At 36.6% G+C, this 102,893-nt stretch overlaps 14 protein-coding genes and 1 long non-coding RNA gene across 26 annotated transcripts; 5 read left to right on the top strand and 10 right to left on the bottom strand.

Annotated features, from left to right (window-relative positions):
- Positions 1 to 3,778: 3,778 nt before the first annotated feature.
- On the bottom strand, positions 3,779 to 6,883 carry LOC116168600 (N-acetylglucosamine-6-phosphate deacetylase). The gene is made up of 7 exons (XM_031484526.1): positions 6,303 to 6,883; positions 5,984 to 6,255; positions 5,807 to 5,936; positions 5,655 to 5,743; positions 4,305 to 4,449; positions 4,079 to 4,255; positions 3,779 to 4,029 (listed from the first exon to the last, which is right to left on the bottom strand). Exons 1-7 carry the CDS (start codon positions 6,502 to 6,504, stop codon positions 3,854 to 3,856), a joined length of 1,191 nt encoding a protein of 396 aa, XP_031340386.1. The 5' UTR covers positions 6,505 to 6,883; the 3' UTR covers positions 3,779 to 3,853.
- Positions 6,884 to 7,747: 864 nt separating this feature from the next.
- On the bottom strand, positions 7,748 to 20,534 carry LOC116167699 (brain tumor protein-like). Of its 5 annotated transcripts, none has more exons than XM_031483176.1 (9): positions 20,218 to 20,382; positions 19,702 to 19,979; positions 19,366 to 19,507; positions 18,010 to 19,315; positions 12,978 to 13,315; positions 12,570 to 12,927; positions 11,605 to 11,837; positions 10,831 to 10,955; positions 7,748 to 8,397 (listed from the first exon to the last, which is right to left on the bottom strand). In XM_031483176.1, exons 2-8 carry the CDS (start codon positions 19,872 to 19,874, stop codon positions 10,851 to 10,853), a joined length of 2,655 nt encoding a protein of 884 aa, XP_031339036.1. In that variant the 5' UTR covers positions 19,875 to 19,979; positions 20,218 to 20,382; the 3' UTR covers positions 7,748 to 8,397; positions 10,831 to 10,850. The 5 variants fall into 5 exon arrangements, with proteins under 5 accessions (XP_031339036.1, XP_031339037.1, XP_031339035.1 ...); XM_031483177.1 differs by having other exon boundaries at positions 10,838 to 10,955; XM_031483175.1 differs by lacking the exons at positions 7,748 to 8,397; positions 20,218 to 20,382 and adding an exon at positions 20,464 to 20,534 and having other exon boundaries at positions 8,607 to 10,955.
- A 1,327-nt stretch (positions 20,535 to 21,861) lies between these two features.
- Positions 21,862 to 39,961, bottom strand: LOC116169662 (protein bark beetle). Of its 2 annotated transcripts, XM_031485810.1 has the most exons (12): positions 39,387 to 39,961; positions 32,846 to 33,009; positions 28,575 to 32,794; positions 26,458 to 28,374; positions 26,190 to 26,401; positions 25,566 to 25,921; positions 25,323 to 25,448; positions 25,040 to 25,054; positions 24,597 to 24,855; positions 24,339 to 24,546; positions 24,034 to 24,290; positions 21,862 to 22,899 (listed from the first exon to the last, which is right to left on the bottom strand). In XM_031485810.1, the coding sequence occupies exons 1-12, from the start codon at positions 39,699 to 39,701 to the stop codon at positions 22,099 to 22,101; spliced, it is 8,850 nt and encodes a 2,949-aa protein (XP_031341670.1). In that variant the 5' UTR covers positions 39,702 to 39,961; the 3' UTR covers positions 21,862 to 22,098. The 2 variants fall into 2 exon arrangements, with proteins under 2 accessions (XP_031341670.1, XP_031341671.1); XM_031485811.1 differs by lacking the exon at positions 25,040 to 25,054.
- Positions 39,962 to 41,607: 1,646 nt separating this feature from the next.
- Positions 41,608 to 44,951, bottom strand: LOC116168564 (ubiquitin carboxyl-terminal hydrolase 46). The gene is made up of 7 exons (XM_031484470.1): positions 44,817 to 44,951; positions 44,582 to 44,662; positions 44,236 to 44,533; positions 44,077 to 44,189; positions 43,692 to 44,027; positions 43,210 to 43,353; positions 41,608 to 42,116 (listed from the first exon to the last, which is right to left on the bottom strand). Exons 1-7 carry the CDS (start codon positions 44,817 to 44,819, stop codon positions 42,009 to 42,011), a joined length of 1,083 nt encoding a protein of 360 aa, XP_031340330.1. The 5' UTR covers positions 44,820 to 44,951; the 3' UTR covers positions 41,608 to 42,008.
- Positions 44,952 to 45,122: 171 nt separating this feature from the next.
- Positions 45,123 to 45,986, bottom strand: LOC116168566 (60S ribosomal protein L21). Its single transcript, XM_031484472.1, has 2 exons — positions 45,827 to 45,986; positions 45,123 to 45,648 (listed from the first exon to the last, which is right to left on the bottom strand). The coding sequence occupies exon 2, from the start codon at positions 45,636 to 45,638 to the stop codon at positions 45,159 to 45,161; it is 480 nt and encodes a 159-aa protein (XP_031340332.1). The 5' UTR covers positions 45,639 to 45,648; positions 45,827 to 45,986; the 3' UTR covers positions 45,123 to 45,158.
- A 114-nt stretch (positions 45,987 to 46,100) lies between these two features.
- On the top strand, positions 46,101 to 47,630 carry LOC116168563 (exosome complex component RRP45). The gene is made up of 4 exons (XM_031484469.1): positions 46,101 to 46,297; positions 46,347 to 46,441; positions 46,486 to 46,929; positions 46,977 to 47,630. The coding sequence occupies exons 1-4, from the start codon at positions 46,223 to 46,225 to the stop codon at positions 47,449 to 47,451; spliced, it is 1,089 nt and encodes a 362-aa protein (XP_031340329.1). The 5' UTR covers positions 46,101 to 46,222; the 3' UTR covers positions 47,452 to 47,630.
- Positions 47,443 to 51,310, bottom strand: LOC116168565 (histone deacetylase complex subunit SAP30 homolog). The gene is made up of 3 exons (XM_031484471.1): positions 50,776 to 51,310; positions 50,508 to 50,723; positions 47,443 to 47,672 (listed from the first exon to the last, which is right to left on the bottom strand). The coding sequence occupies exons 1-3, from the start codon at positions 50,944 to 50,946 to the stop codon at positions 47,544 to 47,546; spliced, it is 516 nt and encodes a 171-aa protein (XP_031340331.1). The 5' UTR covers positions 50,947 to 51,310; the 3' UTR covers positions 47,443 to 47,543.
- Positions 51,311 to 51,800: 490 nt separating this feature from the next.
- Positions 51,801 to 62,425, top strand: LOC116168560 (high mobility group protein B2-like). 2 transcript variants are annotated; one of them, XM_031484464.1, is made up of 5 exons: positions 51,801 to 51,839; positions 57,399 to 57,875; positions 58,433 to 58,593; positions 58,818 to 58,992; positions 60,957 to 62,425. In XM_031484464.1, exons 1-5 carry the CDS (start codon positions 51,816 to 51,818, stop codon positions 61,068 to 61,070), a joined length of 951 nt encoding a protein of 316 aa, XP_031340324.1. In that variant the 5' UTR covers positions 51,801 to 51,815; the 3' UTR covers positions 61,071 to 62,425. The 2 variants fall into 2 exon arrangements, with proteins under 2 accessions (XP_031340324.1, XP_031340323.1); XM_031484463.1 differs by lacking the exon at positions 51,801 to 51,839 and adding an exon at positions 55,979 to 56,835.
- Positions 62,426 to 64,237: 1,812 nt separating this feature from the next.
- Positions 64,238 to 66,114, top strand: LOC116168562 (GAS2-like protein pickled eggs). 2 transcript variants are annotated; one of them, XM_031484468.1, is made up of 7 exons: positions 64,238 to 64,544; positions 64,756 to 64,880; positions 64,934 to 65,075; positions 65,123 to 65,348; positions 65,412 to 65,733; positions 65,789 to 65,875; positions 65,923 to 66,114. In XM_031484468.1, the coding sequence occupies exons 1-7, from the start codon at positions 64,364 to 64,366 to the stop codon at positions 66,055 to 66,057; spliced, it is 1,218 nt and encodes a 405-aa protein (XP_031340328.1). In that variant the 5' UTR covers positions 64,238 to 64,363; the 3' UTR covers positions 66,058 to 66,114. The 2 variants fall into 2 exon arrangements, with proteins under 2 accessions (XP_031340328.1, XP_031340327.1); XM_031484467.1 differs by having other exon boundaries at positions 65,412 to 65,739.
- Positions 65,872 to 71,503, bottom strand: LOC116168561 (septin-2). Its single transcript, XM_031484465.1, has 5 exons — positions 71,353 to 71,503; positions 71,118 to 71,235; positions 70,932 to 71,074; positions 68,935 to 69,735; positions 65,872 to 66,356 (listed from the first exon to the last, which is right to left on the bottom strand). Exons 1-5 carry the CDS (start codon positions 71,380 to 71,382, stop codon positions 66,180 to 66,182), a joined length of 1,269 nt encoding a protein of 422 aa, XP_031340325.1. The 5' UTR covers positions 71,383 to 71,503; the 3' UTR covers positions 65,872 to 66,179.
- Positions 71,504 to 73,680: 2,177 nt separating this feature from the next.
- LOC116168107 (clathrin light chain) lies at positions 73,681 to 75,247 on the bottom strand. 3 transcript variants are annotated; one of them, XM_031483773.1, is made up of 6 exons: positions 75,026 to 75,233; positions 74,788 to 74,889; positions 74,529 to 74,651; positions 74,366 to 74,477; positions 74,231 to 74,242; positions 73,681 to 74,064 (listed from the first exon to the last, which is right to left on the bottom strand). In XM_031483773.1, exons 1-6 carry the CDS (start codon positions 75,150 to 75,152, stop codon positions 73,881 to 73,883), a joined length of 660 nt encoding a protein of 219 aa, XP_031339633.1. In that variant the 5' UTR covers positions 75,153 to 75,233; the 3' UTR covers positions 73,681 to 73,880. The 3 variants fall into 3 exon arrangements, with proteins under 3 accessions (XP_031339633.1, XP_031339635.1, XP_031339634.1); XM_031483775.1 differs by lacking the exon at positions 74,788 to 74,889 and having other exon boundaries at positions 75,026 to 75,247; XM_031483774.1 differs by lacking the exon at positions 74,231 to 74,242 and having other exon boundaries at positions 75,026 to 75,226.
- A 90-nt stretch (positions 75,248 to 75,337) lies between these two features.
- LOC116168106 (N(4)-(Beta-N-acetylglucosaminyl)-L-asparaginase) lies at positions 75,338 to 77,984 on the top strand. Its single transcript, XM_031483771.1, has 7 exons — positions 75,338 to 75,736; positions 76,722 to 76,834; positions 76,879 to 77,032; positions 77,078 to 77,303; positions 77,354 to 77,541; positions 77,588 to 77,695; positions 77,736 to 77,984. The coding sequence occupies exons 2-7, from the start codon at positions 76,732 to 76,734 to the stop codon at positions 77,962 to 77,964; spliced, it is 1,008 nt and encodes a 335-aa protein (XP_031339631.1). The 5' UTR covers positions 75,338 to 75,736; positions 76,722 to 76,731; the 3' UTR covers positions 77,965 to 77,984.
- Positions 77,985 to 85,541: 7,557 nt separating this feature from the next.
- On the bottom strand, positions 85,542 to 87,199 carry LOC116168938 (DNA-directed RNA polymerase III subunit RPC3). Of its 2 annotated transcripts, none has more exons than XM_031484950.1 (3): positions 87,011 to 87,199; positions 85,758 to 86,966; positions 85,542 to 85,711 (listed from the first exon to the last, which is right to left on the bottom strand). In XM_031484950.1, the coding sequence occupies exons 1-3, from the start codon at positions 87,152 to 87,154 to the stop codon at positions 85,577 to 85,579; spliced, it is 1,488 nt and encodes a 495-aa protein (XP_031340810.1). In that variant the 5' UTR covers positions 87,155 to 87,199; the 3' UTR covers positions 85,542 to 85,576. The 2 variants fall into 2 exon arrangements, with proteins under 2 accessions (XP_031340810.1, XP_031340811.1); XM_031484951.1 differs by having other exon boundaries at positions 85,758 to 86,959; positions 87,011 to 87,140.
- Positions 87,200 to 87,229: 30 nt separating this feature from the next.
- On the top strand, positions 87,230 to 88,243 carry LOC116168939. Of its 2 annotated transcripts, XR_004144880.1 has the most exons (3): positions 87,230 to 87,716; positions 87,775 to 88,016; positions 88,071 to 88,243. It is a non-coding gene; the product is annotated as an uncharacterized LOC116168939 (long non-coding RNA). The 2 variants fall into 2 exon arrangements; XR_004144881.1 differs by lacking the exon at positions 88,071 to 88,243 and having other exon boundaries at positions 87,775 to 88,061.
- Positions 88,244 to 92,824: 4,581 nt separating this feature from the next.
- On the bottom strand, positions 92,825 to 100,259 carry LOC116168797 (cholecystokinin receptor-like). Its single transcript, XM_031484786.1, has 4 exons — positions 100,061 to 100,259; positions 97,713 to 97,910; positions 96,139 to 96,315; positions 92,825 to 93,453 (listed from the first exon to the last, which is right to left on the bottom strand). Exons 1-4 carry the CDS (start codon positions 100,209 to 100,211, stop codon positions 92,900 to 92,902), a joined length of 1,080 nt encoding a protein of 359 aa, XP_031340646.1. The 5' UTR covers positions 100,212 to 100,259; the 3' UTR covers positions 92,825 to 92,899.
- Positions 100,260 to 102,893: the final 2,634 nt, after the last annotated feature.

Below are 102,893 nucleotides of genomic sequence, written 5' to 3'. Positions count from 1 at the left end.
AACGTACGGCCACGGAATGCTGAGTTCCTAAGACTTTCCTAAATGCGACTAAATTTCGCAACTTAAAATAAAAAAGGTTAAATGCACCGAAAAGTTAACTTCTGTTTGGAAGGACTTATAGGGCTTTTTAAATGTCAATGTATTTTGACCGGGTAAGCAAATGTACGTAGATGTAGCGACTAAGCGTTAACATTAACTAATTTCGCCTGGTTAATTTCTGAGATATAAACTTTAAAGCAAATTAAGCAGTTGCTGACACAGGCCTAGGAACGTATTCCGCCTATTAACTTAAATTGCACTGTAAGAACCGCAAAGTTTCTAAAGAGCTTTAATGTCCACTGTATACTGGGAGCTACAAAATTAAAATACTCACACACTGCACAATTTAGGCATGAGATCTATTTGTTTATCTTTTATAAATACCATAAATAGTTTAGGATGTTTGTCCAACTATACTTCCGTCTAGTAAGCGTAATAAGTGCAACTTTTGGATTTCTTGCAGAAACTTTATACAACTAACAACTTAAATGCGTAATACTTAGTGTTAATGCAAACATTTGAATTTCAAATATACGTAATAAGCTTATTTTTTCATTAGAGCTTTCATCACAGTGTTTAGGACAGAATGGGGGAAATAACACCTTGGAATTGTCGAATCGAAAAACTTTCGTGTCGTTTATTAAATTTATAAAATAATAAACAAAAGGTTATTACAACGTAATTGAAATTTTGCGCTTCGCTAAAGTGGTTGATTTTTCTTAACTTTTTTCCTCAATTCTATTTTCTCGCTCTATGACTTTTAAAATCAATTGTATGTCGTAATAATTGTTTTATCACAGAATAATAGCTTAAATTCAATTTGAAAACATCACCCGAGTAAGTTATTAAAACCATGTGTGCATTGTGTCACCTACATTGCTAGTCTTTGGTGTAAAATTCATGGAAAATCCATGGCAAATAGTATTATCAAAGTACCTACACAGTGACGATGTATATTGTATGCTTCATCATTACTGTGTGTCGTTGTAAAATATACACTGTGACAAATATTAATTTATTTATTCCGTATGAAATAATTCATGCACGGTGGAATGCTTGCACTATGAAAGAGCAAAATAGCATCCCTGTCTACTTCTACATGAATATCACTGTATACAATTTTCTTATGAAAGAAAACGTTATTATAAATTTTAAGTGCTACAGAATTTAGTAAATTCCATTACTTGCTACACATAGGGACGCTGGATGATCATGAAATACATTTCATATAAAACCTATAATAGAATAATATGGTTTATTTTGTTGCTGTATATTATTAAAGACTTTTTTTTAAACAAATTTTTAAAAATATAACAAACAGAAAATAACGAACACATCGCCAGCAGTTACAAATTCATCGTCTGTTAAAAACGATTCAACTATTAAGTATTACTAACTTTTTCAAATAGCAAAAAAATGAGTAGTGTTATGATTATGAATGTGGCGGTCGGATCGATGCTGGCAGTGTACTCTTGTAGTTGTATGTGCTATTTTCTGTGAAGCAGACACTTTCAAGAATGTACAACATTCCAAGAAATGTTAATATTTGCATAGCCTTGAAAGCATCTCGCCAGTCATCCAAATTCGGCCTGCGCGATAATACAAGTTGACTTAACGATAATCAAAATTATCAATAAGTAAGCAGCCTGCTCTGTCGTCTCAATGACAGCGGCTACCATATACGCTGGGGTGTGCGGAAAAACCGACCATATGAGTTCATTATTTCTACCATTGTATATGTACATACACTGCCTCTTTTTTTGACCCGAAAAAAAAATTGTCTCAAATCGACATTCTTATAGAATGTGGCCTGTAGAATCCATAATTTCAAACAGTTCCAAGATTGGGCTACTAGTTCAAAAGTTACAGCCCTTTGAATTTTTTTCTAGTCTATACCTTTGGATTGATAAGTCTGATCGAAAAAGTACAAATTGATTTGGATTCTACGCACCAAAATTAATACGAAAAAGTGATTTCCCGAGAATTTTTGGTGTAGTCGATTTTTGAGCCCCAAAGAAAAAATTGTCTCAGATCGACCCGGAAAAAACATTTTCTTATAGAATGTGGCCTGTAGAATCCATAATTTCAAACAGTTCCAAGATTGGGTTACTAGGTCAAAAGCTACAGCCCTTTGAATTTTCTCGTTCTTATTATTCCTTAAATGGCAGTTCAAAATGTACGGAGTCTTGTGTCTTGCAAGATCTGTAGAGCAAATGTAGTTTAAAGGCCCGGTTTTTGAATAGATAATTTAAATACAACAAGTACTACTGCGCCATCTCCTTGGCAATCGATACACTATCTATCAATTATAGTTTTAGAAGTCTAGTTGAGATGGCGCCACGTACGCAACTTTTTAAAATTTTATTTGAATTTATGCGATTAATAGCAACGTCGGACTTATTATTCCTTAAATACAGTGCCGTTTTTAGTTTTACGGGGCCCTGGGCCATTCGTTCGTGGAAGCCCTCCTTACCCTCAATAAAAACGGCAGATTGGGGAGATTCAAGCAAATCCCTAATTTGAATATGGGCACTGGATATTTGTGTAGCCTGGTTTGTAGGCAACACATCATACTCAATGAACAGAAAACATTATTTTTGCAATTCGTAACTTCTTATGCATAGGAGTTTATTTAAAGCCCTTGGAAGAACAATTTCAATAACAGGTACATTAAACTGAACCGTTTTGGTAAAAAAGGAAGGTAAAACACTGCCTTTTTTGAGCCCCGAAGAAAAAATTATCTCAGATCGACCCGGAAAAAAATTTTATTATAGAATGTGGCCTGTAGAATGCATAATTTCAAACAGTTCCAAGATTGGGATACTAGTTCAAAAGTTACAGCCCTTTGAATTTTTTTCTAGTCTATAACTTTGGATTGAGAAGTCTGATCGAAAAAGTACAAATTGATTTGGATTCTACGCACCCAAATTAATAAGAAAAAGTGTTTTCCCGAAAAATTTTGGTGCAGTCGATTTTTGGAAAAAAGGAAGGTTATATGTTTACGCGCAGATTTTGTAGATCTAGATTCTAAAGCTGCACTGCTCCCCTTCCAGCTGCTAAGTCCCCAGTGTGAGGGTCACTTAGATCTTGAATGAAACAAACAAGGGTTAAAATGCGATCTTGTGAAGCCGCCAATAGGTAATTCATAATCCTAGAACATGGCCGATTGTGCTCCAGCCCAAGACCTACGGCACAGATAAAATACCCAAAATTTTATCTGTGCCTACGGGCACCACACGAAGTAAACTCAGAGCGTCCAGACTGTTTCTTGATATGTATGTTTTGCAGATTTAGAATGTTATGTGAGAGCTAGGGTAGTTTTTAAAAAAATATTGGTTAAATCGAATAAACTATTTACATGTGATTATGGGGTTACTTAACCTTTATTATTTAATAAACTCACTAAACATATTCATCAGTTTATTTAAGCTAGTACTAGTAGTAGTACCTAGTCTGTAGTGGTGGAATTTGAATTTATTACTTCTATCTATTTTTGGAAAGGCGTATCGAGAGTGCTCTCTGGTGAACGGCATCGTATGGTAGTTGCTAATATGTACCCAGCAGATGAAAATGTCCTCTTCGACTCAACACCGGCTGACTTAAGTAAACTATTATTACTACTGCCGCTCAAGCGGCTCAACTTCGTCATGTGCTTCAAGATTGATCTCCAAAAATGTCCTCTAATTAATGTGTGAAACTTAATTTTTTCTAATCGCATTTTATCAACAATTATTACTAATAGTGATGTAAAAATTTAATTAATATAAAAATACATTAGAAAACCTTTATGATTATCACATAATTTTAACAACCTCTATTTCTTATACACACACTTGCCAGCTATCCATGTACTTAAGAGACTTAAATCTGAATCCAAAAATATAAAATCAGCGTCAACTCCAAAATTTAAAGTGCCTTTTTTGTGTACTATTCCTAATGCTTCAGCTGGATGTAAACTTGCAGCTTCTAAGGCATACTCTATAGAACAACCTGTAGCAGATTGACAGATATCCCATGGTCGTCAATTTGCAAAATTTACCCGTTGATTGTAAGAATATTTTTACACATGTATCCATAGTCGCAATACTTCCACATAGTGTATTGGTACCGGCCACAAGTGCCATTCCATTTTTAATTTCTACTGACAACTGGCCGATGTTATGTCTCCCCTCTTCCAAACCCATGGCAGAAACTGCATCTGTGACTAAAACCAACCCTAAAAGCGGCATGTAAGTAAGTAAGTTAAACGAGAGAGCTGTTTTAACCATCAGGGTGTATTCTGTAGGCAATTCGTAAAGCCGCAGGGTGAGTGTGAATCCCATCTGATATAATACCGAAGTACACGATCTTGTCCACTAGGGTGTTATGCGACGCCAGAAGCCCTACTAATCCCGGATCACGGTGATGAAACTAAAATTTGTTGATCATTGAATTGCAACAAAAGGTATAGTCTCTTGTAAAATCAATGGTTCTAGAAGACCAAAACTGCAACATAAGCAACTCGCATAACAGTATCCCCTCCAATTTTGTTAAAGTTTGATTTTTAGATGTGGAGCGAGGATCAAATGTGGTTAAACACATTTTGGATATTACATACCGAGTGATATACCTACTACAAAACTTACTGTACATAGTGAACCAATTCTATTTGTAACACTTCTGCGGTTTAATTACCTTTTTTATTTTGGTCAACAAAATTCATTATGGATACTTTATATTTAAACAATGATCAGGAGTATTTGGAAGCTACATGTTATGTCAAGCTTTAACATATTTTTAAGATTATCAATCCCCAAATATATTTTCCAAGCTCATAAATTATTCACATACTGCACTAAAAAAAGTGAAACGCATATTGTAAAGATCACTGAACTGACTGGACTCACCCCCTATGATTTACTACTAAAAACATGGAAATGTATGTCAATTATGGATTTTCTTTGAAAAAAAAAGGGAAGAAACTTTTCAGGGCGAATTTCAGGAGACTGTTTGATGAAATGGGGATCTAATGGTATTTATCAATGCTGCAAAACCAGGCAGCAAGTTAAGGTCTGCCAAAAGGACCACTGCTATGAAGTAAATAATCTAATGATATAATCCTCTTGCCTTTGGTGTCGGTTTCTCTGAACAGTAGGAGTAGGTAAATGTGCATTTAGACTTTAGCTGTTTGGGAAATGAGAAAAAAATTCAAAAAGCAATTTAAAAATTTATAAATTATGAATTCATTCAAATTAAACAAAGCTGTTTTCTCCCTCGATTTCTTACAGTATCGGAGTTTGGAAACAAATCGTGTGTAATAAATCTACTTTTTAAACTGCAACTCAAGACTCGTATTTCGTGTTATTTCCAAGCTAATTGTAGACCAGCTTTTGTAAAACTTCAGATTCTGACAATACCAAGTCTTTTTATTTTAGTGTGTTCGTCACGCAAGGCTAAATTGCTATTAGCTGTGCAGGCATACACATTATGACACCCATAATAATATCAATGTTACTATTCCTAAATGTCGTGTAAGCAAAATTCAAAAAGGCTCAGACTATTTAATTGTACACCACTGTTGGTATGTGCGAGCTCTTAATTTTACAAGAGACTGTACATTCTACATAGGCACTCACAGGAAGCATCGCATTAAAAAGATGAGTGATTAAGGTAGCCCCACTGCTTATAGCGCTTTCGCCATCCTTCAAACTGGCCATGGAATGACCTTAACAAAAATTCTTATGTTGCATAGATTAATCATAAGCAAATCGAAATGTAACCTACATACCTACTGATACCGTTATACCTAAGCTAGTTAGTTTAGATATGACTTCATTTGCGTGTTTTAACTCAGGTGCCAGCGTAATTATTGAGACATTTTCTAATGTACTGTAAGTTTGAACAAGACTTTGAAAACCCTAAAAGCGTTAATTGTCACGAAGGTTATACCATATTAAGAAAATACTTCATCCAAATCCTTTATGAACTTGGGTGGATGGGCCCCTTTCTTATTGATATTAATGAACGGACCTTCCAGGTGTATGCCTAATACGGTCGCACCATGCAAACCTCCCTGACTTTTCTTAATTTGTGGCAACACATGCTTGTAGACATCATTTGGTGATGTAACAATCGTTGGACAGAACGAGGTCACACCAGAACTTAGTAAACTTTTTGCTACTCTGCCAAGTCCACTGTCGATATTATCACAATTGGAGAAGTCGACTCCAAACCCACCTAAAATTATAATTGTAATTTGTGAAAGCAACAGGTGGTAGTCTCACCGTTTATTTGTATATCAATAAATCCAGGTGCTATGATGCAACCATTGCAGTCAATGACAGTGTCTGCTTTAATTTTCTCATCGAAAAAAACATCTTCGGGATTAATAATTTTGCCATTTCGTACCCATAAATGCTCCTCAGTTAGAGTATGGTTTCTCAAGATTTTGCAATTGATAAACTGGATTAACTCTGAAGAGGACATTTTTGTGTTCAATTTCACTTTTAGTTCAATCACCTGCTTATCAACGTTTCATGAGTCAATGCCCTAGATTTGATAAAAAAATGTTTATGAGAAATTAGGTTATCTCATATACAGAGTGTTGAAGTGTTGAGACATCAGTGGAAGGCGAGGTGGAAGGGATAATCGACTTTACGTTATCGTACAGCACCGCTCTGATGTATACGCATATCATCGTATGTAATTTTTAATCGGTTTAATCCAATTATGAGATATGTATTATTTCATACAATCATACATCTCGAGTTTAATTGAATATAAAAATAATTGTGGCAATAATATTGTAGCCATAGCACAACTTACCAACCTGACGATTGGATCTCCTACCCACGACGCTTGCAAAAAGTAGCAGGGTCCTAATGGAACTCATAGTTGCGCGGCCTACAAAAAATACCCTGAGGAGAACATGAAAAGGAAAGAGTTCAAAAAGGTTTATCCTCAAATGAACTATAGTAAATCTAGAAGGCGTGCAGTAGTGAAGCCTCACTTCTAGGTAATAACACTTAAACGGCCGGCATTATTGAAGCATACTTAACTATGTTGTCAGTTTAACAATGTTGATGGTTATAATTGATTGGGTATTTTTTCAAAGAATAACATCATTTTTTGCAAAAACATCCGATCACTTACCTTAACATCAACATTGTTAACCTGACATGACAACATACGGTTTGAGGTGTGGGCCTCCCACAGACAGGAGGTACCACTAAGGATCCCAAAAACAAAATGGTGTGAAAAACATAATCTGATCTGAGCATTGATCCCTCTAAGTACAATCGTTTACTAGATGCAGGAAGTTAGCAAAGCACTACTGCTGGGCTAGGAGGTCTTACCATATTGCTCACCCACATATTATTTATAACCTAATATTTGGATTTGTTTAAATAAGGTTATCTTAAATCCTTACCGTATTTGGCGTGATAATAAGGCTTGCTTTAATAAAGGAAAACGCACGAAACCCCCTATTGACCTTTGTCAAGGAGCATAATTCTCATAGATTGTGCTCTTTAATCTCCGACTGGATTATCGGGCCAGGACCTAAAAAATTTTTTAACCGCGATTTGAACCTTACCTACAATACAGATACAGGTGCACTTGTGCTCAATTTAACGCCGAGCCAAATAAAATTGTTAATGAAAGATCTCATAAATGAAATTGGGAGACAAAGCAGTAAATCGGAAACAGAACAAAAAGAAATTAGCGAGAATTCTTTATTAATATTTATTCAAAAAACCAAATAACTTACAAATTAAAACAATCGTAGTACATAGTAAATAAATTAAAGTTTCCAAAAATATGAAGCCTTAAAACACAGCTCCTGGAACCCTGAATAACCATATTTGTAAACTGAAGGCAATATAATTGAAAATTTGGGAGCGTCGCAAAGGACTTACTACAAAAACCGTATCCGTATTATTAGAAATGCTTAAAAACCTTAAATGTAAATATAATACATAAATAATACGGTAAATGAGATTGTATAACGATTAGTTATAGTGTATATTCAATTTGTTCAAGGATGAGAATTTTCGCAAACAGGTTAAGCAGAGAAACAAGAGTGCTACTATAGTAGGTACATATAAGTCAGTCACAAACCGACGAGTGATTGTTACACAAGATTAAATCCCTCTCAAATTTACACTGTGCTTCTCGCGTTTTAAAGAATTGGAGGTGTACGAGAAGCAAAGTGTTTATAATACATACAATGATAGGGACTTTTACATCAAAAATAGTTTTAAGTTCTATTAAAAAAAATTAAATGCCACAGCTCAACTGCTCCTATCTGGCGGGTAATAAAACAGAATTTGCTGCAAAATTCACCAACAACCATTTAATAAAGCAACGAAGATCAAATACCTATAACAACAACACTACGATTAGTTTACGGAGAGAGTGGTTGATTTTATTGCCATTCAATTCTGAAACACGAGACGGCGTCCAAAATCTGTAATTACCCGCGCTAGCATTTTTCACACGCTATAAATCTACGAGCTTAGCAGATTATGGAGCTTTAGCAAATATCTTACGCTAATTTATGAAAAAATCTTTGGAGAGAAATAACAATATTAGTTCAAAAATGTATACTTTGTTAATTCGTTTAATATGACATGGACTAAGACACAGTGAATTTATTCGTTCGATTATATAATATTTAATATATTATTTATAAGTATAGTATAGTGTATATTATTTTGACACAAAAATAATTTGGTGTCAGCAAAATTCACAACTCCCTGCATAATACACACGACTACATATGAAGATTGGGCACCGGGATGCGGATACGTGATATGTCGACCCAAGCAAATGAGCAAATGCAGGCAAAAAAACCCACCCATACTTAACTATTTGTACTTTAATAGACTAACAAAGTGGAAATACGAACATGTGTCGATAATAGTAAACTGGCGCAGGGCGGCAAAAAGGCTTGGAATGCTCTACCTCAATGCCCTATGCAGAATTATTGCACAGTTCCTTTAAAATTGTCAAAAAGATAATCTAAAAATTACATTTAGCTCACAACCATGTTATGTATTTATGGTCTGGTATGATTGTTTAGAGCCGGCTGCGCCATTAATGTAACGGTCATACGTACGTCTAACGTACGCTCTTTTGTTATTAAAATTAAGTAACAGTAATGTGATAGAGGCTGTTACAAGACTTACGAAACTAAATTACGCTCTTGACGATCAAGTGCCTATGTCAGCCCGAGAACACAGTGTTAATCTAGACAAACCTAAAGCTAACTCTAGTCTAAACAAACGCAAAAATAATACGATACCAAACTAAAATACGCTAATGGAATGATCGCAACTTACTCACTCCAATACTGACTGACAAAATACTTTATTGCTTAAAGTTAGTGAAACGTTCGCTAGTTATCGACAACAAAAGTTTAACATTTTAGTCATGTATGTATAAACATTATGGCAAAAAGTACCGGTATAGGAGTATCTAAAATGACTTGTACACATACTAAGACTGTGATTGTAAAAATCATCAAAAATCTATCACATTGACAATATATATATTTATATAATATATATTACTTTTAATTTAAAAAGATAAAATTTTGATGTTAACAACTATCTATACCACATTCACTTCTTAACCGCCGTCGACGAAGAAACAGAGTTACAGAATTTCATTGAGATCAGTCAAGACAGTTTAGGTGCAATTTTAGAGCGAAACAGCAAGCGTGACCCGTTTCAGCATCACGGCGGTGATGATTCGCCGAAATGAAGGTGGTATAAAAAATATTCTAAATATATAAAATATGCAATTAATAATGTGAGCAAATGCTATGTTATCACTATAGCACGTTGATTTTTAGATGTGATATACGCACACATATATATCAGTGTAAATAATATTATTTGGTAGATACTAAAAAGTAAGAACTATTATGTCAAAAACACTGGTTTACATTGTGAGATTATTCACATCACATTTAATTTTGAAGAACAATCCTTCATGAACAAATGGTGTATATAAGATACAGTTACTTTTTATACATAAATAATCTGGTTTAAAATTTGATTTTTTTTTATTTTTGTATTATATACATATACTTTTAAAAACAGTTGTGTGTGTACAGCATGACCGCTGAAAAACAAAACGGTAGCGTGCCACACACAAAATAACAACAAGAGACTAAGGTCACAACTTATCCTGAAGATACTATATCACAGGCATGGTTTTTCCACGGCAAACAGTAGCCCATGGAGAGTTCAGAAAACATACACGCACACGCAATCGTAACTTAAAAATTTTTGTAGCAACCCTAAAATTGCTTTGGAATCACAAGCTTGTCGTCAGGCTGATACCTAAAGACTTAACCTAAAATGGCACTCATCACGGAATGGCCGCAAGAAATTAACACACCAACCTGAGTGAAATTAGTGACAAACGCATACGCACCCATACACACCGATAAAGAAAAAAAATTAAATAAAAACGTAACAACTTAATTTGTGCTTTTCTAAATGAGATTAAACTTGGCACATGACTTCAAACACACGAATTTATAATTGACGCGCGTTAAAAAATTGAAAACATAATCAATATAGGAACCATGTTATGCCTGCTGCCAACAATTTAGACCTAATAAACATAAAATTATAACGTCCAACAGTAACTAAAATACACGTACGTATATAGATATAGATTTATGTGTAAATAAAACCTTTGGATCGAAACCGACTAAACTAAAAAATGCTTAAATTGTAAGTTCATACGACAATCTAAAGCTAAACTAAGATCAGTTCTGTAGATAATGAGAGATCATACTACTTGCTTGGTGTCTGGTCCTAAAGAATATATAGCGTGTTTAGAACCAACACGTGGTGGTTATTCTTTGCTAGGGTTACTATGTAGCCTTCTGATGTGATTTTCAAGCCACAGCACCGCGACACCTAATAAATTCTGGATTAGGAAGTGTCTCACAATTCTTTTTGGTTAAAATTTTACCTTGAGACAGCGAGTAAATGTAATCACACAGCAGTTATCTATAAGTTCAACTACGACTAAGTAGAATACAGGGTGAACTGACGCCCCCCCCCCCCCCTCCGACCAACTTCTAGCTGGAGGGACAAATCGGATACGAGATATGATAAATTTTTTTGAATTACATTTTTAGTTATTGAGATTCAAAAGTTTTATTAGAAGCCACGCCACGTTATTAAATGATAAATTCCATAGGCAATCATATATTTTTCATAGAATCAGGTATTCTGTGACCGCACTCTTTGGTGGCGAAACTTTTAAGTCACGAGCATCCCAACAATTTGCATATTTTTATTCATTTAGTATTGGCTGGCATGTTTTTGCCAACATAATCACAGTCAGTTTCTTCCTGTATTCTACTTGTCACGCTTAATAATGCCTCCGGCCAAAAATTGGGAGGGTTTGAATCACCTTGTACAATCAATGATGTTATTAAGTTGAAGATTCTTAGAAGTAATTACATTGAAAGAAAATAATCTGCAGATTTTCACTCACATTTTCAAGATCAAAATTTTAATCAAAAAGATCTATCTACACACGTCTCAGCACACATCTTACCTTAACATAGGGGCATTCAAATTCGGATACTAGCGAGCCATCGCGTGAAAATACGGCCACATGAAAACGATTTCCATGAGAGTCTCCAACCAAAACGTCTCCCGCATCAGATATGTCAATACCATTTGGAAAATTTGTGATGGTCTCGCACCCAATACGTCGCAAGAACGCACCCTCCTCACTGAACACAACTACGTTGTGACCCTTGAAGTCGCACACATAGAATTCCTTACCTATAAACAACAAATTAATAATTAACATTGAAAGACATTATCAGATGAGTTTAACTGAAACAGGAAGAAAATACCTTTGGCCTTCTAAAACTGTTTTGAATGGGAAGTGAGCTAGCTAATGACAATATTGACATGGATCAAAGCACCAAAGCATTTTGTCCAACATCATAAGTCCATTATTGTCCTTGACAAGTTCACACAAGCGACTAATAATTTAAAATCATACATATCACAAAAACCGAGACCAAAAACAAAGATACAGTGGAGTCTCAATAATTCGAGCCTTGATAGTTCGAGATTACGTATATGTAAAAAAAAGATTGGAGAAACCATTTTTTTATTCAATGCTTATAGCACAGTATATAAGTGCTTATAGTTTTTAATATGATACAAGAATTTTACAGCAAGGACTTGGTAACTTACTTCTACGAATCATTTAAAAGTAAAATTAAGAATCTGGTCCAAACGGTGTCCGTGGAAACCATTTTATAAAATTAAAATAAAATACAGAAAAATTACATTATTTTTTTGAAATTTTATTTTAATTTTAGTGTAGTTTCATTTCAATCGCTTTTATATTTTTAAAGTTCGTTTGAGTTTAAAATAAAAGAATATTATTATTACTATCGTCAGTATTTATATTGTCAGAACTCAGGTCTAGCCTGGTTAACTAATCGCATGTTGTGTTATTGTTATTATTATTATTAAATATCAACCTAACAGTTAACTTACCATGAATTGCGATGTCGGATGGTTCTCGCATGTAATCACTACAGTCAAACCACCTCAACAAATCCCCAGCCTCAGAAATAACAAAAACTGTGGGACTAACACTGTCAACAGCAACAATCTCACCGGCCGCAGTTACAGCCAACCCTGCCACTATATCGATGTAACGTATGGCGATCTTTTTTATAAAATGGCCACTCTTAGTGAAAATTTGCATACGTGAACGTTCATTGCCACGATCGCATACTACGTACTTTCCAGTCGAACGCATCACTGCCACTTTACGTGGATACCAGAGTTGCCCTTCCTCCTTACCAGGTATACCAAATTGAAACTTGTACGTGCCCGTCTTCTCAAAAATCTAAAAAAAATTACGATAAAAAACATGCAGAGCTATTGCAAGAGTTATACCTGAATACGATGATTGTTTGTGTCCGCCACAATAATGTCTTCTTCAAGTCCCAAACAGAAACCGTGAGGAGAATTAAACTGTCCTTTGCCAGGTCCCAATTGACCAAATTTACATCTTATCTGCATGGGGCTTACTTTATTACTACGTGATAAAGCAGTTGCGCTATTTGGTGCGGGTTGATTTACAATGCCATTAAGTGGATCGGCTATGATATCGTCTGGAGTTGAGATAAGGGGTGAAGTCGAAGCTGACACACCTCCGAAGCCATTTATTAAGGAATTATTCAGACCTATCGATGCGGCTGGTGAATTTGAGCGTATCATCATCGACCCATTGTCTAATTAAAAGATTTATTAGAATTTCTTTTGTATTACATACTAATAATTCATTTTACATAACACGTTAAGTTTTCACTTTAAATATACGAATGAAGCAAATAAAAGAGCCTGTTAAAATAACCTCATATTTTATTATTGAAATCACTCCAAATTTCGATTTTGAGATCTTTACGTTTCAAGATCTTAGGAGTCCAAGAAAGTGGTTTAAAAAAAATGTCTTCTGTTCATGTGTGGGTGTGGTGTGCATATATTGTGCGTGCAACATAAGTCTTGTAAACAAGGTTTACCGTACCCATTTGTTACAAATGTTCCCTTAAATGACTTTGAAAGCTGAAAATGGCAAATGCCTTTTTGGAGATAAAATCCATATTTTAACTTTGTAGGAGAAAAAGGGCCTTCAACAGATTTTTGCATTTATTTCTGCTATAGCTTTATTTATAGCCCATTACGAGATTTTCCAAATCTATTCTAGTCTCTGTCAATGATCTCAAAACGGCATGGAAATCTAGGACCTACGTTCTTGATATGTAATACGTTGCCCTGGGGAAGGCCTGCAAAGCCCTCGAGCCTAGAAAGTTCCAGGAGCGAATGTCGGCCAACGAATACTTGATGCATATATTGTTCTATAGTTCTATAGTTTAATATGAAAAACATACGATTGTAGACTTGTAGGGTTCAGGTGTTCTGTGACCGTCATTCTATTCTGTAAAGTATTATATAAAAGAATATTTCCCTCATATGTCTCCTGCGTTCGTGGGTCCACAAATATACAGGGTGATTCCTATAGTACCTGCCACCGTTTGGGAGCGTATAGGGGGTGCCTAGGGGAGTATTTTGATATAGGACACTTGGGGTCGGAAATCTAAAATAAGGGCGCCAGAACCAAATTTATCTTCTGGAATTTCACGCCTGTATGTAGGCAACCCAACCGACCGACGTTTCGCGCGGAGCGATGCAGAGCGAGTTAGCGCGAGGAAGCGACATGGGAGGGAAGGAGGGAAAACGACAGTCAAAAGCAATAACGTTTACAAGTGTTCAACGTGGCCACCGTTGTTCTCAATGCACTTCCTACATCTAGCCAACTATTATTATACTATTGCCATAGTGTTTATTCACTTGATACGCGTCGTTGCAGACGGGATTTCGTGGGTTTAAACAAAATTCTGATCAAGTGTCAGCCACACATCGCCGCCTGAGATCGCTCCGTGTGCACCGCCGGCCGGTTGGGTTGCCTACCTACAGGCGCGAAATTCCAGAAGGTAAATTTGGCTCTGGCACCCTTATTTTAGATTTCCGACCCCAAGTGTCCTATATCAAAATACTCCCCTACGCACCACCTACACGCTCCCAAACGGTGGCAGGTACTATAGGAATCACCCTGTATAATACTCTACCGCAATATATAAAGAGTTCTTGTAACCTGCAGCAATTTAAATGTCAACTTAAAAGAAAATTGTTTTTACTCCATCGCCGAATATTTCAAATTTTGTAATGAAAAGTAGTATGTTGAATTGTCTATTTTATGTATCTATTGTTTGTCATAGTTTATTGTCTCATTAATTGTTTGTCATATACCTATACTTGACGCTTCCTATAAAATATCGATAAATGTCAAAAGGAACTATAAATAAATCTAAATCTAAATGTAATAAATCCCATATGACGTGTGCAATTATCCCTCAATTACAGCGATAATTGCATTGCAGAAAGTGAAAGAGGCCCTGCGAAAATTGCACAGTTCATATCCATGGCCACTCCATTGGACACTTTGATAATACAGTACACAGACAATTTATAAGTAGGTAACGTCAATTTTACAAGTAATTTTTGTTCGGGAAATATTCCCCAAAATTACACTTGTGTATCAAAATAAACCTGAAAATTTTTTATTCAAGCATTCGGTCATTTCATATTTTGTTAAAAGAGCCCTCCACTTCTCTTTCGCCGAAACATGAAAATAAACTCATGCAGTTTTTAGACAACATGCTTTCAAAAAATTTTTTGATGCACTTGTGCAATTACCTATGATAATTTTCAAAAAATTGTACGTAAAGACATCAAAAAACAATGTTTCTCTTTTCCATCATTTTAAATCTAATAGATGGCCCTAAACCGAGATCTACCATCAAGGTTTCTTTCTTTCGATGGAACAATATTCAATTTTGCTACCCGAATATTGGAATAAACCCGCTGATTATTTATAAAGTAGACAAATTATATTCTTTGAAATTCAGGTTTATTTGCCTTAAGTCGCGCCAGTGAAAAGAAAAAGGGGACGGAACTGTGGGTATGTAAGTTGGGTTAAACGTATTTAAAAAGGAATCTTGCAATTAGCCTAGCTGTACTCGCTAATTAGGCTTGTGTTACTAGGACTAGTGATAGTTTTTTGAGTTTACATAATTTTTTCTTTAAACTTTAGCATGTGCAACATTAGAATAGATCATCTTTATTTCTAAACAAGAATAGTAGATTACATACCGAGCTGGGAGGTGGTTCATTACCTACCCCGAGGGCTTAAGGTAAGCGCGAGGCGTTGGTTATGAACCACTGACCAGCGAGGTTTGTATACTATTTTACTCACAATCGATCATTTAAGGTAAAGTATATAATTCAACAAGGTGTTACTTTAACTGTCAATAATAGTGACACCGCCAATGTAACCATTAATGTTTACAACAATAGCAAATAGTTTCGTTCTTCTTCGTAATTTGCTATTGTTGTAAACATTAATGGTTACATTGGCGGTGTCACTATTAGTATAAGTTTCATATAAGGATAATATGAATAGCATTTGCAGGTAAGGAAAGTGACAGATGCTAGCCGGGAAAGTTACTTTCCCGGCTAAGGTGAGTAATGAGTCGCTTCGCAACCGCTATGAAGGTTAGGAATTCAGATAATACTAACCGATTGTGAGTAAAATTAGTTACCTAAATTAGTTTGTACTCTAGTTTTAATAGCTTTTACTGCATCATATCAATCTCAAATTTATATTTTTTGGTAAAGGCTACACGAAATATATGAGTTTATTTGCGCATGTTTGCATTTTCATAAAGGTTTTTCTTAATTCACAATGACTGCACAAATTTTGTGCCTATCCTTTTTTAATGTTTGCTTGCTAACTACAAATAATTATAAGGACATATGCTTGGTTGGAACATATATTGCAGGAAGGGATCCAAACATCTCTGAAAATATCAAAATTTTAAAAATAAAAATTCAAAAGTAGAAAAAAAATGGTTATAGTGGGCAAGATATCGACAACGTTCTTTCAAAGCAAATTCTTCCTGGTTAGAAGAAAGCATATCACTCCCTACTATTGTTACTGATGCTGTAAAAGGTATTTCACTATGCCTGGACCTAGCCTGAAGACCACGAAACAATTTTGCGGATAACAGCACCCAACAAAAGACAGCAAGTGCAGACTATTATCGAAACAAAGTATTGCAGAGATCTCGATGGCAACTGAGATACAGCTTTGAACTTAAAAGTGTTCTTAAAACCACCTAAATTCATATACATGTCTACATAGTACGATTCAATAATAAAAATCTACACATAATACAAAAATCTGGCTTCAATCATTTTGTCCCGCTAGATTATGAAAATAACACATTGTGCACAGATATGAAGAATGAATCACATTATATAATCCTTTGGTGTCTGTCCGTCTGAATAATAAATCTTCATGTAGACTTTAATCTTCTGGGAAATGAGCAAACATTCAAAAGAAATTTAAAAATTATTAATTAATACAAATTAGGTAATTCCGAACGGATATCAAACATACTCAACAATTTACAAACAAATTCAAAGGAGTTTCCCTCTAGTGTTCTTATAATCTCAATAGTTTTGTGACCATTTGTTTGTAAATGAAGGAAGAGAACCTTTGAATGTAAGTCAGAGGCCTGTAACAGAAACTATACAATTGTAACAAGTCTATAAGTTACAGGTAATCTGCCTGTAACCTCTAAGTCCTAATTACTTCTGTATATGCAAATGAGTTGTGTTATAAAGAAGGTACAAATGTAAAATATATTCTAACAATTCTAGGACTTGTATGACTTGTGTTATAGGCTACTGATCTCCTGCCATAGAAACGTAACGCGCAATGGTGATTTCTGTCACTGTCGATTGCATGCGAGGATGATTTCTGCAACTAACTACATTGAGACGTGACAATCGGTCGCTTTATTCATACCCATCCTCTACAGAAAGATTAAGACACAGATATCTAATGTGGCCCTCCCTCAGATCAAGCTGGCGGACGAAGCGTGTGTTCCAGTGTATGTATAATTCAGGGTTACTACCACCCATGACTCACAACTTGGTAGAAATTTACTTACCTACTACAGAAATTGCATTGTGACAAATCACTTACAAATAAGGAGCCAATTTAATTCAAGTTGGAAATAATATTGCAAGGACCATTCTCTTGGCTTTACTGAGAAGTAACTTTAAGAGTGACGCATTTAAAATTGTGATGAATGATGTAAGCATGATTAAATTAAAATTCAATGTGATGATTGATGGTACAAATGTTCTTTGAAGACACATCTTTTTAATCCAACTTAAATAATTTGAAGGATAAAGGTTTAAGGACGAATTAAACAAAAATTAAAAACAAGTGTATTCAAAAAACATTTATGTTATAAACACGCGTTACAAATGGCCTACCAATAGCTCATGTGGTTACCTGTATTATTAAATCCTAACTTGGCGAGGGAGGCGAGGTTCTTGTAAGCATTTTCTGTTGAGAATAAGTCGGCTAATGCTGTGAACGAAGGTGAAGGTGAAGTTGCTGCACTGACTGTGCTTTCGGCTAAGCTTGCCAATTGCGCAATGTTGTATTCGGCCATGCTGGTGAAACCTTGTAATGTAGCTGCATTAACTGGCGGTGGCGGGCTATGTTGCAGGGAAAGTCCTTGAAGACTGGCGGCCAAATCTCCGTCAAAGGACGACTGCATTGAAGTTGACAGGGAAATAGGGCTGCTATTTGTTAACGATGATCCGGTGCAACCGTTACTTAACGCTATATTAGAACCATTAATTGTTAGTGGTTGTAGATTTGTGGTTACTATCGAAAGCTGACTAGTATCTTTATGGAGAATTTCATCGCCTTCAGTATGAAATCTTCCGAAAATAGTTTTAATAGTTTTTTCAAATTCGTTAAAGTCTGCATGGAATTCGAGAGAAAATGTCTTTTGAGGTTTAGGAGTATTATTCATTAAATTAAGCAGTTGGTTTCCGACAGTTTTGTGTAGGTACATTATTTCTGCGGTGGTGCCATTTTCTGTTAAACGCCCGGTAAATTTGCACGCATCCTCTAATAAAGTAATATATTTTTCAATTTGTTCAGTTTTATCCATGATTTTAAGTTCGCGTTCGTGGTACAATTCGTTTAATTCTTTCAACGAATCGTCACGACACTTCTCAAGTACGGCTTTGTAACTTTGATAGGATTCGTTAATTAAATCTTTGGCAGATGAGCGTTGGTGGGCAAGCTCCTCGAGGCTGCTATTCAGGTCTCCCGACAGCTTGATGAGACTTTCAACCTTTTCCCTTCCCTCATTGAGCATCTTTTCAACTTCTTGTCGTACATGCTTTTCGGAGTCGTTCATGTTTTCACATTGGTGACCACTGCTTGGCTTATGATCGGTTTTAATGCATTCATTGCATACGGGCATGTGACACGTGGCACAGTAATAAAGTAGACTTTCCGCAATATGAGTATCACAAAGCAAAGGTTTATGAACTGTAATCTTTTTACCATCTTTACGCATATCATCCAAAGTAATGACTTTATGATGTTCAAAACATCTCATAAAGCGATGAGCCGAATCACAGTTACTACCAAGCAAATTATGACATGTACAGCAACGTGAAATTGCAATCTCTTTAGCAGTGCAGCTGGTACAATGCAAACTAGAAGAGTTCGAAACCTCCGAGATATTAATTGTGATTACATCTAAAGGGAGTGAGGCCAGTCGTTTACTACCAACCTATAAAAAGCAGCAAATCAACAATGAATAGCTAGAATGCAGACTCATACTTTCGTATCCTGATTGCAGGTCGGGCAAGTAATATTGGACTCGATCATTCCATCACCTCCCTCTCCAATCAGTTTTTTTTCTAAGCACTGCTCGCAGAAAACGTGCAAGCATGACAGCACACGAGGAACAACCAGTCTTTCTCTATAACAAAAAATCTAATGTTACAATCTGTCACTACCACTAAGCGTTCCCTAAAAGATCCCCTGTTTCCTAACCTCAATCTAAGTTTCATTTGATTTTTTTAACATACACAAACATACGATTTCTATTTTATTTGATCAAACTTTGCATACCAGATTGATGAAAGTACTAGAATTAGAAACAATCATACTTACCCACACATTCCGCAACTATCTGGATCGGTTAAAAGATCACCTTCCAGTGGACTAGAACTACAACTTTTAGATCCATCGCCAAACACAGTTTCAGATAGATCGGCGAATAATTCGCGACCGTCGAGAAAATCTTCCTTCCTATCCATAAGATCCTGCTGTACATTGACAGCCATTATAATAACAAACTTCAGGGGATAATTACAACAGCTTCAAACTTGTTTTACAAAATAGGCCTTAAGATGTCTTAATACGAATTCTTAATCTCGTAATAACTTCATCTGTAAACAATAGTTAGCGTTAATGTTGAAAGCTAGAAAAAAACGTACACGTACAGAAAAAAGATGCAGGTCAAGGGAAGAAGCTTATCAACAACACTGCGGTGTTTTGCTGCGATCGTTAACTTCGGATGTCAAGTGAGAGAATTTAACGGATTGAAGATATACACGGACACGATTTTTTAAAATGTTGTTGGTACAATAATGATATAATAATAAATAAACGTATTTTAAAACTTACCCTTGTCAGGATTTGTGAACTGTTTAATAAAATGGCGCGTGTTTGCGTCGGAGCATTGCGGGTTCGCAACGCGATTGGTCCATCGCAAACTTCCGGTACAACAGAAGTCAAGCAAAAGGAAAATAGGATTTCAATTGAATCTTTCCCCCCCTAACGTTATTCGCTACTCACTCGCACCCTAACACAACTATTTGTAGGAGGAAAGGGTTGTAATCCATTATTTAACAAAATTAACTTAAAACTTACCTAGAAAAAAACTACAAAAAAAGCACGGTTTTCCGGTTTCCGTTTTAAAGCGCTCTAAAACTTAACAACACACCACCTTATTTATGGCTTCGTAACGATAACAACTCATTACGATGTGATTTTGTTTTATTGCGAAGACCGCTTAGACCAGGGATGGGGAAATAAATTTAAAAGAGGGCCACATAAAATAATTACAGCATTTAAGCGGGCCAAAGAGGATTTATTATATAAGCAAAGAGTAAATAATCTTTGATATAAGTAACAAAAAATCAGCTTGGCAAAAATTATTGTTTTAATGTCCTGGAGTGTCACAAATGAAATTTTGACTGTTCATTCATTATAGAGTCGAAATTTGGCTCCAAATTAGTGGAAGAAATTCGCAAAACGCTCTCAAGGTGTTCCTCAGTCATTTTGTTCATATAAATTTGTTTTTATGAAAATAAGTGATTGATATTACCCGCGGAACAAACCATGTCGCGGGCCGCTATTTCCCCATCCCTGGCTTAGATCAACTATATGGTCTAAAAGTGTGTACTCATTTGCAACAAAATGCCCCGAACAAACCAAACGCGCCGCGCGCGCTGAATTTATTCCATTTTTCTGTGAAAATTCGCGTGTTTGGTTCGTTCGGGGCATTTTGTTGCAAATGAGTACGCACCAATTTTGGAAAGTGCGGTATTCGCTATGTTCCCTTCAAACCTCAAAAACCAATCCATCGTCTTACGAAACGGTTGCGGGGTTCCGTTGGGGTTAAAGCAACAGACCAATATTTCCACCCCGGTGCCCTGGCATACCACCTCCAGCATATTGCGCACGGTGGCGCCAGACCACATCCGATTTTCGGAATTGCAGGCTTTGTAACACAAGAATTATAAAAAAAAAACCTTTTTTGAAGGTTTGGGCAGTTTTTGGACTGTAACTTTTTGGCCCGTTAGTCTACGTAGCCGAAAAACAATAGCGACCTTTCTTATTACATCCTGAAGAACATATGTATCAATTTTCAAAGCGATCATACGTTTCTACACAGTTATCGTGCACACGGACAGACAGACAGTAATACAAAATTATAAACGATCTCGAGGATCGTTAATCGTTAATATGACAGCCAGATCTTTATTTGTTTCAAGAAGTTATTTTGGTTGCATAAAATTAGGCGTCTTTCAGGAGACTTTTTATCATGTAAAAGTAGACATAGGAAATTCCTATAGGAAATCCCTATGTCTACTTCTACATGAATATCACTGTATATTTGGGAAATGGGTTAAGTGGAAGAGCGAATGCAGTTTCTGTTGAGAACTGCATTTGAACTTCGCCCCATTAGCTACTTAGCACACAGATTGTTGTTTTCTTTGTACTTATGCATGCATTCAGATGTAATGTAGTTAATAAAAGACATTATTATTATTATTAAACAGTGTAATATATCTTATATAAAATTTATATACAAATTGCACCTTTTTGGATGGAATGTGTAATGTACCTACCTAAGGCAGTCATGACAGCGCAGTCAATTTTTCCCTATAAGTATTTAAATTTAACATTTTTTTTATATACAAAAGAAAATATTCGCGTTCAATTGTCCAGAAACTACATACTAATATCACACCTGAGTTAAGATGTCAGTTCATAAATAATCTACATCGCGGTTTCTAATGGCTGGCTTTGGCTACGTCTCGATTCCGAAATACTGGGCGACATAAATGGTTCTTCTTCGCCTTCGACGTAGTCAAAGTTTGTTTCTAAAAATATTTCGCTTTTTGATTTTTCGGCTCTAGGCTTTAAAATGTTTTCATCTGTAGTTTTTGCTACGCCGTGAGTGTTATAAACGGGTGCTTCGTCGGAACTGGGTGGATCTGGAGGGGGCGGCAAATCTCGTTTTGTCACGTAACCATTGGTGTTGGGAACTTTCGATTTGAGTTCCTTCAAGAAACTCATATTTGGCTTATTTGGAGCGTAGGCACTACCGTATTCCTTATAATCGGAATCTAATGTGGAATCCGATTTCTTTAAATCCATTTTTCCGCCGAGTGGTAGAGTGTCGGTGTTGTAATAGTCGTACGGCATGTACTTGCTATCATCTTGACTTTCAGGGGTGTCATCAGAAATTAACTGAACACTGTCTGCACGCGACTGATGGTTCGAAGTGTTTGCGCTTCCAAAAGTCGAATTATCTCGAAAGCCCTCATTTTTGAATGCCAAGTACTCGCCAGATGTTGGTGTTTGAGTTCCATATCGTGTAGGAGATTTGTGGAACTCGATTGTTGGGTTGTACACCAATTCAGGCGGCGCCGGGGGATTGTGAGTTTCGTAAATGTCGTAAGATTGGTTATCTTCTATTGAAGAATTACAAGTCGACTTCTCCATGCTGTCAATTGATCCGTTGTCCATTTTTTTATAGTCCGAATTTTTGGTTAAGGTGTCAGTAGAACGAGTGCTCTGCAATAAGGTGATCGGATAGTTTAGTTTAGGACATTGATTAATAAGATATTCAGAGTAAAAAGTGGATTGAGGTCAAAGTTTGACAAATGAGCGTAGCGAGTGAGTGTGTCAATTGAGCGAGAGTTGAAAAACACTTTCTTCTGAAGTTTTACACATAATTTTTTCTAAAACTAATTGAAAAATTATTGTATGCAATGATAAAGTATGGCACATATAGCAATCTAGATTCGGGTTTGTTTCAATTTTAAATGTCTATTAAGATTAACGCAGCAATTGTTTTTTTTTTCCTCACTAGAGGAAAATCATATTTTTTCACTACTAGCGTCTGATGACATGATTATTAACCTTTTTTCCACTTGTAAAGTAGGCTTTCTCGGCATTTGTTAGTGGTTAATAATTTTTTATTATTAACTAGTAGTCAATAATGAGAACTGTCACGCTGTCACTTTTAGAAAACACAACCCGAAATTTCGCTCAATGAACGTTTATACAAGTTCTCTAAAACGAATAATTGCCACCATTCGCAATTTCCAGAGAAATTACATACCTAAAATTATCACATTTTGAAAAAATTCGAACGAAATTACTCTTTGAAAAATCTCAATGACAGAACAAAATACAGCCTGTTTGACTTGTACTTCCACGTACTTGATTGACATGTTAAATTAAGAAACAAACAATTCTGTCCAACCGTTAACTCTCTTATCAATATAATATGTTAATTTAGAGGATTTCAAGTGCTAGTAGTGAAAAAAATAGTATATATACCACGGCAGAGAAGTCTATTATTGCCTTCGCACCTTACACCCCTCGGCGCAAGCGCCTCGAGATGTACCTAATCTTGGTGCTCAGGCAATAATACTGTACTTCTCTACCTTGATATTTAATGTACTATTTCTTAACCCTTTTTAGAGACGAAAGTAGTTGTTTCTAAAGTAGTTTCAGAAAAGCAATATTTCTAACGTCTACACAGTAGATAGATCGGTATAGATTTTGTACATTGTTAACTAAAAGTGCAGTTTTTCCCCAATGATAATCAGAACTAAAATCTACGAGCTAACTACTAGCATGGAGTAAATAATATTTACTCTATGCTACTAGAGAGTCAGAAAGCCTTTATATTATGAGTACCATTTGTGATGGCTTTCCACGTCGATATCCAAAATCGGAAAAGCCTCCCTGGATAGATCCAAGGGACCGCACAGAGTGCAAGCTTTGTCTGATGCTGTTACGTCTTTGAAGCCGTTGCGCATGTCGGTACTTTGATTTTGACCACCAGCATGCTATGACGAATATTATTAAACAAAGAGCGACCGCAAGGCATCCAATTACAGCTATTGATATAGTATCACCGTGCCATGTGAGGGGATTGATTGTTACTTTTGGATCTGAAAGTATTTAATAAAGAACTGTAAATACAAAACGATGAGACAAACCTATCTCGCAAATAAAAGGTAACCGCAGATAACAGTCTTCAATTTCCACAGTTTGATAGGCAAACATCGTGCACTGATTTATTTTATCTATGTGTTGCACCCAGATACGATCAGAAAATAAGTACCATTGCTGTTGCTTCTTTAAGAAATCGTACAGATCTAAGTAGTTCGTTGTTCCAACTAGGTAGGGTATTGAGGCATTGTCATCCTATTAACAGATTATTTTTATATTAACAGTCACAAAGAGTTGACACTTACTCGACAAAATTTATTCGCCTCGAAAAACGACATGGGGGCGCCAATAAACATGTAACACGTATTTCCTACCAAATCCCATCCTGGAGGACACTTCCCATTCAAAATACTTTGATTGTTCATGTAATATGGCGAATGTACAACTTCAAGTAGTCGAGCATCATCAGTTTGATCCCTTATCCTTCCCCGCACAGCTAACGTTGTGTTTACTCCCCAGTAGTTGTGTGCTGCATCGATTTTGGTTTTCCATACTTCTAATGTGCTGAAATAGGCTCTAAATAAGATATATATACCGCTGTAACTTGCCACAAACAATTATTATAGTTTTAATATAGCATAACAGGAGACGGTAAAGTGCTTTACATACATGAAGTTGTGTTTTCGTTTCGACTAATACAAAAGCGCACATGCAGAATAATCTACACCAAAATAATTAAAATTCTTACCTGCTAAAATTAAACCTGAACATGCGCCATGCAACATAAAAAGAAAATAAGTTAAAATACATGTCAATAATACATATCCATAACTAAACACAAGTGACAAAACAAAACAGATATTGTACCATACTGCAACTGTTTGAAAATATATTCAAATATGCTATACCGAGACGTGGTTGCTAGATACCTGCGCACATTCAGAACGAGCGCTGCTCAACAAATTAGTTGTGTTCATAAGGTGATCTCAATTGATCGTTACAGATTTTAAGTGATTAACAAATATACTTACAAAGATCTGTTCACTGTAATCATTTCATAATCGTTGTCTGGGTTGAAGAAAATGTTGTCGACATAATGCTGACCTGCAGTACCAGCGACAATGGTAGATCTACTGTCTGTATGTACGGCATAATTGCTATAAGGAATTATTTAAATAAATTAAAACACGCCCAATTAAAGTATTTTTGTCATTTTTGGTGTTTGTTGTATGTTTTTCTAATTGTATTTATCAAGCACAGTGTTATAAACTTACTTATAAAATCCGTTATGCGTGGTCGTTTGGTAAATGGGCAATCTGACCTTATCAAAACCGGACACTTCCAAATTTTGTAATCCAATATTTCGTTTAATGTAATTAAAGCTAAAATTGGAAACCACTTGTTTGAGAACAATATTATTCTCATAAACTGCCACGTTCCGAGTGAAGTAGTTGCGATAGATTGTTACTTCTTGGTAGGGAGACGATTTTCGTCCCTCAACGTACATGGCGGGATAATTTGTATTGTTCACAAAGAGGTTGTTGTGTATCCAGCCTTTCAGGGAAGTTGCGGAACCACGCGAATCCGATTTGATCGATAATCCACCTTGATTGCTTTGGACTAAATTGTTCTAAAAAATACAATTGTTCAATACTTGATCTGTGGCACAATAAACAAAATTACTAAGTTAAAGAGGTAGGTACGTAAGTACGCTACCTATTATAAGAATCAGAAACTTGTCGAATTTCAAAAAACAAGTTATTGTTTTATTTCAAAAACTCTTAATTGTTTAGCAAGAAAACTATGAAAGGGCAAGGCTGTTTACGACTTCATATAGGTAGGTAATCTAAGCGTTTTACTGTGCAGTCTATCCTTGCGCGAGTGAAGCTTATACATACCCTGAAGAAGACACTTTGAGTGTTTTGTATATCCATCTCAATAGCAGCAGTACAAGTTGAAAAATTGCCATATAGCTTTTCACAATTGTTGGTAAATTGATTCTTTTCAATTGTAACGATTGGATTTACCTCTCCTGCCGACATATACAACAAACCTCCCTCTCGATTCCTATTTATTACTGAAAATGAAATGTTGTGCTGCACATCCCGATCTGAAAGTGACACGCGCACGTTAGGTGTTGGCGGAACTCGGATGAGGTATACTTACTAAAGCCTATGGCTGAAATAGGAAGAGTGACAACTTCAGCGATGAAACCGTGGCTAGATGAAGCTCCTTTCGCAAACAGTTTAATACTTAGACTAGGCTCTTTAGTTCTGTACAATCCGTTGAAATCCTCCGAATCCATGGTAATGTGGGCAATAACTTTCGAAGAAACGTTGTAAATATCACCATCGTGTAAGGATATAAAATCGGGAATCCCGTAGTCATCAGATGTGTTAAATAAATTGAACTGTAAAAGGCGGAATCCGAAGGGTTTAACATTGTAGGAGCTCCTAAAGATTTTCACGCAACTGACCGGATGGTTATCGTACTTGTAATAAATCAAGACGCGTTCCTCCACATTAACCACTTTCGTTGTGTCGCACACGTCAATAAGACTGAATAGATGGTATGGAATTTGCAAACCTTTCAAAGGCGTGAAGCTCGACTCAGTTGATTCGCGTCCTTCGCCCGTCAGAGACAAGATATTCAGACCTACCCCCAAAGTGTCTTCCACATTATTTCCTAGTAAATTAATGGTGTTAGTGGGCGATATCAGGTTAATTCCATGTGAAGCAGCGGCTTTCACATTGACATAGTTTATCTTCGGGCTTTTAATAACACTTTGCACTGCTGGTGACTTCTCATTATGCAAAATACCTGCGCCCACAACGTTCACGAACTCTAAAATCGATTCAGTGGTTTTTACAGTATCATGAGTGTGTATATCGTGAATTCTGTGCTCATAAAAATGTTGCTCAAACTGCGCGTCGGCAAAACGTATTCCACCCCAATAATCCACTTGGGAAACATGCTTACCGCAGTGTATAAAAACGAACTTATCGTTCCATTTGCACTCGTGTCTGTGACCAAACTGTTGCCCATTTAAACGTATAGGACATTCCTCGTAATTCATTTCCGTTCCTTTACATTCTAAAGGTTCCGGCCACGACCATATTCTTGACAACGAATTGCTGTGAAACTCGATTCTAATGTCGAATGAGAAATAAGCTGTAAGCCAATCAAAACCCAATTCGCGGCATACCACTTGCGCATTTCGCTCGGTAAACCGTGGGTCACACATCGGTATCCACTGAAGCGTCGTCTTATTAAAGTACTCTAAAAACCCTTCATTTGGCAATTCCTCCCGCCCTTCCTGACATTGTCTCCCTTTGCACAAACGAATTGTATCTTGCGCAACAAAATTTTCCAGTTGCCTTCTGACCCGTTTACTTCCTCGATATTCATCGATATGTGCGGGTTTTGTAAGAGGTTTGAACGTTATTTCATAGCCCTTCATTCCTTCAGCTTTCAGCACGCCCAAAACCAAAATGCCAATATTCGGACCGAACTCCATAACCACCCCAGGCTGAATGATCAGTGTCGCTTTCGTCATAACTGTAATATCGGATTTAACGACATACGCTTCCTCGCGCATGGGAATAATCAAATCTTCATAGAGCCGTCCCCCGAGATTGTCTAAGTCGACCACCTTTTCAGTTTCGAACGACACCGAGTGACTTGCTTCGAACGAATCGTGCAGGAGAAATGGACGAAATTGTGCAATCGCGTGATTATTCCAATCGTCGAAATCGAAAATGGCTTTCTCGATTTCTCGCTCTTCAATTGTGCCCCACCAATTTTCTTTCGCATCGAGATAATTGTCAATTTTTGCGGTTTTTATTCCGGCGATGAGTTGATAGTCCAAGTTGTTGTCGACAATTAGATTTCGATTTATATTGATTTTTTGAATTCCATTGAAGCCTATCACGCATGTCGGCTCAGAGTATACCTGGAGCACTCCAAAGTTTCTTAGTGTCGCGATATGACGGTTGCGTTTCAATTCATTGTATACAAATCGAGCGGGTACGGTTCCAAGAATTTCGGACTGGCTGTTAGAGCTGAATTCCACCATTGTTCTACCTACAATTATAAGGGTAGTAAATTAATTTAATACAAAATAAGTGCAATGATGTTGTGCTATCGCCACAAGCGTGTTTTTGACGTGGCATCTCACTAGGTATATCTTTCAAACTCCACATTTTTGTTGTTCGAGTTATGAAAGGTGTCCGAATTAAGTGAAACAATACAAACAATGCACTATGAAACAGAAACTGACTCACCATTATTATTTTCAATCTTATTGAAATTGATCAACAATTTCTTCTCCATTCCTTTGAAGGCCAACAAGCTGTTTTTGCAACTATTTTCCACGAAAACATTTTTAGTTATGTTCACTATGGCAAAATGTCCATCAATAACAATAGCGAAGTCTTTATTGTTCCTCCAAGTGTTATTGTGCATATAAACGGAATGAGTAAAGTTTTCATTGTATTGCCATACGTAAGGTAGGTTGATGGCGAAACCATTTTTGCCATTGCGCTCAATAGTGTCATCTTGCAATATGTAGTGGAAGAGATTGTTGGAGAAGCGCATGTCTCGAGAGAAATGGTATATACCATGTCCGTTGTCTGTTATGAGTGTGTTGTTCAACATTATTGTCACTTCTGAAATGTTGCTTTGATGCAGATCCCAGTGTGGGGAGTGAATGTATATTGCTTCAAGTTTATTGTGGGAGATTTCGCAGTGGAGAAACTTCATGGACTCGTTTGCTTTGCGGAGGAAGTGTTCCCCGAGTTCGTTTAGATATCGATTGTAAAATGAAGCGTGAACGCCGTACTTGTTACTGCGAATTTTCGAATTGGAAACTGACAAAGTTGGAATGGGTCCTTTTACGATTTTGTTGTGTATATTTTGAACGGGTGCATTAATTGCACTTATCACAAATACTGTCCCGCCCGTTGCGTACGGGCCGCTGGTGTAGTCAAGAATAATTCCGTGAGTTGTTGATGTGGTTGGAAAAACTGTTAAGTCGCGCGTAACATTCCAGATGTCAGAGATGCCGTTGTACGTAATGCTATTATGAATGAGAATTGACTCTGTGCTTCGATTTTCGATGGGATTCAGCAGTTGTATTCCGAGTACGTAACCGGGAGGGCAACTGATTTTGTATGATCGTGTAATATCTTCGTTAATAACTCTTGATGTTACAAGATACTTGGTCGTTCGTTCATTAACGATAATGTCATTCCCCTTATCCAGAGGAATCCAAAATGGTTTGTAGTATATGTCTGCGTCAGTTATGCTAAACCAACCGGCTAATTCTCGTTGTTGTAGATTGGTAAGTGCTGGATTGTGCCTAATACCAAACTCGTTGTTTTCAATTGTACTTCCCTGTACTTTTAGACCAAGTTGTTTAAAGCTAATCCCAGCGCCCTTATTGCGTGAAAATTCCGAATTTTTCACAATATTTACGCTGTCGGAAGTGTAAATGTCAGAATACAGTACGCCCAAGCCATCGTAAAGGTTGTCAACTACTTTGATGCTCTCAAAGTTATGATGAGCAAAATCGATTTGTAAGGCGGGCTTAAAATAATTGGTCGTATAATCTAATAAACCAGCCTTTTCTATCGTGATATACTGTAAGTTAGATCTCTCTGCCAAGACACTAAAACGCATACCAGCCCAAGAGCTCTCGTAGCATCGCACACCCACATCATTCTCATGGGAGCATGAATACTCAAAATCATCTACACTTTCTGCTTTGCAATTTGATATATCGGTATCAAACATGGTACACTTCACATTACTCAAAATGACCTCCTCAGAGATACCAGCGGATGGAATCTCATTTCTTTGCATGTTCCAATCATCACGGTTTAAAACAAAACCCAATTGATTGCAAACAAGGGCGGCATTTTCGATAGTCCACCCATAATTACATACTGTACCCCACCTATTGTTAATGTTTACTTGAAGACGACCTTCGGTGGGAGCCTTTTCTCCTAGTAACCGTATTGGGACGGTTAATGATTCGGTTGCAACCTCAGTTTGTTCATTAACTTTCTCGATATCCGTCTCGTAAGTCTCCTCATCTATGGGGTGTTTGATCTCTTCTTTCATTGTAAATTTGATACTATCCGGTCCGATGCCGTGAGCTTCCAAACGTCCACCAACCATAATTCCCACAGACGCCGGAAAACGTAACGTCACACCAGGTTCTAAGGTCAACTTCCCACCAGGCCTGATATTAATATCCTTCTCAACCACATACTCGCCAGGTGCTAAAGTTTCTTCGCCCTCCACCTCTCCTCCCACAACATTTGAATGCTGCCTACGAAATATCGGCACATACAGAGGTAGGTAATTAAACCGTGTCGTTGATGGATTTGAGTTGTGCAAGAGGTACGGTACAAACACAACTTTAGCTAAATTATATCGATCGGTCCGATCAAAAATTCGATGGAAGATCTTCTCCTCTTCACTAAATCCGAGCCAATTATACGAACAGTTCAGTATCTTACTTTGATCCTCGAAGTGACTTCCAATTTCGTACCTAGAGGAGGGGTTTTCAATTATATTTCTGTAGACCAAAATGTTACTGGAACCGATCACGATTGCGGCCGCGACGCGACTGCGCGGGTTGAGTTTTGACGCCGAACCGTCCTCCGATTGAAAAGGTTCGGTGATATTGTTAAATTTGACAAAGTTTCTAGTGAACATTAGCGACTGTTTGTCGGCGTAAGGTGAGAGTCCAAGACTCACCACGAAGTAGCCCTTGTTTTCGAAGAAGTAATTCTGTTCCACGAGTATGTGAGCGGGAAGCAAGTTAAACTCTTCCAATAGTTGATTCTTTATTGCAATCGCGCCATACGCTCCATACTTGAACCAATTGTATTGAACGTGGGCGACTAAATTTAAGACCGGTATGATTTTGATCGATACTTTTTCACTACCTAAAAATGTATTGTGCCCAATTTCTAGGTTCGTTGAAATATTTACTGCTAGCCAGCATGATAGGACTTCTAGGGCGGTATCCAGAGAGTTCTCAAACTTATTCCCTGTGATGTTGATGAAGGATGGCCCACAAAAGTTGCCGTGTAAAACTCCAATGTCTGCGTTTTTAATGATTTCTGAATACTCCACCACAGTCATTTGCTTTATGAAGTGGTACTCAGTTTCAGCTGTGTCATTTAGCCAGATTGCTAGACCGTATCCTAGATTAGAGCTAATGGATGATTGTGAGATGTTTCTGTTTCCACCAGTGTATGTGATATTAATCCCGTCCCCTTTGTTGAATGAAATTTTGCTGTTAGTAATGTTAATGTGACCCACGCCGCTTGTAACATGAACGCCGGCCACATGATCATTTTTAGAAACCGAAGTTTTGTGCACGTGTAGCTGGGAACGTAAATTATCTATAGCAATGCCTCTCCCCGAATTTCTTGAAACATCTGATCTACTAACATTTAACTCGTATGTTCGATGCAATCCAGAGGTGAGCCTCATGTAGACTACCAAATTGGTGCGCGGTTCCGCTTTAAAGACTATGTAAATTTGATTACTGGTGGTCGTCACGGATTCAGGCCGTGTATTATTGCGTATGGGGAAAGAAGTAAGAAGACGATTGTTGACAGAAGAACCGTCATAAAGTTCGATGGTGGCACTGTTATTTCTGTCAGTCTCGGATCTCAATATGTCCAGTGTTAAGACCTGTCCATAACGCGTCGTAAAATACTTAGAACAATACTTATCAGTACCGTAAAAGAGTGATTGGTCTGCGTATATTTCGATTGGATACGTCTGAGAAGACGTGATTGCCAAAGTACAAAAGTCTGATATTTCTGAAATATCGCGTTTTTCATTTGGACGGGCTTCGTTATGAAAATATCGAACACCATCACCACCATTATCGGTGATCATGCATCCATCTATGTGAGCTAAGCCATAACTGGAGTTAATGAATACACCATATCCGCGATTACGTCTTAATGTGCAATTGGTAATTCTTACAGGTGCATCAGGCAGTGTTATATTAATACCATTGTAAGCAGAATTGATCACCTCCAAATTGCCCATTATAGGCGGCACACCTTGTATATGTATGGCACTTGTGGCGTTATAATCGCGCCCAACTCCCGCGTACTTTACAATCACATATTTCAGTTCGGATAGTGAGCTTGGAATGTAAAGCGTATTTTGAGTTTCGAGCAATTTTTCGTTTTGAGCATTTTCGAAACGTATTCCCCTCCAGTATTTCACTGGCGTATCATATCTTGACAAGCATTCGATTGCAAGATCCGGATGATAGTCGCACACACCCGATCCCAGCTGCCGAGATGACCACTGACAGTCCCTTAGAGATTGCTCAGTACCTACGCAGCGCGGTTCTTCGTACAGTAAGCGAGGTTGCACTGGCATTTCCCTGTTGAGCCAGTTGAAGAAGCTTCCGCCTTGAAATCCCAGTTCACGGCAGGCCGTTTGCATATCGGCAACTGTCCAACTGAAATTACATATGGAAGATCTTTGGCAGTAAAGAGTGGAGTTCACTTACTTTCGAGAGTTTGTACATACACTTCTCCACTTTTCTTTGTGAAAAAGTTGCACTCGTCCTGCCAATATACTAGGTCCGTCTACCAAACGAATTTTGGGATATTCTCGATTTACCGTGGATGTGTCGGCATTACTTGTTAGCACGATTCTGTTATCTTCGGTGCCCTGACAATACAATACATATCTATACCCATTAAAGTATGGGATAGTTACAGAAATTTACGAAATCGGATTTACCGCAGTAGCTAGTATTAGTACAGATGCTGAAACATTTCTAATTAAGAAAAGTTATCATATTTTAAATTTTATTAATAATAACTGCAAAACATAAAATGCAGGTATTTGACTGTTATTACTGCATGCTTAGCAAGTCAAGTTTGTATATGTACCTGATTATGTACAGTCGTGGTCAGAAGTAATGTCCTCCCTTAGAAACTGCAACTGTAGAAAAAGTACCAATGTGTCAGCTTCTCCGTGATTTAGTTCAATTTCATTTCAATCTTAGGCATTTTCCTCATGTTGAAAAGAAGCTCAAATCTCACAGGAGATCTGGTATCTTAATTATGTGCCACACTTGAGATAATCGAGGGACATTACTTCTGACCAAAACCGTACCTTGGTTGCTATACGAGATAAATAATAAGTACTTACTCGAAATGGCCAAATGGGACAAATCAATCTCATTTCTCGCATCTTTTATTACATAACATGGACTCTGAACATAATGCGTTTGGCAACCGCCCATTCCACTCTTTTCTCATTATTTGATTATTCATTACCAAATGTTTGAAATGTGCTAATTAAAGTGTTTTAAATAGGTAAACGTAATTGAGGAAGTACGCCTAAATTAAGTGATTTCATAATTAACCGTTTTTATATCAGGACATACAATCAGAATTGATATTATAATTTAAAACTATAACCTACACTACTACGAATTCTGGATTGGTTTGATTTGATGGCAATGTTCTTCTGCTCTTTTGGAATGTTTTCACATTATAGGGTTCTCCACTGTCCGACTACAGCACTTCGAATTAGAAAAATGGACAAAACATGATGTAATGTAGGTAGTAGATGCTTGACTCCGGCAATGAGAGTTTCTGGTTAGAATCTATAGATTACTTACTTAAGTATTAGAAATTTGGTAAAGCAACTTCGGTTGAAATCTTACCCACTAATAAATTAAAGGAGAAAAAATAAAATTACAATTGCATGAAATAAAAATTGCAAATGTAAGGTAAAAACTGTTAAAGAATTATTATTTACACCTTCTAGGATGAATATCACCTCCAGAATTATTAAATGGTCATTGCAAATTTGTGATTCCGTCCTTAATCGCTTGACAAATTGCAGATCTAATGGTACACCACCAAGCATGCCACAATAACGGCAAAGTAGAGCGGTAAAAAAAGTCCACCACGGATGAAACATTTGACATTTAGTTATAGCACAGACAACATGTCTGTGGTTATAGTCAAAAACGTGGGCGTTCCATGTCATTAACTCCAATTTAAAAATAGGCAGCTGCACCACCGGATACATGCGAATTGACTATCTATTAATTAGGTAGGTAGGTACGAATACTCGACTTGAAAGTCAGGGTTACATTCATTGTCATAATCCATTACTTTACATGTCATTTTAACTGTTACCAAAAGTCGATCCAATTTCGTACCGTTCGGAATTGTATTTAAGAAAGCGTAAAGCGAAACAAGATCTGAAACGAAGCATGGCACTTATACGGTATTCCATCAGGTCCAGGTCAATGGCACCCACTATGTTGGGAAGCCTCATCCTTTCGCCTTCCTTCTCCATGTTTAGTTAACAACTTTTATACCTATTCGCAATGGCAATCATCACGTAGGTACTAACGTGACATTTCATCATCGCGGCACCACTCATTAATATTATTCTACGTTTGTAGGTACGTTGGAAAAAGTTTACTTCACTTCATTTATTCGTCTTTCGTACACTCATCCTTAATGCCCACTTAAAGGAATTGACCTCCAACCCGTAGTGATGAATCAGTCCATTAAATTTAGAATTGTATGTAGGTACCGAAGTAGGTACCTACGTACTGAGCTTTTAGGCAAGGAATTTTTTTGTAACTATATACCGAAAATATATATGTTTAATATAGTAAATAAGTATTTATTTTCAATTTCCATTTCGCAGAAACTTATTTATTTCAATGCAAACAGAATCAGGGGCGGTTTGGGGGGGGCGACAGGGGAGATCGCCCCCCCCCCCTAAACATACTGCTCAATTGTTTTTTTTATTTCATTAGGTTTACATAATAATCGAATTAAATAGGCCTAACCACAAACCACCTGACGGAAAAGTAAAATTGAATAAAATAGGTACACAAAATAATGCCGGCGGGGGCGGAATCGTGTATTGTCCAGACTGCGACTCACGACTGTACTTTAGCACTATCATTATCGCCTCTCGTAATTTTTCTGTCTTTGTCAGTATTCGGAAATTAATGCGGCAATAGATAGTTTAACAAAAAAAACAGCTGAAATTGGGTCAAAGCTACTCAAAAAAAATTCCCGCGCACCTCTGCATCTGCAATTCTGTGGCTTTTTTATTTTCGCCCCCCCCCCCCTGAGTGGATGTATAAAACCGCCCCTGAACAGAATTGCATGAAAAGTTGAGTATCAAATCGCAATGAATTTCACCGCCATTGCTTATGAACGACAAGATATAATAGGTACACACTAATACACTACGATCCTCAGTCGTGTATTATTTCCTCCACAGATCCTCGGTAGTTACCCATTTTCAACGAGGATGAGTCGACCATGACAAGGCTCTAACCAAGTACAGATTCAGCTCCAAGAATAGTCAGCAAGCAGTCCCAAAACAATAGTCTACTAAACAGTTGTAAACCCAAACATAAACATAAAACTTTTATTTATCAAAATTTAATAGTGGAATTCTATTCTTACACTATGATATTACTTAAGTTAGACCATTGATTATATACTTTCGTAAGTATATAATCAATGGTTAGACTCACTTTACTAATTGCACACTGTTCTGCGCCACTCTTGAATTAACATCTTTCACTCAATGGCTAAAATGCCCCTTTATCGTCTTGTATAATAAATAACAATTAATGGATCCGTAAGCATTTTATCCAAACCAAAGTTTAAAAATTACGAGCGAACGCATAAATCTCCGCTCCTCCACAATCACCTCGTGACAGAATTAAAATATGTCATTGCAGAATGCCTAATGTGACGAAATTTGCAAAATAAAGGTATTCATTACCTAGTAGAAATTTGTTACAAACGGCGCAAATCGAGGTTCAAATAGATTCCTCTAAAACACGCTGTTCAACTGTTGAACTTCAACACAAAAAGTGCAAGCCATCTTTTAGATAAAAACACATTTCACCAAAAATAATAAAAGGGTGATACCTTGAGCGTTAGGGGCGAGGTTAGGAGTTACTTGGCGTGCCGATACCAGGTAACAAGGGTTTGAACTTTAATCAGATTTACCTACTTCTTATCTTCTGGGATTTCTGAAGGGTTGTAGTTTCAGGGAGTAATTGAGTGCTACATGTTACAATCAATTCAACGACGTTTTTTTTTAAATTATTATATATCGAACTCTTCGATCCATTGTAACATCTGAAAATATATAGTGAAAGAACTTCGTGACTTTCGAATGGTCTTCTTTGTGTACAACTAACGGAATGTGGAACATATTGTTATTATATTGCGTCACTGAGCAATGGCTTTACGACACAGTAAAAGAAATAGTTTAACAGCGCCGGAAAAGGAAGCATCATCACTCTCTAACAGCTAACTGAATGAGGAATATCCTTTGTAAAAATACATAATCATTCATTTGCACTAAACGACTTTTAAACGTTACCAAAAATGACATTATTTTTTATATTAAATCAAATTCCAGATGCGAAAATCTAAGTTGTACATATTATATTTCAGTAGGTAGGTACCTATATTTTGTTTGTGTTGTCTCCATCTAACATCTACACTACTTAAATACTAACCAACATTTTATCAACTTGTTCTACATACAATAATAGTTTTTTTTTAATTTTTACTACTCCGACTCCCGTGCTTACATTATTTAGAAAGTAGGTACCTACAACGTAGGTGCCTATATATCATGTTTAAATGTCGATTGTTGTTGCTAAAAGTTCTCACACAAAAGAACGGTATTTGTATTAAATTTCACTGTAAAAAGCCATGATTATAATCCAATTACTTTACAATCACGGAGTTAATTCTGGTCTATATAATGATCTTTCAAGAAATCTCATGTATAATTGTAAGGGCATTAGAGTGAATATGACACACCGTTTCTTGGACATACCATTTAACCAATCAAGTAATATAATCTCGAATATAATTAAATCAACAAAAATAAGCAACATTGTATCCCCTAGATATTCTGCTGTCATAAGTGAAAATAGGATGGTTCCATGATTTAAAAAACTGAGAATTTTAATTATGAACTAACGAAGGGGCAACGAGGGGGGCAACCACTCTGCATGGAAATGTGATGTACGCGGCGTGATTTAAATTCGGTAACGGTAGGAGATATACATCAGTGTAGGTTAAATGGAGGCCCAGTAAGTTGTCCCTTTTTATGACTAAAAAAACGCACATTAGTCATTAGACTTTGAAAATAACTGAAGTATCGCCGACAATTGAAAATGTCAAACTTCGTTTTTATTTTCCCTAGCTTAAACGGCCGGAAATAGACGGCTTCCGTTAGCGTCTTGTATGGGCATTTTTTTTTGAGAATCCGAATCTACATATAATCATAAATCAATTATACCCACTCGAAGAGTAGATCATAAAGTCTTTTTATTTTTCCTACCATAAGGCAAGTGCGGTGGAGGCTGGAGGAACGGCCCCTTCATCTCCGACTACTACCGATGTATCGGCCACCAATATCCTCTGATGAGGCGTACCGCACAACTCAGAAGCTTAGGACACAGATATGTTATCCCCGAGGTTATCCCTATTTCTTGTTTTAAATTGTTAGTGGGAATATGGATGTGAAAAAACCTTGTTTTGGACATCGAAAGACCCTCGACCATACGCCATTTTTTCTGCTATTTGAGGGACAGATTTTTAAGCAATTATTATCGCATCCTTTTTGAAACTAGTCAAAATTTGTGATAATTCAAGACATTGGGCCGTATGAATAAAAGTAAGCAAATGCTTATACTTGCAAAATTCAAAGTAAATACTCGTAAGTGCTCCTTCGCACTGGGCGACTTAGCAGCCCTTCTAAGCAGAAGGACAGGACGCAGTGCAGCGCTGCTAAACCATGCTAAACAGACCAGTATGAAGGGGCAGTTACGAGTATTTACTTTGAGTTTTGCAAGTATAAGCATTTGCTTACTTTTATACATACGGCCCCTTAAGGCTTATCTGGATCAGTAAATTTAATTGTTGCGGAGATACAGCGTTTTAAAGATTCGTAAATTCTTCAAATGACGGAATGTTGAGATATTTTTAAACATACATAGGTAAACCGTTGTCATATTAATTTCCTGATATTTGAATTTATTTGACGTTTCCAGCACCATATTGTTTTTAATCTGATCTAATCATTTTTGTGTCTTTCAATATATTTCCTGAGAGCTTTTTCAGAGAATAAGAGTTAATTTTGGGGGCATGAGAAAATTCTCAGTACCTAGTAGGTATGCAATAAAAAAAGTATGAGAGCACAACATTTCGAAAAGCTTCCATCGAGGCTGCCATAATGGCATCCTTCAAAAAATTTTGTATTCAACAAGTCATGCGTTTTTTTTTGTAAAAAAACTGCCACAGGCGATTTGAACATAATAATTATGTTCAACCTCTGCTCTGCACAGATAAAGAAGTTAAATTTTATGGGACGTGTTGGTGCTAGGTGCCAGGTTTTCCATTTTAACCAGAACTCGGTGGTAAAATACCTAGTCAATTGTTATAAATTATTGGGAGTTTGATCAATGGGTACAAATAAATTCTATTGAATATTATTAATCATTTGGCTTATTTGCATAATGTGTACTTAGTATAAATACATATTTCATTATCTCCTAGCTAGTATGTCACCGTCACGTTTAATTGTTTTGTATAAAAACTAGGTTAAATGCATCAAATTCTCCTTGCTTAATCGTAAAATAAAATTAGATTATGATGACTGGTAATTAAATCTATACCATAATTAGTTCAATTTTACGCACTTCAAAGCTCTCTACTCTCATAAACATTAGCAGGGCCTTTACCTAATACCTATAAAGGAAAACTGGCCCAAATTCGCCCAACTTCAAATTAAATAAATATTTAAAATCGATAATGAAAGAATTCCGTACATACCGATAATTAGAACACCACCTGAATTCTAATATAAATATTGCGATAAGATAATAGTGAATCATTGATTTGCGGTAATGAATCCACATTATTCAGTAAAAGTTTCAATTGGCCATGGAATGCTTAATTACGGCGCGTGAATCACCTACTAGGAAATCCGATTTCGTTTTCATCTAATTTTCTTATACTCACCACCGCGTTGAGGATTCCTCGGACTGTTATGCCGATCTGAGGTTCGAAAATAATTTTCACACCAGCCTCTATAACCAATTCACCGTCTTTTTCTACCAAAATATCGTTACGTACGAGGTAGGGTTTACTGCTGTCCTTTTTGAAAACAAACCGGTCATTGCTGATTATTCCCCCTGGATGCTCGATGACATTGGGATTAAAAGGTGCATCGTAGTTGCGTTCCGTCGAGGGTGGTCCCCAATAATAGGGCAACGTTTGCAGATTCACTCGCGTTATTGTAAACAGTAGCAGATATAAACTTTTAAATTTCACCATTATGGGTCACACAGCGTTCGCGACGCGCCCTTGTAGAGAACACCCTGTATGTCGGCGATCACATACGGAACTTTTTGCATAAAAAACAAATGAACGTAACGATTTCTTAAACAAAAGGTATGTTTTATAAACACGTCCGTTACGAACAGGAGCAACAATCAACGTTCGCCATAGGCGCGGTTTGAGTTGTTTTTTACCGTAAAAAACGCTCGTCACGTGACGGGCAGGTAAATATCCCCCCCTTTGTCCCACCTGCGCGTTTTTCGAACAGGTGAGTTTTTGTTTTACCGATAGACGGCGACGTTATACTTAGACTGCGCACCTACAACACCAATCCTATTCGTTTACAAACGTGGATAGACTTGAAAAAGTTCATTTAGTTTAATAAAGGCGTACGCGTAGGTGTCGTTAAGTCTAATTAACGTTTAATTAAATGCCATATTTAGAAAGTACTTACAATGAAATTAAAACTCGCGCGAACTGTGTTACTGACTACAAATTTCTTGAGTGCGCCTTACCTATATAAGGCTATATAATCGCAGTAATTAGGAAACGGGAAGCCTCGTGTAATATTACACTAATAATTAGCTCTTTAATCCAGTCTTTAATGTAAAACTTGTTTTTTAAAATTTATTCGCACAAAAGGAATCAAAACATTCAAACTGCACTCTTGATTGATAATAATTCTTATTTTGTATTTTGGAGCATATTTGTACTGTAAAATTAAGGTCCATGGTTATTGGCCAGGCGTGATGGCCTACTATACGATCACCAACATTTTTCCAACCGGAGACAACAGATGATTGTCGAACGGGCGATCAAAAATGAGTTGCTGTCGAGTCACCTTTGGAAGTTCAAGTTGAGTACGATTTCCCATATAAACCAAAATTCCAAAGGAGACTCGACAGCAACTCATTTTTGATCGCATAGTATTTGCCATCTTGATAGACGCAAGCACAATCTATATGCTGACCACAGAGTTGTAGAGAGTGCAGGATTATTATTCCTGTATGACTCGGCTACTATAGCTTTGAATCATTATATAGTATTTTACAAGATAGTTCACAAACACCGTATTAGGTGCATCTGGGGATCAATTAAACTAACCATTTTTAAAGTGCTGTTGTTTTTGAACTGCGAACATATAATTGAAATAGAGAATGTTAGAAAGAAACCAGTTCGATGAAGTAACCAAAATGCATTTTTCATATATGAGCCATTGCCAACTCTTATAAAAAATATAATAGAAAAACTTACTTCGATACAACATACACTAATCACGCGAGGTATGATTAAAAAAACTTTACATAAATTAAACGGTTCCATTAGACAGTAAAGGATGACGAAATAAAAAATTTTATTCGTTGTAATAAAAATAAATTATAATCTTTAAGTTTATTTACGTCTAACGAATATGTACAGAATAAAAATAAAATTATCTGCTTAGCAGTTTTTATAAAGTTACGCTAATATTCACATGTTTAATGAAATGACGTTCATTTGGAACCATGATGAGCCCTGATGAATTTTACTTATTCAATGCAAAATAGAGAAGAAATGAGGACTAGAAATTTGACTCGTAATTTTTGTTGAGTTTTGAACGAACGCAATGAACCAATTTTGTGCAAATTATACAACGAAAACGTGTAGATCACTTCTAATTGACCAATGAAAATAAGTAAAATTCAATTAGTCGTGTATTCATGTACAATGCGGCACAGAGAAAGCTATACAAGTCTCAGACGAGATATTTGGGTTTATAAAACTGCTTTGTACACCCTGTATTCTTGTGATTGAACACAAATGTCACAGGTCGATTGTACTCATTTCTCTGAATCACAGTGTAGTAAAATAATCGTGAAGTACTGTATTGAGAGCACCTTTTAGTACGTTGTCGTTGTTGTCGTTTAAGTCCAACATACTTCACAATGTTTCTAAGAAAAAAATGCATTATTTGTATAACTGAAACAATCGCTATAAATATATCAGAGTGCTTGTAAAAGTACCCATAATTACTACAAATATAAGCAATTGTGTTCGCTTTCGAAACTATCGCTGAACATTTCCGTATGTAGAAGACTATAAACTGAAAATTTTTATAATAAAATTTTACATATTTACATTAGTTATAGGTAACATTTTGTTAATTTTTTGAATGGACAACAAAAAGATTAATACTCGCAAATCGGATCTACAATCATTATAACATCCGAATAATGTCCTGTTGTATGTTTGGGACTTCCATTTACGGTCCTTTAGAACGAACCGGTGCTCTTGTCCTTACCAATGTAATCTTGAAAGTTCTGCTCATAAACTTTCTCGTGATTGGTAAAATAGGATATAACCAGTTTCAGAGGACTTTTGTGTGTCTGACGTGAGGCCATAAAAATCTTCAATTGTAGACGCATCTATTTTCTGCAATTTGAATTCATATTTTACAATTTCATTTTTTTATTAAATTTAGTGGTAGTCAGTGAAGCTTCCATATTTGTACTAACTTGTGCACATCAGGGGCTATCGAGAAAGCCACATACCTTAACAAAAGCTAGACAGGGCTATGGGAAAACAGGAGAAAAGATCGAGAGAGCTATTTGAAAACCTTGTATGCTCTCGAAAGTTTCTGGTTTTCCTGGCAAGCGTAATGTTAAAACTAGAGCCACTCACGTCATTTCCAAAGAGCGAAAAGTTCTTTTCATGGCTACAAGAGCTTAGAAAGCTTAGAAAAGACCTATATAGTTTTAGAAGAGATAAATCACCTTAAAGACGGTACAAAACGCTCTGTAGAGATCAAAGGAAGTTTTAGAATGTTTTCAAAAAGATTTAAATACTGATACTACTGCGTAGCTCTGGGTAAGTGATAGAATGCATTGGTTCACAAAGCTCTGCATGAACCCAAAAGGCTATAGAAACAACTCCAAGGGACACCTCAGGTCCTTTTTTATAGCTTTATTTATAACCTTCTAGTGCTATTACAGGCCTTTCAAGATCTATTTAAAAGTCTAGAACAGCAGTCGCCAACGTTTTAATTCTCATTGGCCACGAAACAAAAAATATTTTATGTAATTAGCGGACATGTATATTTAATCAAATGTCTAGTTATTTCAATATTACATGCAAAATTATTTGGTACTTATAGGTAATTCAAATATAAAGGTCTTCATTATATTTTACTCTATTCATAACGTTTATCAAAAATGGAGACGTACATCAAAAAAAGGCACACATAAAATTCAAAGATGTTTCCCCAACGCATCCATTATGTTCATATATTTAAAAACCAATACCTATGGAACGGTTATAAATTTTAAGGAGTGTAATAAATTAAGCGTTGAAAGATTTGAAGGCCTCGGCAATTTATCCATACTTGAAAGGTAGAGAACCAATAATAGTAGCAAATTTAAAGAGCACATGGATAGATTTGTACCATTCCTCAAACATGAGCGTACCCAGCAAGCGATGTTCTCAGCTTCATAGACTACACCAACGTAATGTTGGAATAAATACTTACATCAACTTGGTCATCATCAAACAGCAACCAAAACCCATGACTTTTCACAATACTGATGTAATGGCCACGGTTAGGTCCGCTACCACAATGGATTACTACCGCTACTAAGTCGTACAATCTATCTGGATTTACTGCATCATCAGACTACAATAAAAAAAAATATATCCCACTTACAAGTGACACTCTAGTACATATTTTATTTGGAACTTTATTGATGTTCCAACATACCAATTTAAAAGAGAAAAGAAAAGGAGTTTTTTGAATGCATATTTTCTTTTTCGATTTAAAAAAATGAGTTTGTGAATGAGCAACTAATGTTGTTTCTGTAACAATCGTGAATGTGAATAAATGCTTATTATTCCATTGAATTATATGTTACAGAAACAGCAGGTTTAGGCATTGTAGCTTGCTTGCAATAAAAGTTGTTACGATATCGTAACAGCTCTGCACAGGATCCACAAATAATGCCACTCGATACTAACCGTATTAAATAGTCGTAACTCTAAGGGGAAAACAACCCTGTGGGATACTTTAATATGCCTGTTGTACTGTTCCATATACTTAAATCGTTTCAGATGTAGCGCAAGAATCATAGGCAATTTCTTTACCCTCATTCTTTTCTGCGCCTCCTGGTAACTACTACAATTATCACATTTAAACTTATTATCGCTACATAACGTTTCTGTGTTACTAAAACACCGAAGACAATGCGTTATACTTGTATTTTGTTCGATATCTACTTGTAAATCAAAAAAGTCTTCATCTTTACTACTTATCGTTTCACAATTTAAACAACGCGTTTCACTTGTAAGTATACCCTAAAAGTTAAGAATGTAATTTTTAAAGAAAATTCACAGCCGAGCCAACCTGGAAGATTTCGTGAACCCACGTCGGTTCGTTAGGCATAATATGTATCGTGCCATTCTCTCCCGGATTTTTACTTTTAATATTGTTTGTTGATGAATTCTGTTGTCTTTCGGCTGAAATGCGTTCAATTTAACAACAATAGTTAACAATGCAGCTTACCTAATATAATTTCACTAATATGATTGATTAAAAAATTTAAAAATTCGTGGGCATCCTGTTGCATGTAATTATCAAATTCTTCCTTTTCTTTTCGTAGCCTTGCTATAAATTTTTTTGGTGCAATAGACCCTACTTTCTTTTTTTGCGTTGCAATACTGTAAAACAAGTCGGCAAGACATGTCAGTAGAGTTTCTTTCGTTCGTTTATTCTTAGCCTTATATTCCAATACTTTATCACGGAAAGGTTTACAAAAATACAGTGCTTGGAGTACGGAGTTACTGTAACACGTATTTCCAAACTGAAACAAGCCATTATCATCGTTAGAGCCAATAATGTTTCAACGTACGTTTACTAGTCCAAAGTAATGTTCGTTTGACGGGAACTGTTCAGAACCTATATCTCGTTCCAGTTGGGAAATATTCGCACCCTATTTCATAAAAATTACGAGTTAATAGTGATCAATTGGATAATTAATGCAGGAGTTGTTTGAAAGGACGGATGAGGGATTTATGGTTAATACAATTAATTTATTCCAGAAACTTAATTTAAATGTGCATTTAGATAAAAATAATTAACTATACCATATTTTAATTGCTAATCCATTACGTTAACGTAGAAAACGCCTAAAATAAACATGTATGCATGATATAAACTCCATTATTGCTTTTTGACAGCTGTAAAACAACTTATGGTTATATGTGAACTGTCAAAACATTACGTAATTAAAAACCCTACAAATTACGTCTAGGTCGCATTCAAACGTATGAACGAATGATTTTTTTATTTGTTAAATGTACCTCGATCCTAGTGAAATTATACCATTGTTTATAAACAATGATTAAAACAATGATTAGATTAAGGGCCGGAAAGTGGAGAAATGGAAAATCTGTATATAATTATTACTTTATTAACTTAATACAAAATTAAGCAATGAACTCATAAGGAATAGGAGCCAAAACAATCGGTTGCTGTTTTCCGGAAACAACATGTGCCGGTTTAGGTCCAGCTGGTTGCCTTTTCAATGAGACTTTCGTATTTTTGTCCTTTGCTTCTTTTCGTAGCTTTTCATTTTCTTTAACACGTTTGATGAAGTCCTCTCTGCATTTTGAATGGTTAACATGTTCAATTCGAACGTTAATCCTTTTCGGGATGATGCGATGGCGAACACGTTTGTTGACAATAATACCCAAAGCGTGTGCGGTGACATTATAAACTCTTCCGGTTCTGCCGTGATAAACTTTGTATGGCATACCTTTTTGTACAGCACCATTTCCTTTAATGTCAACGATATCGCCCACTTTGTACACCTTCATGTACGTTGACAAAGGTATCGTACCATGTTTACGGAACTTCCGAGAGAATAAATCTCTTGTTCCACGACGGTAACCTTTTGAATTTGTCATTTTTTAAGATCTGGAAGAAGAAAACGAGGATATTAGTTACTGGCCATAACCTCACCTGCTCGCCATTACGTGCATTGAATCGGTCTTAAATTTTAAAAGCAGCAAACATTGCACCAATATAGAAACATACAATTATTATACGTCGACATTTTACCTAATAAGCCGTTTTAGAAAAGAAAATCTCTTACCAGTTACAACGTGGTTACTCAAAAAGAAAGTAATGGCGGATGTAAGTAACGATGTATTCCGTATTATCACTTCTCTCTGTTGGCTGCACTCATACCATAGAAGGATCCCTATAGTTTATTCACTCTAAAATTATTCTGGCTCACGGCCCGTCAAAGAAATCCACCATATACACGGTGTCTCAAATCGAGTGGGACCATTATTATTATTATTTATTCACAACAGAAGTAAAAATGTGGAAGCACACGAGAGAGCAATTGAATAGCTCATCAAGGGTCCCCATACTAAACATCGGAAAAAACCTGTACCTATATGAAAAAACACGGCAACCCTGTAATACAAATTGTTGGATATCCTAACCTGATGTTTGTTTTGCTTTTCCAATTTTCATTCAAAGCATGGCAAAGTTTCGTGAAAATTTAATAACAAATTGCGAAAAAAAGTTTATCATAAAGAATTTAGAGGACCACACGGTAAAATTTATCGTATTTTCAATGTGCGATACTTTACAGCTTTTTGTAGCGTTTAGATGGAAGAGCCTTTGACGAATTCCGAGAGCTATCCATTGACTTCGGTCGTGATTGGGGATGCTGTTACGTATCGTTAGGTAAAACACGGTAAGACTCTCCGTCCTGCACCTATTTGCAATATTGTAGTTCAGTGTCTTAGCGCAGGTGTCTTGCGAAATCCAGAGGCCAAAATCATCGAGACTAAGTGAGGGTATTCTCAGTATAAATGTCGAATTAAACCCTTTGGGCGCGTCACATTTCGAATCCGGTCGCAATTCCGAATTGCAAGTTGTCATGAATCGAATTTTAGAGAAGTGTGTTAAAGATTCAAGAGCGGTCGATATGGAATCCTTGTGTATTAAAATAAATGAAAAGGTGTGGGCGTTTAGGGTCGATATTAATATACTGAATCACGAGGGGAATTTGCTAGATTGTGCGTCTATAGCATTGCTGGCAGCGTTGGCACATTTTCGTCGACCTGACGTCAGTTGTGATGGTGAGGAGACTATTGTGCATTCGTATGCAGAACGGGATGCTATTCGTACGGTTATACATCATTATCCTGTTTGCATTACTTATGCACTTTTCAAGGAGGGGTAAGAATTAGTCACTACAAGATCGGTGATAATTAATATGTCTGCAGCACTGTCGTTTTGGCCGATCCTACTCTGCTAGAGGAGGGAGTCGCCGATGCTAGTTTAATTCTAGGCATAAATAGTTACAAGGAGGTTTGCACTTTGCATTTGGGTGGGAAGGCATTAATGGATCCGGAAAATATACTTAAATGCACTTCGAAAGCAGCTCATCGTGCTAGTCTACTTGTAACAGAGATTAAAACAGTGCTGAAACAAGATGACGAGAGGCGAGTACAGGGTCAAATTAACAGCTTCCAAAGTTTCAAGCATGCTCAAGGTACAAAGTCATTGGATACTCTCACAAAGTATTTGGATCAGTGGTCAGTGCAGAAGAGGAAAAGGGATTCAAAACGGAAAAATACTGAGAATGGTACTGTGCAACCGTTAGGCAAAGGATCGGCTGTCCTCTTGCCTGTAGAAGATGATGGTGCAAAGAGTTGGAAACCAAGTAGTGATGAAAATGAATCGGACTCGTGCAGTTAATAGTTTATTCAACATTTTAGTTCTTATTGCCAGTAAAATATTTTATAAAATTTAATTTTTAAAATTATATTATAAACGGTTTATAAGAAATATTAAGTTGTATCGCCGGTAATACCATTTTTTTGATCCAGTTTGTTACTGTTGGTTTTAACTGTGTAAATAAAGAACGTCAGGACATCTTTTTCTCTTACATGGATCGTTTTAAAGTGTTTCATTAACGTCTGTAACAAAACAAAAGAAATGTTAATCACATAGTTATCCATATATGTCAAAGCAGATTTTAATCTAAAAGGTATTTGCTATTTCCTAACCACATTTCATGACATTATAGTTGATTCGTAACACCTCACAAAGCGTCTTCTTGCAAACAAAACACGTTTTATAAAATAACTCATTGTGCATTATTCTCGTTGTACCTGTGTAAAAGAAGATGTTGCGTTTATGAAAGATTCGAATTATGCCCAAATAATGAATTTTCAAAGAATAATTTACGTATAGGTACAACTAATTAATTATGGCTAAGTAGAATCGAATAGGTGTTTCTTTACAATTAAAATTAGAAAATTGAATTAATTTAAAAAATAAATTCTTGAATGTTTATACCCGCACGCATATAACACTACAGAAAGCAACCGTCCTCGATCACAGACGATGGCTCGTAGTTATAGTAGGCTCTGGTACCCATTGCAAAATAGAAAAAAGTGCATTTGTGTTCATTGAGGTCTTATCGCCATGCATTCATATTATAATGTGTGTGACTGGGGCTCAATTCAGGGAAGTTATGTTGTGCTTTAACCTTTTGATTCAGTGTTCTTTGCTACACGCACACTTGTAGGTTTGTCACGTGAGCGGCATTTTTCGGGATTGTCCCGGTATTAGCTGCATTGTCACGGTTCTTCATTATATAAATCCCAGAAAAAATAACGCAATGTTTTGAATAAAGAGATCAAGCGCTATGAGAAATAAGAATAAAGACTACGTGTTTTATTCAAAAATGTATGGCCGTAATAAGAGCCAAAGGGGACGTTCCGCTTCCAGGTCCCCAATTGTGAAATATCAAATAAACATGGAAAATATTTGACGGTGCTTCACAACATAAATGAAGTTGAAATCTTCAAGATTTGTTTATGTGTACCACACATTTTGCCATATTTAACTCACATACTCAATTATTGTTTAAGGCACAATATTTTTCCATCATTTTGGAAGACATCTATTGTTATACCTACCTATCTGAAAAATTCGTGAGGTAACTGAGCTAAAAGATATACGACCTATTAGCACTACCCGCTTTTTCTAAAATACTCAAAAAGTTAATTGTCATTCAACGGCAGGAATATCTTAACAATAATTCTATCCTTCCCGAAATACAATCGGGTTTCCGTCCTGGTTATAGCTGTAGCTCTGCTTTCTCAAAGATTACAGACGATATCCTAATAGCCACAGATGAGGGCAAGTTAACACTCCTAGTCTTTTCTCCCAAGTGAAGCTGAATCAGCACTAGCTGCATTCAACTGTGACCTAGCAAGCCTAGCTAAATTTTCGAAATCCCACTGCTTAAATGTAAACCCCTCAAAGTCCGTTGCTATACTATTTGTGAAAAAATGATCGTGAACTGCATCTAAATGACCTAGCATCGACGCAGCTACCATTCCCTTATCCGATCAAGTCAAGAATCTACGGTTGCACACGGATAGCAATTTGAAGTTTACGCAACATATCTCCTTTAGATTGCAAAAAAGTTTCTTTTTATAGATCGTTGAATATTTTGAGGGGCATTAATAACATTTTCATTAAAAGAATTTCCAATTGTTTGAGGATTGTCGATGATTGGTTCTGAATTTTTAAGAGTAAGTGCTTGTTTACAAGGAACGTATACGTAAGAAATACGTAAGACTTAAAAATTTCGGAAAGTTGAACTGTATAGAAACATACGAAGGTGTTTATAATGAACGTAATTTTTACGTACGTATACGTAAGTGCTATGTAGGTAAGTCTTGCGCATAGTCGCAAAAGTTGTAAATGTTTCAAAGTTACGTACGTACTACATAGTAGTATGATCTTTGGTTTATTGTAAACAGAGACGTAAATTTACGAAAACGATACGAATATGCACGAGTTACGGTTTATGAAATATTTACATACGTTCATTGTAAACAAACACTAGGTAATATTTCTATGTGACTTTTCTATTGTTAAGTATAGATATAAGGCTCCATACTGTTTTATTTTTATTATTTTGAAATTATGGAGAGGTAGTGCCTGATGACATCTTTGCTTGCAAATGTTAATACGTTTTCAGTTCGGTACAGGCAGCTCAAGTAAAAGACTTTCGCAGCAAACCATAGTAGATGTACGTTTAAAAATTAAGCTAAAGTGACGGCTTGGAGCTTATGAACTTGACATTTTCTAAATTGGAACAAACAATATTGTATTTATAAAAAGTTATGGACTACGAAATTAGCGTATACATTCGACAAGATTGAACTAACTAAATCTCGAGTTAAATCATAAAAAAAATAAGGCTCTGCATTTTCAAAAAGTAATTGACAGTGACAAGGTAACACAGTTTTTAATTTTGAAGTTTTTATTTATATCTAATGCCCCATTTTTCCACCTCTCCAGAACTTTACTCTCCGAATAAATTCTATGTATACCATTGTCAATACAATCCTTGTCACTGTACTTATTGACCGAATAAATTTATCGAGAGATGAAAAAACTAACTCTTAATCTACTTGTCTACCACCACCTTTGAGAAATATGCAGCATATTTCGTGATGCGCACTTTCTCAGTATCTGAAACGATTCTTTGTTAGTCCTCGTTGAAGTTGCTTGAAGCCAGGGACAGCCCGACACAAAATCTTCATTGTGCAGGATTTGTTTTCGAACCTAAAGCCTTCCCTGCTTGAAGCAAACAGATATGGGCATGGACAATTTATAAACCGGCACTCCATTTACTTAAAGCAGCTTCACGAGGTCCAATGAATAAAGTTACTAGTTTCAAGCGGTCTTACATAGTACAGTATTAAACGTGCACTGGTTAGCATACTTACATCTGCTAACTGTGCTTTATTTAAGCCTGGTCGGGTAGGGACCTTATAATGTCTTTTATATCTACGTAATGTATTCACTTGTAACTGATACAAATCCACCTCCGGAACATCAGTATCTGTCTCATTACTGTCATCTTCCGAATCCTTACGTCTACGTTTACTTCTAGCACATTGTATAATCATTTTGTGGAAGTCACAGATGTAGATATGCCTCGCCTAAAATGAAGTAATGAAATTCTACAATATCCCCCGAGCTGGGTAGACTTACGGAAGTATCGATACTTAAATTAAGTCTTCTTTGCGTAACAGTTTTTTGAATACGTTTACTGTAGGATGCGTTACCTGCCGGTTTCGTGCATCGTTCGTTGTTATCAACTAGGCAACAAACTTGGTCCGTGGGACCTCGCGAATCTTCCTCCCCGGTGCTAAAACCGTTCATTCTCCACTACAGCTCGCACGAAACACAAACAGTTCGAACTACACACATCATTCACTTCACCTGCTGCACATCAACATTTTTATTTATTTATTATGGCATTTGTGTATAAATTTTCTGATTGGAGACACATAATGAAGAGCGCTCGCCCCTCCCAATAACAACATAATCAAATTTCCACTTGTTAATTGTACGTGTTTAATAAATCGTGTATTCACTTTGAGAATGCGATAAATGCGGGAAACGGCGATTGCGGTTTTTCGCTCAATTTTAATTAATTATTGTCCGCCTAATAGGCCCATTTAACGATTGTACTTTTCCAATTTTATGTTTACGTACGAACAAAAACTCATTCCTACCATTGCGCAACTGATAATGTTATTGGTTAGTAAAAGAAACGTAACAGAATACAATAAATGTGTCGGGATTGGTCGGATTTTTCCGCGAAATTTAAAATTGACCAATCGAACTGTTTTAGATTCCCTATGTTACACTTGTATACCGCATTAAAGTGGCGTGGGGTCAAGAAATACGAAGCCGATCTTCAGTTGTATCCAGACTAGGTACATCAGGTAAGAAATTTTTATATTTTTACTTGTAGGAATTGTCATTGAATAATATTTAAGCCGACATATGTAGTAACAATTTTGTGATTAAGTTTGTGATTCACGGCGTTGTATTATCTTCGTATAGGTTAAAACTAAATCCATAATTTGCTACGTACTATCCCATATAACGAGCCAGCAAATGGCTGCCATAAGCTTTACATAGGAAGTAGCCTTAGCGAAGTTTACAATTTTTTTCTACGATTACCGTTCGTCGAAGGCAAGTGTGATTTTTTTTTAAGATTACTAATTTTCGTGCCGACTTTTATGATATTTTTGCAAGCCGTTACGGTAAGTGGTTTGGCAGTTATTGTATTTTTTCTAACCGGCTTTGTTCGTATGGCAAGCCCGTATAGCGTGTATACGACTCCATTTATACAATGCTTTTTCCCTATGCTGTGTATAGCTCCGTATAGATATACGTTACGAATTATTTGTCATTCTCGATGATATTTTGTCAATTATAACGACGAAACCTTTTGATTTTACTATTTTAAGCTTATTCAGGTAAAGTTTTATTGATGACGTAGTGTATTTCGAAACCATTATTCAATATTTCTGGAATTTGTTAGAGCGTAGCATACGTTTTAGTTTTGCCGCCAATATGTCAGCGGGCGTCTTTTAACTGTAGAGATATATTTTTCCTTGGTTCTCCCTTAAATTGGACTTTATTTTTAATTATCCCGTTTATAAATTTTGTAGAACAAAGGTCATTCAAGGTTATTACTGTATTTATACTACTAAAATGTGAGTTTGTGATCTATTTAAGTCTATTTTATTACATCTGACGAACGTTAAAACGTTCACGTTTCAATGCAGATTGCTCATCTTAAATGCAATATTATTCTACTGATTACAAATGATACCTCCACGCATTATTTATGCATTTGAGGTTTTTTATTAAAAGTTGCGAGTTCCTCCGATGTTACACAGCCTCCCTGATCAGAACTCGAAGGATCATCGCAGGACAGTCTTACAAGTTTCCAAATATTGTGTAGAAGTCAATAAACTGTATCCTGAAATTTAGCCAACAGGGTGTTACCTACTTCAAATATAATATTATTTCACTGGAGCTTCTGTCGGAGATCACTTTGTGTAACGGGAAATTTGATTTCGGATACACATTCAACGCATTTGCATTACATGAAGTAAATTGTATTACTTACAGAAACTGTAAGATCAACGAATAAGCATATACTGAGCTATAAGTTTTGTGGGTCATGTGTAATTTTTTGTGACAATATTCTAAGGTTTCCATTTCACCATTTCAAAATTTTGCTTACCTACATCAATAAAATTAATGTACATAGTTGGCAAGTGTTCGGGCAATACAGTTTTAAAATTTTAGTAAGGCTCCTATAGCGCTTCCCATAGTTCTATCATGTTCTCCAAAGTAGTTTCCAAAAAAATAATTCTTGCGAAGGTAACAATATTCAGCCAGTAATAGATTTGAAATATTTTTTGGGAAGTTGGCAATAACAATCGAGCAGTAAATGTGCATATGAATGGATAAATCTTAGCCCATCTTGTTCTCGCTTTTCGAGAGTATGATGGTGGTCATGCTTGTTTGTTAGCGAACGTTGCTCCTTATCCTGTTTTATCCTAGTTTAAATACCTGATGTTAATGTCCTATATGTGTGTTTACGTCTTGAGTGTGACTTGAAAAGCCCGAGTTTATAACGAACATAACATAACTTTAGTCGCTAACATAATTCTTTCATCTTGGATTTTAAAGCCTTGCTTATGGGGATAAACTGAAACTCTGCCTGCATCCTTGCCAAACGCTGAACAAACTTCCTACACTCTACCTATTGCGAAGCGGACTGCTTGCATACGACAAGCGGGGGTGGTGGTGAGCGATTTTCCTCCTTCCTTTAGGGGTGTTTGGGTACCAAATGTGTCATGATCATGATTGATTTGAAATCTACTACACACATCAGAAATATGCAAAATCCTCTACTCACACACTGGGATATACTATAGCAGGGTAGATGTAACGGCTTACGATGTGTTCGACTGTACTCTGAGTAACCGACCAGCAAGTTATTAAGCAGCCACTGATAGAATTTTGGCTATCGTGTTTCATATTGTCGGAAATATTCTACTATCAAAAAAAGCAACTCAATTTTTGATGTCATTGGTGACAACCCTTAAATGTGAAGCAGGATTCTCAAATTTTTCATACGCGAAATGGATTTTATCTTGTAAGCCATTTCTTGTTATCTTGTGCGGAAAAGGAGTTCTGAGCAACACCACCAGAGTTTAATAATACATAACAATCACGGGTTCGACATCATTATTAACAAGTTTTTTTAAACATGTTTATAAAATCAATATAAAGATTAGAAGGCATTGTTTATTTTGCGTATGGGATAGTTCGCTTCTTCGAATTGAGAAACTTTCAGATTAAGTTGTTTTTTTCATAAGTTTTGCAATTACCGAAATATTTGATTTTTGCAAAATGGTGCTTACAAGTTTTTTTAAACAACTTTTAATTTGGCCTTACATTTTTTTAAATTTTCTACACAAAATTTTAGTCGGCAAAAAACTGCAACATTTTGCCCATCTAACCTAATCGCAGTCTTCAACAATAACCCATGCAATCCCTCTCGATCTGGGACACCCTGTATATTCGAATATTTTTAAAATTAGATAATACGCATAACATTGTTTTGAAAAGTGATCTTGAATTCGGCATTTATATTGTTAAATACATAGGTACTAAGAACTGAAATACATTTAGTGAAAATCGTGATTGCGCAAATCGTTAAAAATCATAATATTTTTTTCTGATTTCATAAATAATGGTGACTTTCCTAATTACGTATGAAGGTCGATTGTTACTTGCGCTGCATTCAGCTCGGAGAAGCGACGCGGTACCGCGCTGCAAAATGTAACTCTAGTGTGCATTTCCGCTATGGCGGCAAAAAGCGACAGCATCGATACACTTGCGTTGTTTTTTGGCTTAGTGATGCCCGGCGACATACACAAAAATAAGCTCACGAAATACGATAAACTTCGCCGCGCGACGTCGTAAACTTACTTTAGTGTAGCTTAAGAACGCGATACCGACTGTGTAGCGTGGCATGGCGTTGCGTCGCCAAGATTAATGCAGCGCAAGTGATAATCGACCTTAATAGTCCAGATTTATTTACTCGTTTGTTTACTAGTACATTACATAATAGTTTTTAATTGTAATGCCGTGCGAGCGGTACATGCGTTAGCTACATAAAATTCTTTTTCTATTTCGGTGTCACAATGATGATTTTGTACAACTGTTTTCGGAGTTGTACAAAGACAGTGATTATAGTCGTGTTTTTTTGGTAACTCATCTCTTAAGTTGGCAGTTACTAGTTAGTACAAGTGGGTACTTCGTTGGGTACTTCCATGTTTGAACTTCAAAATGTCAGTCTTACACTACGCTGCCAACCCAAAACTTAACGGCATAAAAAGTGTTCCCAACATAAAACATGTTAGTTCTAATGTTCCCTATAGTTTCTGATAATGATTTTTTTAATTAAATTAAAGCACCGAAATAGAAAAAATAGTATGAAAAACGCGTGTTACAATGCGACCTATTGTAATACTCCTATCTTGCGGACACTCGTGGCTACGCTTCGCGTCGCCACTCGTGCCACAAGATAGTCGTATTACAATAGGTCGCATTGTAACACTTGTCTTTCAATATACTATTTCAATTTTCAAGAACTTAATTTTGGATTCGTTATTTTCATCAAATATAAAATTTCCTCGAAATTTTTTTTACATGAAAAATTGTTTGTATCGACAACGTAGAGCGTGTAGTATTTATACCTATTTCAATTTTTAATTGTATTTTTGTTTTGTGAAAAATGTTGCTAAGAATATTTTGGAGAAAAGTTCCTTAGACAGTCACCCTCTGCGTAAACAATTTGAAACCCTTTTGTGACAGGTAAGGGCATTTTTAATCCTCGTGAATCACACAAACAATGGCAGACCGTCCGGAGACCCAAATTTTAAACACAAAGGCAATCGACCGAGATTCTTTTCTCTCGTTTAAATCTACCGTTATTTGTCGCTCGACTACGCTAAACATAAATTTCTTTCAAAAGTAATCGGTTATTTTTTGCGGCAGATGGGCCGATTTTAATATTTTTAATTACAAAATGAAATATGGCTGTCTGCTTAATTAATTTAGTTAAGGCCGGGTTAGTGGAGACCCTAAATACTATAACCAAGCCCTGGGAATATGCATTCTTATTGACCGCGTTCAGTACGACTCTTTGGTGGGGGTTGGATTTCAAATTACGCCGCTGCGTGTGAGGGCGCTTCGATCCGTATTGGCGTCCTCTCGATACTGTGTTGCCAGATTTTAGCAAACAGTTCGTCGTGTGTGCGTTTAAACTCGCTTTGTAATTATTTCAAATTATCGGTGGTTTGAAGGTGGATTTTTGTGTTTAAGTGCGCTCGTATTAGTCGCATTGAAGTGGGTGATCGTCTGGCGTGTGTCTAATAGTTTTGGTTTGATTTATTTCTGGTTTGTGATCCGAAAATGTGGATTGCGGGACGGGGAAATTTGTGTCTGTGTTTGGAAACTAATTGTTTGTCAGTTTTTGGTTCGATTTATACCTACAACTGTAGCATACGGCGTTAATAGCCCTTAGGCTGACCTCGACATTGAATTGTCGGCAAAATCTTTCGCGCCGTTGCAGCACCTCTTATCTCTTTCTCTTTTTAACACGAGCGGTTAGTACTGCGCATCACCCCGCATAAAAGAGTGAAACTTGCAACAACCCCTCGCAGCCGCCCGTTGGTGAGTTGCAGTAGTGAGGTCATGTCGGACCATCGTGGTGGAGTATGGGGTGCGCGGGAGGATGCCGTTTGGTGGCCCGGCGCAATAGCCGCCGCCGATCAACAATCTCTCCATCACCAACAGTTACTTCACCAACAACAACAACAACTTGCGGTCCAGCAGCAGCAGCAACAACAGGCCGCCCAACAGCAGCAGCAGCAACAACAAAATGAAATTGCCAATTCAAACGCCGGGACACACCAACTCTTCAGTTACAAGATGGCCAGCACGTTTCAACATCCCGCAACCACCATGGCAAATGTATCTTCCCCTTCGCCTATCGCAGCACCGGGTATGCGCGGTTACGAATACAGACTTGCTGGAAACCCAACTATGACCGCTCCCCCGCCGACGTCACAATGGTGGTACCCTAGTGCGATGGACAACTCGATGCAAAATTCATTACCACCAAACAGCATGCAAAATATGTCACCTGTACAGACTCCTCCCCCAGTGGTAGGTTCCGTTTCGTATTCTATTAACGAAAAATTAATAAAATGGCGTCCGAAAATCCGATAATTGCGAATTTTATTTCCGAACTTCGGCACGTTTAGGTCATTATCTCGCTACTTCGCCGGAGGTCAGGGCAGGTGGTCTTTGGGTGCGGCACTTCACCTATAAAAAAATAATTACTATATGCATAAAATTAACGTCAGGATCGACGGTATTCGAAGGTTTCCAAATAGCACCTTGAACCGATGTTAAATTTCCCGTGTTACTCTCTTGATATTGAACTTCATTGACCGCAAGTTTTTTTCCAGTTTTTTTTTTCTTATAATTCGTCCGTTTAGTCATGTCATTCCAATTACGCGAACCTAATTAAAAGTTCTTGGTACGATTAAATTGTTAAACGACTTTTGCATGGGCACCCCCGCCGGAGAGAGCGTTTGCGTTAGTACAATGAAACTTGCAGTTACGCGAAGAATGCGCGCCGTTAGAAAAACTATTTGTTGGCCTTATTCAAATTGACGATGGAGATTACCAATAAAAGGAAAATTGCACGTGTAATTTTGTTGCAGACAGTTCAGTCAGCAGTTCAGCAACAGCATCAAGCGGCTGAAGTTCATAGGCAACAGGAAGTGCAAAGGCATCAAGCAGAGGCTCAAGCTGCCAGACAGCAGCAAGCGGTTGCGGAAGCTCAGGCGAGGCACCAGTCTCAACAGCAGCAAAATCATTTGCAACAGCAAAACCACCAATCGCAGCAAAACCATCAGCACACTCAGACGCTTCATCAGCCCCTACAGAATCACCAGTCGTTACACTTGCAATCTGCGAATCATCAAGTTCCAGACCAAAAGTCGCTTCATCAAATTAGTCATATCCAGGTACCTACGAGAGGAAGGATGCCGCGTGGTAAAGCCGATTCGAGACCTAGGGGTCGTATGACCGCCTACGCGTTTTTTGTACAGACGTGCAGAGAAGAGCACAAGAAAAAGCATCCCGAAGAAAACGTCGTATTCGCCGAATTCTCGAAGAAATGTGCGGAAAGGTGGAAGGTAAGCGCGCGCGTTTCCGTTTTCAGTTACAGGAAAAAACTTAATTAAGCCATTAATTTCGGGTGTTTTAACTCGCAGGTAAAATTAAGGGGACATTGTGCTATTATTACCTTTCTCATTTTAAAATGAAGGTAAACAGGTTTTGGGTAAGGCAACTGCGGTATTTAAGATTCTCGTCTACACCGGTTAAGACCGCGTTGCCAGTTTTGTTTTATCGAAAATCCCCGTCGATTTTAGAAAATTTTATTGCAAAACTTGCATTATAGATTATAAATTAAGATATTCGTTTTATTATACGCACGCGCCCCTTCGCGGATTACATACGAAAATCAATGGTAGACGCTTAAAGAGGGGTTTTACAGGGGTAAGAGGAAAGCAACCCCTTTATGTGGAACCCTTTTACGAACTAATCTTGAAAATTTTAATTGAAAAATCTTTTTAATTTACTTTTTTCTCTTTGTAATCAATTTAGATCATTCACACACTGACATTTCCATTTGGTAGCGCAACGCCACATACGAAATTGTGCACGATTTTCTCAAACCCCTTTATTTTAGACTATGCTGGATAAAGAAAAGAAAAGATTCCACGAGATGGCCGAAAAGGACAAGAAGCGTTACGATGCCGAAATGCAAAACTACACTCCACCGAAAGGCGAAAAACAACGCGGTAAAAAGAGGAAGCAAATCAAAGATCCAAACGCACCAAAACGTTCCTTGTAAGTTCAACTTTCATTAGCCCATCACAAGCATAACTTGATCGATTGATTTCCCAATTACTTTGGATGTCAGTCATAAAAGTATGCTATACTAATCGAACGCGGGAAATTTTTTTAGCATATTTCATTGCTAAAATTCTGATTTGTGTTACGTACAACAAATTGAATATTTAATTTTATAAAAAAATTTTTGTTAACGATAATTACTTTTTTCGTTTGTTTAGGTCCGCTTTCTTTTGGTTTTGCAATGACGAACGCAGCAAAGTCAAGTCACAAAATCCGGAGTATGGCGTAGGCGACATTGCTAAAGAATTGGGACGAAGATGGGCAGAAGCGGATTCTGACGTAAAATCAAAATACGAAGCGATGGCCGAAAAAGATAAGGCTCGCTATGAAAAAGTAAGTAAAGTAGCTGCTTTGTTTGTATATTTTTAATTTTCTTCGCCACGTTCGCATTAATATGGCGCACTTTTCCAGTTTCCAATAAATGTTTAAAATTACCGATTCTTAGGAAATAGGCGTTTACATTTGTTCCAAGATGACAGTTGTCTTCTCTCTACCTTTTTTGGTTTATGAAAACTGTCTTACGTTAAAATCAAAGCATGTGTAAAGCGTTGTTTTAATTTTATGATTAATATGCATCATTTTTAAAGTACGCCCATGATTAGACACACCAATTGAATGAGATTTGATTTGTCTTTCCCAAATTTAATTTAATACTTGTTACATTTCTACATCCCAAATACAAGACGACGGATCAACCACTACATTACATCAATTGAAATTGAATTTTTCATTTCAATGCATTAACATTTAATTAATTAAACTTTCTCAGTTCTACTTTTGCCATATAATTGTAGTATGTGGTTGAAAATTGTGAAGATGTGCGGGTTACGCATCCAATTTTTTAATTTTCATTTACTGTTTGTATGTTTAGTAATACGTAAATATGTGTACAGTATACCCGCGAGCGACGCCGCTAGCCGAAGATAGGATTGGCCACACGAAACCTGAACAGTGGCGTAACATTGCTTAATGTATCGATAAACTGAACTGATAAGACGAGTGACAAAGATCACTTTTGATTGATGAGTATTGACCAAAATTTAATCAGTTAGTCCTTTGACCATTGTCTATCTATTACTGAAAACAGAATGTGTTTTTGTGCTGAATTCTAAAAATTAGTCGAGGATAAACTGTCTTTATTTTAGCACATATAACAAAAATGTATTTAAAAAAGTTGTAGGGATAAAAATTATGGTCGACTTTTTGTTACAAGGATGAGTACGTCAGTATTGGATTCTGATGAAAAAACTATAAAGTAGGTTTACTATTGACTAATTTTTAGAATTATGCAAAAAACACCCCATATATTAATTGATTTTTTAATATTTTTCAATAGTCAATAGTTTGAGACTAAGCAGGAGCGATCCTCAGAATATGAAGGTCCAACTCCACTCAATCCGTGGACACACTATACATAAAAAATACGTACAAAAATTGGATGGAAAAGAGTATAAATTTTTTTCCAATAAAATAAATGGTAATAAATGTGGCCACAGAAAAATGGAACTAACAATATAATCTATCCTTTCGCTAAATGCGAAAAAAATTATGGCTTGGACTTTCTTTATATCAGCATGTTGGAATATGAACATTTACATAACAAATTAAGATTTCAAATTACGCTAGCTAGTGCATAAAATTCATATGACTCATGAGATTACTGTAAATATTCAATGAATTTTTATAGATATTATAATAGGCATATGGAAAAACTTTTACTGATACTCATACTCAAATTCTTGACTGAACAGCTTCCTAGCTCAAAAAGTAGACATAAAAAAAGTTTTTGACATTCTTACATTCTTTTATAACGAAATCAAAATAACCGTTTTGACAAAAAAAATGTTACTTTTTCAATTTTGATACTTTTTCTCCCTTTTTTGTAATAAAACCTAGTCATAATTTTTTATGGATGTGGATAATTTAATAAAAACTTGTTTTTGAGAAAAAAATTCAAAACCGTACAAAAATTATTTTTCGTTTCTGTATGCCTAGTATTACATATCCAAAATTTGAAAAAAAATTATTCTTTAAAAACTGCTTAAAATGATCTAAAACGTCATTTGATGAAATTTTAACATGTCCAAAAACTGTGATCGCAATAGCCCCTAGCTCAAGCTAGGAAGCTAAAAGTCTACGTAACGGTTTACAGAACATTTTTCTCCCACCACCCAGTTTACATGTTAGCTTTCTGTATAACTAAATACATTATTTAAAATTTTTCCAACCATGGGAAATCCTAAACTTTTTTTTCTTGTGAAAAGTCAGCCTCTTAATTGCAAACTTTTTTTACGCAGGAAATGACAGCGTACAAGAAGAAAAATAATCCCGCCATGCCTGCTGCTCCTGTACCTGAAGCGGATGATGAAGACGACGAGGAGGAAGAACTAGAGGACGATGAAGATGAATAAGCATAGAAAGTTTGTCATTTGTACCTCACATGCCTTTCATTCATTCCTCCCATGTAAATAGCAGTTTGTGTTTTTCATTCTTTATCTCATGTTTGTTTGTGAGTACTTACTGACTGCGTGAATGAAAGTCGCTCGAGTCGTTATATAAACAAAGCTCGGTGACGTTTTTGCATCATCCCCATTTAAACCAACAAAAAAAAAAGATATTTGTAACTTGAATTGAAAAGTTTGTTTTGTAATAAATTAGATTATAGAACTGTGTAAAATTCTGGTATTTTGATAGAACGAAAGATTTTTATATATGATTTGCTTTTCAAGTTACTTTAAATAATCGGTACGATTTTACGTGTCAGTTTCGTTCATAATTAATTTAACTAATTTTTATGTATTGAAATCGTTATTTTTTTAATCCTTACGTGTTTCATTTCCGAGTCCGTGCTCAGGCAAGTCCAACGGGTTCATATATATTTGCGACGACCGATTGTTTATTTTTTGATGTATGTACGTATTTTTACTGCTTTGGATTTTGAAGTTGCCAACCGTTAGCTTGTGTACGAGTATTAGTGAAAAAAATTACCCTTTTTCGTAATCCACATTTGAATTTATTTAAATGGGTGAATGTAGGTTGTGGAAAGACAAGGGAAGTATTTTTTAGCAAAGTTTAATCCATGTTACCATAGAAGTAAAAGATGATCAGTGCTTTTAATTATAAATTAATGTAATAAAATGCGATGTTTGCAAAATTGCAATGTTCAAAGTCCAATTCGCAGATTGTTTTGGTTGTCGCAATTTAATTTAATTTATATAGCTGTATTCTACGATGTTAAGTTAAAATATTCACTAGTATATGTAATGTCAATCGTACCCTATAGGATAAGCAGAGCAGAATATTTTTTGTCGGTAAATTTTTCATTATAACTGATAGCAAATTATCGATTTTAAAGTAAGAACAGTGTGGTGACACTTCAGACTGCCTCAACTATGTATTATAAATATATTAACAATGGACAATATATTGACTAGCCAAGTGCTTTGTATATCCATTTCTTGTGTATTTTTTAAAATCTGTTTGTAAAATATAATTTTTAATTTACCTCCCCAAGCACATTTAAAATGGGAGTAAAATGTAAAGACATGTTGAATTTGACATAGTATGTATTTGCAAGAAAAATGTTAACATATTTTGTATTTCTCTGAATACTGTTTGCGTTAACTTTTCTACTAAACTCCATAAAATGGAAGAAATTCACTTCCCATGACAGTGCTCTGTATTATTTTAGGGAAATTGATAGAAGCAATGATTGTTTTTTGTATCTTATAGGGTTTAATAAAAGTAATAAACTTTTGAGAAGTAACTTTTATAATTGCTAGTTTTCGAAGTTTGTAAAATGTACATATTTTTAATCTCGCAAAGATTGTACAAATTGTGTAGCATTATTTAAAAGAAAAAATGCATTATACAGACTTGTCCACCTTTAATCTTCGAGTTCAAGAAAACGTTAATGTACAAGAGCATTTTTGTAGGCATATTTGGAATCTCCAAATTTTCCTCATTTGTAAAAAAATGAAATGTCCTTTTTATGCCTTGTGGTAGTTTTTAAGCCTCTTGTTCAAGCAATTCCTTTTTACTCCCTTTAGAAAACCTACCTGGCTTTAATTGGACATACGCCATCGGGTCTTTCTGATTGATTGCTGGAGCCTAACACTTGACCCTTTACAAAGCTACATATCATTTTATTTGTAAATAATTGTATACACAACCTCTAATTTTTCTTTTATACTGTGGTTTTGTCAAGTTTTGAAGGCACTCTACAAGTTATAATATAAAGCGCTCTTATACTCTGGCGACTTCTTAAAAAAAGAATGTTGTGGGTTACTTAGTCCGAGATTATCTTTGTGTCTGGTATCGTAAGTGTGCACATCTTTATTGAGCAAATAGGAATTCTTGTGCATGTGTATGTGAGTCACACAGTGGAGTACATATATGGAAAACAAGGTGAGAATTCGACGGCTGCGGAAATCCCCTTGGCACGAATGATTGTATTTAATATTGAAAATTAATCGGAGTAGTCTTTTTTGCAATACAAACACTCTGTCACAGTAAATGCTGGCTCCCCATACTGCAATATTATAACTAATCGCTGAGTATGCTAATGCATAGTACACACTTAGTAAAACTCCAGGTGAGGTTTCACAAGCTCCAATAAGAATCCAGAAATCAAATTGTGGCAATTTTTTTCTATATATTTCCCATTAAAATTCTTTTTGTGAGAATCTGCCTAATTTTTCCTTGAAAGTTCAATAAACCCGCTCAATTTTTTGGCAGATTACAAAATGATAAAATATAGACTAATCTATATAAATGTCACCTTTGGAATTTTTGTTTACTTGGGAAATCGTACTTAATTGTAATTTCCAAAGGCGACACGACAGCAACTTATTTTTGATCGCTCATTATATTTTCATAATAAGATTGAAATGTGTCCATGTTGGAAGATCCAATTCTGAATCAAAATTTGTTCAATGATGACAATGTATTCCCGTTTGTAGCTTATTGTCATGCACAAAGATTCTCAAATAATACGAAATATCTGCGAGATCAGTATTTTTCCGATCTGTGGACTGTGGGGTTATTTACACTATTATTAGGTTTTAAAAGTTAAGGAGAATAATTGAAGAGAAAATGCAAAATTTCAAATATGAAATATAGACTTTTCCTTTATTAGAAGTTGCACATTTTTTATATATTATACCTACCGTGTACAGATAGGTTTTCCCTCCAATCAGTGGAAAGGACATTATTTCTGCAATGGTAGGGGAGTTTCAATTTCAAAGTTCTTTGGAAATTTAATAAATGCCTCAATCCTCTCTCACTAAAATCACAAAAAGTATACATTTGTTATCCCAATCAAAGAAAGGCCTCTTTCTAATGCTTATTTATGGTATCTTGATCTGTGATGGCACAATTTGGAAACTATAGTTTTTGACGGTAAATGTATCAAGTCTAAGACATGCTCCTTTCAACGAATTTTCGATGTGTAGTATACCTACTTAAAATATTCAACGAACCATTGAATCTATGCACAGATGTCTATAACATAAGAATGTGAACTAACAAAAATATAGATCTAAAAAGCAATAATCATATTTCATCAACTTGTCAGTAATTTTGTTCAGTCATGCGATCTCTAGTTTGGGAACAGTTCACCTAAAACTGCTCAGTTATTTCGCCTCAATTTTGCTTGTGTCGTTCAATAGTAAATTGTAGTGTTTAACCACTCTCAAATGAGAAAATGCAAGCACAGTTGCCCAAAGTAAACCGCGGTCAAAAGATTCTTTTCTCTCAATTTGACCATGTGAAGAATGTTGACGAAAATTATGTTGAAGAGTACACCGATAAAGTCGTAGACGTTAAATATCACGAGTTGGATCTGGTAAAAGAAGATTTAGCAGTATGGATTAACAAGATTCTGGGTAATTGGCTTTTAATTGCAAAAAATTCCAATACATTTGGATTGTTTGTGTTTCAATCAATAGTACCCTTCTAAAATAGGACATTATGTACCAGGTACACAAAAAATAGTAACAGAGTCGTGCCTGTCTATCAGTGGGATGATATAATTCCTAAATTATTCTAAAATAGATCACTTTTGTTTACAAGAGTTTTTATGGGCCTTTTTTGTAGGTATCCATTACCTCAATCGAGAAAATTTACTACAGGAACTTGATAATGGAGCGATTCTATGCCATTTAGCATTGTCTATTAAAAGGCGCGCAAAAATCGCAATTGTGGGAGGATTGATAAATAAAGTATACAAGAATGACAATGTAAAATTCAGAGTGCAATTTAGTCACTTTTTCAGGGCATTCCTAAAGTACGCGAAAAGTACTTCGAAAATGCTATGCGGAAGAGTTTTTTCTCACGCGATAATATGGAGAACTTTATACAATTTTGTCGTTCGCTCGGCGTGCATCCAAATTTGCTTTTTGAAAGCGACGATTTGGGCAAGTTATTAATTCAATTCGCTCTAGCTTTAAAGAAATACTTGCAGTCCTTCATAACAACTGGAGAAATGTGATCCTATGTCTTCTAGAAGTCGCGCGCCTTTCTGTTCAGTACGGTATCGAGCCACCAAATTTGGTACAATTTGAAAAGGAGGTTATGGGCAAGTCTCATTATCCTACATCTGATTATCAAATTGATTCACAAATATCTTGGCAATTCCAATCGTTACCATCACGTTTTAATTGTGAAGAAATTATCAATTCACATAGCAGGTAAAATCATATAGCCTTTCAATAAAAATGAATGCTTTGAAATACCGAATACTGAATGCTTAGCCCCACTTGCGAACCAGACAACAAAGAACAATCATTCTGTGCAATAAAGGGAACAGATGAGCAGTACCAATCCTTACCAATGTCCTACTCTGCAGCGAAAGCAGAAATCGATTGGAAAACAGTTAAGGACGATTTTTACACATTTATCGATAGTAAAATGCTGAATGACACAAATAAAAACTTTGATGAGCTTGATCGTAAGGTAGAACAAGCAGTGTACCTGTTACATTCCAAATGTAAATGTGTTAATCCAAGATTGGTCAAGTTGAAGATTAAAAAGATTGGAGAAGGCCGGTATACTATAGCCGGAAGAAATGTGTTTGTACGTGTAAGTATCACACAATTTTTCACCGAGACAGTCTAAGCTTGTTTGTTAGTTACTCAAAGATCGTCACATGATGGTAAGGGTGGGCGGTGGATGGGATACCTTCGAACACTTTTTACAGAAATACGACCCGTGCCAGGTACACAATTAATTTATTAAATAAACATTGAATTTTTACATTTACAGGTGAACGGCAAGGAGTTTAAACCGTTCATTGTAACAAGACCTATGGCAGTCTCAGTGTTGTCAAATGTACCAAAACGTTACTCCTATTACAGCAGCTTCAAAAAAATTCTACGACCTGGCGAGAGCACAATATAAACTTAAATTACAAAACACGATTTTCATTGTAGAGACGACTTAGAGCAACATAAAAAACTATGCGCTAAAATAAATACAGTTTTACTCATTAATGAATTGGAAAAATAAAGTAAGGAGCATGGTTATTTCTTTTTGCTTTTTCCCAATGTCAAAGTGTGATGACTGGAGCCGATTTGTTGATATTGCACTTTACGACGATTAAATTCAATTATCTCATCGTCTAGTTTCTTGCGTTCCTCCTCAATTTTCTTCTTCTCTTCGGTGTGTTCCTTTTTTAATTTATCGAACTTGGCATGCAACTAAAGATTGTAGATTAGTATGAGGAACAAAAATTTATTTTAGTCCAGCAAAACTAGACAGGAAAAATTAGGAGTTCTGAGCCTTCATATTGTCACATCAATCCATGTGCCCCTAAACATTCCAACGGCGTTTGATCACTTTTAGGTAAAAAGCATAATTACGCCACCAAATTTGTTTCTGTAAGAATGATTTTATAACGTTTATTCGTAACCGTTTTGAGATAATTCAATTAATAGCATTATAACCACTTGAAAAAGGCTAATGTCCGTTTGCACTGGCAAATTTAAGCTGAGCTGAGCATAGCTTAAGATCCATGACAACCATTGTCCCTATAATAATATTGTTGTCATGAATTTTAAGCTATGCTTTAACTAAGACAAATACCTATACAGGGTGATTCCTATAGTACCTGCCACCGTTTGGGAGCGTATAGGGGGTGCCTAGGGGAGTATTTTGATATAGGACACTTGGGGTCGGAAATCTAAAATAAGGGCGCCAGAACCAAATTTATCTTCTGGAATTTCACGCCTGTATGTAGGCAACCCAACCGACCGACGTTTCGCGCGGAGCGATGCAGAGCGAGTTAGCGCGAGGAAGCGACATGGGAGGGAAGGAGGGAAAACGACAGTCAAAAGCAATAACGTTTACAAGTGTTCAACGTGGCCACCGTTGTTCTCAATGCACTTCCTACATCTAGCCAACTATTATTATACTATTGCCATAGTGTTTATTCACTTGATACGCGTCGTTGCAGACGGGATTTCGTGGGTTTAAACAAAATTCTGATCAAGTGTCAGCCACACATCGCCGCCTGAGATCGCTCCGTGTGCACCGCCGGCCGGTTGGGTTGCCTACCTACAGGCGCGAAATTCCAGAAGGTAAATTTGGCTCTGGCACCCTTATTTTAGATTTCCGACCCCAAGTGTCCTATATCAAAATACTCCCCTACGCACCACCTACACGCTCCCAAACGGTGGCAGGTACTATAGGAATCACCCTGTATATTAACACAGGAAACTGACGTTGAAAACTGGTCGTTGAAAAGCGGTAACGAAAATCCGTAAGAGGTAAGGGAAGACCGTTTGCGTCATATATTGTCAAACTGACGTTTGAGATTGTAGTACCAAAGGTTATTTTGCTTTTCATAGACGTAGGTGAACGAATATGGATAGTGACATCATAATCATAGCGCTTCTAGTGTTAATACACCTTCAACACAAATGTTTTAACGGTCGAATACATTCTCATCTTAATAAACAAAACATGATTCCGTAAGAGATAAGGTATGAAATGAAACAATCCATTTCTTACCTCTTACTACTTACGTCTTGCATCTTACGGAAAAACTCTGAATGTCACCATTATAATTTAAATGTTTATTTTTCTTATTTCTTATCGTTACCTCTTACCGCTTACCGTTACGGAACTCTGAATCGGCCTTAAGCTGTCATAGCGACTTTGATACATCTTGGAATTTTTAGTGACACTTTGACTTTTGACATTATGTTTAAAGTAGTTAGAGCGCGTTCGGCTGAAGTCAAGTGATGTACTCGGCCTACCTATTACTTACGGTAAACGTCCCCAAAAAAATGTTGTTATGAAGGAAACATAATTAGAAATACGGTATGAGTGGTATTTTGTACCTCAGCACAATGCAAACGTCTTATATGATTTTTAAAAAGGTATATATAGTAGTCAACTTGACTAGTGTCCGTACTTTTCGACCCTGTTTCAAACCTTTGCACACTAAATGTTCACGACACACCGCGACTAAATATTCACAGTGTAAGCGGTAAATCCTAAACGAATATATTTATTCTTAATCAAAACGTATGCGAGACGTATGTAAAAGCCGGGAAACTAAATAATTTGGCGTTTTGCGTGAAGTCGGTGTAGTGGATTTGATTTTTCGATGTTGGCGCCAGAGATCCCCAGCCGCTATCTTGATCTCGATCCGATCAGTGTGTCAACAAGACGTGTGCAGGCCTTTATAAATATCGCTGGTTTTGGTGTTCTTTCTGAAAGACACGATGCCTTTTGTGAAGAAAAGTGCTCAGCAGAAGAAGGAAAAGATTGTCCTAGCTCAGCTATATACTAGACCTAGTGGAAAAGTCATCAGATTTAAACGCGTGTTGCATAGCGTGCCGCCGCGTCAGAGCAGACGCCGCTTCGGCGGTAAATATCTTCCTTATTTCATCATGAACATGTACTTTTCCGTGCATATTTAGATTCGTCACAAAATTTCGCTTCTAATGAGACCCATCTCGTTTAAGTCTTGATACAAAAACCTTCACTAGCTCAGAAAAACTGAGTCTGTCCATAAGGGCCCAATGTTAAAATACCCTGTTTTTACTGTCAAATATCTCAGAAACGGCACATAGGAACACTTTTTTCTTTTGACCATTAGAAAGTGCGTCTCTCAGAGAATAAGTGACCAAATTTTCACCAACTTCTTGTTACTTTTACCTAGGCGCTCTAACTACTTTAAAATCAGAAAATCACGCCACAATTTTTCATTTATTGTTATTGTCTAATTGTTCTGGACTAGACGCTTTGAATAAAGGAACATGCACTTACGTCTTTTTCTGCATCCTTCAATTCGGCCTCCTTTTCCTTAACACGCACCACAAACATTTGCCTCATCTCGTCCTCCTTCTGCTGTAACTCTTGCAAGTGGTTCGAGCGCTTATTCTCGAATGTCTGTTGGAAACTAATGGGCTTATTTTCTGAATCGACATCACTAAAACCCATTTGCTCAAGTCTCTTCTTACGGTACAGCTCGTAGTGGACGCAGTGAGTTTTTTCGCGCATATCCTCCATATTTGTACGTATCAGCATCTCACGTAGTTTGACGAAATCACAATGAGATTCATTCTCAACCTGAACAGTACCCCATGGATATTGTCGGGCTCGCACCATCTTATTTCCGACCCTAATGAAATCTGTACTGCCAATAACGGCGAAAGGAATATGCGAATTCATGTTTGTGTTTATTTCAGATACGGATTCGTCGTCCGTTGGGAAATTATAAATTTGGACATCGTTGTTTTGCAGTTCTGCGATTATTTTCGATTTAAATTTTTGGAGTTCACTTTTCGAAATGGTATCGGCTTTTGCAATTATTGGTATGATGTTTACCTTTTGATCAAGTTTCTTCATGCATACAAGATCAATGGATTTTAAGCCGTGGCCAGTTGGACAAATAAAGTACAGGCAAATGTGAATTCGGTTGTCATGATATGTCGATAAAGAACGTTTTATTTTTAATTCCTCTTGAAGGTATGACTCAAATTGTGTGTCAATGTAGTCGACGACTGCCTTAAAACTGTCGTCCTTATTAATCTGGTCACCATAACCCACGGTGTCGCAAATGGTTAACTGTGAATTATTAATTGTTAGTGGTAATCATTAACATCAAGGAGGCGATTCCCAGACCATAAAACACGAACGAAATCCTTATAAAATTCCTTAGAATACTTTGCAGGGATTTGTAAATTACATATTCTAAAGACTTTAATTGGATTCCTCTTTACCATGCTAATACTGTAAAATACTAGGTATATCATTACAACATAGTTTGAGACTAAATCCACATGGATGGGATTTCCGATATTCAACATACAAATTGGAAAAGCTATTTTCGTACAAAATATTGTTCTCAATGTACAGGGTGTAAATCAAAAAGTGGAACATAGGCGTTTAACATGGGAAATTCTACGGTAGCCAATATGCGTCCAGATTTTAATACAAAGGACAGCTTGACTATTCTGCAGCTCTACAAGCCAATTACTTCGATACATGCCCAATAATGTGATTATGTGACCAATAAATTAGTTTTATGATCAAAATAACGCCTTACGATAAAAACCCTGAAATGGACGTGTGAGAGAATGGAATCTAGAACCTAGAAAGCCATTTATCTTTTCAACCACACTATTGATTCATGTAACTAGCCCATTCTACCAGCATTTAGTTCTTGTATATTTCTACGAAATGTATATAGGCATTAAACATTTCAGTTCTGTCCATGGCATTCACAACTTCATCAATACATCTTGATACTGAAAGCTGTGATATTCCAAAGTTTGAGAATTGTGTTAAATTATATATAACAATGAAGAAAAGTTGTATTAAACCGCCATTTAAATTTCAAATTAATTGCACCAAGATTCCTACTGGATTTCCGATGCATGCGGATTCGTCTTAAACTTCACTTTTCACGTTCTAGAACATTTTACAATCAAGATGGTGCACGATTTGTTTGTCCGTCTACCCATGCGAGAGCCAGAGAATGGAAAAAAAATTGTTTTCTCAATCCTTCTTAAGTCAACTGAGACTCTACAGATGACTAATGGCCGTTTGCACTGACAAATTTAAGCGTAGCTTAGCTTAGCTTGTCATGGATTTTAAGCTACGCTTAAGCTAAACTACACTTAAATTTGTCGGTGCAAACGGCCATAAGGAATTTAACAGATTTTTTGAACTTTAACAAATTAATCAAAGACAGTTCTTAAGTACTTTAGGTGTAACATGGAGGACTTTAGTTTGAGAATCACCCCTCACAAACAAATTACCTTCAATCGAACGTTGCTCTCTTGCAATTCGTACGTGTGTGCTTTTAATTTAACTGTTGGCAAAGTATGAGGACTGGGTGTAGATTCGAAATTTGTGTTAAACAGTGAATCCATTAGAGTGGACTTGCCCAATCCCGTTTCACCTGAAACTTTGAATCAGGAGGATTAGAGGAAGTAAGTACTTACCAATGCACATAATGTTAAAGATAAAGCCATTCTGAATACTTTTTGACACGAGCTGGTCTGGTAAGCTGTCGAAACCGACATGACCTGAGAGCTTTAGAGTGCGAAGATGACTTTCCATCTAAAATGTAAACATTTAGGTCTACTTTGAATCATTACCGTTAATGCCAACGCCCTTTCCTTACATTAAATGGTAAATAAAAACCATATTTAATACCGAATATGCAAATACACTTACGTTTGGTTTTTGTACATCTACTCCCGCCATTTTCAAACTGTTATTTTTATAATTTTAATTTAAATATTATCAAAAAACAGTACAAAAAGGACGGTCCCCAAAAGACAATAAAAAAATTAAACGGAAGTAACTCACGTACCGACCGATTTGCATTTCCATACAGCTGTTCTTTTAAAATGCGCGTGCGCCGCGAATGGGGGTTTACAGTATAGTTGAATTCCGCAGTTCTAATTTAATAAGCGTGTACCTGAAACCATAAAACATTCTTTTGGACAGTAAAAGTTTATTTAAAAATAGAGGCTGATTAGCAAAAAAATAATGAACATGTGCGGTTTTAAAGGTTTATTCAAAACGATATGATTGTGGCGGGCTCTGTGACGTAATAAGCCCGACCAATCAGCTCCTAGAACCATTCAGATGACATAACGACTTGGCAATATTGCAGGAGAATGGCATTTCTAACTTGCGTCATCTGTCACAGGCACTTGTCACTTTCGTGCTAGATGCAGTTAAACATCCCTCTCAAAACGTCAAATGTGACAAACGTCAGACCCTCGCGGTTCCAGCTCACTTCTTCGTGATTGGTTGTAGGTTTGTGACGTATTTAGTCTGAAGCGTTTCAAATTCGGACTAAAAATACAGCTTTTCAATAATTTATTTTGGGTTTATTTTACTCGCAAATAAAAATTGAGGGCACACGGGTCTTTTTATTTTTAATGTACTTTTTGGATCAGAAATAAAAAATGAAGGCGGGATGACCCCATTACGTGGTAACGTAAAGGAAATCCGTATACTAGGGTTTTCTTTCGATCGTACACAGAAGAATTCTAAATATTTTTTATACCTACTTAAATTACACTGGTTTCTGTATTGGTTTTTTGGTGACGTCGTCAATTTTAGTACAGCATTCGAGTAAGGTACCAGACTCGTCTGCCATTTTGGAGCCCACTGACCGCTCGACTGACAGTCTAAATTTGTGCATTGTTGTTTAATGTGTAAAATCTAAATACCTATCTGTATGCATTAATAAACGTCACAAAAATCAATAGTTTTTCTTTAAAGGATAAGACAATACATGTAGGACATGCAACGTTTTGTAAGCTTGAATTGACAGTGGGCTCCAAAATGGCGGACGATTTTACGGACTAAGCTTATTTAATTACGGACGAGTCAGCCGTGGTATTATTATAGTAGCTATAAATTTTAGTTTTTTTAATCGCTATATGCATGTGCAGATTTGTAAAGTTGGAACATTAACTTATTTGGGAAGTCTCTTTTGGAGTACCTACGTACCTTATTAACACCTTGTTCTCAATCTCAAATCTCTTTTTGACTGTAAAACATAAAATCCTGTTTTTCCCTGTTCCCGTTGGAATTTCGGAAAGTGCGTTACCTATCGTTCAATAGCAGTTTTTTTATGTAAAAATCTTAGTACTTAATGCAATAAATGCGATATGTTTAAGCATCGGATATAGATGCTGGTAAAATGCAGTAAATCTGTATTATGCCCTTTAAAATGTGTTGGGAATGGAAAGAAAAGGCTTGTCGAATCCAACAGAAAAGAACAAAGTACGAAGAATCACATACCATTTTCAATGGCAGAATTTGTTTGACACTATATCAGCGCGCGTTCAAAAACAAGCCTTTCAATCTGCCGCTTATTCAATAGCACTGATCCTCGAACTCGTATAAATCGATTGGCGAAGGTGCAACACCGCTGTCACTTTTGGTTTGCAAGTTACAAACAGACGGAGGGACAAAACCATCACACAACGCGAAATTTCTTATGAAAAATTCCCCTAATTGCAAAAATATTTCCTGTGCCTAGCACAGATACCACCCGCACACCTACGATTCTGCCCTTTTATGTCTACGAATATGCGTACATATCAAATTGGGTTCTTTCTAATCAATTCAGCAGGTCGGTAATGAAGAGTACAGACAGACGATGGACATCATCGAGATTTTGTTTGATTCGGATTCATGATGATTCAAAACGTGTATTTCCGTGAAAAAAGAGGAGGGCCATTTATATCCTAAAAATGGGCAATCAATACTATATGGTCTAAGGAAATCGTACTTAACTTGAACTTCCAAATGTGACTTGACAGTAACTCATTTTGGTGATCGCATTGTACAATACCTCCCTTACTGTCGTGCAGGAGGTACAAACAAAAAATCACATTATAGTCTTGCTATACTTTAACTAAATGCAACAATGTATGCCGATCATAAACATAACATGCAATAAAGATGTAACTGTTTTATTAAGAGTACATCACACTATTCAGTTTCGTTAACATCTAATAGGTACATGTAATAAGATTATAATATTAAAGTATATATTGCAACACAAAAATATTTTTCTAATAATTAAAGTAATTTTTGTCAATAAAAAAACATCCATCATTCTTTTACATACACTCGTAAAATGAAATAAACTGTACCATGAAAGAGAAAAACGGCCCTTCTTAATATATTATTTCGTTAATTAAATGGAATCCTCTATAGTACATACAAAAACATTCCTAAGCTTTATTGGTAACAGGAGGTGGCGATTGCTTTAACTGCAAAATAATCGATCGCATGCGTGAGACATCCTTATTTCCTTTGCTCGCTTTCGGATTAAAGTCGCAGAGTTTGGCGATTCGTTCCCATTCTGTGCCTGGTTCGATTTCGTTATCTTCCGCTACAAACTGTTTCTCTGCATTTCTGTAGACATAAAATGCAACATTATTAAAATGTTCCACTAAATTCATAAGATCAACATTGTAAAGGTTGGATTTCATTGGATCATTCGTGGCCCCCGGTGGCGAATGCTACACGTCGCAATAAAATTCCACCTTAAAGCAGGCTTGTTGAGAAAAGAAGCACTTACTTTGCAGATTCCCTAGGAAGCAGGAACAATAACAATAAAATAAAGTTAGTTACCCATTGTATCTACATTTTTGAAAAAAGGCTAGGTTCGGCAGTTCACAATAAATGAGCTAAGCAGAAATTTTAGAGCACTTACCTATTAGCTGCTTTAGTTTTAGCAATTTGTTCCTCATGATGTTTATACCAATCTTGAAGTTCTTTTGCAGCAATTTGCCGTAACTCTTCTTTCTTGATTTCTTCTTCCCTATCTTTAATTCGCTAATGAGGTTTTTGAAAAAAAAATAATTCCAATACCCTACCTTTCTCTTCCAATCTAGTTTTCTGTTCTTCTCGCCATTTTTTAATCTTTTCTGGCTCCTCTTTCTTTTCATGACGAGGCGGTGACGGCGATATAGTCTCCATAAAACCATTCACTGCAGGTTCTAAAATGATTGCAGTACAAGATTTTGCAAATTGGTAAACAAATTAAAAAAAGACACAAGTAAACATTAAAATACGCAAATAATCTAATATTAAACATTAGTGCTAGGAGTATCGAGGTGTAAGTGCGAAACATACCACTATCTTGCTCTTTGGAATCATCGTAAAAATCCTGTTCAATTCCATTGATCATCTCAAAGCTTTCAGAGTTCTCTTTGAATACATTTGTAGTGGTGTCATCTACAGGCAAAGCAAAACTTAAACATTAAAGAAGAAAGCTAAAGAAATACAGGCGAGATTCAAATGCAACATTTACCCCCATGCAACAAAACAATTTCCAAATACGCCCCCTCAGCAAATGTAAGGTTATTCTCACCGATATGCGGGGGTACAACTGTAATAACGTTTTTAACTTCATCGTCAAGACCGGCGAGTTCGTCTTGTTCTCGTGCCAAAAATTCTGCAGCAGGATCTATATCGAAATTGTCACCAAAGTCGCCCATTATTTTCAAAATGTTCACTTTTCGATGACACAAGTGAAATGAACAAATGACAGTTATGGCTGTGTTGCAACGTCGTATACCAACGTCACGTCACCCTACCCTTGGCTGGCAGGAAACGGAAAAACACCATCAATTAGTACGCGCTTCAATTTGAAACTATTTATTTACAACTACAATAACATATGAACATTCATCACATTCAATAACGCATTCATTTCCTATACTTCTTTTAATCACGTAGAAATTACCACATCTACACTGATAGTACGATACATCATTGTCGAAATTGAGTTCTTTAAAATGCACAGTGGCGTAAACCAGGTGTTGTTCCTTATATCTCCTATCCATTAAGATGGAATCGTATTCCTTTCTCAATTTTTCGTCTCTGAGGGTTCTCCATGCTTTGTCAATTCTTACAAACTCCTCGTTTTTATCTAGCGGAGATTGTTTATCCGGGTGACAAATTTTTACAAGCTGACGATAATTGCGTTTGATCTCGTCGAAAGTGGCATTTTCTGTGCAGTTTAATACGCTATAGTAATTCTCGTTCATTGTTCACCCAACAATTACATTAAAAAGAAAAGGTAGGTTATGTTCAAGTATTTTGCCAAAAAATTGCTATACATTTAAATTTTCACTTTTCAACTACTATTTATTACAAATTGTTCCTAAATGTTTAGTGAAAATGCAAATACCTTTAAATTGCAAATTTGTAAACGTGTCCGTGATTCTTGTACCGGCTGATGAGACGTCACGAATACCTCATATGAGAGGTAGGCAACACATCATGCAGTTGTATTTTGTCGGCATCGCGATCACATCAAATTAAATCAAAATCTATACTTAGAACAAATTCTGTTGCATTTTGCTTATGATACAAGGTTTCGCCATGTTTAAAACTCTGGTTTAAAATCTACCTACGAATGTTCCATTTTGTAATTAGATTACCAAGATTACACTTAAGAAAAAATAGATATAGATGGAGAAATCCTATTTTGGGAACATAAATTCTACCAAAATTCACTTTTCAAAAAAAATGTGTCCAATTAAAACATATACAATTCAATGCCTAAAAGTATTTTACAAAGTGGCAACACTTTCTAATTTAAAAACGCCCTTAAAAATTATTTGTTGTATATTAGTATAGGTATACTTTTAAGTTAATGATTTTGTGAGCTTAAAATAGTTATATATATACTATGCGATCAAAAATGAGTTGCTTCGAGTCACTTTTGGAATTTTTGTTTACATGCGAAATCGTACTTAACTTGAACTTCCAAAGCCTACTCGACAGCAACTCATTTTTGATCGCCCGTTACTAAGACAATGTCAAGATTCGTTTGAACTTTTATGATTTTATATTGATATTATTTCTTATTAACATCAATAAAATATGTACAAATACGCTTCATGTCTTGAAAATCATTTCCAATTCTTTTACTAGATTCTCTTGGATGAACGTAATTTGTGCTAGTCAACTCCAATTTAAGGGTGTTTTGGTCACTAATTTTATCAAACATGATTATGAATTATGATTGGTATGCAGTTTAATTTGGACGAACTTTTCAGGTTGAGGGAAATGCATATAGTTCTGATAATACCTCTCCTTATCTCGCAAGTTTTTGGCCATCCTTTTCCATTGGTCATAAACACATGGGGTTTTATGGAGGCCACCAAAGCAGGTAAGTTAATGTATCCAAACAGCGTGAATAGTTAGTGTTTCAAGCTTGGACCGAAATCAGTAGTGGGGGCAGTCGGCTAGACGCACTCGAAGTCGGATGTTCTAAGTGTGAAATGCTACAATGTGACGGTACCGTCGGGTTTGGAGGTAGTCCCGATGAGAACGGCGAGACAACTCTTGACGCCCTAATGTTTGACGGGTACTTACTCCATCTCTCAAATTGGTAAATAATTCCTTCATGCAGAGTAACGATGGATATGGGCGCGGTCGCTGGATTGAGACGTGTAAAGAACGTTATCAGTGTTGCCAGGCGAGTCCTCGAACACACGTCTCACTCACTACTCGTTGGTAGTCTCGCAACAAAGTTTGCTAAACAAATGGGCTTCAAGGAGGAGTCATTATCAACAAATAACTCTTTGTCTATGTGGAAACAATGGATGGTGAACCGGTGTCAGCCAAATTTTTGGACAGTATGGTATCACGGGTGTCCAGCAATTTTTCTGTTATTTAATTTGTGTAGAATGTGTTCCCCGACCCTCGAGGCTCGTGTGGACCTTATCAACCGATAAGTCCAAACAGCGTCTATTACAACTCGCTCTATCTCTTTAATAAGAGAAATCACGACACAATTGGCATGATTGTTATCGATCAAAATGGGAACGTTGCCGCTGGAACATCCACTAATGGTGCAAGTCACAAAATTCCAGGGTTGGTATATGCAGCTAGTTAATGCATGTAAAAATAGTTTGAGTAGGCGCGTTGGTGACTCGCCCATCCCAGGAGCTGGTGCCTATGCGGACAATGACGTGGGTGCGGCGGTTGCGACTGGTGACGGAGATCTCATGATGCGTTTCTTACCGAGGTATATAAACTCTGAAATGGATATAATAAAGTGCTTGTAGTTTTTTAGCGGTTGAAGAAATGCGGAGAGGGGTATCACCATCTGATGCAGCACGAGTTGCTATTGATAGGATGGTATCCAAGAATGACAAATTTTTTGGAGGCGTTATCGCGGTAAATAAAAATGGCGAGTACGGGGCGGCTTGTAATGGAATGATCGAATTTCCATATTCAGTTATTACCAAAGATATTAATAAAATTATTGTCAAAAGTGTAAAATGTAATTTATAGTAAAGGAGAAGTAGGTATATTGTACTTTGTTTCACTGGTGCTGAACCTGACGTCATAAATGTGATTCTCTCTTCATTACATTTAAATCGATTGAGACAAAAAAATTACGTCATTAACGTAAGTCGTGACAAATAAACCAATTGATCTGTCATAATATCAATCCGTCAAACGATTTTCGTTATAGACAGATTTCCAGTGTTGATTAGGTAGTTTGTGAAGTAAATATCATCAAAGTTAAAAACGCTTAGGCAAGTCGACAGTGCAGCAACGCCGTTAATAGACAAGTATTTTAAAAATTTTACCGCATAATGGTTCGATTCGCTCATATCATGAATTTAGGTCATTCCCGTTACCATTAGGTAAATATGACGAACCGATACACAGAATGAAGAGGTTCGCTAGAACACTTAGGTATTGAATTGATTTTATAGGTGAGAATGTTACACTCCGTTCCTTTACACAGTAATCTTCAACGACTTGATGACGTAGAAATATCTGCTACCTCTTTGTCCCGCAGTTTGAAGAAACTGAAATTCACGTGGCGGAGATGCACCGTTTCCAATAGATTATTTTTAATGGCACAGCCCTATGCAGTTCAAAGAAGATTACAATTTTTGAGAGACTTTAAACACAACGAAACTTCACTCTTTCCATTACGACCTGTGGTTTTAGACGAAACCTGGATATACATTAAAGGGTCTTTTAGAAGAAGCTGGCAAGATGGTACTCTCAAAACAGTTAGAAACAGAAGTGGTGAAGGGGTCCGGTATATACCTAATACTCCATGCAGGATCAGAAGATGGATTTGTGGTGTAGTGTCGTTTTTTCTTTTGTACATACGATTTGAATATGAACATTTGAGAGTTTTTTCTTCACTACCTGTTTTCTCTCACAATTGCGTTTTTTTTTAAATAAATCGGATCAGAAGATATTCAAGATCCTTATGCGAATATCTCGACTGTGTGGCAAAAGAACAGAAACTGTATGTATGCGTTGTTATTTCAATGAGCCAGTGGTATAATGACTACGCTTTATCTCAAATTTGTAAGATGTATAAATGCGAAAGGCTTACCGATAAACCATGGCCTATTCTACTTCTGCAAATGGCTAGTTAAGGGTCATTAAAATTCGCGCAACTTAACGCGTATTCTTCACATTGGTAGCATACTTAATTTCACATCAACATTATGTAAACAAACTATTAATTTACGAACTGCCTAAACAAACTTTAAGTTACAAATGTTCCTATGCGTTTTCTGTAACCATCATACACTTCATCTCAAAGAGTTTCGGATGCTCTGGCAGTATCCATTTGGATTGTCGGTGCAAAGAATCGGTTACATGAGGTGATTACAAACGGTGGAAAAGGTTTAATTCATACCAACGGACTTCCTCTACATAAAATACATGACCATTTAGCCATTATAAAACCTAAGAACAGGAAAAAACCTATCAGGACCAGATGCCTTACAAGTGATTGTCAACTTGGACGGTCTGATAATGATGAACGATAGTGACACGGGTACGTTCCACTTAACGCCCGCAACGACCACGACGCTCGGCGGTCGCAATCGCGACGTCAGATATGACGTCATTACTATAAGCGACCGCAACGAGCCCACGGCGCTCGCCTATCGTACCTGGGTCAGCGTGGGCGTTCTAATTTTATAACCTTACATTCTTGACAGGAGACATTTCTAGAGACATTTAACTGTCAGACACTGATTGTTTGAACACGCATGCGTTGCAAATTTTTCGTTTTCGCTATGGAGAAAATATAATTACGTGTTTCAGAACGTAACCTTGTGGTGGACATTACACTATATGGATGTTCTACATGCACAAACTGGTAAGTATATAGGTATGCTGATTCGTGAATGTTAAAGTTATTTGTTAAGGAAAATTCTGCTTTAACACAATTTTCTTTATTGTAGATCTTAGATTTGCAACTAGTTTGCTGCAAAGTGCTTTACCAGGGAATGCGAATGAGACTCGTATAAATGGTAATGCAACGATTAATGAAAATGCATGTTAGTTTTGAATGAAGAAGAGAAATTGTTTTCGAAGCAGCATTCCCAGAAGAAATTCTGGGGAGAAGTGTTCATTATCATCGTATTAAGTATGGCCGCAGCATTTATGATAGAAATTCAAAAGTCGTCTTCAATATTTTATTAACAAGAAGCAATATCTTGTGTAAAGCGAAGAAGTATGTGTCAATAATTGGTACTGAAAAATAAAAAAATATTTACTAACTTAATGTGACTTTTCATAATCCACCCCACTTTGTATCCTTTACGCATTACGATTTCTTCAACGGCGTCCATGTTGGAAAACTGTTCACTCACGCGTGACGTCACACCGCACTCAAAAGCGTTCCACTTAAGGGTTCGCCCACAACGCCTCTAAGCTAGTGGAACGATAAAACCGCGGTCGCGGTCGTGATCGTTGTGGGCGTTAAGTGGAACGTACCCTAATTTACGACCTGCAATTAATATATATTCTTCGAATTTTATACAACACGAAAACATACACCTTTTTTATATATGACAGATTTTTATTTTTTTTCTTATTGAACATGAAAAAACCATAGTTACACACACACAACCCACTACTAATTTCTATTAATATACAACAGTCTCCAATGTGATGAAGGAACGCCGCCCCTGATGTACGAAGAGGGTACGCCACTGGAAGGACGAGCCGGAGCCGGAGACAGGGACGAGAGAATGACAGGCAGAGGGTAAAAATGGCCGACGAGAGGAGTTGAATTATTATTTTTTAGTTTTGACGTTGAAAGTGTATTCGTACCAATAAAAATGTTGTAAAACGAAGTGTAGTTTATGACAAATTAATTGGGACTGAGTATTACCTTGTTGTCCATTTGGGTTTATATTCGAAGGTCTTGGAATTGGTGGTGGCATACAATCTGATGGAGATTGTAAACATTGCTTTTGTCTTGGAATATTTAGTTAAATCAAATGTTAGTACTGACAGCGATGTATCCGACGACGATACTGTTCCAGGACTTCACAATATCGGTCGAGGTGAAGTACCATATCGGGTTTTGTTATCTGTTAATGACAGGGAATGTGAATTTGAAGTAGATTCGGGTGCTAGTTTTACAGTGATGTACAATCATGTTTTGAAAAACTATTCCCCCATAACAAACCGCGATTAAAGGATACTAAATTAACTTTACGGGACTGGCAAAAGAAGGACATTGGGATTCTGGGCGAATGCTTGGTGCGCGTAGTATTTAATAAACATGTTAAGAATTTGCCATTAGTAGTGACGAAGGGCGATAACATTAGTTTATTAGGACGAAATTGGTTCGCAGAGTTAGGTATCAGACTGTCAATGAACTCTGTATCGGTGGTGGACATTAAACTAGAGAAGGTTTTACAAAAGTATAGTGAGGTGTTCAATAACAGTCTCGGTACTTTTCGAGGGCTACCGGTAAATCTCCAAGTAGATCCTTCAATACGACCCATTCGTTTAAAGGCGCGTAATGTGGCTTTTGCACTACGGCCCAAAATTGATGCGGAAATTGAAAGACTAATAGGACAGGGGATTTTGAAACCGTGTGATAACCCTACATGGACGACACCAATAGTGCCGGTAGTAAAGGGAGATGGAACTATTAGGATTTGTGCCGACTATAAATGTACACTTAATCGGGCTCTTCAGGATGATCCATACCCGATGACGTCTACTCAAGAAATCTTAACTGCGTTGAATGGAGCTAAGGTATTCGCAAAATTGGATATGGCTCAGGCATATCAACAATTAAAGGTGGATGAGGATTCAGCAAAGTTACAGACCATAATCACTCAGAGAGGTACCTATACGGTCCACAGACTCTGTTTCGGAATCAAGGTGGCACCGCAGATCTTTCAACGTTTCATTAACAATCGTTTGGCAGAAATTCCGGGATGTTTTCCATACTTCGATGACATTTTGGTTGCCGCGGAAAACGATGAGGAACTGTGTGAAAGGATCGAAGAAATTTTACGCCGATTTGCAGAAGATGGACTGAAACTAAAGAAATCTAAATGTGTTTTTAGGACTACGGGCATTGAATTTTTGGGATTTTTCATCAACGCAAAGGGAGTACGTCCTACGGTTGACAAAGTTCAAGATATTAAAAATGCGCCTATACCATCTTGCAAACGGGAATTACAATCATTTCTGGGATTGTTAAATTTCTATCACGGATTCCTAAAAAATAAAGCGAATGTTGCTGAATGCTTGCATCGACTTCTGGACAAGAACGTTCCGTGGAAGTGGACAAGAAGACACCAACAAGCATTTGAAAAGGTCAAGGAGTTGCTCTCGTCGGAACAATTGCTGGTTCACTATGACCCAAAGAAAACTTTAAGACTTTCGTGCGATGCTTCTCCTTGGGCAATTGGAGTAGTACTGAGTCATGTGGAAGAAGATGGTAGGGAAGCTCCCATCGCGTTTCATTCAAAAACATTAAACCAGACAGAGCGCAGGTACAGCCAATTGGACAAGGAAGCTCTGGCAATAATTGCGGGAGTTAAAAAGTTTCATAATTATTGCTATGGACGGAAATTTGACATCATTACGGACCACAAGCCGCTTCTAGGAATATTGAGCGAGAACATTCAGGTTCCACAGATGTCATCTCCGAGATTAGTGCGCTGGGCATTATTTCTTAGTAATTATAATTATTCGCTAATACATAGGCCAGGTAAAGACATAAGTCACGCGGATGCTCTGAGCCGCATACCATTGTCTACAGAAGTTGATCTCGGCGGTGTAGAACATATTGGCGAAGTACTCATGATGGAGAATATGCCCGAAATACCTTTAAACGACGAGAAAGTTGCAGAATTAACAGGAAGAGATCCAGTTCTTAGCAGGATCCGGGAGTTTATACAATTGGGCTGGCCGAATAAGTTGGAAGAGGGATTAGCGGAAGATGAAGTACGTCCTTTCAAGGTTAGAAAGAATGAGTTATCAATTTACAAGAATTGCATACTATGGGGTACGAGAGTAGTGATTCCGCCGAAAATCCAGGAACGAGTGCTGAGAGTTCTTCATGGGGCACACATAGGAGTAGTAAGAATGAAGGCACTGGCAAGATCCTATGTTTGGTGGCCGTCAATAGATCAAGCCATTGAAAGTGCTGTAAGACAATGCCAAGAGTGCCAATTACAAATGAAGATGCCTGCTAAAGCAGCTATACACCCATGGGAATGGAGTGAGATTCCTTGGAGTCGAATACATATAGACCACGCAGGACCATTTTGTGGACAACAATTTTTAATTATTGTTGACTCTTATAGTAAATGGTTAGAGGTAAAAAGAGTTCCGTCTACATCATCTAAATGCACCATTCAAGCATTACGTGGAATTTTCGCAACTCATGGAATTCCAGAGGTAATTGTAAGTGACAATGGAAGTTCGTTTACGTCAGAAGAGTTCGAATGTTGGGCTAAGAAGAATGGAATCCGACATACTCGAGTTTCACCATACCACCCAGCGTCAAATGGCCAAGCGGAAAGAATGGTACAAGAAACCAAAAGAACTTTAAAGAAACTGAGTACGGGAGATTGGGAAGTAAAAATCGCTCGATTTTTGATAACCCAACATATTACGCCTACAACCACAACAGGAGCATCACCGTCTGAATTAATGTTCAAAAGAAAAATACGCACTTGTCTTGACCTGCTTCGGCCTAGTTTTACAAAAAAAAGTGCGAGAAACGCAGGAGAAGATGATGGAAGCTGGATCTAAAAGTACCAGAGTGTTTGAACAGTCAGCATCTGTGATGGCCCGAAAATTCGGTGGAGGGGAAGGTTCAAGATGGCAACCTGAGAAGATAGTGAGGCAGTTGGGTCCAGTGACTTACGAAACGGTGGATGAAATTGGAAAAACACAGAAGCGACATGTAGACCATCTACGTAGAAACGTTATGAATGGACCATCAGAGACCGATGAAATCATAACGGACAATCTACGTACTGATGACAACAGACTTCAGGAGGAGGAACCAGTAGAGACAGCATTAGGAGATACAAAAGAAAATATGACAGTAACAACCGGTATGCAAAGACCACAAAGGAACGCCGGAATGCCCAGTCGTTTTCGAGATTTCGTGGTGTCTACTAGAAGGGGAGGAGTGTTGTGTATTGAGTAGCTGAATCATAGATACATTAGTAAACAGTTGTTAGTGTTGTCAAACTAACGTGAATTTTGCATAATTAGTTAAAAGAGCAATAAACCATTTACACTAAAGCGGGTATTTAATACTTGTACATACCGATCTCCCAAATCTGTAACGAATTAGGGACAGACAAACTGAAACTCGAAGTAGCGATAGACTGGTTGGGTAATTCTAGGAGTGCTATTGCATTTTGTCTGAGTGGGAGACTAACAAAATTAGATGTGCACATTCAAAGTCTGAAAATTTTCAATAAGGGAATTCGTCACACGTCCTATTTGGAAATGTTTTATTTCATTTGTTTGTTTGGTTGATGGCAATTAGATATCGACCACAATATCATTCAAATAATCCCAAATTAAGAACTTCAATAGGTTTAAATCGCACGATCTTGGGGACCAGTTGATATAACTTGACTGTGATATAACGTTTCCACAATTTTAGCTCGACTGCGTAACGCTCCCTAGTTCAATTTGTCAATGTTTATAGCAGTGTCGCTATTGTCCGCACTTTGTCCATTTACTACTAGTCCTCCAGTTTAAGCTTTATCGATGTGGTTTCTTTCTTATATGGTGTAGCACAGTCACCAGACCAGAACGACAAAAGATTTTTTGGATTAGTCAATTCCTACTCGAATTATACTGATTCTATGTGGGGACAATGAGCTTTCATCGGTCGCGAGTGAGCACATTTTTAATTCCCCTTATGTGATGGTTTTGTCCTCAAGACAAAGACAAAAAACCGAGACCTAAAATCTAACATTTTTCCCTTAGATCATATGTTAATATGTATGATCTAAGATTTTTGCCGTGTATAATACACATTTTTTTTCTGTGACGGGGAAAACGAAATGTAGGAGTCGTATCGATTTATACAAATTTGAAGTTTTAAACTGCAGATAGGTTGTTGTACTTCTCGCGACAATACGAACTGCATTGCTAAGGAAACCTTTACTCAAATGTTATGACAATCGCGAGATCATTCATGTAAACGTTCCGTCCTCGTTCAGAATGCGTAGAATCTGCCACATGGAAGCTTGAAAAATCCATTCAAATACGGGTTTGTTTTCAACATCTTTCTTTTTTCCCCATTAAAAAATATGTTTAAAACCAAAACCAACTGTACTTGGATGTAAAATAGTAGATTATATCACGAGTCAATCATGATAGCTATTATTCTCGAGGAATGTTTCCATGGATGATATTACATTTAAGGAAATTTTGTGATTGGAGTACAAGAAGGCTATTAATCCCTAAGGGAATAATGGATGGCATTATACCGAACAAACCATAAGTATAATCATTCAATGGTATAATACTCACATTATATATTAGTTGTGGATAAAACAAAAAAAAGCTTTACTAACATGAATGCTTTCCACAAAATGCATGGATGAGGAAGAAATCTATTTATAAACAAACTTCACTCATACTTTAGATACATTTCCAACAAAAACAATGTTTCATCGATTTCCAATTCTGTTAAGCTCAACTTCTTCATCATTTTGCCTATCCGTTCCAATATCTCATTTTCTGGAGGAGTAATCATTTCTTCAATCTACAAATGAGTATTAGATCACATCCTAGTCTGAAACCTAACATACATCTAAGACAGAGTCACCTGATATTCCTTGTACTCTCATCCCATGGGTGATCGTATCCACTCTATGTTTTTTATCAATTAATCGTTTATTTAAATATTTTTCATGACATCTTCTAGTCATTATATTATACAGTGTTTTATAACACAACTCCAACATTGTTCTAACGACCTGACTTAAACGAATGTGGAATAGTGTGAATGACTTACTTGGTCCCAAACTGGTGGCTGACCTCTTTAGTTCATTAACAACCAAAAAATTTTCTTCCAATAGCATATACAAAATCCTCTTTACTTCTTTTGCCGGTATCATCACCAAATTCTGGATCTGCTCAGGTTCGATGTAATGCCTCAACTTTACCAGTCGAAATATTCTTGATGCTTTTGAATCGAATTTTTCATTAACGATCTCCTCCACTGCTTCCCATGTTAATTGTGTGAATATGTGCTTGATTTCCACTTGAAACGAGCCACCACTCGCTTCGCCCACCTTTCGTATTATTCCGGTTGCATCTTGTTCCAATATATTGACATATTGTTCAAAGAATGTGGCCAGTTGTGGGTGGGTGTTGCGCTTTTTAACAATGTCTTTCACTTCTAAAATTGGTATAGGATTCGATGACGAAACCCAAGGATCGGTTCTAACATACATTTGTTGAAGCAACAATCTAATTAGTTCACCCATATTGTCATCAAATTTGTTCGACACAGAGTTTACAATTAATTGATCTCGCAAATCTTGGTGAAAACGGTCCGAGTTTATTGTCCAATATATCCCTGCATCGGAGAGAGTTTCGTTTTCTCCATTTAGTACCGTCAATATTTGTTTTAAATCGAGGTTTGGCAGTAAATACAACTCTTCCGCCTTTGTTACTTGCGTTGATAGTCTTGTTACGTATTTTGCCGTTACCAAGGAGTTGAAATTATCTTTAAGTTCTTGAAGCAGAATGTTAACGGTTTTTTGCTCTTGTAGGCGTTTCGCAACTTTGATAATTAGTTCAGAGGCTGTTACACATCCTTTGAGTAAGATCTCTTCCACCAAGACTTCATACGTTTCATCAAATTTGGTCTTGATCAGATTGATAAATTTGGGGAAGCGGAGCATTAGAAGTACATTTTTAAGGTTCAACATATAGATTGCAGCTGAGGAGTCCACATTTAGTTTAAACGTAACCAAATTATACTTAATCAATACGGATAAAGCTTCTTTTACCTACAATCTCAACGAATTACAGCTCCTTTGAACTGGACTCTTACTTTACTGATACGTATATCAGCTGATTTAACTATATTGTAGAGAGAACTCGGATTTTGAAAAATTATGTCTCCTACATCTGCTATAACTTTCCCAAATCTTTCTAATAAAATTAAATTGATTACATTTCTGTGTTGAAGAGACATTTTGTAGGTTACCCACAAAGCACAAAGTTTTGTGAGGTTAGAACAAAATGTGAGATAAAAGGCCTAAACTTCGTACAATCTGCGCATGCGAAAGAAACGTCAAAGTTGCAATGTTATTAATTAAAATGTAGGTTAGGTTATTGTTTTTATCACAGGCTGTTATAATGAATAAACATATTCATAAATCGTAACTCACAGACTTTTGACGTTGTTATACCAAGAGCCATGTTTCGCTGCGGCAGTATAAAATCCGAAAAGGACAGTATAAGTCCCATGTTCACAAATCGTAACACAAGACATTTCAAATACCTACCAATCGCTCATAAACCGGACGGCTACTACGGTGATAAAACTGGACCGCTACTACTGGCATAAATATACAAATTTGCTTTCCTACCGCCTCCAATAAAACAGCCCGATTGTAGATGACAACCGACACAAACAGGCCGTCACATAACTTCATTGTTCGTGCATTACATCAACGGACCCGACATTCACCGCTAGCACGAAGGAATGGGCCATCACAACCAGGCTGTATAAGACCATGCACCAAGTCGTTGGCGTACGTGAACGTCACACGGTCACGTCCCTGCATTCAATTTAATGTTTGCTACTTGTAGGTTTCAGTTCTTCGTACAAAGAAGCCTTGCAAGCAGTCCGACAGAGTTTATGTCCGATTGCAAACACGAACACAACGGCAGTAAGGTCGCAAAGTTTCTAACGTGCTCCAAGATTCCAATTTGAAATTGTCTGAGCCGGAATAGTCAAGAGAGCCGTGGACGAGAGAAAGATTACCAAAACCGTGGGATATAATCTGACTTTACAGATAATGTGAATCGACCTTAAATTGTGTACCTATTAGGTGAATAGCTGCATATTTTACAATAAAGTTTTATTTGTACTTGTGCTTCCATAGTTTCTGTAAAGAGAAGGCTGAGTATTGGGTCGCTCCAATGAAGTGATAGAAAGCCTTACGTTCAGTCTCTCGAGATGCTTCCCTGTTTCTAACTCAAAGGTTCTTCCAAAGAAGGTGCTTATTACTAATTTCTAGAATGCATGAAAAACCGTTTATTTGATTTTTTAAGAAGAAGTTAATGGGTTTCAAGAACAATAAATTTGATAAATATGTAAACTTTTTATTGCTTACTAATATTTTAAACATTAAATAATAATAAACTACACAATAATAAAAAGGGCACCTTAGTTACAGTGAATTGGCAATTTCAAATTGAAATCTTAAACGGCGCCACCGTCCCTTTTTAGTTCATCCGAGATTTCCCTAGGGTTTTAAGTGGCGCCACCGTCGCTTGTTAGTTCATCGAGATTTCCCCAGGATCTTAAATGGCGCCACCGTCGCTTTTTAGTTTATCGAGATTTCCCCAGGATCTTAAATGGCGCCACCGTCGCTTTTTAGTTCATCGAGATTTCCCCAGGGTCTTAAATGGCGCCACCGTCGCTTTTTAGTTCATCGAGATTTCCCCACGGTCTTATGGCGCCACCGTCGCTTGTTAGTTCATCGAGTTTTCCCCAGAGTCTTAAATGGCGCCACCGTCGCTTTTTAGTTCACCGAGACTTCCCCAGGGTCTTAAATGACGCCACCGTCGCTTGTTAGTTCATCGAGATTTCCCCAGGGTCTTAAATGGCGCCACCGTCGCTTTTTAGTTAATTGAGATTTCACCAGGGTCTTAAATGGCGACACCGTCGCTTGTTAGTTCGTGGAGATTTTCCCAGGGTCTTAATTGGCGCCACCGTCGCTTTTTAGTTCATCGAGATTTCCCCAGGGTCTTAAATAAATATAATAAAATAAAATTCAAAGGGCTGTAACTTTTGAACTAGTAGCCCAATCTTGGAACTGTTTGAAATTATGGATTCTACAGGCCACGTTCTATAAGAAAAATACGAATTGTTTTGGATTCTACGCACCAAAATTAATAAGAAAAAGTGTTTTCCCGAGAAATGTTGGTGCAGTCGATTTTTGGGAAAAAAGGAAGGTTATACACTGCCCTTTTTTTTGCCCCGAAAAAAAAATTGTCTCAGATCGACATGTGAAATAGAATTGCATTTCTAATCGCAATTATTACTTTATATTGCTAATTCTCTTTTACCTTGGAAAATATAATCAAAGCAGAATACATTGTGCTGACATCTGTCTTTATTATTGGGGACTAACATTTTATCGCTAAATGCAGGACACTTTATTACCACCATTATTTTAGTTGGAACTTACACCTCAAAGATGTCGCCACACTAATTTTGTAAGGTACTTTATGAAACTAACGTTAGATGTCAAAGCTCTAGTTTAAAAAACATAGATATATAAATACCTAGATACAGCCATCCTTAACAAACGTACCTCGGTTTTTAAAAAACATATCAAAGAAATTTGTACATCTCTCCATTACTTTCTAACCAAGAAGAAACATGTTCTATCTCTTTTTATTGCATTAACCACTATGTCGTACGCGAATCGGACGCTTAAAACAAACTTAGCGCGTCCCATAAGTCATGTGACAGTTGACACATTTCACGATCGCGCGAAATCAAATCTAACTAAAAATATTCGCCCTAAACATGATGGGCGGTTTTTTCACTAAATATTATGTAATTATTGCGTTATCAATTGAATACGAATAAACATTAGTGCTTGCCATAATGATAGACGCGTCCATAATTGTTATTCCTGAAATAGTTTTATTACATAGAGCTACGCCATTCAAATTTGGGACTATGTTTACCTTGTTTGGCATGATGTGCTGCAGTGAATTCATTGCTGGCTTGCAGAATATCAAAAAAAACCGTAAGTAAGTAAAGTTTATGTTCAACAATTTAATTTTAATTGCATGGTTGTAGGCGTAATGGTTACGGAGATTAAGTTGCGACAGGAAGTGAATTCGTTTCCAATTATCATTTTGGCCTATATAATGTTGATGCAGTGCGTTTGTATCATGATCACAAAGAAGGATCCGTGCAATATTCTTAGGAAAACGAGATTTATAGACTGTGTGTGCGTGCAATATCAAATTTTGGTCGCTACGCGTCTTGCCTACCTTTCGGCATATGTCCAATCGGTGGGGTTTCTTTTTGAAATTATAGTGCTAATTGTAGTAAGTAAGCTACACGTGTACATTTATTTAAAATAAATACAACATCTTATAGCAATGATATCCAATTGGTGATAATACTCATTTAGTGAACATTCATTACGTTTATAAAACTTCACAATCCGAATCATCGTCAGATGAAATTGACAAATCCGAATCATCACTGTCATTATTAACACTTATTATAAAGTTCAGAAACATCAACCAATATAACTTCTCTTTTAAATTAATCACTTTCCACATGTTCACACACTTTCTTCCATTTGTCAGCTGTAATTTTTTCAAATTCGTCATTTTCCAGCTTTCTAAGTAACATCTTCCATTTTAAATGTAACATTTCTTGCTGCTATGCGATTTAAATAAATAAAAAGGCGGTTTATTTATGTTGTAAAATCTCAAATCTGATAATTTTCTGTGTGATTTGTGCTAACAATTTGATTGACAGCTATAATAAATAATGCGAATCTTGTCTTCCATGCTCAGGGTACCTCTATAAAGGATAGCGCTATACGTAATTAATGTGCCGAAAGTGATGGTAATAGATGGTACGTCCTTTTGAACTATGTTGGGGTATGGCTGTATCTATGTATTTATATATCTATGTTAAAAAACCATAGATATTTGAAGTTTTAACCTCAAATGCATAATGAATGTTTGTTTATTTTATAGTCAAAAATTAAACTTTGTTATCATTCCTTTCTCGCTTACAGGTTTAAATTAGGGAACTGGCTACTGGGAGTGACAGGAAAGCGACAGACTCAACCTTTGCGGAATATGATACTGTTCGCTCTGGGTCGTGCTATCGAAGACATGTAGTTCTCGATGGATGAGAAAGGTTAGCATTGAATTCAGGCAACACAAATTGAAAAGGGAAATGCTTTATAACCAAAACAGGAGGACACCGTGGAGAACTTGGAGAAAACCCATTCTAATGCAATTCAACTTCTCAAGGTTAAAATCGGAACAAAAACATAATTGCAGCAGCTGGCGATGGTGCGAGGCTATTCTTTAAAGAATTGAGCCTAGAGTTTATTTGATAGAACTACGGTTATAGAAACGGTAGTGAAATTGGCAGCGAAATAAGGCAAAAGTGTTACGCAGTTTGCAATCACGAAAAAATGTGTTGTTTGTGCGATCTTCGTGTGAAAGTTGTTGTAAAACGGTTCAGTTTAATGTACCTGTTATTGAAATTGTTCTTCCAAGAACTTTAAATAAACTCCTATGCATAAGAAGTTACGAATTGCAAAAATAAATGTTTTCTGTTCATTGAGCATGATGTGTTGCCTACAAACCAGGCTACACAAATATCGAGTGCTCATATTCAAATTAGGAATTTGCTTGAATCTCCCCCATCTGCCGTTTTTATTGAGGGTAAGGAGGGCCTCCACGCACGAATGGCCCAGGGCCCCGAAAAACTTAAAAACGGCACTGCATTTAAGGAATAATAAGTGCAACGTTGCTATTAATCCCATAAATTCAAATAAAATTTTAAAAGAAGGTGCGTACGTGGCGACATCTCAACTAGACTTCTAAAACTATAATTGATAGAAAGTGTATCGATTGCCAAGGAGATGGCGCACTAGTACTTGTATGAAAGTCACTAAATATATCTAGTGACTTTATGTTGTATTTAAATTATCTATTCAAAAACCGGACCTTTAAACTACAATTGCTCTACAGATCTTGCAAGACTCCGTATATTTTGAACTGCCATTTATTCAGACTTCTCAATCAAAAGTTATAGAATAGAAACCAATTTCGAAAGAAAATTCAAAGGGCCGTAACTTTTGAACTAGTAGCCCAATCTTGGAACTGTTTGAAATTATGGATTCTACAGGCCACGTTCTATAAGAAAAATTTTTTCCGGGTCCATCTGAGACAATTTTTTTTTCGGGCCTCAAAAAAAGGCATAGTATAACCTTCCTTTTTTTTTACCAAAAATCGACTACACCAAAATTCCTCAGGAAAACACTTATTCTTATTAATTTTCTTGCGTAGAATCCAAAACAATTCGTACTTTTTCGATCAGACTTCTCAAACATTTATAGTATATTTAAATCTGTGTTAATAGGTACCTTCTCGCTAATGCTACTCAATTGTCGCTGCGTAATCCACACCTCAAAGCGTGCATATGCTGCCTCGTATGCTGGACGTGAGTTCGGAAGAAGTAAATACGAACTAGCTTCTTCTGCAGCCGCTTCAACGTCGGATGAAATACTCACATTTTCATCGGAATCGTTCATTTTGATTTTTGCTACCAAAAGCTCGCTTTAATCACTAGGAATTTAACATTTCTTATGGGGTGTAAATTATGGTATCAATGCGTATATAAAAAGATGTAACCTTTCTGTAAGCACTGTCTCTGCTTTCGAAAATATAGACTGGTGTCATAGACACTTACAGTTTTGCGTATTTCAACGGGAAACATTAAAAAAAATCCCTATGCGACCTGTTACACTCCCATTAGACAGACTAATTGAAACTGTCCGATTTTTGCACCCATGTGATTCCTATACCTTGTAATAAAATATCTTTAAATAGGTAAACACACATTTTTGTTTTAATCCACATGCAATACATTTACCAACAATGACAGCGAAACAGGAACAACAACTTCCTACATTGTCTGCATAAAAATGTAAACTCACAACAGCGGCGAGAGAGCGTGTTCTGTACTATTTTTACTTGCACTTTTCACGTCTAAATTAAATTCACTAGTGTGTCCAAGCACAAACCCACCATTCTCTTGAAATTTTTTCATGCACTGAAATAAATTTAAAAAAGACTTTCTAAAACCGCAGTTCATGAAACAGTAAGTGATTGGATTACAGCAACTCGAAGTATAGGCTAACAACTGAAAGAAGCTTACGCCCGTGTAGCCAATACTGCTGTAAATGATTGACGGTTGAAAAAGGGCAATTGTATTCACTACGTACAAAGGCGTCCAACATATGAAAAATTCGAGAACGACAGCGAAAAGCATCTTGATTACACGCTTCTTATTAATCAGACTTTTCTCGGCATTCGTACGTCGCAGGCCTTTCCCGGGTTTCCGATACCTACTCGAATTGGAAAGGTCCTGTGCGGAGCTGTAGCGAAGTTTACGTCCCTCCGACGGCTCCTGAATACAGTATTCCCATTTACTGATTGCCGAGCGGCTTCGGTTTAAATAGAATTGGGTGACTTCCTTGCCTGAAACTGGGGAAAAATTAGTACCTTCGATTTCAAAATATAGTCCATAAAATGAATTAATTTCAATAACGGATTAGCGCTTATATCTGCGACCATTTTTTTCATCCAAGGCTTATATGAATGCTGCTTCTGGGGTTATAGATTGTTGACGTTCTAACACCTAATATTTCTGCTAAGACGCTAAGTACTGCTAAGTACCTTATGTGGGTTTCTTATTTTACAGATTTCATAGTGAACTAAGCGTTAAATAGGCATTTTAAATTTTTTCGATCGCAAGAAACCTAACCGCACTTGCAGTAGCAATGACCAGCGCCAATCCGTTTTTGCAACTTATTAATTTTACCATTGAATGATTTTACCGACCAAGTGTTAAAATATTATTTATTTTTCCGGTACTTTTGAAAGCACTAGAATGCCAAATTGGGCATATTTAAACACATTGGTCACATCCAAATCAGCAGTAAAGCAGATCTAAACAAGTTTGATAGTACTTGACGCGTCGAACTACTTAAGCACGTTTTTGTGCGACGGATCGAGGTTTTATTAGCGCTGAAATATAATTTGAATGCAAAAAATTGTGACACAAAGCTGTTGTGGCCATCAATTTTGGTAAGTATGGATTACATACTATTCCTATATTTCCTTAGTGTTATTATTATTATTATTATTATATATACGAACGACGCGACATACAGACAAACACTAATCGTTACTTGATTTTAATCCATGCGATTAGTTAACCAGGCTAGACTTGAGTTCTCACAAGAAACACCGACCATACTAATAATAAAATATTACCATTGTATAAGGTGTATATACAATGATAAGTATTAGCACAGATAAAATTTTATCTGTGGTATTAGGTACTTATCATTCACATATACACAAATTATGACAGCGCGAAATATTTATGCAACGTTTAAAGAAACGAAAATTTTGTGAAGTTTTTGAAGAAAAAAATTAGTAATATGGAATTAGTTTTAAAGCAAATTACAGAAACAAATTACGAAGTTTAATACTTCTGTTAGCTGATAGTCATGAACGGGGCTGTACAGAGTCACTACAGAGTTACTACTAACACTCTCCCTATGTCAAAACTTGAAGTGTCGGGATTGTTCCAACCAAACGCCAAATTTGAAAACGTCATAACTCATTTGCGATGTAGATGCTTTCAGCAGCTACTACACTTCTAGAAATTATGTTGTTATTATAGAAGAATCGAATAATGTAAATAATTTGTATTCCTTAGCGGCCGGTTCGGAATTCAGTAATGATACCCATATTCGACATCAATTGTAGCTATCTACGTATTGAAGATTTTAAGGTAACGATTATAGAGTCACACTCACAGGGTCATTATTTTACTTGCCATGCATCATGCATCACACTTCACACATGAATTTATAAGGGTAATTTGATTAATTTAATTCTGAACAACTTTAAACTCTACAGTTTTTTCTGTAAAATGTACAGGAGGCTGCTATTGCATAAAACTAATTTCCCATGTTAAATCCCTATGTTCCTACTTACAGTGCACCACCCGGTATAATTATCACATAGGCTTAACATCTCTATTAAAAAGTTTACTCCTGAAGGTGGGGGTTGGAAAAGCCAATGCATATTTCTTAGGATATAAAAGGAACCACAAATGTTTATTAAATTTTTTTTTTTTTTGAGAACTACATTACATATACCAATGCATATAATAAGTATAGAATACTGGTGCAGGTTGAAGACAAATTAGAGGCTGCTTCCATTGCAGGTATTTAAAAGTAGGTATCTATTAACATTTGGCAAGAGATCAATTAGATAGGTAATGCAATTTCGTGGTCGCATCGCCAAATTCCTCTCCCTTAAACACACGCAAATACGACCAGGCGGGTAAATTAGGAGAATACAACATAACGAAGTCATTGATAAGATTCAATTAATCTTAGTCAAGTAAAGCTTACCCGCTTACTGTCTACTAAGTTTGCTTATCGCTGAACATCTCGCGCGAATAGAAATTGCTATTTACATTTAGGAACCTCAAATTATAGACGCACCATTCAATTAAGTGTAATATATCACAGTTTTGATCTAATTGTGTACGTTTGTCGTGTTTCAATAGGAGCGTTAATTTTGAATTTCATAAAATAACGATGCAGCTCCATTTCCATTTTATTCGAAACCCTCGCCTGTACTTTCAAATTGGCTACGTGTTTTATATGGTGAAATGATTCCAATAATCCAATTTGTTGTCTTCCACTTACTCAGGAATGTCTTGAATATTTATATAGGTACCAGTCGAAGTAGCACTTGTTTATTTCAACTTTTGTACTGCTGTAAGTATTATGGAAGCAAGTTCTAAATACCTCCAAAGAAAGTTTACAAAAGTTTTTTGTTACCTACATCTCGCAATAACATTTCCAATTGACTGAATATTTTTCATTCATTAGGTACCTATTTTTCACAACTGTGCTTATGGTATCATAAATTAATTCCCTTTAAGTAGTTAGTGAAAAAAGTTTCTTTGTCTAAGAATCGTAGTAGAAAGTTTTGACACCCAAAAGAAGACTAGCAAACAGTAAAATCACGTTCTGGGTATGTTCGATTGGTAAACACAGAATAAAAGAGCGTACAATTTCAGATGACATATGTATAAGGTACACGGACCACGGTTCGTTTGGTTTAAAAGTATAAACTACTCACCTTCATGATGTTTGAAACACTTTTCTCGTCTTATACCCTTCCAAAGGGTCCTTGTAATCAAAGAGTAGGTAAGAGCAAGAACAAGAAGAGGAATAACTAGGAGTACTATATCAAGAAGTATATTATATACTTGCTCGAATTCGAGTGATGGCCAGTTTTCTCGACACTTGTGATGACCTTAAACATAAGAAATTATATTTATTTAGGAATTTTTTTGGAAGATATAATTACTACAATAAGTTAATAAAATAATAACGTGTGCTCATTCCGCACGTTTTGTGCGACCTTTTTCGGATATTTGATGTGACACGTTCTGTTGAATTGGATTAGCAGTTACTGAGCCGGAATTTGCCGACGTAAGGGTGACCGGAAATTAGGCCACCAGACATTAGGACGCGGGCATTAAAGGCCCCATTCACATGCGGATATGTACGGCGGATCTGTACGGCGGACATGTACGCGGGACAGATCCGTATCAATTCGTATGTGTGTATCCGCGTGTTCGGCGTATATATCTTGCTCGCCATCCGTCGATCAGGACGACGAGCACGGACAGCGAGCCCGACAAATCCGCACGTGTGTAGTCGTTTCACGGATTTGTTTGCCGGACATAGAATCACAAAATAGGAATTTCTTGAAAATATGTTTGGAAATTTAAGAAATCAAAATGGAAATGCGATTAATCCTACTCCAATTAAACAGTCATTAAAAAAATATTTTGTTTAAATTACTTTTGAATATAATGCAGGCGCAAACTGTGCTAAAGATTTGAATGATCTTTTGGGTAACTTTACAAACAAAATTGCGGAACAACACCGCACTAATGGTGACCGACTATTAGTCGAATACAATCCGATCAGTTACCTTTTGGTTTTTGGTGATATTTTAAAAGTGAAATTTGAAGACTACGGTGATATTAACATTCCAGAACAAAATGTGCATTTTTGGGGAACAATTTAAATACTGGTAAAGATTGTAGTGCCTTACTCCACCAACCAAGTACACCTAACTACTAATGAAATAATTTTATGCCATTTCCGAGCATATTCTGCCAAAAAATTGTGCAAATTATGAGGCGTTTCCAATTCTCTAAGTAAAGTCATATGAAGAGTACTTTTTCGATCACTGTTTTGACCACAGTGTCTTCTGTTTCCTATCTTCAAATAAAACCATATATCCTGTAATTTTGTCAGTTTCTTCTTATGATCCATAGCAATTACCACAGCACTCAAAACCACACAACCCAGGGGCTAGCACTACAGAACTGAAATAGTGAGAGAACGCCGCCTGCTCGTCTATTAAGATTTGTCCGTGATCTGTGTACAGACATATTCGCCTGTGTGTAGCTCAAGGCGGATCTGTCCGCCGTACAGATCCGCCGTACATATCCGCATGTGAATGGGGCCCTAGGGTGTAATGCAACCGGGCCTAAAGGTAGGTAGTATAACCAAGGGACTAAAAGCATGTGGTTTAAACCTGAGGGTGCTGTTTGTTTTTCAAAACAGAGATCGTGTAGTATGATCTTTGCCCAAAACGAAGTTGAGTTTCCTTTTCTGTAGAATGATGACACCTACCTTGATTGGTAGGTTGAAGCTTACTCAGCATTGCAATCGGTGACATGCATATAAAGCTTCCGGACCATATCGTGCAGATCGTTTTATACGCATGGTTGACGGTTTGCCAACGAAGTGATCGTAATGGATGGCAAATGGCGTAGTAGCGTTCGACGGATATGGCCACCAATGTCCACACTCCAACTGACACGGAGCAAGCTGAAACAAGCCAATAGGCAGCGTAAGAAATAAATACTTTTTTTATTGATTTAAAAAAATAGCACGCGTTTCCTAATTTGGTAATGCGGAAAAACAGATTCTAACCGTTTGTCCTACGCAGCGTAGCACAACAGCTAATCTCATTTGAAATGAGCAAACGCTTCGTTTCTTTATAGCAAATCTTTTCAGAGCATATTTTGATGCATCATAACTATCTCGTTTTCATCAGCTTGGCGATGGCCCTATTTTATGGTAATATGGCCGTGTCCTGGGATTTCCCCAATGGAAAAGAAATGACCTTGATAAAAGGGAATTTCCCGATTTAGTAGCTCTGAAGTGACCGTTTTTGTCGTTCAAGGTTGTGACCTTGGCGCCGCAAGTACCTTGTTGTCTTGAGGCTATAAATTAAGGCGTGTTTTGTTCTTATGGTGCCCCATTATTGCAAGCTAGTAATTTTGCTTTATTTTATTTTTAGTACCTACATATAACTGTATTATTTCGTCATCCAATTTGCATATTGTTTTAAACATATTATGTTCCTTGCTTTTTTTGTAAAAGTATTCTCTTAAGTTGTTTATTTGAGTTTCACCTTTGAATATTATATTCAAAGGTTTCACACAGCTTACGTAAGTTTATTATTCCTAATCCTCCTTGTGATGGTGGTAAAGTGATTCGGTTCTATTGCAGATTTTGGATGGTGCATTCAGTGTTTAGTCATAGCTGTTCTAATTTTCTTTTGGTTTCTTCTAGGTCTGTACGTGTGTCATGTGACTACGCGAGAATCGCCATTGCATATTCATTATTAACGAGCTCCTAGCGAGTTTATAATTTTGCGGTGGCTGTCCGTCTGTCCGTCCGTTAGCACGATATCTCGATAACGAATGGACCGATTACGATAAAATTTAGTCGATGGATTCTTTATCAAATTTCTAGATCGGAGTTCGTGAATTGGCGATGTAGCCCAAAAAATAAAGAAGGTCCTTTTGACAGCTCCGTGAGTTATGAACCGAATTGCTTGATATTCAATATGCGTATAGCTTTAACCATATAAAACGCAATTCTAAAAATTGAGCCTAATCGATCAACATTCACAGTGCCCTTTTCGCATCTCGACTTTTTTATTTAAGAAGGTATGGAATTTGATACATAGCCGCTTGGAATAAAAGCAAATTTTAAGGCCAGTTTCAAAATTTGGTTTTGAGCATGCGCAGTACCGACTTTCTTATTTATGGAGAGATTTAAATGAAATTTGATACATACGCACTCGGGACTTTATTACGTGGCAAATTGACTCGACGTACCTATAAGCAAACCATTTGACGAAGACGTCAAAATTTAATCGGCTATTTTTATGCACTAGGAATATTACGTTGAGAAATGTGACAAGTTGAATGTGTTTACTGATGTCTAAATTTTTCTTCAGAGATACAGTTGGTATTGTATCATCGAATAATACGCCCAAAGATTTGAAGGCTTAAGCGGTTGGAGATAAAATTAAATAAATGAATAAATAAATAATTAATTAATTTTTTCTCTTCGCACCACTTGCATAATCGTGCATAAGCTTGTTCATATTTAATTCGCGATTGTTCTGGCAAAAATGCCAAATCCACATTTGTTGCGGCTTCTTCTACGTCTGATGGCAGAGTTTCAGACTTACTCATGATATAGCAAAGAGAAATTATAATTAAAAGCAAAATTTTTGACGTACAAATTTTCTTGTTCCTATGGCGTCGAAAACTATGCTACTTTTTAAAAAATGCATCAAATTTCTTTTTCGGTTTTTAGCAGTAAAGAACAGTTGCAGATAATAAATATAATATATGACTATTTATTTCTTGGGAAACCGCACGTGATTGTGACTGCAGTGGTGATTTTGAAATGGATTTTCACGTGGGATAATAAGTTGCAAGGTTAACTAATTCGTGTCTAGGACATTTTCGTTGAATAACTACGGAGGGAAAAAACAATTTAAATAAAGAAATATTTACCCGATGGTCATCAGATTTGCGTGAGTAAAACTACTTATACCTTCTGATTGATACAAACTGAGTTGTTATGTGGAATTTCGTTTGTGTTTGCAAAGACTATTTGAACTCAATGTATGCTCACATACATGTACTGTACATAAATAAACATATTCTACTAACCTTGCAAATATGGCAAGAGTTTGCACATAAATTCGCCAAAGATGAAATCTCGCAAGAGCGCTCCAACAAGAGTAAACGGCATACACAATACGCCAAGTAGCAAATCCGAAACCGCCAAATTCAAAAGGAAAAGATTCGTGATGGTCCTCATCCGTTTGTTCTGCACCTGTAACAAGGAAAACGTAATCTATTACTCCTTCATTCAGTCACTGACTGAGTAAGAAAAGAATTCAATAGGCATATTTTCCAATAGCTAGTAAGGTAGTACAGTTTAAAGTGGCCATAATAGTTATTTGTATACCAAGGCTGCGAAATTATTATTTGGTGTATCGAGAGAATAAGTTTTGACCGAACTGTAAGCCGAGGCAAAAACTTCTCTCGATACACCAAACACATTTCGCAACCGCGGTGTACACAACATTTTTTTAATTAAGACATTTTAAGCGAACGCTTAATTGTACCGTAATTACACTAATGTCAGTGATAGAAAGCTATTCAAAGTGGAATGTGTCGAAGAATGAAGTACATGTTTCCTATTCTTTGTTGTGTAATTGCAATGTTCACAATTAAAGACTTTGGAAATGTTACGCGTTAGACGACGTTAACCGTAAAAACTACAATATTGATTACTTTTGACCCTTGTAAATAAACAAAAAAGCGGTTTTATCCCACCAGTAGTAATTATAATGATCTGCCACTAGAGGTAAATTAAAGCACAGAAATAGAAAAAATTGTAAGAAAAACGCGTGTTTACAATGCTTTATTGTAATACTCCTATCTTGCGAACACTCGTGGCTACGCTTCGCGTCACCACTCGTGCCACAAGATAGTCGTATTACAATAGGTCACATTGTAACACTTGTCTTTCAATATACTATTGTGCAAGCGCAATAATAAAAATAAACAATGTTTCAAATTTTCAATTTGATTTTTAAATTCCTTCTGTCAATTGTGGCCTGCCATGGGAAAGCGTACGTAATAGTGTTGCCATGGCTTTCCATTAATAAATTTTACACAAAATAGTCCAATTTTACTTATACGATATTGCTATAGGGCTAGCGGCCGCGAAATTCGATTTCACGCTTGCACAAAAATTCAGTTTTTACGGTCTATCTATAAACTGTAATCAATAGCAAAAAAAACATTTTTAAAATGTGAAATCTGAATCGATGAGGGGTATAGTTGATTCCTTTGCCGATTTAAATTGCGGTATTTCGCCAACCGCAGCATAATTTATCGGCCTACTAAGCATTATGAGACCAGGAAATGGCCAATAACTATAATATAAGGGATCAAATTCGGAAAAAAATTTGATATTTTTTTTATTATATCTGTTTAATGAAATATGGAGATGAATAAAGTACAGAAGCAGTTTAAAGCTTTTTAATTTTTTAATTAACGTATCCCAAGCAGAGAATAAATGAAAGTGACTAAAAGCCGAAAAGCTGCAAAATGATACAACTCTGAACAACAGAAATGTAAAGTAGGTACACTGGAAAAAATCTCGACCGTTGGAAGAGTAGCAAAACAGTTGCAAATCAGCATACGGATATGATGAAAGTGGATTTTTGATAATACAAATCAGTACTTTATTAGCAAAATTTAAAATTATCGATCTCACTAGTAATCTAACTCAAAATAGACTAGAGCTTGCACATCACTGCACTATAGCAGAAAGTTTTTAGTGAACATTTAAAGTCTCTAGTTATTGTAATTGCTGAGATCTCCGGGCACAGCACATAACGAATATTAGTAGTCTATTTTTTCAAAAATGTGCTAAACATAAGTAACCGCTACGACGAAGTGAACTGACCACAGCCATTCAGTCTTTAAAAAAAATGTAGTACATTGTAAATGTTTAAAGGGGGAGGCACCAACATTGTTGATTATGTTCCCGAATATCTTCAAGCGTTTAGCAGGGACAGAGAAGCGTGACCCAACCGGGTCATTGGATTTGACCCATTTTAAATAGGCTTTTTACATGTGGCATATAGGTCAACTCTGTGCAAAGTTTGAACTGAATAGGTTCAAGCGTTTAATAATATAATAAAAATAATAAATGACTTTATTAGACAATTTGTATACAGAGCCTGTCTAAATGGCGGAGTTCAGATAGGGATATTATCCCTGTCTGCTCTTCCGCTCAACCTTTAATTTATTGTATGTTAGTCACAAGGACTGTAATAAACGTTATTCTATTCTATTCTATATTTAATTAGACAGGTCATGATACATACAAAAAAACTCAACAAGCAAGACATTGACAATTACGATGTGGTTTACAAAGTAAGCTGTTAATTTTTTTTAACACAGAAATATTTTACATAGCAAAGCATTATTTATGAGTAATTTTGATAAAATAATGAGAAATACACCTGAAACTCAACTAACTCGTATATCATTAGATGAAAAAAACTCTGCTTTCGAATGGTGTCATTATAAACCCTCTAAGTTAACGTGGGGAGCAACGGATCTGCAAAAAACGTTTCTCCCATGTTAATTGCCTATGTTTGGTTTTAAAATATTCGCCCGATATATGACATTATATAATAACAATAAAAAACGAGCAACAAAACACAATTAAGTGCCCCTTCATACTGGTTTGATTAGCAGCGCTGCACTGCGTCCTGTCCTGCTGCTCAGCAGCGCTGCTAAGTCGCCCAGTATAAAGGAGCACTTACGAGTAGGTATTTACTTTGAATTTTGCAAGTATAAGCATATTGTCCCCTTTATTCATATGGGCCATATGCCACGTATGCATATAAGGCAATGGTGAGTTAAAAGATTTGGGCGTGCAATCTATATACCGTCAAAGTAAATAAAGCCCTTAAAC

This window comes from Photinus pyralis, unplaced genomic scaffold (genome assembly GCF_008802855.1).
Source record: "Photinus pyralis isolate 1611_PpyrPB1 unplaced genomic scaffold, Ppyr1.3 Ppyr1.4_LG4, whole genome shotgun sequence".
Lineage (NCBI taxonomy): Eukaryota > Metazoa > Arthropoda > Insecta > Coleoptera > Lampyridae > Photinus > Photinus pyralis.
Note: the sequence above shows the minus strand (reverse complement) of the source record. Positions and strands in the feature narration are given on the sequence as shown.

Coding starts and splice junctions, on each gene's coding strand:
- LOC116168562 (XM_031484467.1), top strand. CDS start 64,364: ATGCAAGCACAGTTGCCCAAAGTAAACCGCGGTCAAAAGATTCTTTTC. Junction 64,881..64,933: donor TGGGAGGATTGATAAATAAA/GTATACAAGAAT, acceptor TCACTTTTTCAG/GGCATTCCTAAAGTACGCGA. Junction 65,349..65,411: donor ATTATCAATTCACATAGCAG/GTAAAATCATAT, acceptor CTGAATGCTTAG/CCCCACTTGCGAACCAGACA.
- LOC116167699 (XM_031483175.1), bottom strand. CDS start 19,874: ATGGCTGTCAATGTACAGCAGGATCTTATGGATAGGAAGGAAGATTTT. Junction 19,316..19,365: donor CCTGCAATCAGGATACGAAA/GTATGAGTCTGC, acceptor TGCTTTTTATAG/GTTGGTAGTAAACGACTGGC. Junction 13,316..18,009: donor GTTAGGATTTAATAATACAG/GTAACCACATGA, acceptor TCTTTTAATTAG/ACAATGGGTCGATGATGATA.
- LOC116168560 (XM_031484463.1), top strand. CDS start 56,362: ATGTCGGACCATCGTGGTGGAGTATGGGGTGCGCGGGAGGATGCCGTT. Junction 56,836..57,398: donor TACAGACTCCTCCCCCAGTG/GTAGGTTCCGTT, acceptor ATTTTGTTGCAG/ACAGTTCAGTCAGCAGTTCA. Junction 58,993..60,956: donor ATAAGGCTCGCTATGAAAAA/GTAAGTAAAGTA, acceptor TTTTTTACGCAG/GAAATGACAGCGTACAAGAA.
- LOC116168565 (XM_031484471.1), bottom strand. CDS start 50,946: ATGAACGGTTTTAGCACCGGGGAGGAAGATTCGCGAGGTCCCACGGAC. Junction 50,724..50,775: donor ATTTAAGTATCGATACTTCC/GTAAGTCTACCC, acceptor ACTTCATTTTAG/GCGAGGCATATCTACATCTG. Junction 47,673..50,507: donor ATAAAGCACAGTTAGCAGAT/GTAAGTATGCTA, acceptor GTTTTGTTACAG/ACGTTAATGAAACACTTTAA.
- LOC116168563 (XM_031484469.1), top strand. CDS start 46,223: ATGGCAAAGTTTCGTGAAAATTTAATAACAAATTGCGAAAAAAAGTTT. Junction 46,298..46,346: donor AGAATTTAGAGGACCACACG/GTAAAATTTATC, acceptor AGCTTTTTGTAG/CGTTTAGATGGAAGAGCCTT. Junction 46,930..46,976: donor TATGCACTTTTCAAGGAGGG/GTAAGAATTAGT, acceptor ATATGTCTGCAG/CACTGTCGTTTTGGCCGATC.
- LOC116169662 (XM_031485810.1), bottom strand. CDS start 39,701: ATGGTGAAATTTAAAAGTTTATATCTGCTACTGTTTACAATAACGCGA. Junction 28,375..28,574: donor TAAGATTGAAAATAATAATG/GTGAGTCAGTTT, acceptor TTATAATTGTAG/GTAGAACAATGGTGGAATTC. Junction 24,547..24,596: donor AGGCGAATAAATTTTGTCGA/GTAAGTGTCAAC, acceptor ATCTGTTAATAG/GATGACAATGCCTCAATACC.
- LOC116168107 (XM_031483773.1), bottom strand. CDS start 75,152: ATGGGCGACTTTGGTGACAATTTCGATATAGATCCTGCTGCAGAATTT. Junction 74,652..74,787: donor TTCCAAAGAGCAAGATAGTG/GTATGTTTCGCA, acceptor CAATCATTTTAG/AACCTGCAGTGAATGGTTTT. Junction 74,478..74,528: donor AACTAGATTGGAAGAGAAAG/GTAGGGTATTGG, acceptor AGCGAATTAAAG/ATAGGGAAGAAGAAATCAAG.
- LOC116168106 (XM_031483771.1), top strand. CDS start 76,732: ATGCATATAGTTCTGATAATACCTCTCCTTATCTCGCAAGTTTTTGGC. Junction 76,835..76,878: donor TATGGAGGCCACCAAAGCAG/GTAAGTTAATGT, acceptor TAGTGTTTCAAG/CTTGGACCGAAATCAGTAGT. Junction 77,033..77,077: donor GACGCCCTAATGTTTGACGG/GTACTTACTCCA, acceptor TCCTTCATGCAG/AGTAACGATGGATATGGGCG.
- LOC116168566 (XM_031484472.1), bottom strand. CDS start 45,638: ATGACAAATTCAAAAGGTTACCGTCGTGGAACAAGAGATTTATTCTCT.
- LOC116168938 (XM_031484950.1), bottom strand. CDS start 87,154: ATGTCTCTTCAACACAGAAATGTAATCAATTTAATTTTATTAGAAAGA. Junction 86,967..87,010: donor CTGATATACGTATCAGTAAA/GTAAGAGTCCAG, acceptor TTGAGATTGTAG/GTAAAAGAAGCTTTATCCGT. Junction 85,712..85,757: donor CAGGTGACTCTGTCTTAGAT/GTATGTTAGGTT, acceptor ACTCATTTGTAG/ATTGAAGAAATGATTACTCC.
- LOC116168600 (XM_031484526.1), bottom strand. CDS start 6,504: ATGTCCTCTTCAGAGTTAATCCAGTTTATCAATTGCAAAATCTTGAGA. Junction 5,937..5,983: donor TCATAAAGGATTTGGATGAA/GTATTTTCTTAA, acceptor TAACGCTTTTAG/GGTTTTCAAAGTCTTGTTCA. Junction 4,030..4,078: donor AATATTCTTACAATCAACGG/GTAAATTTTGCA, acceptor AATCTGCTACAG/GTTGTTCTATAGAGTATGCC.
- LOC116168797 (XM_031484786.1), bottom strand. CDS start 100,211: ATGAGGACCATCACGAATCTTTTCCTTTTGAATTTGGCGGTTTCGGAT. Junction 97,911..100,060: donor ACTCTTGCCATATTTGCAAG/GTTAGTAGAATA, acceptor GGCTTGTTTCAG/CTTGCTCCGTGTCAGTTGGA. Junction 93,454..96,138: donor GTGTTTCAAACATCATGAAG/GTGAGTAGTTTA, acceptor ATTTTTCCCCAG/TTTCAGGCAAGGAAGTCACC.
- LOC116168561 (XM_031484465.1), bottom strand. CDS start 71,382: ATGGCGGGAGTAGATGTACAAAAACCAAAC. Junction 71,236..71,352: donor TAGATGTACAAAAACCAAAC/GTAAGTGTATTT, acceptor TTTACATTTTAG/ATGGAAAGTCATCTTCGCAC. Junction 71,075..71,117: donor CTTTAACATTATGTGCATTG/GTAAGTACTTAC, acceptor TCAAAGTTTCAG/GTGAAACGGGATTGGGCAAG.
- LOC116168564 (XM_031484470.1), bottom strand. Junction 44,534..44,581: donor ATTACTTTGGACTAGTAAAC/GTACGTTGAAAC, acceptor GGCTTGTTTCAG/TTTGGAAATACGTGTTACAG. Junction 44,028..44,076: donor GGGTTCACGAAATCTTCCAG/GTTGGCTCGGCT, acceptor CTTAACTTTTAG/GGTATACTTACAAGTGAAAC.